The sequence below is a fragment of the Equus asinus genome, chromosome 28 (assembly GCF_041296235.1).
Source record: "Equus asinus isolate D_3611 breed Donkey chromosome 28, EquAss-T2T_v2, whole genome shotgun sequence".
NCBI classification, from domain to species: domain Eukaryota; kingdom Metazoa; phylum Chordata; class Mammalia; order Perissodactyla; family Equidae; genus Equus; species Equus asinus.
In genome coordinates this window covers 28416585-28560763 of record NC_091817.1, presented here as the reverse complement: position 1 = coordinate 28560763, position 144179 = coordinate 28416585, and the positions used below count along the sequence as shown (strand labels likewise).

The 144179-nt window shown below is 36.5% G+C and overlaps 1 long non-coding RNA gene across 2 annotated transcripts; it reads right to left on the bottom strand.

The window, feature by feature from the left end:
* Nucleotides 1-39827: 39827 nt before the first annotated feature.
* Nucleotides 39828-125077, bottom strand: LOC139042382 (uncharacterized). 2 transcript variants are annotated; one of them, XR_011499072.1, is made up of 5 exons: nucleotides 124912-125047; nucleotides 91727-91794; nucleotides 91532-91585; nucleotides 70145-70328; nucleotides 39828-42101 (listed from the first exon to the last, which is right to left on the bottom strand). It is a non-coding gene; the product is annotated as an uncharacterized lncRNA (long non-coding RNA). The 2 variants fall into 2 exon arrangements; XR_011499071.1 differs by lacking the exon at nucleotides 70145-70328 and having other exon boundaries at nucleotides 124912-125077.
* Between the last annotated feature and the right edge of the window lie 19102 nt (nucleotides 125078-144179).

Genomic DNA, 144179 nt, shown 5'->3' with positions numbered 1-144179 from the left:
CCTCATAGAGACATTTTGAGTGGCAGATTTTGTGGTGCTATTGTAGATATGGAAAGAAAAAACTACTGCCAGTTCCAGTAATGTTTGGTTAGCACATAATGGCCATGCAGGTGAGCAGTGAGTGGGAGATCAATAGGACACCCTGTCATTGCAAAAACTAGGATAAAGGATAAATTTATTTTCTTCGCTACATGGATTTCAAGTTCATTTCTCTGTAGGATGTGTTAAAAAAATTTCTGGTGCAATAACTTGCATTGTATGTACGTCCTGAAAGGGAGAAACTTACCAAGAAAATGAACAGTTTCCAAATTTAACAAATGACTGGTTGTGAATGGGCTGCATTTCTAAAGATGAAAATGTCAAAAATTTTAATACTCAATTACTGAAGTACCAGACCATTTTTCATAATTGAAAAAAAATGCTTCATTCCCTGGAAGCATCAAAAACTCATAGAAATATATGTGAAGATATATTTTTGTGTGCATATAAGTATTGTGTATACGTGTGTGTGGATAAACATATTTTATTTAGTCTTCTGTGGTAGATGACCTCAACTATGCTGAAGCTTGTTTATTTTCTCTTATAGATTATTAAGGGAAGGAGAAAAACATTATTGCGATGCTAATTAATGTACTTGGAAGAGGAATTATTACAACATCTAAAAACTTCTATTAAGGTTATTTATATTTTTTACTTGTTAAAAACCATCAACCTTTTGAAAGCCGTGTGAAGGACTGCAAAAGTGACCAAGATATATTTGAGAATTTTCCAGGACTTATTGTCTTGGTAGAGTACTCAGGTATGCATGCAAAGCATTTGTATGAAACAAAACACAAGTTAGAGAATTTCACAGCTTATCCAGGGTATGGTCCTTGTAGAATGAGCAAAACGAAATGGTTCCCAACACAGAGATCAAATAGAACTGCGCTTTCAAAATTTGGAAACATTTTTTTTCTGACATGATTCGATGGGAATTATATGATACCACTTATATAATGTTTACCCTGAAATAATCATGAGGACAAAATTAGGCACATCCAGACTGTGGGACATGCTACAAGAAAACTGCCCCAGAATGTTTAAAGTTCTCAATGTTGTGTAAAAACAAACAAAAAATGATGAAGATGGGGTGTTTTTGCTTAAAAGACAAACAAATAGAATGTGTGGTCTTTGATTGGATCCTGGATTGGGGAGAAAATAATTTTGGACAATCAGGGAAATTTGGATATAAATTGAATATTAAATAATGATATTAAATCAATTTTAAATTGGTGTGTTACATTCTTAGTTTTGATTCTCCCAAGATGAAAGTCTGAGACAAAAACTTGTGTGTGGATAGTTTATTTTAAAGGTGATCCCAGGAACAGAAATGGAGTGGAGAGAGTGAGAGAGGGCAGCAGACATCTCATATAAATGTGCAGCTTTAATGTAACTGTTAACTGTAGGCATCTGGGTAATCATTCCTCTAGGAATTCTCTGACAAGCTGCAGAGAGTGCACTCCAGAAATGTAACCAAAAGACAAGGGCCTGGGAGATTTATGCACTGCTTCAGGACTCCTATTGGTTGAGAGTAGCTTCCTATGGGTGTTATGTCATCTACATTTACAAGAACATTTGCTAAGGTAAGTTCTGAAGGGCAAAGTGTTAAGGTATATGACAAGGTGCATGAGATGGTAGGCTTTCAGTGTAAATAAGAGTATCTACCATAGTAGTGACTGAAATAAAAACTGGATTGACAGATGTAATAATATTATTGTAGTAATGTAAGATAAGGCCCTGTTTTTATGAAATAAATATTGAATTATTTAAGGGTGATGTCAAAATGTCTGTCACTCAATATCAAATGGATCTTGGGTGTGTGTGCATATGTGAACGAGTGTGTGTGTGTGCATGTGTACAGAGAGAGGTAAGGGCAAAGAAAGTTAAAGGCAATGCAGTAAAGTCCTTTGCACCATTCTATCAACTTCAATGTAAGTTTAGAATTTTTGAAGATCAAAAATCGGGAAAAGATAGGATTTTAATAGATGAATTTCGAGTCGGAAAGGGTATTCTTTATTCAAGAAAACCTGAGAATAAAAGAGTGAAAACATGGGAACCTGAAACTAGAAAAGCATAAAGTTGGATGGATGGAGTGTTTGGAGTTATCAGCTGACATTACAAGAGAATTTCAAAGTGATTTTGTAATTGATAGTAACTACTGGGAGTTATAAAGAAGGACGAGAGAAATGTGTGTAGGGCCCAGGCCCATGGCAGAGTGGTTAAAGTTCCACGCACTCCACTTTGGCAGCCCGGGTTCACAGGTTCGGATACCAGGCACGGACCTACTCCACTCACTAGCCACGCTGGCCATGAAATAAGCCGTGTCTTATTCCAACAGAGGAAGATTGGCACAGATGTTAGCTCAGGACTAGTGTTCCCTAAACAAACAGAGAGGGGGATTGGTAATGAAAGTTAGCTCAGGATGAATCTTCCTCAGCCAAAAAAAACAAAAAAAGAAAAGTAAAGAAAAAGAAATGTGTGTATATGATATAGGATGCCCTCTCTCTCTCTCTTTCTCTCTCTCTCTCTCTCTGTGCTGGTGAAAGTCAAAGGTTCATTTGCAGTACTGAAACAATGTAGAGGTTACTGGAATATTAAAGAAGTGAAGACTTAAAGATTTGAACTTGGATAGTATTTAAAAAGACACTGAGATGAATGTTAATAAGGAAATATTATATATAGAGAATCAATGTCTTCTATCTAATTGGATTCTGAGATGGTAAAGGAAAAGGAATCTATGGTAACTAAACTTAGCAAAATTTTAATGTTTATGTCCTCTAATCTCAATTTGGTCGTCAAAAATTGATAAATAAAGGGATAAGGTATACCTCGGATAATAAGGAAAAGTTTTACAGCTTCAACAAACGTAGTAAAGAAGAGGAAAAGAGGGATTTCTCCTGAGAGAAGAAAGTCAATGAGGTGCTGAATTTTATATTGTTTTCAAGGTGATGCCCATTCCTTCTAATTTATTTTAAGATAGGGATTTTTATAAAGCCGTTTGAAAGGGGAACTCTGTGCTAGAATATGAACATGGTATTTAAACTGTATTTCAAATTGACCAAAGGTTTTGGTAGTAACTCAGTCAGGAACTTATTGGATAGCTGGTCTAATGACATGGCAGACTTCAGAAATGTAAGATGCAGACGTTTATTAATACAGAGCAGAGGCTTCTGGGTTGAAGGGGTTTCTCTATAAGCGGAAACTGAACAAAAATGGGAAGCAAGCCAAGTACAGAAGCAAAAGTACTCATGTGGTTAGGGAGAAGGGAGGACAAGTTGGATGGGGTTACGACTTGAGTGGTAGATGTGAATCACAATTGTGTACCTAGGTTTGTGGCAGTTGCTACATGTCATACACACATTAATCACAGCATACCCTCAGGGCTTCTTATCCAGTCAACACATCTGGGGGTTGGGGAGCAGAGATTATCAGGGAGGGGTTGAGGGAAAGGCAAGTGGGAAAGATTTTGTGGGGCTAAAGGCACTTGTGTCAATGTTAATCCAAAAAAAATGGAGCTTATTTAAAACTAAAATGGAGTGTCTCTGATGTTATAGATAGATGGTTTATTCTCGTTACACACAGGAGCAAGCTTTTTATTATCTTGTGGGCAAAATATAGGAGCAAAAGGAGTAAAAATAAGGGAGATTAGTATGAACACACAAGGATCCAACAGGAAAGAGATTGTCTAGCACTGAGGAAGATGACAAATAGGACATTTTCTTCACCACATCCCTTAATCTATGTCATGGGCAGACTTCAGAAGGGTTTATGCCATCAAGCCTGTTCTCTACTGTAGAAAGTTTCACCTAGTTTGACAGCTTTGAAGGTTTGACAGCTTCCTCTATGGAGTAGTGGTTAAGCAAGTAGCTCTTGGAGTAACTACATTTGTGTTTGAATCCTCGATCATCCACTTACCAGTGTTGCGGTATTCGGTAAGTCATTTACCCTCTATAAATCTGCATTTACTAATCTGTAAAGTGGGAATAATAATAGTATCAAAGTAGAGGGCAAACAATTTTATTTATTCCAAAAAACAACCTATGAGGTAGGTATGGTTGTAAAGATAGTTTACATATGAGAAACTCAGATATGAAGAGGTAAGTTACGTTGTCAAAGTTATCAACTTGTAGTTAGCAGAGTTGGAATGGGAAACTAGGTTTGTCTTATTTCAAAATTCACTTTTTAAACTAACATATGGTATCATGTCCTTTTTTTAAAATAAACGCTATGTCAATCAGTGGGGGATTACTTAGGAAAGGGAAAAAAGATTAAAAAGGAGTCAAGCATATCAAGGCAGACAGTACCCATTCAACAACTACATTGGGAAGAAAGTGCCTTGGACAGTACAGGGAAAACATAATAGTCCCATTTCAAGGCAATTTCAATGCAGAAGCAGCTGAACTGGGTTTTCTTAGCCAGATGAGAAAAGAACACATAACCCATCCTCCCCTGCCCCTAATTTCTTGTCCACCAAACCCCTTTTTGATTATTATTTTGCTTCTTACAATAAGCTTGCCAATGGAGAACAATATTGAGTTTTCTAGGTAATTGCATGTCAGCCTAGATAAAACCATAGGTATTCAGTTCCACATATTCATCTCCTCTGAGAGTTCTTGTAAGTGAGAAACACTAAATCCATCCACTCCAAGACACTGCTAGGATAATGTTTCAAAGCCAGAAAGACTTCAGGTCAGGCTCTGGAAGGCAGCAAAACCCACAATTTCACTTCCTTTTGGGAGATTTCTAGGCAACCACACACTAGCTAGATGTACCCGTCCTCATTTACTCTTACAGAAGTTGTTATCCCATTTTGCAGCTGAATAAATTACAGCTACTATGAGTAATGGAACTGGCTCAGTGTAAGACAGTTATTCAGTTGCAAGAACTGTGCTTTGATCACACCTCTTTGGACCCCAAAGTCCACCTTATTTCTACTGTGTCATAAAAACACTTCTATGAAGATCCAGGTTCTCAAGGTAACTTCGGAGAGGGCATTTGCTGCTTTCTCTTTTTCACAACAGCAATAATAGCAGATGGAAAGGGCTTAGACATGGTCTGATTATTTTGTCATAATTAGAGAATATTCATATAAAATATAAATTCTAGCTAAGTTGTCACTTTAGGTTATCAGCTCTCTGACTTGGACATGGGAGGGGACCAATGCCATTCACTCTATGATGCTGTGTCTACATTGATGCTGACTGATCCAAATTAATACGCAGCTGTTTGTTGAGTGATGATTGTGGTAAAAGGTCAGGGCTCACAGCTTTCATGCTAAGTACACTCACCTTCTCACTTTTCTTCTTTCTTTGTCTCTTCCTTCCTCACACATTCATCTCTCTTGAGTCTGCCTTCCTCTACCACCTCCATCAACGCAGTTGTCTCTTGGAACAATGATTCCTTTAGGTTCTCCATGTTTTGGATTCTTCTAAGTATATTGACATGCTCTGGGTGCAAATATAACACAGTAATGTAGAAAAGTGAACTTATTTACCAGTGTTAGACACTTTATAACTTCTAGTTTACAATCATGAAATTATGAGATGTATGGATTTCCAGGTTTTTTAAAAAATTAATTAAGACTAGTTTTAGTGAAAGGACTGCTTCCTGTATTTCTTAAACACTAAATTGTTTAGTTTTAAAATAAAATTAAACTTGTGACAGGCCACTCCTAACCATATCAAGCAGTTGATTCCTTCTTGGGCAAGACAACAATTTAGGATATGCTAGAAATTACCTCCTTGTAATTTTTAGCCATTGAGCCTAATTTATGATTAGGAGTATCAGGGCAATAAGCCTAATTTTTCTACTAAGGAATAGCTTTGAGATACAACTTGTTTGTGTAGAAAGTTGGGAAACTTTTACCTTTCTTCATATGATTGTTCTTGAACTCAATCAAACCTCATGTCTTATTAGATCAAGTTCCTGTTAATCCACATATCCCTCAACCTATCACTAACCTTTTGGCTTTACTCCTCTCTCTCTCCTCTCACTTGTCTCCTTTTCTTCCTTCCCTCCTTCCTTTCTTCCTTCCTTCCTGTCTTCCTTCTTTCCCTCCTTCCTTTCTTCCTTCCCCTCTCCCTCCCTCCCTTCCTCCCTGCCTCCATTCTCTTTTATTCTTTCCTTCCTCCTTCCTATCGTCCTTTTATTTCCAACCCCAATACAGGAATATATAATCCCTTAAAATGAATATCAGTTTGTTGGATTGGGGCCATAATTTCTGCTTGCCATAGTGTACATAGTTTCTACTTAAAGATCCTTGTATATGCTTTTTCTTTTGTGTTATAGTCATAGCCGCCTGCTCCAGCTTAGTGGCATCTGCTTGCATTGTGTCTTATCCTAATGTCCCCATGAGGAAGGAAGTAGTGCTGGGCTGCTAACAATATAGTCAGATTCAGAACCCAGGACTGGGTAAGGCAGGAGAATTTGTATACCCTAATTGTTCTCACCAGTATCACCTGGATGGCTTGTTAAATACCAGATTGTTGTGCCCCACTTCCTAGAATTCCTGATTTAACAGGTATGGGGTGGGGCCATAGAATTTCCTTCCTACAAGTTCCCAAGAGTGTTGACTCACTGACATAGCCAGAAGGCTACCAGTTCTGTATAAATAGTTACATTCTAGGAGGTGAACCTGGGGTCTAAAATCAAGATTCAAGATCAGTTGCCATATTTTATGAAAAATTAAAAGTCAGAAACAAGAGATGAATGAAAGACGTCAGAGGTGTTGTAAACCCCAGAGAGCTCAGAGTGGGGGTGGAGTGGGGAGTGGGCCAGAGAAGTAAATCTTCAGGACTTTCATTAGAGCCTACTCTTACTTTTAGATGATTGATTAGAAATAACCTACTTTATTCCACAAAGAAATGTATTTAAGTCAGTTAACAAATATACAATATAGTCAGGCAGAAGAATCAACTAAATAAATCAACGACAGGAGCAACAGCAGAAGCCCAGAGCAGGTGAATAAACTTTCTCTCATTGATGCTGACTATGTGTGGCAGGGAGGGTCACCTGGAGTTACAAGCCCAGCATGGGCAAGGATATCTCTCCTGTTTTGCTCCTACCTATGGGTACACCAAAGACACACGTTGCATCTCCTCCCTGTGGAGTCTGGCAATTGCTGGAAAGTAGGTATTCATGAGCTTCTCTGCATCACAGTGGCAGAGGCAAGTGAGAACTCACACAGAGTGTGTTAGCCTCACTTTTATAACTCCTGCAGAAAAACCATCACAGACTGTTCTGTTCTGTGACAGAAACTATTATCTTTGTGTCTCTTTCTCAGTGCCTGCAGCAGCAAGGGTTCTCTGGGCCACCTCTCTTTCTTAGATTTCTTGGAGTTGCTGCAAAATGAGAGAAAAAGGCTCAAATGCTGCTTGCAGGATAGTTTAAAGAAGGATTGCCTTCCAATTTATTTCCGTGGGTCTGACTTCCAGAAAGATTGTCAAACCTCTTCATGGCCATTTGCAGTAGCTTATTCAGTGTGAGAAGCCCCAGAGTGTCCTAAATTCTCAGGAAATTGGTGATACTACTCAGAAAGATAGAGAATGTGGAGGGGCAGTGATCTTGAAAGCAATACAAAATTCACAATGTTCAAAGTTTACATAAAACAATTCTCAAGTAACCTCCAAACAGTTCATGTTTACTTCTGATAAAAATTGGAAATGGAAGAAAAGCCTGGAGAGGAATTCACGGTGGCAGTAGAGATGAAAAACCTACCAAAATCAACGCTGCATGTTGGCATTCCAGTTATGCCTGGGGTGGGAGCAACTATTACAGGAAAATTTGATACCTGTATGGCTCTGGTGAATTTTAATGTTCACGATCTGATATACTGGACTTGTCTCTGCTCAGGAATGACATTTTCCTCTTTATTGTCAATCTCTCTTCATATACAAATAACAGCATCTCTTGGGTACAAATGAGATAGATAAACAGATAGGTTTGATCTTGCGAGGATGCCATTTTACAGGAAGGGTGAGATGCAAAATTTCTAGCCATGAAATCTCACCCTTTGTTCTACATCTTTGCATGGCATATGCGACCTAAATCATGCTTTGTTCTCAAGTCTTCCTACAGCTGTTTCACGTATAGATGTGAATATTAGAGTAACCACTTTTTTTCCTCTAAATTTACCCTGTAAAACTGGAAGATAAAGTCACTAGTCTAGGCATATGTTGAGGAATCATTAGTAATTCTAAAACACTGTGTTATCTTAGGAAAAAAGAAATTTCAACAGGATGGTAAAATATTTTAAGATGCTTTAAATTGAGAGTCAGCTGTCATACTTAATCTTGACATAACATGATTATTAAAAACTTACTTGTTGATTTCCAACCCAAAGAATGTCATTACATAAAATTACTAACACCACCAAAACCAACAGCAAAAAAACCAAAAAACAAAAACCATACAATACAATCTTAGTAACAGCTTCAGGATTCCTATTTAATATTTTTCTTCTGAAGAAATTGCACCAAGAACCTGCTATAAAATCTTCAACAGCCTTCTATCTTCTTTGTGACAATGAGTTTGCTTTGCAGAGATTCTTCTGAACACTTTAGATAGGATTCAGTGAGTTCTGAGAAAAGGGTTTTGCTCCCATCTAGTAAGAATCTGTGAGGTAACATTTGCATACATTCCAACTAAGGCTTGCATTTCTTTGGTATGCATACTTGAAATTAATGAGCTTCTGAAGAAAGAAAGCACTCTGTCATCACAAAGATTTCAATGCCTGGTGAGTTTTTTGTCACCTAATGAAATGTTCTGTCTCTCAGCAATTGTATGGCTCAGTAAGTGTTGAGCATGAAGTTCTCTGCAGAAGAGATGTGATAAATACTCTTCAGTGGCTTTCACTCTTTGTAGGCTGGATTAGAATGTTGGCAAAGTGTGATGCCCCTCGATGCTGAGAATATGAGTTGATCACCTGGTAATATCAAACACAATATTCTGAAAACTCTGGAAAACACCAGGGCAACAGAAATTCGAGTTTTACAACTAGAAAAGAAAAAACAAAGGGAAAAGAACCATTTGATAAGAATATAATAGGCACTAGGTACTGGCTGTACTTTGCATGTGTGGTTACAATCATTAAAGTTGGCTTCATTAGAATTTCAGGGCCTGTTTTGAATTCCAAACTTAAATGAATGAGGAGTGCAGTCAGTGTGATGAGGATTTTAGGCTGGTTAATTTTAAAACTGCAAATGAGAAGCACGCTCCAAGGAGTGGAATTTGCTTGCCCTTTCTTGGGAAACATTTACATTTCTAAGGGAAACCTCTATCTGTAAGATGCCTCCTCTCTGTGCCAGGAAGAAGGAGGATGGCCTTATCTCTGGAAACTCTTAAGGGGGAATGCAAGGACTTAAGTTGTTTACTGTCTGGCAACCTCATGTAACTGACCCCCCCCCCCCCCAAATCCTCCTTTGTCTTTAGCTGAAGATAATATTTAAGCGGTGACATCAGCCATTTACTCAATCCGGTTTGATTCTTATCTAAAAGCTGTGGGACCAATGGCCGGACCCTACTGGCACTGGTACCATTTTAACGTTTTTTGTCTTATAAAGAGATAACTCACATACCTATACCTTAAATTTAGCTCTACCATCAACTCATTTTTGCAGCAGAAGCTCTGACTGCCCATGGGTCCTGTCCCCATGCTATTCCACACCATTCTCGATATAAAAGAGCACTACTGCCAGATCTTAAGAGTCCAAGAAATCTTTCTTTGGACTCCTCGGCTCACTGACCCCGCATCAAGTGAGGCTCTGAAGTTAGTGTTATAGCCACACATCCAGCATGTTTTTAACTAGTAATTATTAATGTTTTCAAATAATTCATCCTTTCCCTTATTGATGTACATTAACTATTTCTGTGAATTGGTTCATTTATTGATACTGGAACTTGATGAGTTATCCAGGATCTATGAAGTAGAGATTTTTCCCCCTCTCTTTAGTTAAGAATGGGCTGAATGCTTTAGGAAGGTGAGTTCCATCACCAATGCTATGAGGACAACTAGGTGCCCTACAATTTAATTCAGTTCTGACACTAACTACCATAATTAGCACTGACCCCAAGGTTAAGGGACTCAGCTTCACAACACTGCTCCCACTTTACTCACCAGTCTCAAGACTCAGGTGACCCCCCAAGCCACCTGCAATGTTGCCCAGCTGGGCTACAAATTTAAGGGGCTCCTACAACCCCCCTCCAGGTTTGATAATTTATTATGATGACTCACAGAACTCAGGAAACTGCTATAATTAGGATTGCCCATAAAGAATACAAATGAATCACTAGATGAAGAGATATATAGAGTGGCAAAACCTGGAAGGGTCCTGCCCTCATGAGTGAGGGTGTGCCACCATGTCTTTTGCTGTACTTCAGCGTGTTCACAGCAACCAGGAAGCTCTCTGAGCCTCATTGCTCAGAGTTTTCATTACATAGACATGCTTGATTAAATCATTGGACTCCTGGTTGAACTCAATCTCCAATACCTCACCCTGAAGTTCTAACTCTGATTATTTGCTTGTTTGTTCTGTCAACCAGCCCTCACCCTAAGCTGTCTAGAGATGCTGGCAGCAGTCACCTCATTAATATAACAAAGACACTCCTTTTCCTCAGGAAATTCCAAAGGTTTTTGAAGCTCTGTGCCTGGGAACCTGACAAAGACCAAATCTATATGGTAGATATGTTTATACCACAGAGGGTAAATAAATACTGTAGTAAGAATTCTTTTTTTTCTTATTCAGAAAGCCTATTTTTAAGAATCAAGTTTAGAGATGTCTATTCATATTTCTATGAAATCAAAAAGGAAAATTTGATCTATCGATTGATCTAGCTATCATCCCTCTCTCTCGCTCTCTCTCTCTCTTTGTCTCTCTCTCTATTCCCATAGCAAATCCAGTCTTTCCTTTTTAGGAATTTATAACTTTAAATGGCCATAACTAGGGTAAAGGCTACCAGTACCACTATTAGACATTATTTTACAGCTGAGGAGACAGGCTTACGAAGGTTAACTGTCTTTTCTAAACTTCTACAACTGGAGACTACATGGAAATTTAGGCTCTGAAACCACAAAGCACACAGTCTTTCTGATAATCATGCAGACTTTCAACAGTTAGCCAGGATTTATTCATTCATGAATGGTTTCAGTTTCTGGTAGACCAGCTGAGAGGAGAACAAAAGTTAACAGGTATTAGAATGATGGGTCCTCTTCAGAACTGCGTGTGATCCAACCTCAAAAGAAATGCAAAAGGCCACGGACATTAAATAAGGGAAATAGGACATCTCCACTTAAATTATTTTTTGATCAATAAATATCAAGTTGAAACAAACTTAACGCCTATCTCAAATTACATGTTTCATGTTTAAAAAGGTCTGTAATCATTATATATTGTTGGCGTCTACTATGCGTTTTTATTTGTTTCCGAAGTATTTGTTGAAAAGGAGTAAATATGTCATCAGGAATTCATGGGAGAAAAGTGTATTTTTGTAAACATACATTATCTGGAGAAAGTTCTTAATATATTATTTCCCTGTTATTTAAATCCATACTTTTAAAATCCATATTGGAGTTCTATTAACCTGCAAATTAACATAATAATTAACTCGTTACCTTAATGGTACTATAATTATCTGTTAGTTGTGATTATATTTTAATTTTTCCAAAGTGAAAGCATAATGGTTTCATCTATGCTCCTCACATGTAATTTTCTCTCTGTGCCCTTTTCTCCTGCAGGTTATAAGTAGGATATGGAGAATCCTTATGACAAGTTATCTAATCCTTACCACATCTGGGACAGTCATTTTCCCAGAGCTAGAGCATCTCTAAGGGAAAAAAAAGTGCAAGAGGATTTGAAAAAAGAAGGCCCAAAAGAGTTCTCTATCTGATTCTCTCTCTTTCCTGACCCGGGATGGAACTGCACACTTTCTTTGGGGAGGTCTCTGCTTCCTGGATAATGCTGCCCTGTGTTCAATGAGCAGCATCTTGAAGAAGATGTGATGGGTTAATGAGTTACTTTCAGCATTCTGGATGCATCTTTTACCTGCTTTTCTGGTGTCTTCAGCATGCTTATTTGACAGGTTAGGAAATCCAGCACTGGCTTTTGGACAAGAATGAAAAAAAATAATGTCCAAGGTTGGTTCAGCAGAGTTTAACATAAGCAGAAGCATTACATAGATATTATGAGACAAGGCCAAATAGTCAGCAAAGGGTCGGCTATGGGGACATTTGTAAGGGAGGAAGACATTTCCTCGACACACTCTGGATCCTTCTGGCTGGAGAACGAATTAAAAAAACTCACCACTCTTGCTTCCATTAGACCCTGAGGGCAGAGATCTGAGAGACTGATGTGGTAAGAACTCTTACCTCTTGCCAGCTCTCCTCAGGGCTCCAGGATTTCTCAGCTACAGCAGTCCAGGAGTGAGCTGTGTCCAGCCAGTGAAATTTTATCCAAGTTGCCAAACTGCAGGGGAGGAAGATATTTCCTCTACCCACTCTGGGTCCTTCTGGCTGGAAAATGAATTAAATTCACAAATTAAATGAGACAGAATAACAGGAGAAAATTAAACAAAGTTTCATAACATGTATACATGGGAGAGGCTCAGGCAACCTGAGCAACTCGCCAACGTGGCTGAAGCCACCACCTTAACTATCATCTTCAACTAAAGACAAAGGAGGATGTTGGGGGTGGGGTAAGTCAGTTATGGGAGGTTACCAGACAAGTACAGTAAACAAGAGTAAGATTATTATGCAGATTTAAGACCTTGCCTTCCACATTGATTAAAAGTTTCTAGAGATAAGGTTATCTCCCTTCCTTTCTGGTACAGAGAGGGAGACACCCTTACACTTGGAGGTTTCCTTTACAAATGTAAATATCTCTTAACAAAGGGTAAGTAAATTCTACTTTTCAGAGTTTCTTTCATGTCTGCAGTTTTTTAAAAGTAACCAGCCCCAAATAATCCTCGTGCCAAAGAGACATATCTTGAGGTGGCCAATTCCAGTCCCCTACACATTCATAGTACCTATTTATCAAGTTGTTTAAATGCTAGGTGCTAAGGGATCTATTTGATTATCCCTCTGATCTCACAATAACTCTCTAAGGTATGACTATTATCTCAATATTACAAATGAGGCTTGGAAATGTGATATAATTTTCCCAAAATCATAGAGCTAGGTGGTGATAGACATCTAGGCAAGAATTCAGGTTTTTAGTCTTCTGTCTATATATCAGTGTCTACGTCCCATCAACTTCACAATGAGAACTCAGGTCCATCTAACTTCAAAGTCCACATTTAAAAAAAAATTCCAAAATCACCTTCCTTGCCTGTCTCTTCCTCCAATGCACACATACCACAAGGTATTACTTAAAAGATCAATAATCACAGAGGAACCATTTTTCTCTTTAGTCAAGAGGAGGACAGTGCCATTAGAAAAATAGTTTTATTATTTGACAACTGAGTCATAAATACGTAGCTGGTCTGAGGGGCATGAGGCCTGTAAGGAACAACTAACCTAATTCCTTTATTTTATATTTCACAGACCTAGAGGCAAATTTCTACAGTGTTTGATCCTCAGCAGTAAATTCATGGATTTTTCAGCTTTGCCTTGATTGAAGTGTTGGTTGTAAAAGTAAGAGGATATTAACTAGTCCAGTTGGTTGAATACCAGTGAGTGTACTTACTTTCTGTCTGGCCAGTGAAACAGGCTACATTGTTGAGAATCTAAGGCGGTTCACCTGAAGTCGAGATGATTGTTGGAGCAAACTAGTAGAGACGTGTTTACAGGATAAATCAAGAATGCCTTGATTTGTCTGAGCTCCCTCTTCTCCCAGATCCAACTTGGCTCCAGTTTAATGTTTTGGTGAGAAACACTGCATGCAAATACAGCTACTTTGTCTGTTGCTCATATCTTCTTCGTTTAAGCTCTCACTCTCACTTTCTTACAAGAGGAAACTCAAATTCAAGAAGCAAATAGAAAGCATATTTTTAACCACTTTGAGCTGCAAAAGCAAACAAGGTCTCTGTTGGACATAGCTAGTGACTTCTTCCAGGAATTAAATGGTGACATTCCTACTAACACCAGTGCCTGTGACCCCTGTCATCAGCAGTTGTGACAACATTGATGGGTCTCAGCTGCAGTAGTGCCTTCAAACTGCATTGGAGGCAGAGCTTCTGTGTTTGGCATTGACAGTGACAAAAAAATGTCATTGCAAGTAATCACAACACAAATTAGAAACTAGTTAGGTAAAAGGAACATTCTGTGCACAGAGATAGAAAATGTAGAACTGAGACTTACACTTAGTGTATTTGATTTTAAACGTCATGCCATGTTAACTGGGAACTCTAGAAAAGTTACCAAATTACTCCCTCAGTTTTCTCAGCTCTGCATTGTCAAATGCATGGGATTTGAAATGTCAGCCTGTGTGCTGTGTGTTTTATATGCTAGTGCTCTAAACATAGTAACTGGCATTTTTAATATTAGAATAATATGTCTTATAGTCTCAGGATACACTAGAAAAAGGTTAAAATTCCCCCCAGCATGGAGGGAACCACAAAATACCAATCTGTGAATATAGCTGAGTGGACATTATTTAATCCAACTTAAATAAATTCAGACTCAGCTTTATAAAAATTGGTCTCTTTCTGCTGGAATAGGGGTTTAATCCTCTGGGCGTCCCCTAGATAGCACATCTTAAATGCATTTCCTTTCTGTTTAATCAGGTCTGTGTCCTGGGTCCTCTTATGTGAGTGAATATTTCCGGTGACTCAAACAAGATATCTCAGCGTCAGTTAGGAACAATTATGGTTAATAGCAGTTAAGTGCAGATTTTTTAATGAAGTGAAATTGTTTCTCCTGTGCATTAACTGCCAAGTGCAATGGCTGTTGGCTAACCTCAAGTTAATGAAGCAGTTCCACATTATCACCTATGTGCTAACAAAACAAGCATGTCAGGGAAAAACAGAAAGGTTGTGAAATAGTATAGAATGCCATTGATGACTTAGGTTGAATGGATGCCTTCCTTGAAATTTAGTTCCACATAAAGTAGGTCCTAATGCTCACATGGCCCAATAGTTTGTAAAGATAAGTTTGAGATGGGAATTTGTATTAGAAAGTGCTTTTGGAAGCTTATCTTCCCCAAAACACAAGTTGACAGGACTTTTAGATCATTTGTTACAGCATCATTTGGAAGAAAAAATAAGACATTGAGAAGCAGTTAAGTCAGCACAAGAGAAAATTTCTACAGTTGCCCTTGAATAAAAACATAGAGTGTTGTGCCAACTCTTCAAAGAATGGCTATATTCAGTATTTATCAGTGACCTCTGGGTATGTCCATGAGCTAATAGAGATTTCCTTCAGAACCCACTTCACACTGCAAAGTCTAAATGATGTCAGAGAAGCAATACAGATATATCATAAAAGGCTATCATCCTATCAGGTGAAATTACCTCTTCAGGAGAGAAAAAGTACTTGAATGCAACAATTCATCTCTGAGCTCTCTCCCGTTCTATATTAAGCAATATGAGATCAAACATATAAAATGTCTACTTTTTAGTGGATTGACTGTGCATGCATGTGTATGTGTGTGCGTAAACAGAAGTTTCAGAATTTATCAAGTCTAAATTTAAGACCAAAATCAAATATCCCCTCTTCTGGGTAGCCTTTTATAACCCTACTCCCCTAAGCAGAGCACTAAAACACCTTCCTTTCTATGATGCACAAGCCAGATCTCCTGTCTGGAATTTAGAATTATTTTCCCAGCTTCTAGGAGTGCTAAGTGAAGATATCTGTCAGCTGTCAGCACTCACTGGGGGATTGACTTAATTTAAAAAGATTTCCTTGCCCAAATTCATGCCTCCTTTCAAAGGCAGGCCGCATAGAATGATTGATGAATATGGGGGTATAAAAACTGCCCCCTTTACCCCAACTCTGAAAGAACATTACACCTCTAGGGTTCCTTATGGGTTTGGTCTGCATTGCAGCTCAGTGAAGTCTGTGTCTGCTCCTTATCTTCCACAGATGCAAATCCTCAAAACACTCCCTTAGTAAATACTATGAGTACTAACCTCTATTTCGTAGGCTGCCTCTGGGGGAGCTCAATCTGCAACACCTTTTTTGTGCTCCCACAGAATTTTTATGTGTACTTGTGTTTCTATTACACGATCCACCACACTTTTATAATGGTTTATATTTTCTTATATGTTAGCTCATTTAATTTTCCTGATGGCCCTATGAGGTATGCATTATTCTCTTCATATGCCAAATGAAGCTTAGAAGAGGTTAACAGCTTATGCACTGGCAGAATTAAAACATAAGTAATATTATTCTCTGCCCAATTAAATCACTCATTCCCGCAATATTTGACCTTATGCATGTCCATTTCTCCCATTAGGAAAAAGACCAGACCTTCTCCACACTTGTATATCCACTGCTGAGCCCAATGCCTGGGCCCAAAACTCCTTGTGACTTTTGAGAACTTGGGAAAATTAACAACTTTCTTTTTATTTTTTAAAGATTTTATTTTTTCCTTTTTCTCCCCAAAGCCCCCAGGTAGATAGTTGTGTATTCTTCGTTGTGGGTTCTTCTAGTTGTGGCATGTGGGACGCTGCCTCAGCGTGGTCTGATGAGCAGTGCCATGTCCGCGCCCAGGATTCGAACTAACGAAACACTGGGACGCCTGCAGCGGAGCACACAAACTTAACCACTCGGCCACGGGGCCAGCCCCAATTAACAACTTTTTTAATCTGTAGTTTCTTCATCCTTAAAATGGATAAATAGGATAGGCATTAGGCTAAACCAAGATAAATTATCTAAAAGGTACAGCATTCACTTGGATTTTGGTCCCTAAGTTCTCAATTAGGCTAGCTAATATTATGGGAAGAACAAGGTAAGTGTAATGTTAGGATTGACAATGTGAGTATTGGAGTCGGGCAAGTCGGGTTTCTAGTATAAAACTCTGAGACTTACTTCATCCCTGACTTTGGGTAGCTTTTATGATGTCTTTGAAACAAAAATTGATTAGTCATAAAGATTTTTGATTCTTGTAACAATCCTGTGAGATCATCCGTGTAAAAATATTAGAAGGATGTCTGAAACATTACTAGCGCTCAATCAACAGAAGCTACCCTATGTAGACACACGCACACACACAGACACACGTGTTTGTATCAAATAAATGTGCTAGGACAAAAGAGGGGTCGGAGTGTGAAAGGATGGAAAGGGCAGCTCATTGGTTGGGGTGTGGAAGAGATACAAAGGGCAGCTAAAATGCGATAGTTGGTTTTGACAACTTATTAAATTCAGTTGAAAATCCTAACATTAGAAATAAGGAAACTAAGTTCCAAGAAGATTAAATAACTCCCTCAAGGTCACACATTGGTAATTGATGGACAGGTGTTCAGACCTCCTGGTCTGCTGACTACAGAGATTGAGGAGAGGAAGAAGGATAGAAAACATAGAGAAGTAAAAGGAGATAAATGAGGGAAGAAATAATATGATTACCTGTAAAATATATATGCCTGAAAATATATCAAATGAATCCCTAAACTTTTGTACAAAAGAGAATCTTAAATCTTTAGCTGATCACAAGCTTCAGAGTCTTCTTCACATTAATTCTTTACCTCTCTTCACTGAAAATGTCTATCAGTCTGGAGAATATGCTTCTTCCTGGATCTCAAGATACAAGTGTTGTGGTCTCCACTGATTGATTGAAGACACCAGAATCCAATTTGCAGGAGAGTTCTTACTTTCTTATTAAGCACGCATCACCATTAAATGCTCACTGTCAAGAATTCTCATCAGGCTTTTAGAGCTTTTCTGCACTGCCTGTGAGGTACTCACAATATTGGATGTTACCAATAAAGGCACTTTCCTGTCTACAGGCGCAGTTATGGCCAACAGTAGGAATGCACTTTCTGGCATAAATAAGATAATCATCTATGAGATCAATTCTAGGTAATGTGAAGGTCATTCCCACTGCAGGTTATTCTCAATGAGATGGAAACCTCTATCACCTCCATCCTTTAAGAAAAAAGAAAAAAAAAACTGATGAAAAATTCTGTATCAAATCTAAAGTATCTTTTACTGATGCAGACTTGCCAGAGATGATACAAGTTAGTCATTCAATAAAGAAATTTAGTTTGTAAATACTGCTAATCTCTCTGTAGTATTTCCCATCCTTATATTCTTATTCTGCACATAGCCTATAAGGCATGCTTACCTGTTCAAGATAATGACTAGGATGACAACTGGAATTTGGATTGTACTTACATTAATCTGAAAGTGGATTTGTTCCAATACTTTTACCACCAAAATTTCTTAGTGATCAAGACAAAGTATTGGTGCAAATATAGTTTACGTTCTAGTGAAGGTGAGTATAAATAGATTAAAAATAAATATATAAAATAAGGAAACCTTGCCCAAAGTGAATGATAGCAAATATTTTATTTTAATAGTAATATAATCGTAACTAATATGAACTAATTATAAGAAATATCATATCTGTGGCAATTACAATGAATTATTATTAGAAATGTCGTGACACAGGAAACCAGGTCTCCTTGGGAGTATAGAAAAGGAAGCAAAGTGATTGTGACATTTAACCTAAGCTTTTAATCATGAGTTTTCCAAAGAAACAAACGTTTATTGCAGAGAGAGGAACAACAAGTTTAAAGCCACCAAGTCCAGAAAAGATGGAGCGTGGTAGAATCACAACTAGTTCAATAAGAGCTGTCCTTGTAGTCACATCTTCACAAGGACTCCTGACTCCTTAGCCCCTCTCTCCTTCCACCATGCTCATCTGGTAAATATCCCCACCTAGGATAAACATAACTGCACTAAGCAGGTGAGCTTTGCTGCAAGAAAAGCACAAAATTGTGCTAAATAATCTTATTTTAAATTTTTGATCACAAATACCTAATGAACACAATATTGTCAAGTAACCCAGCGATACATTCCTATATTTTTGTCTTCCTACCCTTCACAACCACTTCTTCATACCTCCTTATCTCTTCTCAAAGCTCCCATACCAGTCTTATCATATCACTCTCAGTTAGTAACTTAAATAAAAATCTACTGAGAAAATAAAAGCAAACAGAAATTTCCTCCTATTGGCATCCTATAAATAACTAAAATGCCTTCACCCAGACCTGCGCTCGTGCCCTCTCCTTCTGTTTCTTTGGATGGAAGATCTCTATCAAAAGTTTTATCAAAAGCTAACACCTCCAATATGCTCTGAATAGCTAGGGTCCACTAGAATGGACCCTAACTTATAGTCAAATTTGTATTAATATTGCATTCTTGTTTTTAAAGCAGATCCTATAAAGGTCTTAAACCTCAAGATCCGCAAAGCCAGGCTCCACATGCTATGTGACCCATATGCTTCTGACTTTGATTGAAACAAGATTGCACTCTGGCCCAGACTGGCTCAGTCAGATATTCTCTCAAGGAGACCTGGGATAGAGACACTGATGGAATTAGCAAATGTTGGACACTGTAGTTTCTTAACCAAAATTTAATTTTTAGAACATTTTACATTTACAGAAAAAAATGAAAAGTAGTAGAAAGAGTTCTTGTAGCCCCTCCACCCTGTTTTCCCTATTATTAACATTTTATATTAATGTGGTATATTTGCTACAACTAATGAACCAATATTGCTACATTAGTATTAACTGAAATCCATACTTTTCAAATTTCCTTTGTTTTGACTTAATGTTTCTTTTCTGTCCCAGGATGCCATCCAGCATAGCATATTCTATTTAGTTACCATGTGTCTTTAGGCTTCTCTTGACAGTGACAGTTTCTCAAATTTTCATTGTTTATGATAATCTTGACACTTTTGAAGAGTACTGGTCAAGTATTTTGTAGAATGTTCCTCTGTTGGGATTTATCTGACCTCTTTATCATGATTAAACTGGAGTTATGTTTTTTTTAGGTGGGGAAGACCACAGAAATACATTCCTATTTTCATTGCATCATGTGAGTGGTACACACCCTCGATGTGACTTTTCACTACTGACGTTGAACTTGACCATGTAGCTGAGATAGTGTTTATCAGATTTCTCCACTGAAAACACTCTCTCTTGCTCCCTTCCATACTGCACTCTTTGGACAAAGGTCACTACCTGCAGCTTACACCTATGGAGTGAGAGGTATGCTCCACCTCCTTAAGAATAATTGCATACATTATTTGCAATTTTTCTGCATGGGAGATTTGTCTGTTCTCTCCCATTTATTTATCGTTTTAATCATTTGTTTGTATCAGTATGGACTCATGTATTTAGTTTATACTTTGGGTTATAATCTACTACTTTATTTTCCCGTTCAAAAGGTTCCTGCTTTGACCACTTGGAGCTCTTTCACTTGACCCTTGTGTCCTTTGACATGGCTCTATCATTGTAGTTTTTTGTTTTTGTTTTTGCTTCTGAGCACTTCCTTACTTTCTGGTACCACGAGATGCTTCATCTCATATATTTCATGCCCCAGTCCTAGACTCAGTCATTTCTTCAAGGATCTCCAACTCCTCTTCTTGAAGTATGGTGTTAGAAACCAAGATCTTGGCCCTAGGTGTGCCCATTGCTACTGGGGTGTTGTTGCTTCTAGGCCATGTCAGCTGAGAGAGATAGCAGATATTAACTAGTATATACAAATATCTATAAATATTTCTTATGTTTCCATCTGTTTCTATACTAAACTAAAAATGAGTTCATACTGATATCCCCATCTCTAATCCATACCGCACAGATCATTGCAGTCTCCTTCCTTTGACAATGAGAAATGAGGCTCCTACTATCTGCCACACATTTATTTAATTATTTCATTCCATAGACATGTATAGCAGTATCAGAATTATTAACCCTATCCTTATGGGAAAATATTTCACTAACTAGGTACAATGCTTAAGTACAGTTTCTTTTACTTTATTTTTACAGATTTCACACATTTCCAAAATTACTTAGGTCAGCACCTTTTTCTTCTACTCCATTCATTGAGGTTGTTTTATACATTTGAAATACAGTTAGATTGTTTTGTCACATTCTGCACTCCATCTTGGATTTCCTCCAATCCTCTAATTTTTAAAAATTTGCATGCATTAAGATTTACTCTTTGTATTGTAAATTTCAATAAGTTTTGATAGATGCCTAATATCATATATCTACAAATTCAGTATGATAAGAATAATTTAACTACCCTAAAAAGTACACAGTGCTTCTCTTTTTCATCGCTTCTCTCTGTCCTACTAAATCCCTAGCAACCACTAATGTTTTACTCTTTTTTTTTGGTTTTGCCTTTTCCAGAATGTCACACAGTAGAAATTATATAGTATGTAGACTTTTCACGCTGTCTTTTTTCACTTAGCCATAAGCATTTTAGAATCATCCATGTCTTTTATGGCTTGCTAGCTTACCTATTTAAAACTGAGTAATATTTCACTGTATGAATGTACCACAGGTGTTTTTTTTATCCATTTCACCTATTAAAAAATATCTTGATTGCTTCCAACTTTTAGCAATAATGAACAAAGCTGCTATAAATATTTGTGTGCAGGTTTTTGTGGGAACATAAGCTTTTAATTCAGTTGGATAAATACCTTGGAGAGTGGTTGTTGGATTGTATGGTAAAACTATGTTTGGCTTTGTAAGAAATTGTCGACTGTATCCCAGCAGCAATGAATGAGAGCTTCTACTCCTCTGTGTCCTCACCAGCAGTTGGTGCAGTCATTTTTTATAAATTTTAAACATTTAATTGGTGTGTAATATTATCTAGTTGTTGTTTTTATTTGCAATTCCATAATGAGAAACCACATTGAACATCTTTTCACATGTATAAGCCATTTGTATATCATCTTTGGTGAGATGTCTGTTCAGATCATTTTTTTTTAAAGATTTAATTTTTTCCTTTTTCTCCCCAAAGCCCCCCGGTACATAGTTGTATATTCTTCGTTGTGGGTCCTTCTAGTTGTGGCATGTGGGACGCCGCCTCAGCGTGGTCTGATGAGCAGTGCCATGTCCGCGCCCAGGATTCGAACCAACGAAACACTGGGCCGCCTGCAGCGGAGTGCACGAACTTAACCACTCGGCCACGGGGCCAGCCCCTTTCAGATCATTTTTTGAATGGGTTATGTGTTTTCTCATTGTTGAGGTTTAAGAGTTCTTTGAATATTTTGGATACAAGTTCCTTATCAGATATACACTTCCCATATATGTTTATGTAGTGTGTGGCTTGTTTTTTCATTGTCTTAAAAATGCCTTTTATGAAGCAAGATTTTTAATAAAGTCCAACGTATATTTTTTCCTTCATGGATTATGCTTTTGGTGTTGCATTCAAAAACTCATCACCAAACTTGAAGTCATCTAGATTTTCTACTATGTTATCTTCTAGAAGTTTCATGCTTTTGTGTTTTACATTTAAGTCTATGATCCATTTTAAGTTAATTTTTGTGGAAAGTATAGTGTCTGTGTCTAGGTTAATATTTTTTGCATTTGGACATCCAAATATTTCAATGCAAGTTGTTGAAAACATTATCTTTTTTACACTGAATTGTCTTTGCTTTTCTCTCAAAAACCAATTGCCTATACTTATGTGGGTTTATTTCTAATTTCTCTATTCTGTTCCATTGATCTATATGTCTACTATTTTGCCAAAATCTTGAAAGTGAGCTGTGTGAGTCCACCAGCTTTGCTCTTCTTCAGTATTGTGTGACTATTTTAGGTTTTTTTTGCCTTTCTACATAAACTTTAGAATCACTTTATCAATATCTACAAGTTAGCTTCCTAGGATTTTTATTAAGATTGCACTGAATCTACAGAAGATGGGAAGAATTGACACCTTAACATTACCTGGTCTTCTAATTCTAGAATACAGAATATCTCTTCCCTTTTTTCCGTCTTATTTTATTTATTTCTTCAGAATTTTTAGTTTTCTAAATATTGTTCTTGTTTATATTTTCTTAGATTTATACCTAAATATTTCCATTTGAGGTGCTTTTTAAAATGGTAAAATAATTTTTATTTTAAATTTCCCATTCTAATCATTCATTTCTGGTATTCAGAAAAGCACTTGACTCATATTTATTTTATGTTTTGTGATCTTACCACTGTAACTTACTAGTTCAAGCATCTTTTTTTCATTCTTTTTGTAGATATGTTGGGATTTCTATGTAGATAATAATGCCATTTACAAAAGGGAGAGTTTTATTTCTTCTTTCTCGGTTTATATATCTTTTATTTCCTTTTCTCTTCTTAAGGCCCTAGCTAGGACTTGCTTGCCTCCTTTCCAATATTAGGCAAAATATATCCAGTTTATTATCATTGAATATTATGTTAGTTGTAGGCTTTCTTTTTTTCAGATGTTAAGTTGAGCAATTTCCCCCTCTTCTTAGTTTACTGAGAGATTTTTTTCTTTTTTTATCATTAATGGGTGCTGGATTTTATCAAATGTATTCTCCATCTCAAGTGATATGATCATATGATTTTATCCCATACTTGTTAATGTGGCAGATTACATTAATTGATCTTTGAATGCCAAACCAGCCTTATATAGCTTGAACAAGTCCTATTTAATTGTGTTGTACTATTCATTTTATAAATAGTTGGACTTGATTTCATCATATTGAGGAGTTTTGCATCTATATTCATGAGTGACATTAGTCTATTTTCCTTTCTTGTAATGTCTTTATCTAGTTTTGATGTCAGGATAATTCTGACCTCATAGAATGAATTAAGTCTTCCCTCTGCTTCTATTTTCTGGAGATCATGGAGATTTGGCATCATTTCTTCCTTAAATATTTGGTAGGATACACTAATACAATCATCTTGGCCTGATGCTTTCTTTTTTGGAAGATTATTAATTATTGATGGGCAGTGGAATTTTAAATCTCTGAGAGTTAGACCAGAGCCAGCAACATATTACCAAGAAGCATTCTATAAGTTGTTATAGAGTAGAGAAAAGGACAAATCCCACATTGGAAGATGTTCTTCAAATAAGAGACTAGATCAGATATACAGAAAGAAGCAATAGCAATATATCATAAAAAGATAGAAAGGAGGAAGGAAAGATAAAGACCAATGGAGAAAGTATAGCTACCTTATAACTTCACAATTCCTGTAAAATGGGATGATAAATTAAAGAAGTGGATGAACAATTGAGATGTAAACTCTTCTCTGCCACTATTAACCTGAATCTGTCTCCATTCCTTTCTCTGTAAAAATCAGGGTAAAAATAACCATTTCTTAGACTTTTTTATGAAAAATGAACACAATGTGTGATATATATACATATGTATATAGATATACACACATGAACACATATGTATACATATGTATTATTCATGTATATTCTATATTTTATATACATATATATACAGCTGGACATAGCACTGAATATACTACAAATAAAAATATTCCATGTTTTAGAACTAAGTAAATGATGTCTTTTCTTGAGAAGACTTTTATTATATCCATTCTGAAGGCAGTGCATATAGCTTCCTAGACTATATTTCACATATTCTTAGCACATTTTGACCATATAATCCTGTCTTTGAAAAAATTTAGGTATAATAAGACCAATATTTCTAGGCAATTGTGTAAGTCCTCTTAAAGCTCCCCTGCATGGTTTTGTAAAAAGCTAATTTTGCATTCTTCCACAAACGACAATCTGGATTACATATAGTGCTTTCTAAACATACAGTTTGTCAGGGAATTTCTAATACATAATGGTATAGTTCATCAAAATCTATAGCTTAAAAACTCCTACTTGTTTTGTTTTTATATACTACATTTGGAATAATTTATTACTTTCTCTATTTTTAGATTTACTTTAAATGAGATAATGAAGGGATGGTCTGTTAATCATGTCTCCCTCTCCATATTAATCTCTAGTTATATTCTCTTTATATATTAACTCTGATTTGTGAATACCTTAAAAAAGAATTTGCAAAGAACTATCAATAGTGAATTTAATCGATTTTAAGAATTTTATGAAATGTTTAGTTTAGTTTGTTTAGAACTACTTTCCCACATTAGGCAGTGGTTTCTTACTTATATATTTTCATGTATGATTAGATTTCCTAGGTGATTAAGCAGTTTTATATCAATGGGATGTATCTATTTATTCAGAAATAACTGTGGTCCTATTACTATTCATTGGGAGAAGTTTGGGGTAGAGCTTAGTAGTTTCTCCGTAGGTTGAAAACAGGATTCTTGGAGAAGGTTCACTTATTTATGTATCTCACTATTCAACAGACATATTTATGCAAACTAAAGCTTATTATAATAGATGCTCAAAATGCAGACATAGGCGATGCCCTCATTGAGCTTGTAGACTACCTGGGGGAAACACGCATAAATAAACAGTGATGCAACAATATCAAATAAAATGGAAAAAAAATGTTAACAGTGAAGTTCAGTCAGAACCAGGGTAAATTAACCTAGCCAGATTAGGGGGAATTAATTATGGAAGTCTTCCTAGAAGACTTAACATTTGAATTCAATCGTGAAGGATGAGAGGTAGAATATGAAGAAGGAAAGACATGAATGGGAAAGAATTGATTATGACAGAAGCAAAAACTGCAGTTTGCTTAGTTGCAGAGTGAGATGTGTGAAGCATGAGATGTTCAAGACATGGATCTGTGGGGCAGCCAAAAGGAGAACAGTTAAGACTTGATGCATCATTTAGGAAAGGAGCACCAGTCAAGAGTTTTCAGGATTTGGTTGGTTTGGTCAGATTTTGTCTATGAACTTTCAGGGTTGGGGAAAACCATGAGAGAAGGATCTTTTAGGAGAACATTAGAGAATGGAATAAACTTCCCCAACTTGATGACCAGACAGAGGCTGCTCAAACCTTTAAGGCTAGTTCTTTTCATTCTAAGATCTTCGCAACTGGGCAAATCCAGGTAATCTGGACCTGAAGTTCCTGGATGAAAAGAGTTGCATTAGAAAATATTATGTTAAGCCTTCAGTGCTTTCTCAGATTATTTTAGGACCTAGGACACGTTAAGTGATTCTCATTTCATCTATACATGGCACCGCAGTTTGGAATACATTCATATGCCTCCAAAGACTGCAGCCCAATGAGAGGAATTGAAAGTGTAAGAGATTCAACCTGCTCTTTTGTTTGGAATTGACTTGTCAGATGACTTGACTATTTTTCCTTCGACATAATTGGCTTGATTGTTTTAATCTTGTAGGAAACTTTACAAAAGAAAATATCCTGGAATTAGATCAATACAAAAAAGTGGCAGCAGTGATTTATTCAGAGAACAAAGCAAAGCACACTTAAATGTATATTTACTTCTTTCATTATAAGGTTTTCTTTAATTTTCAGCTACACACACACGGTTAAGGTAAGTTTATCACCTTGTTGAAGCCTTTCCTGAACCTTCATAGTGAGACTTCCACTGAAAATATTTGATTTTCCTGATTTTCTTCAGCAACATTTAGAATCTCTCTCTCCTTGTCCTTCTCTCTCTATTATTTCTGTGTTTATTGTCTGAACTCCCACTAGACTATAACTAGAATATAAGCTGAACTACCCTAGAATATAAGGGCAGAAATTTGTGTTCAGTAATCTAGCCCCATTGTCTAGAATTATATCTGCCACATTGCAGTGCTCAATAAGTATTTATTGAATGAATTAAAAAAATGAATGGATTGTTTTTATTCATGGATGTTTTATTTATATAGCCTATATGTATTTATTAATTGCCTACCCTGGAATAGGCATAAAGGTAGATATAAAATACTAGGTTAAAGAAATAATAATTAAAGTTATTGAGCACCTACTAAGTGCCAGGTGTTGTGCAAGCTGTGTTACTCATTCTTTTGTCATAACATCCCTATGGGGTTTGTTTATCATGACCCCAATTTTCATATGAAGATTCTGAGGAAGATGAGGGTTAAGAAACTTGCTTAGAATCATACAATTATCATAATGAGCAGAGGGAGTTTTCAAACTCAGGTTCTGTTCTGGGAACATATCCTTTACACTCTCCTAAAGGGATTTAGAAAAAAGGTGAGATAAACACGTATCCAATCACATTGAAATATGATAAATAAATAAAAGAAATGTATTTCAAAGATCTATGGAATCATAGACAATGAATTGTGGGTTATCTGTACTTTTTACAAGTTGGTGCCTTTATGGTTTTTCTACAGATCTAGACTCAGCTTATTTGAAGGGAACTTTCTGGAGATTTATAAATCCACATATTTGAAGACAAGTTGTTATCTGCTGGCCACTGGAAATGCTGCTAAGAGAGAGCCAAACTTGCCATGTTACAGGGGGAGAGTTTAGATAATGTGGTGTATAGATGATAGATCCAAAAGCAACAGTAAAGTCATGGATTCCAAATTCAATACTGTCCCATTTCATTGTAGGGGATCAGCATTTGCTACCTCAAAAAGTATCTCTTTGGCTTGATTAATTTTAAGAACAAAAGACTCAGGGAAAAACTTTGACCTTTCCCCAAACTACCTAAAAGAATTTAAGATAGAAGGCCTGTTCCAGGAAGGAGCTTTCACCATAGAAAAATATAATAGGTAGACAGGGAAGAACCTAGCAAGGCCCATTTTTTAAAAAAGTCTTCCCTGTGTCTCATTGTCTTTGCAAGGCATGGCAAACAGATATTTACCAAACACTTGCTTTTCCAACTCTGTGTAAATTGCTTTTCTCCCCTTTGAAGTCCCAAACCACTACCCTCAACATCCTCTTTTGTCTTTAGCTGAAGATGGGATTTAAGGTGGTGGCTTCAGCCATTTTAACAAGTTACTCAATTTTCCTGGATTTCTACCATGTATACATGTTACTAAATTTGTTTGATTTTCTCCTGTTATTGTGTCTCATATCAATTTAATTTCTAAACCAGCCAGAAGAACCTAGAGGGTAGAGGCATATGCCTTCCTCCCCTACATCATCCATCCTGAATAATTGTTCACATTTGTTTCTGAATAACACCAATCACCAGGTATCTAAGTTCCACTGGTATTAGGCTTCTTTCCAATCCTACCCCTTACATTGATGACCATGGAAGTAGACTCTGGAATATCAGTTTAGACTTGCCTATATCCCTCCCCAACACCCCGTTGCCTATTTTCTGCACAGACAATACCGTGAAGAGTAGAAGGGTATTATCAAAATTTATTAACAAGGAAATATTTTATCATGCTGTTCTTTATATTCTAAAAATTGAGGAAAGTGGTATTAAAGAATGGCTAATCTCTCCTTATGCATCTAAGGATAGTTAATAATGTCAAATCACCAATTATAAGGGAATGCATTTGAGAGCCCACATTTAATTGCATTCTTGTAAGTCACTTGAAATAAATACAAATAACAAATGGGTTTAGTCGCCACTTTTATACCAAACAAATTCCATTACTTATACCTACTAAAAGATTAATTATCAACTGAGAGCTACATGAATGGTATTTATTTTAGTAATACGTCTGTATTACAAGCTTATCAAATTCTCCTTTACTCACTAATTTATTTGCATAAACTTCAGATTCTTGTCAAAGAAAAAATATTCAGACTTCAAGCATCTAAAAGAATATATGAATAAAAGGCTCTTTTTTTCGGTTTTTTCTCCTCAGTTGAGGTGAAGTAAAATGCAAATTTATTGAGCAAAATTAGCTCCTGGCACAGTTAGCATTGTCTAATTAGTAGTGTGAATGTGATTAATTTATAAATTGAAAATGTTATTATATACTACTTCTCCAAAATTCTCTTTTTCAATGGCCATTCATCTTTATTTGACTATGGGACCACGTTATATTTATAATTTAAATATATGTATTGCATGTAAATTGAGAGTGCAATTGTTCCAAGAGGACCAAGCTCTGCCTAAGGAAAATAGTGGTATTTGTTGCTGTTCAAAGATCAGGAAAGGTTGTTTGCAGCTGTCAATCTGAAGTGTTTTTATATGAACCATAGTTGCAGGATTTTTTTTTTCACTTCTTGTTCCACCAATTTCGCCTTTTGATATTCTTCTAAGCTACCCTAGCCGTATCTTGGATTTACAGCACAGACTGAATTTCTTTTGTCATCCAGAAAACCATGTGTGAATAAATTAAGAATTTGGTTCAACAAAATATTCCAGGAAATATATAACGTGGGAACACAGCCTGACTTAGAGCATGTCACTTTGAAAAGAATATAGCAGAAAAATGTTCAACTGTTTCCACTAAGCAGTTGAGTGATCTTTCTTTTTTCCTTCCTTTTCTGAGTATATATTTATGTCTGGACAGTTCTACTTGTTGAGTACTCTACTGAAGAGAAAATGCATTTGATCAAGACTATGCTGTATAGCTACACAGATACCTGATGATATAGCTGGTCAATAGACACAGCCCATAGGAACACTTTTCTTAGGAGCATACATGTTTCAGCTAAAGCAAGTGGATCCTGACCATCATTCAAAATTGGTTCTATGTGCACATGTGTAGAGATTGACCTCCCATTAGTCAGAAATTTTACCTTGTCTTTGATTTAATGATTTAAACAGACATACACACACACATACTCATACTCACACACATACAAACACACCACACACTCACGCATGCACACACACATCTTGCCTAATAAGACGCAGTGGACACAGTGAATGTTAACAGATTTATACTTAGATGTGAGAATTATCCCATTTCATACACAAAGTTTCCCATTTACTCACCACCATACTGTTTTTTCTATTAAGATTGGCTAATTAATATACACGTTATCAAGGATTTAATTCTTAGTCACATTTGTTATTTATTGTTGCCTTTTGAGGCATTTCTCTTGGATAATACATTTATCTAATTGGCCCCTGGTTATATAACATTTTCTTCATACAGTTAAATATAAAATGGTATAATGACATATAAACCCACCATCCAAGATTATCAAGTCTCAATATTATGCCTAGCCTAGTTTTTAAAGTATCTTTTTCAGGAGTCATTTTTATAGTCCTCTGGGCCGTCTATCAACATCGATTAAATATGAGTTGATGATGAGATCTTGTCACTACTCTTTCATGAAAGATATGTCTACACCAATATGCAGAAGCATGAGTGAAACTCATTTGGTTTAGCACCATCCTATAATTACCAAATGCAGAGGGACAGACCATTGTTTTTCAAAGGTTATACATTCAAGGAAAGACTGATTTTTCATGAAACCAAACAAAATTTTGTTTCAAAAATGTTGCTAGTTTTCTAATTTTCCCATGCATGTTGCCAGCATACAAGTTTTATGGATCGATTTAAATGCTAAAAGCCTTTCTAATAAAAAGGACTCAGAGATACTTGAATATATATTAATTTAAAAATCTGAATTCAATCAATAGTTATTCTAGGCATCATCTTCTTAGGATTGCATTAATCCTTTATTTTAATCCACATCCAAATATCTACTATGCTAGTTACTGTGTAAAATAATTGGATTATAGTGTACTTTCTTAGCCCTGTAAAATAATATAATTGTCATAATGCCTCTAGTTTCTCTGTGAAATCAAAGGTTTAATTTGCTTCTGTTGTATCTTAATTTCTGCTTGACTTTTTAAGGTGCTGATAGTCAATGGAGAAAAGGCAGGCAACATGTTAAAATGTTGTCAAAGCAGCATTCTATTTTAAAACAAAGATATATATTCTAATTCCAATGACAACGATAAAGCACTCCAGGGTGTGCTTTAATGGGCCATTAGTTTTCTTCTTGCGTGGTTGAAATTCTTTGGCCTATAGCCTTCTGCTCCCATGAGTCTCTAGGCCTCTATTAGACCCATTAAAAACTCCCTAGAATGCGGTTTTTGTCTAACGTGATTATTATAAAAATGTCCAAGTTACACATTTATTCCTCCATTTGCAATGGCACTGGCATTTCACTTGCCTAAATGTTGACATGAGGGTCTTCAGAAAATATAGTGCAGATGATCAATTAGAAGGCAAAAAAGAGATTTTTCAGGGCTGTGTCAATGGAGGCAAAGGGAAGGAAGAGAAATGTCTGAATAATCTAAGTGACAGTAATTTTCACACATGCCAAATGCATGGTGGTTTAAACCATGCTGGCAAATCTCCACAAATCACAGCTTCATACATCATCCCCAGCTTAGTTTTTCAAATTATCTTCAACCACTTTTTCTTTGTGGTGGACAGACTCTTTTTTTTGTGCTTCTTTACTCCTTCAATACAGAAATTTTATTTCATAACCCTAGTAAGAAAACAGATCCCTGTAATGAGAGAAAATTGACTAGTCTCAACATGTACAATCCATAGCCAATCTATAAATCAAAATTGGGGTGAGTTTAATGTGAGTCAACCCTGAGGACCATTTAGCCACGGAGAATCCTTTTACAAAGGAAGGGAGCACACCAAGAAAATGGGGTGTTCAATTGATTATATACCATCAAAGAGCATGCATCACATATGATAGCAATGTCCTTTTTACAATGGTCATGAGATTGCTTTGCTGGCACATCAATTCGGTGAACACAGCAGGTTGATGGTCACAAGGTGGGTGGTCACAAGGTGGGTGCAGCAGGTCAACAATTAATCCTTAGTTTAGGGGCAGATGCTTGTCCTTAAAGAAACACTGATGTCAAGGAAGTTACATCCCTATCTTTAAGAGCATCATTCTTGTCTTTGAGACACAGTAAATACTTAAAGCAGATATACAATGCATGCTCAAGAGGCCACGTCAGACCATTTTGCAAAAACAAGGTCAGTCTGAATTAGTTTTAACCCAAATGGCTTCCTCATATACTCCAGTATATTCTATTGCTTGTTATTTATTTATCACTGATCCCAGCATCAAAGACAGAAGAGCCCAGGAGTGGTATGTTGTATTTATTTTCCAGCAAACTTGCTTTAGAAGAAGCATCCTTCCATATTAAAAATAGTTGTGGTGGGGATATCATTATGGTCCCTTTTCCCCTTTCAACAACAGAGTTCAACCCATCATACTCTATGAGCTAATCAAGGTAACTGATCTACTTGCACACAACGATCAGCGTTAAGGTGATCCAAAATAGGACAGACACCCTTCCCTGCATTTGATACCTGGGACCTTGGGGAAATAAGTGATGTCTCTTCTTTTGCATTATAAACTGTGAAATATAGCCTTAGGGTTTTAAGGGGCCACTGTTCCTGCCTTTGTTCTATGGGTTGTCTTCAGTGGGGACATTGTTCTCAACATCCTTCTGTGTTAGATTAGATAGATAGATATAGCTAGATAGATAGGTAGATAGGTGATAGATAGATAGATTGATAGATATCAGTCTGAGAGGGAGAAGGAGAGAGAGAGGGAAGGAGAGGAAGACAAGCGGGGAGGGAGAGACACCTGATAAGTTTTTCAACCACTGAGCTCAGCTACACCTGAAGGCAGACCTGCCTTAGGACACCTCAGTTGAAGGAACTGGTAAATTCCTTTTTTTGCTTAAATGAAGTAATTTTGTTTCTCCTGCTTTAATTGAACAAATATTGACTATTGTATTAGATCGAGATCCACATCCACCCTAGAATCCTCTACTTTTTACTCTGGATACTCCAGAGAAACAGAAAAAATACACACACAGACACACACACACACACATTTAGTCTTGTGCCACATAATGATGTTTTCATCAACGACAGACCACATATACAATGGTGGTCCCACAAGATTAGTACCATATAGCCTAGGCGTATAGTAGGCTATACCATCTAAGTTTGTGTAAGTACACTCCATGATTGCACAATGACAAAATTGCCTAACAACACACTTCCCAGAATGGATCCTCATCATTAAGTGAAGCTTGACTGCATATATAAACATATATTTACCATAAAGAATTGGCTCAAGCGATAATTATGGAAGTTGAAAAGTCCAAGGTCTGTAACCAACAAGCTGGAGACTCAGTTGAGGCCAAGTTGTAGCTCTAACCTGAATCTGAAGGCCTGCAAACCAGGGGAGCCAGTGGTGTAAGGTCTAGTACAAGTCTTAGTTCGAGTCCAAAGGCAGGAGAAGACAAATATCCTAGCTCAGAGAGTCAGGCAAAGAGAAAGAACTCTTTCTTACTCAGTCTTTCATTCTATTCAGTCCTTGAACGGATGTAGTCCATCCACAGTGGAAAGGGCAATCTGCATCACTGAGTATACCAATTCAAACCTTAATCTCATCTAGAAACTCCCTCACAGATACACCCAGAAGTAATGTTTAACTAATATTTAGCCAAATATCTTGGCACCCATGGCCCAGTCAAGTTGATATGTAAATTTGAACATCACAATTAACATGTGACCTTTTATCTTGGCTCACGGCTCTCCCATGAGATATAACACCCATATTTGTGACCATTATTCTGAACTCTCTATGAGGTTAATCACTTATCACTGTTTCTTTAAGATCAGTTTCTAGAGATTTATCTTGGTCTTTTGTTTGAAACATATTCCCTTTTACATTTTCTTTGACTCTGTGTTGGTTTCTGCACATTAGATAAAATAGCCACCTCTCCTAGTCTTGACAGAATGATCTCCTGTAGGAGATGAACCTCATCAATCAGCCCAGCCCAAGCTCCTGGTCGTCTCTGAAACCTTTGTTATTGTCCAAGCCACCTTCTTTATTCTTAGTGGCTCACAGCGGTTGAAGGTGTGCCAAGACCCATCAGTGTACCAGCCAGGAAGATCATAATTCAGCACCTACTTTGGAAGACGGATCATCAGGCAGCAGCTGCGAAAGTGTGAGTTAAGCCTTCTTCAGGGAGAAAATGAAAGATGGACGTTTTGCCTGCTCCCTCTGTGCTGGGCCTGGGTGTGCAGCCATGATGAGGTGCTCCTGCAGCCGTTAGGAACTGCTTGGTTTGATACAGTCCTGAGGGACTCATGAATGTAAGCTCCCTTGGCTGTCAGACCCAGGTCCTATCTCTCAGGCAGCAGCCGCAATGATTGGGGCACCAGATGTGTGCATAAGCTCCTTCCAGGGAGAGAGTGGCAACTTGGATCAGGCCAGAGGGTGAAGGCAGGGCAGGAGTCTGTGGCTTTCCAGGTCTCCTTAGAGGATCGTAACCAGCCCCCAGACGTGTGATAAATTAGAAGGCTCACCCTCAGGCAGCAGCTTTTAAAGTATGCAGTGTACCCCCTTCAGGAAAAGCATAGGTGATGGCAATTTTGCCTGCTCACTCTTTGGTGATCCCAGGGGGAAGAGCAGTGATGAATGCTCACGTGCCTGTTAACAACTGCTTCTTTGTTTTCTTGTGGGTCTTGTGGATGCAAGCCTTGTTGGCTTTCAGGGCTAGGTGTTTTGGGTTCTCATCCCTCGCCAGGAGTCTTAAAGCTGTGGCATGGGACCATCCACGGGCATAGTGGTTAAGTTCTTGCTCAGCTTTAAAAGCCTGGGGTTTGTGGGTTTGGATCCTGGGTGCGAACATAAGCACTGCTCATTAAGCCATGCTGTGGCAGAGTCCCACATACAAAATAGAGCAGAGGAAAACTGGCACAGATGTTAGCCCAAGGCCAATCTTCCTCAACCAAAAAAGAAAAATTGTGGCATCAAATATGAGATCCAAACCCTTCACTCCTTGGGGAGCAGCTGGGAGTTCAGAGTTCACCCCTGACTGTATGGCTCTGTTGTGGGTATATTCTCAGTCACCTATTGTGTAGGAGTTGTTCAGCCAGTTTCTGGGTTTCTTTCAGAGATAATTATTCCATGTTTAGCTGTACATTCAAAGTGTCCGTGCAAGGAGAGGAGTTCAGGAGCCTCCTATTCACCATCTTGACTGACCTCCACTCTTGTAAGCTCATTAAAAGTGTATTTCCCAAGACTGACCACCAAATTCTCATTTACTTACTTATCATTTTAATTATGGTAAAAACACATGGAATAAAATTTACCATCTTAACCATTTTGAAGTATACAGTTCAACTGTGTTAACTATATTCATGTTGTTGTGCAACAGATCTCAAGAAATTTTTTATCTTGTAAAACTGAAACTCTGTACTCATTGAACAACAATTCCCCATTTCCCCCTCCCCCCAGGCCCTGGCAACCACAATTCTACTTTTTTTTTTTTTACTACAAGTTTGACTATTTTAAATACCTCATCTAAGTTGACCAACTTATTTTATTTAGCATAATGTCCTCAGTGCTCATCCATTGACAGGATTTTCTCCTTTCATTTTAAGGATTAAAAATAGTCTTTATCAATTCATCCATGGATAGATATTTGGGTTGTTTCACCTCTTGGCTACTGGGATGATGTTGTAATGAACATGGATGTGTAAAAATCTCTTTGAAATCATACTTTCCATTCTTTTGGATATATATCCAGAATTGAGATTGCTTTATCATGCAGTAATAGTATTTTTATTTTTTTCAGAAAACACCATGCTGTTTTTCATAATGGTGGAACTATTCTAAATTCCCACCAACAGGAGACAGTGTTCTAATTTCTCTGCATCCTTGCCAAGATTTGCTATTTTTTGTTCTGTTCATAGTGGTCATTCTACTGAGTGTGAGGTGATATTTTATTGTAGTTTTGACTTGCATTTCTCTTATGATTAGTTATGTTGAGCATCTTTTCATATGCTTGATGGTAATTTGTGTATCTTCTTGGGTGGATTCTATATTCAAGTCCTTTGCCCATTTTTTAATTGGGTTACTTGTTTTTTGTTGTTGAGTTGCAGAAGTTCTTTGTATATTCTAGATATTGACCCCTTCTTTGGCATTTGATTCACAAAATTTTCTCCCATTCTGTTGGTTGCCTTTTTATTCTGTTGATTGTTTCCTTTCACATGCAGAAGTTTTAAAGTTTGATATAGTCCTATTTGACTATTTTTGCTTTTTGTTGCCTGTGCTTTGGGTGTCATATCTAAGAAATCATTACCAAATCCAATCTTCCAAAGCTATTCTTCTGTTTTCTTTTAGGAGTTTTAAAGTTTTAGATCTTACGTTTAGGTCTTTAATCCATTTTGAGTTGATTTGTATGTATGGTGTAAGGTAGGGGGTCCAATTTCATTGTTTTTAATGTGGATATTCAGTTTTTCCAGCCCCATTTATGGGAGACTGTCTATTCCTCAATGTGTAGTTTTGGCACCCTTGTTGAAAATCATTTGGCCATATCCACAAGAGTTTCCTTCTGCATTCTCTATTCTCTTCCAGGAGAACAGAGTTTGTCAATTTTAATGATCTTTTCAAAACTCAACTCAAGGTTTGTTGGTTTTTCTTTGTTATTGATGTCATAAGTTACATCTCTTTATATTATGAATCCATTAACATAGATTTATAGTTTTTATGCTTTTTTCTTTTCAGTTCTATACCATAATAAAAAGCAATTTATGTACCACCATTATAATATTACAGGATTCTATATTTGTCTATGTATTTTTCTTTACCAGAGAGCTTTTTATTTTTGTGTTGTTTTGTGTTACTGTTTAGCATACTTTTGTTTCAACTTAAAGAGCTCTCTTTATCATTTCTTGTAGGACTGGTCTATTGGTGAAGGACTCCCTTTGCTTTTGTTTATCTAGAAAAATCTTAACCTCTTATCATTTTTGAAGGACAGCTTTGTCAGATATAATATTTTTGCTTGGCAAGTTTTATTTTTAGTTTTTAGCTCTTTGAATACATCCTGCTACTTCTTTATAGTATACAAGGGTTCCGCTGAGAAATCCATTGATTTCTTGCTCTTAATCCCTTGCATGTGATAAATGACTTTTTTCTACCTCTTTCAAGATTCTCTTTGTGACTTCTGACTGTTTTATTATAATGTGTCTCAGTGTCAGTTTCTTTGGGTTTTTCCTAGTTGGAGTTTGCTGAGGTTCTTAAAAGTGTTTACCTACTTCCTTCTCAGCTTTGTGACATTTTTGGCCACTTTTCTTCAAATAGGCTCTCTACACTTTTCTCTCTTTTCTCCTCCTGAGACTCCTGCAATGCATATATTGGTCTGCTTGTTGGTATTTAATAAATCCTTTTGACTCTCTTCAGTTCTCTTCATTCTTAATTCTTTTCGCTCATCTACCTCAATAATTTCAAATGACCTCTCTTTAAGTTTGCTAATTCTTTCTTCTGCTTGATCAAGTCTGATTTGAACACTGCTAGTGAATTTTTCAATTCAGGTATTGCATTCTTCAGCTCCAAAATTTCTGTTTGGTTTTTAAATACAGCTTCTATACTCCTGTTGATATTCACATTTGTTCGTACATAGTTTTTCTAATTTCATTTTGTTATCTGTGTTTTCTTTTAGCTCAGTCATCTTTAAAACAGTAATTTTGAATTCATTGTCAGGTAATTCATGGATTTCTGCATCTTTTTCTGTTGGTTTCTGAAGGTTTATTTGATCCTTTAATTGGGCCATATTTCCCTGTTTCTTTGTATGCCTTGTTATTATTTATTGAAACTTGGGTAGTTGAAAAATAGCCGCCTCTTCCAGTCTCTACTGGCTTCGTACTAGTGAAGACCTTCACCAATCAGTTTATCTAGAGACTCTGGGGGCCTTTTGAAAGCTTTTCTAGAATATGTCTTCTCTGAGCTTATGTGTGTAATGTTCTGGATAATTTTTTCTGCCATGTCTTTTTCAGGAGTTCATAATCTTTTGCTCCTCCTGGTATCTTTCTGCAGTTATGAGTTCTCACTGGTTCTTCAATAATCCACCATGCTTACTTGTGTTCTTATCAGCTCCCAGGCATTCAAACTATGCCATTTACCATCAGTGTTCTAAATCACGTAATATAGAAAACAGTCCTTCAAAATGCCAGAATTGTATGCACTTTCTACTCTTCTCTTTCGCTCCTAAGGAAGTGAGTTGGGAGTTTTCTTGTGATCGTGCTACACTGTATTGGCTAGAGGGAAGAGTGATAGCGAGTTGATGCAATGAACTTTTTACCTGCTTTGAAGCAGTTATTCTTGGCTTTGCATTTGCTTTGGGTGCTGCGACTCCTTAACTGGTTTCTAGAGTTCTCACAAAGGTAATTTGGTCCATTTTTTTTTTTTAAGTTGGTATCTCCATGGAGGAAAAAGGGTTTAGGGCTTCCTATTTCATTATCTTAGTGACATCACTTCTGACCACCAGATTTTGATTCAGTATATTGGGTTGGCACCAGCACCCTAGATGATGTTTATGCAGGAGATATTTAGAGCGCATATTTGGAAATACTATTCTATACCAACATTTCTCAGAATGGATGGCATGTTAGAATCCTTGATGATGCACTGATGCATAGAACCCACTCCCAAACATCCTGATTTAAATAGTCTGGGATGGAATTCAATGTCAGGAGTTTAAAATACTCCCCAGGTGATTATAATGTGCAGCCAGTGTTGAGAACCATTGTTCTCATGCTACTTATAGATTAATTGATTAACTATGGGAGTCCATTAGGGCAACTTATCTCTCCAACAAGTTAACTATTAACTTAGATATAATTTAAACATCAATGAAAACTACGTTTAGTATCACAGTCTTCTTCAGCTCAGATCTCAATCCCTATGTTATTAACTAAGGTTAAAACATTTAAAGATAACATGTGTATTTGAAAAGGGCTATAAATCTAATTATACTAATAAAAGAAGCTGTGACTCCAACCCATTAAAAGGTGAACCAATTCAGTCTAAATTGTTGAATAGAAACAACCGATATTTCTTTCCGGATGAGTCTAGGGAAATGACAGGCAATTTCAACTTTTGGCACACACACTTAGGTTTATTAGATAACGTAATTAAGACAGAGAGTGTAGAGAGAAATGCTCTTTCTTTGGTGACTTTTCAGAGAATTTCCAAGTGATGTTTGAATGTAACTCTAGCTCTCACACTCTTAGCAAATCCAGAGTTTCTGTGAAGTTTTTATAAATCCTTCCAACTGAGACTTCTACCAAACTAATAGAGAAGGTGATATAGGTATTAATTTGGAAATATTCTCTAACTTAGAAAAATTCAACAGTATTGAAAGGAAAGGGAAAGTAGGAAATTATTCATACCAGAATGTACTCTAAACAAACAAACAGTCTCTAGCTTTTCCTCTCTTACTATTCTGATGAATAAATTATCCTGAATTGTCTGTCTCCCTAATTGATAATGGGAGAGTGGAAGAGAGAACAGGAGATCTTCCAAGATTTCCAAGCATAAGCTCTTTGAGGTGTTTTATGTTACTAGAAGTATCTAGAGTGCTGGGATAATCTGGCATGTAGAAGATATTCAATAAACATTTCCCAAAGTAATGAACTATATATGGATATAGATATATTTGTAGAGCTGTTTACAAAAATCAACCAGGACACTTCCCTTTAATTCCAAACTCCTCTTAATCCACGTGTGGTCTTTAAAATTCCAGTTCTCCTCCTATACCTCACCCTCCCAACCACAACCAAACTTCATAACTTCAGATTACATCCTCTGGATCCATTTTTTCCAGGAAGTTTTTTGGGAAAAACATAGCATAAACTATATGTGGTGCTGCTTTGAATTTAATAAGAATAAGTAGTCTTCTTTTTCTATTTAATTTTAAGATTAAATGAAAGGTTATATAAAGTTTTGTTGGTGCTAATATCTTAAAAACATTATTATTCAAGCATGTATTTCTGTACCTTTAATATAATGTTTCTTTTCATGGAATTCATCCAAGATCATATAACAGCCTTAACCAATTCCTTAGTAAATCATAAAAGACCTAATCTTGTTCTGTGCTTCGTTGTGTAACACCATTACCCTCACAATTTTTCTAGAATTTCTTCCAGGTTATTCAACTGAAAACGTTGTTTTATGACTGGTTTGGAAATTGTTTCTGCTCCCTGTCTCCTTCAAGGATTTTTTGAAAAACCAGATGAGGGATGAGATAGAGACTTTGAGCACAAAATTATTTTGAACACTTTTTATTTCTTCATTCTTCCAAATGTTGTCTTGCTTTTTCACTTCTACTTCCTTCTAACTAGGCTACAGTTTCCTTTTCACAAAAGCCCAGGACCCAGGCTGAGAGGTCTGGAATTATTCCAATATAAGTACACCCTGACTTCTGCAAAACAAAAAAGGAAACAAACCCAAACTCAACCCAAACCCAAGACAAACTCAAAACCTAAAACCGAGCAACCTTGCACTTCCTCTATCTCTCTGATGCTCTATCAATATTCCTTCTTTGATGATCAGGTTATCGTAATATAGGTATACCTCAGAGAAATTGCAGGTTCGGTTCCAGACCACTGCAATAAAGTGGCTATCACAATAAAGTGAGTCACACAAGTTTTTTGGTTTTCTAGTATATATAAAAGTTATATTTACTGCTGTAATCTATTAAGTGTGTAATAGCATTATTTCTTAAAAAAAAAGGGGAGGGGACAATGTATATACCTTAACTGAAACACACTAATCATCATCTGAGCCTTCAGCGAGTTGTAATCTTTTTGCTGGTGGAGGGTGGTGCCTCTATGTTGATGGCTGCTCATTTATCAGTCTGGTGGTTGCTGAAGGTTGGGGTGGCTGTGGCAATTCCATAAAATAATGATGACGTTTACTTCATCAATTGACTCTTCCTTTCACAAACGATTTTTCTGTAGCGTGTGATGTTCTTTGATAGCTTTTTACCCATAATAGAACTTCTTTCAAAAATGGAGTCAATCCTCTGAAATCCTGCCACTGCTTTAACAACTAAGTTCAAGCAATATTCTAAACGCTCTGTTGTCATTTCCACACTCTTCACAGCATCTTCACCAAGAGTAGATTCCCTCTCAAGAAACCACTTTCTTTGTTCATCCATAAGAAACAACTCCTTATCCATGAAAGTTTTATCTTGAGATTGCAGCAATTCAGTTGCATCTTCAGGCTCCCCTTCTGATTCTAGTTCTCTTGCTATTTCCACCACATCTGCAGTTCCTTCTTCTACTGAGGTCTTGAACTCCTCTAAGTCATCCATGAGGGCCGGAATCAACTTCTTCTAAACTCCTTTTAACATCAATAATTTGACCTCTTCCCATGAATTACAAATGTTCCTGATGGCATCTAGAATAGTGAATCCTTTCCAGAAGGTTTTCAGTTTACTTTGCCCAGATCCATCAGAGGAATCAGTATCTCTGGCATCTACAGCCTCATGAAATATATTTCTTAAAGAATGACTTCGAAGTCAAAATTACTTATTGATACTTGGGCTGCAGAATGGATGCTGTGTTAGCAGACATGAAAACAACATTAATCTCATTGCACATCTCCATCGGAGCTCTTGGGTGACCGGGTACATTGTCAATGAGCAATTATATTTTGAAAGGAAGCTTTTTTTTTTCTGAGCAGCAGGTCTCTACAGTGGGCTTAAATTATTTAAGTAAGCCACGTAAAAAGATGCTGTCATCCAGGCTTTGTTGTTTCATTTATAGAGCACAGAGTAGATTTAGCATCATTCTTAATGGCCCCAGGATTTTCAAAATGGTAAATGAGCATTGGCTTCAGCTTATAGTAACCAGCTGTATTAGTGTCCTAACAAGAGAGTCAGCCTGTCCTTTGAAGCTTTGAAGCCAGACATTGACTTCTCCTCTCTAGCTATGAAAGTCCTAGATGGCATCTTCTTCAAATATAAATCTATTGTTTAATGTAGCCCCCTACATTAATTATCACAGCTAAACCTTCTAGATAACTTGCTGCAGCTTCTATATCAGCACTTGCTGCTTCACCTTTATGTTATGGAGACAGCTTCTTTCCTTAAACCTCAATAACCAACCTCTACTAGCTTCAAAATTTTCTTCTCCAGCTTCCTCACCTCTCTCATCCTTCATAGAATTGAGGAGTTGGGCCTTTCTCTGGATTAGGCTTTGGCTTAAGGGAATGTTGCGGCTGCTTAGATCTTCTATCCAGACCACTTTCTTCATATCAGTGATAAGGCTGTTTTCCTATCATTCATGTGTTCACTGGAGTAGCACTTTTAACTTCCTTCAAGAACTTTTCCTTTGCATTCACAACTTGGCTAACTGTTTGGCACAAGGGGCCTAGATTTTGGCCTATCTTGGCTTTGGACAGGCCTCCCTTACTAAGCTTTTGATTTCAAGTGAGAGATGTGAGACTCTTCCTTTGACTTGAGCACTTAGAGGCCATTGTAGGCTTATTAATTGGCATAATTTCAATATTGTTGTGTCTCAGGGAATAAGGAAGCCTGAAGAGAGGGAGAGAGACAGGGGAACAGCTGGTCAGCGGAGCACTCAGAATACACAACATTTATCGATTAAGTTTACTGTCTTTTATGGGCATGGTTTGTGGTGCCCCAAAGCAATTAGAATAGTAACATCAAAGACCACTGATCACAGATCACTATAACCAATATAATAATAATGAAAATTTTGAAATATTGCGAGAATTATCAATATGCCACACAGAGACACAAAGTGTGCAAACATTGTTGGAAAATTGGTGCTGATGGACTTGCTTGAGACTGTTTCCACAAAACTTCAATCTGGAAAAATCACAATATCTGTGAAGCACAATAAAGTGAAGCTCAATAAAATGGGATACGCCTGTATAATTTTTAAGTTTATGGACAGTTATTTTTCAGGATTAAAAACAGTATAAATTGCAACAGATTATACAGCTCCCTGCCTATTATTGAAACTTCAATTCATATCAAACTGACAATTGAAAGAAAGCAGTCTTTTATGTAAGCCTACAGAAACTCATATCAAATGACCTTTCTGAATAATTGATGAGGACTTTTTGTCTTTGTTGCAACTTTTAAGGTGTGCACACCACTCTGTAGCTGGATAACTCCAATGAACTCTTGAAAGCCTAATTTGCGACTATTCTTGTCAGCTTTTCTGTAAGTGGTGACATTTTTTAAGCAACTCCACTAGAGCCAGAATAGATGAGGTAGTATTAGGACGTATGCTGTCTGTTTCACTTACTTTCAAATTAAGCCCATTGGTTGAACAATGTCGCTGCATAACTAATGACGAAAGTCAATATATGTTGTTCAATTTTCCTTTTCCCACAGTTTAGAAGAACACTAACCAAAGGCAAATGATAATTAAAGGTCACAATTTCCTTAATCCTTCATATTTGGAGATTGTGTGCATTTACAAGCCTTTAGTGACAAAATTCTAAAGAATGAATATAGTTGTTAGTACACTCTATGACCTGTGTTTATCATACTATATACAACAAAGCAGGAAATAGCAAAAGCTGTTATTTATGGTCACCTAAACTAATCTGAAAACTGTGCCCGCCAACTCTAGCTAGTCATATGCTATTAACTTATTGTGTTCATGATATTTATGATAAAAATATAAAAATGAAGCAGAAAATAATAGGAATCACCCATAGTTATATCAGCCTGCCTTAATTGTAGCCCAGGGAGATCCTTCAGTAATTAATAGATATAAATGTAGCAGTAGATAATGGTAATCTGTGGCTATGCCATTCCTTCCATAAACATGTACATTATTAAATATGTTTTCAGAAAATAAGGGTCATAATGTAGCCATAGTTTTACATTCTTAAACTTATTTTGTGAAATATTTCAAACATACAAATATTCCATTTCTAACTGCATTGAATCTTAACATAATGCTATATTTCCTGTAGTTCCATTGATTTAGAAAAAATGAGATATTTGGGACACAGTTGAAGCCCCCTGGGAAAAATCCCTCTGATTCTATTACCCTCTACCAAGGTAATCACAAACATGAATTTAATGTTTATCATTCCCATGCATGTTTTAATATTTAATACATATTTACATATCTCTAAACATAATATAGTCTTGTGTTGGAGGATTTCAAGTTTAAATAAATTAAACCATATTTCATATGGCACTCTGCAACTTCCTACTCCTCCCAACATTAAGTGTGGAAATTTACCTTTGCTGATAGATATAGCTCTAATTCAGTGGTTCTCAGAATTCAGTGGCTATTAGAATCACTGGAGAACTTGGAAAAAATACAAAGACCTAACTCTTATCCTACCTCAATAAGCCTGGATCTCTGTGCTCTTTATTATAGGTCCTCTATAGGTGAATTTGATATACACCAAAGTATGAGAACCATTATTCTAGTTTATTTTATTGCATTATGTTACAGTATATTGCATTTCATTGTATAAATATACCATGATTTATTCATTCTTTTTTTGCTGAACATTTGTTGTTACTACTATTTTTGTGGCATGCTAAGCACTGCACTGTTGCCCTTCAGAGTTGTTATACCAACTCACAGTCCCTCTACTCAATAGCCCCACTACTGAGACCAACTAGTTCTGATTTGTCTGGAACTTCCCCAGTTTTAACACAGAAAATCCTGTTTCCCATCCAGGCAGAGTGGTATAGTTGATCACCCTCATGACAGTGGATATCTTTATAAACCCAAAAACTTTAATATTGCCACACTTTTTTAAAAGAATATTTTTTGGCCATACAGAAGGGTGTATAAGGAATGATAACTAGTATTTGTTTTCATTTATATTTTATTGGTTACAAGTGTGACATTACTTTTTTATATCAGCCTCTCAGATTTCCTCCTGTATAAATTATCTTTGTCTATTTTTCTAATAGATGTCTACTCTCCCATATAGATTTTTATGGGTTTTTATAGATTTTCAGCATTAAATAGTCATCAGTCACGTGTTACAAGTGTGTTATGCCAGATTACAGATGACTTTTACCTGTCATTTATTTTCCACAAATTTCATTTTTGACATAATCAAAATTTTCAGTCATTTATTCTTTTTAGTGGCTAATCTAAGAATCCATTCTGTACACTAAGTAATGACTTATTTTACAGATATTTTTCTAACAGCTTAAAATTTTACTTTTGCCATTAGATCTTTAGTCTACCTAGAATTATGTGTGAGGTTAAGAGCTAATTTTACTTATCTCCATACATATAAATAATAAATTATTCCAATACTATATATTAAATGGTCTGTCCTTTAATCATTTATTTATAGTATTGTTTATGTCCTCAGTCTAGTTTTTATATAGCCTTTGCTTAGTTTATTGTTTCTGTGTTTAGTTCATTTAGTCTATGTTTTGACCTCTATTTCCTCCACTCAAACTAATTTCTCTTGATTATTGTGGTTTTAAATTAGGCATAATATGTGGTAGAAGAAATAATTTCACATTATTCTTTTTCATTAGTCTTCCTGCTGTTCGTGACCTTTTGTTCTTTCATTTAAATTTCATGGCACATTCATTCAGTTGCATTAAAATGTGATTTTGATTGAGATCACATGGACTTTATAGGATAATTTAGAAAGAATTGCTGTCTTAACGGTTGTGTGTTCGCATCCATGAGCACGGTATGTCTCTCCACTCATTCAATTCTTCTTTTACTCCTTCATTATTTTTTATTTCTCCTAGAAGCTTTACAAACATTTTTATATGCTGTTGCCTTATGAGTGAAAGTTTTTTCCTCTTGTATTTTCTAATTTCGTAATACTGATGTCTACAAACACTATTTTTTCATGCATGTTATATTTTTATCATAAAGCAAAATTTCTGAACGTATGTAGACAATCATGCATTCTAAAAATTGAAAGAGTTTTTAATCTCTTCTTTCCAATTCACATAGCTATGATTTCTTTTACTTATCCTATTATATTGCCCAGTACATTCAATAAATGTTAAATAAAAATACTAATGGAAACCAAACTTGCTGTATTTTTGAATTATTGAGACTGCTTCTAAAGTTTCTCCATTAAGTAGCAGATGGGCTAATGCATGCCTTTGATGGTTTAAGAAAGCTCCTTTCTACTTCATGTTTTCAGATTGTAAAAATGTTTGTTCTTTGTAAATTGTGAGTATAGCATTTTGAAGACTTTAGAACACTTGCATTGAAGCGATCAGATCTACCTTTTACCTGCTGTGGGCAGCTTCTAAAACAGCCCCCAATGATTCTCACCTCCTGGTATCCTTGCACTTGTATAAGCTCTCCCTTTTGTGTCTGGGCTAGACCTAGTGATTGACTTCTACCAAATAGCATATGGCAAAAGTTATGACCTGGCTAGTACTTCCAGCACAATGATCAATAAAATGTATGAGAGTTGACATTCTTCCAATGTTCTCAATCTTAATAATATTCCAGGGATAAAAGGATGGTTCAACAACTGCAAATCAGCCAAAGGGGTACACCACATTAACAAAATGAAGGACAAAAATCATATGATCATGTCAATAGATGCAGAAAAAGCATTTGACAATATTCAACATCCATTTATGACAAAAATTCTCAACAGTCAATATTGTTAAAATGTCCATACTACCCAAAGCAATCTACAGATTCAATGCAACACCCGTCAAAATTCCAATGGTATTTTCTATGGAAATAGAACAAATAATTGTAAAATTTGCATGGAACCACTAAAGATCATGAAGGGCCAAAGCAATCTTGAGAAAGAAGAACAAAGCTGGAGGCATCACACTCCCTGATTTCAAACTTCATTACAAAGCTATAGTAATTAAAACAGTATGCTATTGGCATAACAACGGACACATAGATCAACAGAACAGAACAGAAAGCCCGGAAATAAACCCACACATATTTGGGCAATTAATTTATGACAAAGGAGCTAAGAATAAACAATGGGGAAAGGACAGTCTCTTCAATAAATGCTGTTGGGAAAACTGGACAGCCACATGCAAAAGAATGAAATTGGACAACTGTCTTATATCATACAAAAATTAACTCAAAATGGATTAGAGACTTGAATATGAAAGACCTGAAAGCACAAAACTTGTAAGAGAAAACATAGGTGGTAAGCTCCTTGACACAGGTCTTGGCTATGATTTTTTTAATATGACACCAATAGTAAAAGCAACAGAAGCAAAAATAAAGAAATGGTATTATGTCAAACTAAAAAGCTTCTGCACAGCAAAGGAAACCATCAACCAATCAATAAATGAAAAGGCAACTTATCAAATGGGAGAAAATATTTGCAAATCATATATCTGTAAGGGGTTAATATCCAAAATATACAAAGAACTCATACAACTCATCAAAAAAACAACCCAATTTAAAAATATAAGAAGGCCTGAATAGATATTTTTCCAAAGAGGACATACAGATGGCCAAAGGGGACATTAAAAGATGCTTAGCATCATTAATCATCAGAGAATGCAAATCAGAACTACACTGAGATGTCATCTCACACCTGTTAGATTGGCTGTTATCAAAAAGACAAGAAATAACAAGTATTGGTGAGGATATGGAGAAAAGGGAACCCTGTGCACTCTTGCTGGGAATGTAAATAGATGCGGTCACTATGGAAAACAGTATGGAAGTTTCTCAAAAAGTTAAAAATAGAACTACCATTTGATCCAGCAATTCCACTTCTGGATACTTATCCAAAGAAAATGAAAACACTAATTTGAAAAGATATATGCACCCCTATGTTCATTGAAGCATTATTTACAATAGTCACGCTATGGAAACAACCTAAGTGTCCATCCGTGGATGAATGGATAAAGAAATTGTAGTGTATATACAATGAAATATTATTTAGCCATAAAAAAGATTGAAATATTGCCATTTGTGACAACATGATGGAACTTGTGGGCATTATGCTAAGCGAAATAAGTCAGAGAAAGACAAATGCTATATGATCTCTCTTATACATGGAACTAAACAAACAAAAAAAACAAACAGAAAACCGAAAAAAAAAATCCCAAAAAAGCACAGATAGATAAGAGAATAGATTGGTGGTTGCCAGAGGCAGGAGGTGAGGGTGGAAATGGAAGAAATGAATGAAGGGCGTCAAAAGGTAAAAGAAAAAGAAAAAAAAGAAAACATTTAGTCTTTCACCATTGAGTATGGTAACAGATGTGTTTATTGTAGACACCCTTTATAAATATTAAGGGAATTTCATTCTAGTCCTTTTGCTGAGAGTTTTTTCTTTTAAATAATGAATCGTCACTGAGTTTAACCAAATGCATTTCCTTCATATGTTGAGATGATATGGTTTGTCTCCTATATTCTGTTAACATCATGTATTACCTTTGTTGATTTTTTTTAAATGTTAAACTGACCTGCATTCCTGCAACAAATCCTACTTGATCATGATATGTTAAGCTTTTTTTAATTGATTTTACAAATTTTATTACAGATATTGGGACATATGCTCATGAGGGAGATTGGTTTGTATTTGCTTTCCTGATAAGCACCTGTCCTGTTTATGTGAGTATAATGTGGGTATCATAAAATGACCTGGGAAGTATTTCTATTTCTATGTTCTGAAGGAGTTTTGTGGCATGGTATCATTTATTATTAAATGTATGGTATAATTCTCTATTAAAGACATCTGGGCTTTTTGCTTTGTTTTTATCACAGTTATATATTGACTATAAGTAAGAGTTGATTAAATTTCTTTGCTCATCATTTCCGGCTTTCTCATTTCTTCAATTTGAGTTTACTTTTATTCATATTAAAATATATCCTTCATGGTTTTTTTTTTCCTTTTGAATTTCTGTGGGTAGAAAACCTTCTTTGTGTGTATACGCCTGAAAATATCTTTATTTTGCACTCTCTCACGAAGCCAGCTCCTGATCCTGAAGCTGTGTTGATAAATTCCATGAACATATTGGTTCCTTTATTTTGGCTTTATCTCTGGAGTCAGGAAACTCCCATCTCAGAGCATGACTTGAAGCAAATTGAGCAATTTTCTTTCTCCTTTACCCTGTAGGACCTAACCTAGCCAGTACTGCGTGGCTGTTGACACAGGGAACGGAAACAATACGGTTTTTTGTTTCCTGGTTTATTTTCATTGTCTGGTAAAAACAAGATATATTTTACTTGAATTTGAGTGCAGTTGTATCATTATCATTTTGGTTTCCTAGTTTCAAATGTCATGCAGGATTGCTAAGTGTTTGGATGAGAGAGGGTCATACAAACAGAGGTATGCACTGTGTTTACCATTTTGACCCAAAAGAGGGTTATACAATCTAACACTGCATTGCAAAAATTCTTTATCCATATGTCACTTCTACTAGTTGTATCTAGGTGTCACTAGTAACTAGGTTGTGCCTTTTATTATAAGCCTATCCACAATTACTACTGGCATTTTTATATGCCAGGTACAAGATACTTCTTGAGTGCTTACTATACACTAACCACTCTTCTGAGTATTTTACATGGATTAACTCATTTAATTCTAACAAGGACCATATGAAATAACTACTATTATTACTCCTGTGTAAAAGCTGAAAAACTGAAGTACACAGAGATCAGGTAATTTTTCCAAGGGCAAGAAGGAGATAGGTTGCCTAGCTAGTGTTCAAACCTAAGTTGTCTGACTATGTCGTTTAGATGTTTGATGAATGAGGAACCGACAGATGAATGCTCCTGCTGACATCTGTCCATCCTGGGCCATCTCTCCATCATGCCTCACTCTGTCCTGCTCCACTACCGTTCTGGGTTCTAGTGTTATTTATTTCATTTTTATTTTATTTTATTTTATTTTTTATTTTTTTCCTTTTTCTCCCCAAAGCCCCCCGGTACATAGTTGTGTATTCTTCGTTGTGGGTCCTTCTAGTTGTGGCATGTGGGATGCTGCCTCAGCGTGGTTTGATGAGCGGTGCCATGTCCGCACCCAGGATTCAAACCAAGGAAACACTGGGCCGCCTGCAGCGGAGCGCGCGAACTTAACCACTCTGCCACAGGGCCAGCCCCCATTTATCCTTAACACCTAGCACTGAACTTAGAACTCTCTAGGCTCACTGTAAATGGTTGCCATGGTTCAATCAGACGTGAGTGGGAGTCTTTTCTGAGAACTCACTCTACGGATTGGTTAAATAGAGACAATGCCTTTCACTATTTTCTCAAGAGGCCTATTCATACTTACAAAACGTTCTGTTAAAAATATATTTTAAAAAGACTGGCCTCTGGGGATTCTGTAAGGAGACGGTTGTTTTCTCTCAGCATTTTATGAAGTATTAGGGAAAGATGCTTTTGGAGGACAAATGATTGAAAAACTTTCCTTTATATCAGAGAGTCTTTTTTTTTTTTCAACAAATGTGCAAGAAAATGAAGCATGTTGCTCTTTCTTCCCAGAGAGTTTGGCCAGTTCTCAGCATGAATGACACAGAATTTTATACCTAAGACCCTCAGATAGAAAAAAAAAAAAAAATCCAACATGGGCAGATTTGATAAAACCTTTGTCTTAAAATACAGTACCATTCTGGTTATTTAAAATAAATAAATAACATTTCATGCTCTCCACTGTCATCTAGAATGTGAAGACAAGTTCAAAATGAGCATCCCCCAGTTGGAAATAAAGTCTCTGGGAAATAACTGAGGGACAGCAAGGAAAATCTGTGGCAAGGGGATTTAGGATACACATCTGTGGGAAGCTCTGTCAACATCTATTAAAAACATTTTTTTTTATGGAAGGAAAAGATGCTTATTAGAACAGAGCAATTAGTGGCCACTTTTCCAGTTTCCCCGCTGAGAAGGCAGCCTTGTCAATTGCCTTATTACTGAAGAAATACTCACTCCCGATGGTCAGCACTTGTCTCCTTGGTCGCTTTGTCTGCAAATTGATATGTTGTTCCCCTTAAATGATCCAGCCTTGGGAACGCCTTAGGTTCTGAACTCTGATGCTGGCTGATCAGCCTGGGAACATACTATGAAAGAATCGCTGCTCCGAGAGGACAGTCCCCTTTATGAGTGAAGCTGCACGGGGGAGGCAAATTGTGTAAAAAAAGCTGGATATTTGGATGGTGAGCATAAAGTCACCATGCTGTCAGGGAGGCTGTGGGTGTGAATTAAAATTATGCTTCTCATTTTGACTGGTTCCAGCCTAGCCCAGGAAATTGAATAGTTCCATTCACTCAAGTATATTCTGAAAGAGACTGGGACTCAAATCAGTTGGATGTTTGCCTGTCTCTAAGGAAGTAGAAGTGTTGATAAGAAGATCTATGCAGAATCAAATACATTTCTCTGCTCTGTAATTCTGGCAGACAGTGGAGCTACATGCAGAATCCTGTATACTGAACCCAATGGGAAATCTTGCCTCTTCCATCACTAGAAAGGCTTGTATTCTCCATGATCAGCTAGTCCCCAATTAGATCAAGTTGCAACCTATAAAGAGGTTTACCCCTGAAGTATTTTAATAAATGGTAATTCTAAAGTCCCTAACATAACTTACGACATAATCGATAAAAATTGATAAGCTACCAAACGGAAAAAAAAGATCATAATTTATGAACCTTTGCCAATCAGACACAGTAAATGAATAACTAACATTCACAGAGCCTTTAGAGATGTTATATATTGAAATATTTACCCATCCCAAAAATCAAAAACTGGTTAGTGCAAAGATTTCACCTATGATATTTCGATAATCTTGGTAGCATGAACTTAATCAAAATGAATATATAGAAACTTTTTCTCATAAGATAACATCCTCCTGTAGATATGCTTCTCTACCCTACCTCCTTCATTTTTCTGTCATAAAGCAGATGCTAAAGTGGAACATGGTGTTCTGATGCATATGCATTACAGTTGGTATATTAAAATGGCAAAATTACCAATCTGGAGTATGTAGAATGAACATTATGATTCTCGTAACACTTCAGATACTGACACATGTCCATAAAAACCAGATCTAAGATGGGGTAGATGCAATCAGGGTCCGCTGCATCTCTGTTTTCTTGGCTGGCACTAAGTTAGGCAGGAGAAAAAAGAAGGAAAAAAGAGAGAGGGGCAAAGAAAGAAAGCTTATCATGATTAAAGAGCTAAGAACATAGGAGGAATTGAAAGGATGCACAGCAAATAAATGTAGTGCTTTACTCATGGAAAGGTATTTCAAATAATCACTATTCAGTGGATCCTCTTAACAGCAGTGTGAGATACCTCCTGACAGGTGGCATTGCTGACATGTTACAGTATTTGTAAGGATACTGATGCTCACAGTAAGAGTAGTAGGGCCAAATCACATAGTAAGTGGTAGTTCCAGAAAGATAACCCAAGACATCTGAATCCTAGTTCAAGGATAACCATGTGATGTGTCACAAAACACGCAGTTCGTGAGGATCAAATTTATAATTTATAGGAAATTTAAAATTAAAGAAAACAAACCCAATAATATGAGATTATTGGAGCAGTTCATTAATGTCACTTTGTCTCTTACAATTGGAATGCATACCTCAAGAGGGGAGAGAGTTTTTTCTACTTTGCTTAACATAGGTGATGACTAGCATCAAGAAGTCACATGGTAAATAGTTTTTAACGAACATTTGAATGAGAAGCTTTAATGCTTTCTCTTCAGCAGATGTCTTCAAGCAGCGATGACTACTTGGTGCATAGTATGGCATAACATTAAGATTTTAGAATAAAGAATGGAGAATTTGATAACCATATGGTGCTCCTAGTTCATCTTGACCTTGGGTATAATCTTACAGTCTCTGGGCCTCAGTTTCCACTAAGTAAAATGGGAACAACAACAACAAAATATTTGACATGATTTCTGAAATGTCTTTAAGATAAAATGGAATTTTATTTGTAAAATTATCTTTACTATTTTCCCTATTTGAAAGTCCTTTAACTAAGGTTAAGCTTGTATTTGTATAAAGAATTATAAACATTTCATGTTCCAACCATGAGTGATGATGTGTTCAGAGATTTGCTCTAAACCAAAGTTCGACTTCTGAATCATATTGTATCCTCCGTTTTCCAAAGTACTGCAGAATTGGAAATGTATTCCCAAACAGACCAGGCAGTGAGTTTTTTAGAATTATTCAGTGTCTCATTCATTCTTACATCAGCAGCACCTGAGATCCTTAGACTATGGCTCACTAAACTGTATTGATAATTATAGTGGTGGTGATGATACATTATCATACACACACACACGAACATGCACACACATATGAACACTCTCATGCTTTAGAAATGTTACTCTATGTTCTCTAACGTTGAATGATTCAGATTCTATTTATATGACAGCATCAAAACATTAACATTAGAATTCCTGAACATGCGGTCTCCATATTTTAATTATTCATAACTTAATGCAAACGAACATCTTGGATAATTTTTATTTTGCTTTATTTTGTCAAATTTCTCCTATTTAGCTTGCGGCTCAGAACTAGCTTTAGGCAGTTGTTTTATTGTAAAGTGTTTTTTATTTTACCATTTGAAAGGAATATTTTACTTTCCTTTTATTTGGGAGGAAAATGTACATTTTCATGATGAGAAAAACGTGTCTGAAGCTTCTCGGATAATTTACTCATGGTCGAGAATAAGCAGGAGTGATTAGAGCTTCAAGTCAGAAAACTTCAGAGAGCCAGAAGCTATCAAAATGTGCAGATTTAATGAACGGCTTCTCACTCATTGCTGTATAGCAATCACCAATGCTACAGTCTCTAGTTTTTTCCAAAGTATATATAATTGGGTAAATCATCTAAAACTCCACAAGCAGACAATTATTCAACTACATTGATGCAGAATCACTGGGTCCAACACTTCATTAGAATATACCATAATCCCTTGTTCTTGTCTTAACCTTCTCTGTGAAAAATCTTATTCATCCAAAACTGACACAGTGTCCTGTTGCTTATGCAAATAGTGGCAGTGAAGGAGATGGAGTTTCAAGCCACGCTTCTATCTTCAGTCCCATGTGTAGAGCTCTTATCCAAATCTTTAAATAGAGCCTATGAGTTCTAATAATTATTCAACTAACATATATAAGCTCCCTTTGTGCTCCTTTTGGAAAATGTGCTTATCTTTTTCTCTTGCAGAAAAGAGAGAAAGACATTGACGGATTGAATGGCACTGTAACACCAGAGGCATAGCTGGAGAAGGGAGCAGGAGGGCACTTTGGTGCAAGGGAGATGATAAGAAAAGTATAAAGCTGCCAGGAGAAGGATGTTGCAGCCACCCCTCTCCTCCTCTCCGTTTTTGTAGCCCGACTGTCCTTTCTCTTGACCCTGTCTTTGCATTATATTGGAAAGAGTGCAACTTTGGGTCATCCTCACCTGGCCTCAGATGCCAAATCTGTCAATGACTAGAGTACATTCTTGACCATATTATTTAGTATCTCTGATCCCATGAAAGAGGAAAATAATGTGCCCTGAAAGTCTAGGACAACTAGTACAATGTCAGGCAGGTAGGTGCAACCACATAGATCATCTAATCTGATGAAGGGTATGCCCCCCTGAAAAGCAATGAATATTTTTTAAAATGCCTTCTGTTTCTAAGGGGATATGATTTGAGAGGCATGATAGAAGAAGATTTCATGGAAATTTGATTATTGCATATGGCCTGGGATAGTATCTTCCAGAAAAGAATATTTCTTTGATGCTGAATCATGATTTCAATTTGCTTTCTCCCAACATGCCAGCATGTGATTCAAAGTCAATTAAAGCTTTATAACAGTAATTAAAAATTGCTGCTTTACACATTTGCTCAGTGTCCATGTGACCTCAGAAGCAAATTAGAGGACTGAGTGATAAACTAGTTCTCCACTTGCTGAATAATAGCAATAAGACTAACGATGATTAGACATTTTAATGAGTGCATATTATATGGCCTATATTAACTGATGTATATTAAGTATTTCATTTAATCCTTACAACATACCTGTGACCTCATTGCTATTTTTATCCTCACTTTACAAAAAGGGGAACTGAAGCTTACAGACATTAAATAACTTGGCCAAGAGTACACAGTTATTAAATGACTGAGCAGAGAGTCAAACTCCAGCGCTCTAAATCTATCTTAACCAACCTCTGTCCCAGGTGGTCCACCAGCTACTTACCTCTCTCAGAAGGCCAGCTCTCTGTCTGATCATGCTCTTTGTTCCACTGAGCAAAACTGTTGCCATAAAGCAAATCAGTGTCTTTCAGAAAGCAGTAAAAAAGCTTTCAACTTGCTTCTAGCTATACCTAACATTCTCACTAGCTGTTGTAGAACAACGATTCTCAGCCTTGGCCGCAGAGTGGAATTATGCAGGAAGATTTAATACTGGTGATTGGGCCCCACTCCCAGGGCTTGACTTAATTGGTCTTGCCTGGGCTTGAGAAGTTTTAAAATCTACTCAGGTAATTCTAATGTTAAACAGTGTCTGGGATCTACTAGTCTACAGGTCTGAGTCTCACGCATTCTCCTTTCCGACTCTGCAGCCAACTGGAATGCTACCAGCCAGGTCTTGGATTGGAGGTACATGGCATTTGAGTTGAACAAGAAATCTGGGTTTGGAAAGGATGAGGTGATGATGATGATAATGATGGCCAGTTACCATTTATTGAAAGTTGCTTAATGCTAATCATTTACATATATTAGTAATTAGGTTGCATCGCCCTTTTTCTCTATTCAGAATCAAAGGCACAGGAATTGAAATTATTTGACCTAAATCCAAGCCAGATGTGCCACTTATTGTGGGTGAGTTGAAACTTCTGCTTTTAATTGCATGATTAAGGCACGAAGAAGGAAAGGGTGGGTAGGTTTGGAGGCTGATGATAATTGTGGCATGACTGAGGGACAATTTTATGCAGAGGCTTACTATACCTGTAGCCCGATGTGTTGGTGGCTGGCAGAGTGAAGTGGAATGGGAGGAATGGATTTTAGTTTCAGTTAACTCTCCTTTGAAGCAAAGCCGGTAACCAGCAAAGGAATCTGCTCCTGGGTGCTATAAGCCAAAAGTGTCGGAGCTGGCAGGAGTATTCCCAGGAGAAGAGCCAAGATATTAGCCACAGGACGGAGAGCAGAATGGGGAAGGACAGGTGATGGAGGAACGCTACACAAGCTGAGAGTGAATTTTGACAAAATTGAACTTGTAGATAGCTGAAGGCCAAAGAGAAGAATTTATTTTAAAAATAAAAATGTGGCAGGACAGTCAATGAGCAGCCAAGCAATGAATAAGTTCAGGCAGTGTTTTTGAACATCCTCTGGTGTTTATAAATGTTTCTCTGTACTTGGATTTGCTCCTATATTAAAACCAAACAACAAGAGCAAAACACTAAAAGATAAGGAGAGAGAGAAAGTAGAGGCTTTGAAACTTAAGGAAGTGAAGGAGTCATTCATGAATTCCAGGATATGACAATGATATTTGAGGGAAAACACAAATCTAGTGTGAAGGCTTTGGTCTCCAGAATATTAAGAGCAGTCATTCCTGGAGAAGTAACAGTGGAACTGCAGCGAAGACAAAGTACGTTAGTGGGCTTCCAGAGACGACTATTTCATCCCAGGTCACCAAATGATCACCTCTAGATGAGACTTTTAAAGAAAGATATTAAAGGTAGAAAATTTGAAAAATAATAGTCGTTATGAAAAAGGTTACTTTGTAAGTCCATATATTGCTCTTTTCAAAGTATTTTTATATCTATTATTTAATTACAAACTTTCAACATACTCTGAAGTAGATTGCACAGATGTCCATTTTATAGATGAAAAAAAGCAAGTCAATAAACACAAGTGCCAACATACACTAGTGATTGACATGAGCATTGCTGGCCTTTTATAATGACTGTCTTTGGCAGTGTTTTGCCTTCCAACACAGAATTGTCTACATGATCCCTAGGAACATGAGACGGCATCCACAGCAGATGAATTCATTGCAGGCCCGGTACTACTGGTGCTTATCCAAAGGGCTTTTCCAGGTCCCTGCACATTTCTCAGTGTATTTTAGTGTGAAGTCTCTCAGAGTTAGAATGTAAAATATGAAGCCAGAAGCTAATGCATTTTTTTTGATAGATGAAAGTCAGTGTATAATGCCCACATTTAACATTTCTAAGGCCTCATATTTATAAGCAAATCTTGCAGAAAAATTGTTAGAGAAAAGACAGGATGGAGTAACAAATAAATGATCTGAGCAAAGTGCAAGTATATTAGTACTGATAGATTGACCTTAATCCAACCCTCATTACTTCTATTATCCCTTTGTGATTTTTGTTCCTGGCATGTAGGCTTCCTGGCTTGGGCTTACAGTATTACACCCTGTGTATTGGCAGAGTGCCAATTATGCCTCCACAAATTCTGTTGCTGTAAGTGAAGGAAAACCTGACATTAAGATTGTTGTGGAGAATTGCAAAGCCTACCTAGGCCATCTCTACTTCTTTCTTTCTCCACTTCTTTCACCGGACTCAGCAGAAGAAATGGTGACCACACTCTTAATGAGTTTAGTCCAAATGGGTTCATATTCTGTTCAGATTTCCCCATTGTCTTCATGAAATTCTTACTCTCTGCCATCAAGAAATGGGAGTACAGGGCCCAGCCTGGTGGCACAGCAGTTAAGTGTACACGTTCTGCTTTGGTGGCCCGGGGTTGGCCAGTTCGGATCCCGGGTGCAGATATGGCACAGCTTGGCAAGCCATGCTGTGGTAGGCGTCCCATATACAAAGTAGAGGAAGATGGGCATGGATGTGAGCTCAGGGCCAGTCTTCCTCAGAAAAAAGAGGAGGATTGGCAGATGTTAGCTCAGGGCTAATCTTCCTCAAAAAAACACGAAAAAACAAAGGAATGGGAGTACAAAATGGTAGTAAAGACCTCTTTCAGATTTTGCATGATATCTCTTCAAAAATACAGAATTGACTACTACATTTATTTCTATGCTTAATAGTGAAAATGCAGTTAGTAGATATAAAAGGTACACTAATGATTTCATGAATGAAGAGGATTTCATCTTTGAATTTGCAATAAATCATGAAAATTTACTAATAACCAAGAGAAGATATTCCACTGAAGCACTTGATCAAAGGACACCTTTAAAAGCACAATGAATGCTATTTATTACCAGTACAAGGTCATTAAATGTCATAGAAATTTATGTGCTTATAGTGCCCTGGAGGAAACAGTGACAAACTCTTCTCTGGGTTACAAACTAGGCACTAGAAAAGTTTAGTGACTTGCCCAAGGTAGCATAGCTAGTAAGTGGCATTTCGATAGCTGGAACCCATGTCTCCTGATTCACATTCTAGCGTAGAGGCACTCTCTGCGTGTTACATTATCAGATAATTACCATAACTCAGGAAGCCAGCGATTATTATTGTCTCCACTTTGCAGATAGAAATGCACGGCTCAAAAATTTAAGTAAATTGTTCAAAGTGATAGGGATGGGAAACAGGGTCCTTTTTCACTCTAAATTACATCTGCTTATGCAAGACATATTTATGGAGTGTCTCCTGTCTTCTCTGAAAGATAGGAAATGAAAAATGAAGCTGTTCTCTGAAGATGCCCCATAATACCCCAACTGGATTTAATTCAGAAACACACAAACAGTCATGTATAAAATATTACCTTAATTTTTTTATTCTTGACAGATCAATTCCTTAAAGAGACATTAATTTAAATCTATTCACCCGGCAATTCCCTCAGTTCTATGTTTTGCTGGACTAGCATTCAAATATTTATTACTAACACACTGGCAAGCTGCTTCATTCTCTGCGCCTCAGTTTCCTCACCAGTAAAAAAGGCTGTTGGGTTAGGTGAGTGGCCTTCTAACTGTGACATACAGAGATTTGGCATTCCCAGAAGGTACTTCAGGAGCCAATGAGAGGTAAAAGAGTGGCCCAATAGTTTGAGATCTTGGTCCACCTTTATAGTTTTGAGCACGTTATCTGCTTTATGTAGTGAAGTTCAATGTCATATGTTATTTATATCATTTGCTTTTACAAAAACAGCTTGAAAGCCACATAAATTTATTCTTATGATCATCTTGGTCATATGTGACTTTTCAGTATCATCCTTCAAGCCCTGCATTCTATCTGCCATACCAAATATTTGTAATCCTTTGAACTGGAAACACATTTCCTGAGCCATCCCTGTGCTCTTAGGGACCCACTACTTTTTATTTCTCTATAGGAAACTACTTCCTTTGTTAGGACAACATTAGCTTTTTTTTCAGCTTTATTGAGGTATACTTGACAAATAAAAATTGTATATATTTAAGGTATACAACTTGACATTTTGATATATGTCTACATTGTGAAAAGATCATCAAAATCAAGATAATTAACATATCCATCACCTCACATAGGTACAATTTTCTTCCTTTTTTCTTTTTCTTTTCTTTGTGGTGAGAGTACTTAAGATGTATTGTCTTAGCAAATGTCAAGTATACAATGTAGTATTGTTAACTATCCTCCCCATATTGTACATTAGATCTCCAGAGCTTATTCATCTTGCATAACTGAAACTTTGTACCCTTTGATCAACATCTCTCTATTTCGCTACTACCTTGCCTCCAGCTAACCACCATTCTCTGCTTCAACGAGTCTGCCTATTTCAGATATCATATGAAGCTCTGTTTGAGCATACCCACAATCCACCTTGGATTACAGAATATTAGTGGAAAGAAAATTTATTTGGAATCAGCTTAGACCTGACATTGAATAATGATTCTACCCTTTACTTGTTGAGAACATCTATACAAGTCACCTAAACTCTCAGAGCTGAAGTTTCCTCATTTGTAAGAACAGGAAAGTACAAATAGTTGCATATGTCATCATAGGAATTAAATAATGTATTTTAAAAACTCAGTGTAATGCCTGACTCATAGGGGATCAACAGGATCTTTTAACACTGTTTTTCTCAAAGGCAAACCATATGCTAATTATCAAAGAAAATATTCCTTGATAGGAAAGGCAAAATATGTCCAATAAAATATGAATGATTATTTGTTGGTGGACACTTCACTCATTAAATTAGAAAAGCACACAGAGGGACAAACTATTGGGAGACACTTTTCCATGGGTCTCTTGTGTTTCTTAACATCTTGAGTTGCTGTGAGAATTATCATTAGCTGCCCTTTTGTTCTAGACTATCTTTTCAAGGATTTTTTATATCAAACATCCTATGAAGATACAGACAGCATCTACCTCCAGGGCAAAGGACAGATTTCTTTACTATCTAGTATAACAAAGATAATGTTTCCTTTCAGAGCAAAGCTTGGGCAGATTTCCTTACAGCTCATTATAAAAGATTTGCGTTCCCTAAGCTTGAGGTTCTTTAGCTGGGATGCAAATCTACTCCATACACAGCTCCACTTAGGCCCCTTTTTGTTGCCTCCATGGGACTCAGATGGCAAGGAGAACTGCAAACTTGACACTCATGCTGATTGCTGTGCCATGAGTAATAAAGTCTTTTGTCTCTGATCCAGGGGTCTCATGTCTTCTGCAAGCACCCATAAATCTATGACAGGTTAAATTTTTAGCTGTGAAATAGGGTAAAATCTCAGATCATTCACTGTTCTTGGGATGCCCTGATATGATTATGTTATTAAAAGTGAGTTTGAGAAAACAACCTAAATATCCATCAACTAATGAATGGATAAACGAAAGGTGATATGTTCACACAATGGAATATTATTCAGCTCCAAAAAGAAATGAAGCAATGTAATATACTGCAACGTGGATGAACCTTGAAAGCATCATGTTAGGTGAAAGAAAACAGACACATATTTTATGATTCCATTTATATTAAATGTTCAGAATAAGCAAATTTATAGAGACAAAAGTAGATTAGTGGTTGTGAGTTCATTAGATGAGATGGGGTTATTGGGACCAATGGATAATAGGTGCTAGGTTTCTTTTAGGGCTCAGGGAAATGTCCTGGAATTAGACAGTCGTGGTGGTTGCACAACAAAGTGAATATATTCACTGAATAGTACACATTAAAATAGTGAATTTTATATTATGCAATCTTTATCTCAATAATAAAAATGTTTTAAAAAGGAGAGAAGAGGCAGAGAAAGGCTTTTGCATTGCTGAAAGAGCATAGATTGGGGTTTGCAGACATAGGTTTGAATCCCAGCTCTCTCTCTTACCTTTAGCACCAACTGTGTCACCTCTCTGCCTCATTCTCCATATTTTACGTGTTCAACATAACACCCACTCACAGGCCTATTGTGGAGATTAAATGATGTGGGAGAACGCCTTAATGGCTGACCCAGGGTTGATAGGCATTGATTGGTAACTACAAATATGACAATGATAATAATTTCTTCAGAAAAGAAGTAAATTCATGAAAAGAAAAAAATTACGCTACTCCTCTAAAATGTGCCACTGTATCCTTACAAATACTTAGCTGTGGCTACAATGAGTCTGCTATGGTTATTGTAGAAATATTTCTCCTACCAGCTTTTAAATAAATACATTAAAATATTATTATTGTTTATACTTCCACAAGTAATTGGAAGTGCCTTCCTCATACACAGTTCTGTAGTAAGAATAATACACTGTCAACAGAATTTACAGGCAAATAACTTTTTAGTGTGCTTTAGTGAGGAGATGTTGGATAATTAAATCATACTGAGAATACATTTCTAATAGCTTCTCTTGCTCTGGACCATGCTCATTTTAAGAAGTGGTATATCATTGTGTAATCAGGATGGCAATATCAGAAAGCCTTGTTTTTTAAAAACACTTTTCATTGTTTCCCTTGTAGGGGAGGAAGACATTTCCTCTACCTAATGTGGGTTCGTCTGGCCAGAGAACGAATTAAATTCACATGAGACAGAATAACAGGAGAAAATTAAACAAAGCTTTATAACATGTTTACGTGGGAGAGGTCAGGAAAGCTGAGCAACTCGCCAAAATGGCCTGAAATCACCACTTAAATATCTAAAGACAAAGGAGGATGTTGGGGGTGGTGGGGGAGTCAATCATGGGAGATTACCACACAAGTACAGTAAACAAAATGCAGATTTAAGTCCTTGCCTTTGGCATTGATTAAGAGTTTCTAGAGAGAAGGTCATCCCCTTTCGTCTTCCTGGTACAGAGAGGGAGGCACTTTTACAGATAGAGATTTCCTTTACAATGTAAATGTCACCTAACAAAGGGCAAGCAAGTTTTACTTTTCAGTTGCTTTCCTGTCTACAAAGAAACCAGCCTCAAATAATCATGCCAAAGAGGCATATCTTGGGGTGGCCAAATCCAGGTCCCCACACCATAAAATGATGAAATTTTTTCACTGATAAGACTAAGATACACTGGTGAAATTTATTTCATGAAGGTTGAGTGTTAGTGGAAGGAAACAACAATAAAAAGTAGAGCAGTAAGTCTTAGATGATGGGGCATTTATTTTTTTCTGGAATATTGGCCCTGTGTTAACATCTGTTGCCAATCTTCCTCTTTTTATTCTTTCTTCCCCCAAAGCCCCAGTACATAGTTGTATATCACAGTTGTAGGTCATTCTAGTTCTTCTATGTGGGATGCCACCACAGCATGGCTTGATGAGCAATATGTAGGTCCACACCCAGGATCCAAACCGGCAAACCTTGGGCTGCCAAAGCGGAGCATGCAAACTTAACCACTTGGCCACAGGGCTGGCCCCAATGGGCATTTTAATAAAGAATACCTAAAGACATTAAGATGTTGACAATGCATATGCTCTCCTACTTATATGAAGTTAAGCCAATCTCACCCATCTTCATTCTAAAGGAAGCACATTGTTACAGAGTTGTGGAAATCCTAAATGGGCTTCAGCCAATCAATGCTTTAAAATATTTAGACGTTATTTGAGAGTATCACAAATGGTAGTTATTTGTCATGGCATTTGGAATGGGCGCATCAGAATCCACTCTTCTTTTTCTTCATGACACCAGAGAGAAGAGCAAGGCAGGGGTGAGGGAGAAAAAGAGATAAAAACATGCCTCATTAGCAAAGGCTGCCATAAGGGCATCAGCGGACTTTAAAAGGTGAAGAGGTGAAGAAAGATCAGCATGTAAAAGAGAAGTAGTGAGACAAAATCAAAAATTGTAAACGATGGAGAATACATTTCTATTTTTCTCTCTGGCTGCTCTCATTCAAATCCCATTTTTCAAGATCTCCCTTTCTATTCATCTTCTGTCCTTTACCTATTCAGTTTTCTCTCCTCTCAATGCCTCCCACGTTACCAGCTGTTGTCCTTGTTTCTCTATGTATCATGTTTCACCATACAGTCTCTTCTTTCAGTTACGCAGTTATTGCCTCAAGCCGATTTCCCAAATTGGATCCAGGGGCCCAGTTTCTCATCCTCTCACTTGGGACTGTCCAGGCAGGGGCCCAAGCTGGAGGAAGTCAGGAGTGAGGGCGTGGGCAGAGACTCTATACCTGCTTCATCTCAATGCTTCTTGGATGCAGGCAGCCCTTGGGGCTGTGGGAAAGGTCCTTGGAGAGAGTTGTGCCGTGCCAGTTATAAATGATGTCTATGCCTTGGCATTTCAGTGCCTCATACAATGAATGCAGACCCTGACACAGGTCCAAATACACTGAGTTGAATGAACACAATGTAAAAGGAAGAAGCCGCTGCTTGGAGAAAGGCATCATGGCCTTGATGCGTGTCTCCAACTGTGTGTAAACACTTATTTCCTTAGATGATGTTCCAAAGTTCTATTACCCAGTATACACTATAAAAGTCTGAAAGGCAAAAATATTTTTTTAAGTCCTTCAAGGTACTATTGTAACACTTTAGTAGATTTATATTTATCTTTAATAATTATTTTCTATATTGCAAGTAGAAATGATTTTGTAATTACAGTAGAGTACTAGTTTGCTAGTAGAGTACTAGTTTCCATAATAAAATACCACAGACTTCGTGGCTTAAATAGCAAAATTTTACTTTCTCCCAGTTCTGGAGGCTACAAGTCCAGGATCAAGGTGTCAGCAGAGTTGGCTCCTGCTGAGGGCCACAAGGGAGGGATCTGTCCCAGGCCTTTCTCCTTAGCTTGTAGAAAACTGTGTTCTCCTTGTGTCTTCACATTGCTTCCCTCTGTACCTGTCTGTGTCCAGATTTCCTTTTCTTATAAAGACAAGAGTCATTGGATTAGGGCCACCATACTGATCACACTAGGTCACATTCTAAGGGACGATGGATTAGGACTACAACATATAAATTTGATGGGGGGCACAATTCAGTCTATAACAGGGAGTGATATGAAATTTCATTTTAAATACATTAAAATAAAATTTTACTTTGAAATTAGTAAGTAAGGATTGAGTATATGTAAAGCATACTTATTCTTGTCTGTCAGAAAAGCACTAAAGAAGAATTAGCTCCTCCCTCTAATATTTCAAAAATCCCATCAGCAATGCAGTGGAACACAAGGAATGAAAGTTTTTGAGACGTGCTAATCTAGTGAAATAATATATTTAAAGTCAATTCAGTGCCTAAAACGCTGCCTGGCACACAGTAGGCAATCAATAAATATTCATAGAATGAATAAAAAGATCTCTTGGGGTGGGGTGGGAAGGAAAAGAAGAGAAAGGTAAAAGTAGGAAAAAGTGTTCTAGAACAATCAGATAGAAAAAGTCAACTTCAGTCAAAGTCCCTCAAGTCAAGTTGTGGAGGAGACATATCATGTGTTCATAACATATGAATACCCTTCACTAGGCTAGATGTTAGCAAAAAAGAGAGAAAAACATTAAAAAATTAAAAAGATGCATTTCCTGTCCTTGAAAACTTTCCAATCTAAGGGAGGAGTAATAGGCTCTGATAGAAGTCAATGCAGGGCTACTTCGAGGGGACATGCATGGAGTTCACTCTCTAAAATTAAGATTTTTATCCCATTAAACTGCAAGACCCCCATCTCCTAGAAACAGATCCATTTTATGTTATTATGTCCATTTTAACTGTTTGATTGATGGTGAGTGACACCAGTGGGTATTTGTTCCCGGGGTCCCAGCGTTGCTTTATCTGCTTTGGTGAATACCTCCTCATCATGCCTCTGTTTCTTACTCTTCTTCCTGATATAATAGAGATGCCACCTCACAACCGCCTTTTTGCCCAACCTCTCTGAGCCTGAACTCAAAAGTACATATTTCTTATTGTTTCTGTGTAACTAATGCTTAACTAATATTCTCTTTCATATACGTGATATAATATATAATATTATCCTGCAGTATCATACAATATCATATATTATCATACAATATCATACATTATCAATCACAGGTAAGTTTAGGAAAAGTGTTTCTCATCCTTTTATGAGTATCTATATATTTGTAACAAATTTTTAATCTCTCATTTTCTATTTCCAAATAATATAAACAATCAACCATTTAATGAAGGAGAGAGTTTAATAACGCAGTGGGTGAATAAACACATTCTAAAGACAATGGTTCACAGACCTCACTTTCCTAGTCGTTTATGTGCAAACAATGGAATTTAATAGCTAAAGAGACAGGTCAGTTGAGTTTCCAGCATAAAATAGAAGTTAAAGAAAACTATGCAATTACAAGAAAAATGGTGACGCAAATTAGATGTGCTATATTTTTAGGGTTTTCTGACCCAAATTACATGGCATTCTGTTAAACTACTTGTATTTTCCATGACATTGAACAGGAGCTCTTGTATTTTTCTGGTGAAAGTGTAGATTATGATCAATCTTTGGGATGGTATCTATGTAATATATATATGAGTCATTTAAAAATTGATGTATTTTACTTCATTGATCCCAGTTCCCATATATATGTCATCTATAAAGAAAGGATATGTGCTGGGGCATATATACATAAAAATGTATGTTTCAGTTTTTGTATATCATACCAAAAATGATAATAACCTAAAAAGCCTAAAATAAATGAATAGTAAATAAATTCTGATGTTTACGTTAAATGGGAGATTATATAACATAAAAACTTAAATACTGTGCTTATGTCACCCAAGATAGAGGTCATAAAAGGTCAATAGAGTTTACTAAACAAAAACACAATTAACCATAATCAAAATTAAATAAAAATGATAGATCAAGAGCAACATTTATAGCATATGTGACTTTAAAGATTGCATCCATATTTATAAAAAATATATCTCGCTCAACATTTGAAAATCAATAAAATTTACCATGTGAATAGACTAAAGAAAAAAATTGGCAGAATTTAACATCCATTCATGATAAACAGAATAAAACTCTCAGTAATGTAGGGATAAAAAGAAACTCAACCCGATAAAGAGCACCTACAAAAAATCTATAACTAATATTATATTTAATGATAAAAGACTGAATGCTCTTCCCCTATGATTGAGAACAAGGCAAAGACATGTGATTTCATCACCCTTATCCATCATAGTACAGGATGTGCTAGCCAATACAATGATGCAAAAAATAAATAAATAAAAGACATCAAGAGTGGAAAAGAAGGAATAAAACTAACCGTCTGTACTCACAGACAAAATAATCATCTATTTAGAAAATTGCACGCAACCTACAGAAAAGCTACTAGAACTACTAAGTGAGTTTAACAAGGTTATAGGATAGAAGAAAAATATGCAAAAATCAATGTATTTTTATATATTAGCAATGGACAATTGAAATTTAAGTTATAAAGATGGCGCCCTTAACAATAGCAACAAACACATGAAAATAGTCTGACTTATGAGTAAGGAAATGCTACAATGATGTGTTATTACTAACTGATTAGAATAGATAACCAGCAACCACAATGACAACAAAGATAAACCTGAAAATGCCAAGTGCTGGTGAGGATGCCAAGCAACTTGAACTCTCATACACTGCTGGTGGGAACTCAAAATGGTACAGTCACTTTGGAAAACCATTTGGTAATTTCTTTTAAAGTTAAGATACACTTATATGACTGAGCAATTCTCTTCCTAGTTGTTTCACCAAGTGAAATGAAAACATATGTTCAAATAAAAACCTGCATGTGAATGTTTCTACAGCTTTGTTCATAATTACTAGAAACTAGAAAAAAAAACAAATATCTGTCAACTGGTGAAAATATAAAAATAAAATCTGTAGACCATCAATACTACTGCATGATCATTCAGTCAATCAATAGGCAAAGAATTACTGATGCACATGATAATGTGAAGGAGTTTCAAGTGAATTATATTAAGGGAAAGAAGGCGATGCTAAAGACAGACTCCACTGTAAGACTCCATTTGTATGACCTTCTTGTAAGGGCAAAACTATCTGAACAACAAACAAATTCGGGGTTGCGGTGTTAGGGATGGCAGGAGAGGTTGATTACAAGGGAGCATGAGGGATTTTTTTTGAAATGATGAAACTCTTCTTTATCTTGATTGCGGTAGTGTTTACAGAACTGTGTAAGTTTGTTAAAATTCACAGAACTTTAAACTAAATAGAGTGAATTTCACTGTGTGTAAATTATACCTCAAATAACCTGATGTAAAACAATTAAAGAACAAAAAGTATCTGGCAAATTAGAAAAAAAAACAGGAATAGTCCACATGTCAAAGGACGTAAACAAGCATTTCACAAAAGAACAAATTAAAAGATCAAATAAAAGTTGTTAAGCTTCATTAGTAACTAGATAAACTCAAAAATTAAAATGATACTCTAAATCAGCATGCCATGATATCTGGTTTATGTTATGGAAAATATATATTTTTATACTTCTATAATGATCATGAAATTTGTTAAAATGCTTAAATAGACAATACAGCAATATGCATCATAATTCTAAATTATTTAGATGTTTAAACATAGCAGATTCACTGAAGGAAAAAGAAGCTATAAATCTTAAAAAATGTATTGATAAACATATTCATTCAAATAGGAAAGACATTGAAACTCCAAAATTGGGGATCAGGCAAAATTAATTGAATGTGTTATAAAGTGGAATAAAATATAGATGTCAAAATGAGAGTATACATATATATTTTTGTTGATGTGGAAAGACTTTCCAGGACACATTGCAAGTAAAATTTCAGAAAACAAAATAAAACATGCAACATGATCATTTTTAAGGCATATATATAATTATACATAATCATTTATCCTTTTTTATACCACTATATCATCCCATATAATTCCAAGATATGTCATGAAAAGATGTCAAATGGTACACACTGTGTTGCTTTCTTAATTTTGACTTGCAATGTATTTCTGAACAATTTTTTGTATTATTGTTTTCTAAATACAGGATATAAAATTGGATCTCAAAATGTAATCCTAACTATCTAAATTAAGTAAATAAAATGTCCTGAAAAGGAAACTACAAGGAAGTTCCCAGTTACTTACTTCTGGGTGATAGGATAAAGAAAATATTGGTTATATATTTCATTGTTGACATGTAATATGTGAACACACACACACACTCCAACATGATCTATAGGAGAGGAAAAAATAACATGCCGATTAGATCTTTACCAACGTTTTGTTTTTGTATATATGTTGAACATGTTTACTGCAGGTTATTGGATTCCAGAACTAACTTCTTATAATTCTATTTAATAGCTTGTCATTTCAGACATACTACAGCTCATCCTCATTATTTGCAAATTCCATATTTACAAATTTGCCCACCCACTATTCACAGCACATTTATGGTCATTCACAGACATGCCCAGAGCAGTGAATAGGTGTCAGCCAACTCAAAGTTTTCACAGACACACACGGAGCAGTGAAAACTTTGAGGTGGCTGACACATATTCCCAGCTGAGGCTGAATAAGGAAATGCTCTGCCTTTTTGTTTCAGCACTCACATTGCAAACAAGGGTCTTTTCATATTCTGTTTAGTGCCACGTTTTCTTGCACTTTTGCACCTTTTGTTGATTTTGCTATTTAAAATGGCCCCTAATTGTGGTGCTGAAGCACTGTCTAGTGTTCCTAAGTGCAGGAAAGCTGTGATGTACCTTCTGGAGAAAGTATTGTAGTACATAAGCTTCATTTTGCCATGAGTTATAATGTTGCTGGCTGTGAGTCAGTGTTAATGAATCAGCAATGTATATTAAATAAGTTGTCTTTAAACACAAACACTCATAAAATAAAGTTATTTATTGATTGGTTTACAAAACATTGTTACTAGAGGCTCCCAGGAACCTAACTCCTACTTCCCCTAGGAACAATGGTTAATTTCTAATTCACTGTTCACAGAGACTCTGTAGGGAAAATAACATGAGTGTACTAACTTGTACTTCAAAGCCTCAGTTTCTCCACCTGAAGATAATAAAAATTTGCCTGTAAGAACTAGATGAGCTAATATAATGGAAGCATGGGTTTAATTGATAAATTATAATTCCGATGATGAAGAAGAAAGTGCTGCTGTTCAGTTGTGGTCGTAGTGGTCTTGTTAGTAACAGAGGATTACATTAAATCATATGAGGGAAGTGGGAGGAGGGGGAGAAGCCACAACTACTGTTTTTGGTTGCTTTGGTTTTTTTAGCAAGATTAGCCCTGAGCTAACATCTGCCACCAATCCTCCTCTTTTTGCTGAGGAAAACTGGCCCTGAGTTAACATCCATGCCCATCTTCCTCTACTTTAAATGTGGGACACCTGCCACAGCATGGCATGACAAGCGGTGCATAGATCCGCATCCAGGATCTGAACCAGTGAACGTCCGGCTGCTGAAGTAGAACATGCAAACTTAACCACTGCGCCACCGGGCCAGCCCCACAAATACCATTCTTTTGAAGGGGGAGGGAGAGAGCAAAAGGGAATCCTGTGTGATCTGATTAGCTCATTAGTTTCTAGTTCACTGGTTGAGAAAATGACGAATTTGTTTGTTTGTTTGTTTTTAGTGTTGTAGCTGTAAAAAAATATCTGGGCAGGGGCCCACTCTTTGGCTCAGCAGTTAAATTCGCACGTCCCGCTTCAGTGGCCCCAGGTTTACTGGTTAGCATCACAGGTGCGGACCTAGGACCACTTGTCAAGCCACGCTGTGGCAGGCGTCCCACATTTAAAGTAGAGGAAGATGGGCACGGATGTTAGCTCAGGGCCAGTCTTCCTCAGCAAACAGAGGAGGATTGGCGGCAGATGTTAGCTCAGGGCTAAATTTCCTCAAAAAAAAAAAAAAAACTGGGTGGTGCATTTATACAATTTTAAGTATATGCTTATGGTACGTGAGGTTTCTCAGTCTGGTCTTAAATAGATGGCATTATGCTGCTATGGCAGAGTGGGGATGGTAGTTTGACTCTTAAGAAAAAAAGTTAATACCATAAAACACAGAGGACCTTTAAAATATCATAGTCTTACAGAACCAGTTAATTTTGAGGAAAACTGTTTCTCATGAACTGTAATAGGTTCTATAATTTATTCCACCAAATCAGAATCTAGACATCTGAATATTTTTAGAAGCTCTCCAAGTTCTTTTTAAGGAACAAAGTTTGAAAATCATGGAAAAGATAAAGACAGAATGTGTAATTCAGTTATTTTAATGTGAGAATTGTGAGATGACAAGGTTTCAACATGTTTTGAATGAATGAATTGTTGTGATAGAGGTAGTTCAAAGTGGTCCTGGATTGCCTAGAAAAAAATGGCTATATGGTTCAGAATCAAAGAAATGAAAGGAATAGTGAGGAGGAAGAGAAATTACCAACCTGAGTTGACACTTGATGGATGAGTACCCGTTAGCTTGATGGAGAAATGTCAAGAGACCTTCAGGGAGACGGAACAGCTTTTGCAGAGGTATAGAAAGAAAAAGACAACTTGTCATGTTGGTAGCAATGAAGCATTGACCAACTGGAACCTGGGGTTGGAATTGGGGATTTTTAAAAGATGACCCTAGAGAGAAAGAGAGAGGCATTTTAATGGAGCTATGGGTTTGAGAATTCAACAAAAAATGAATTAAGGAATTTTCTCAATTTACTCAACACACGGGTACTGAGTGCTTAGCATGTGTTCAACACTGTGATAAATCATGGCACAAAGGCAAGATATCACCCCATCCTCATGAAAAGACACTGTTGTTTAAAGGAAATAAAATACAGATATTTATAATGCTATGAATGAAACAAAGAGAGTTAGTGATAGAAAATGTAAAGATTCACCCACCGGATCAAGAGTAAAATCCAGCCCAAAGGCCTATGAAATGACAAGGTCAAGGGTTGATACGTTCTAGGCCTAGAATGAGGACACTAAGTATAGGGCAAGGAGGAGGGGCACCCAACGATGTCCAAGAGATGGGAGGAAATAGACCATGCAAGTCTTTGTTGTTCTAGGTTATATCCTGGTTAAATCTCTTTATGCAGCACAATAGAATAAAAGCACTTTATAAAATCAGAAAAGCAAGTGTATTAGCAAAAGCACCCTAGGGAATCATTTGTTCCTTTTCTACATGGTTTCCGGGTTGTTGGGAAAGATACTCTTGAGAGATGTCAAATTGTAGTCTTCCATATGGGAGAAAGCTTCATCAAAATAAATGCCTGTTTTGTTGCAAGAGACCCATCCCCATTTCTCTCTTCATATTTCTGACGTGCAATATGTAATGTGTCTTGCAGGGATACTAAGCTAAATACACATTTTTCACTGAATACAAGAATAAACTGATGCTTCTAGCGAGTGCTATGTTATTGGGATGAGGGAGAATTGTTTCATCATTTTTTTAATGTTGATCTGACAGAGGCAGTTATTGCTGTCCCTAGACTTCTGATTTTTCCCCCCTCTTTTCACCTGTATACATTAGCTTTTTGAGCAGGTTCTTTCTCTCTGTATTTGAAATGAGAAGCTCTTAAGATGATACCTTTTAACCCAAATGAATAATGTTGTAGAATAATCAGGGATTTGATGGTTACATGAAATTTTAATGGAAAAAGATGACTAAATCTAGAGAGAAAAATTTTGTTTTCTTTTCAGTAACAGGTATTCTAGCCAAAAAATATAAGTGGAAATTTTTGCAGGAGACACTCCATCTGTGCCCCTTGAGATCCTTGAAAAAGATCCTATTCTTGACTCCAGCCCCTCCTAGCCACAGTCCACAGGCAGTCCTGCAGGCCCAAGGATCCAGCAAGAGACACTCCTGTTTACATCTCAAGATATCCTGAAATGTCCCTGTACTCAGCTCTATACCCCTCCAGTTGCAGTCAGGGAGCAGTCTAGGTGGACCAGCGTCTTAGCAAGAGACATGCCCATCCATGTCTCTACAGCCAGGTCTGCGGAACTTAGTCTTGGCTGTGTACCCTGAAACAGCTCTGGAACTCGGTTCCAGCCCCTCTTAGACATGGTCCAGAACCATTCGTGCCCACCCAGGACCCCTCCAGTGACCTGACAGCAATCCTCCAAGGGACCTGGAGGGAGCCACATTCATCTGTGCATCTGATAAATAGACCTGCTGTCTGAGGACCCAATTGTATACCCTGAAGTGGACCCTTGTCCCAGGCCGCACTTTGAATGAACTCTAAGACAAGTCATTTGAAAATAGCCAGTGAGAAGGACAAAAAGATAAAAGAATGAAAAAGAGTAAAAAAAGTCTGCATGAATATAGGACAATATCAAGTGAGCTAATATTCGCATCATGGGAGTCTCAGAAGGAAGAGAAAGAAAGGGGCAGAAAGCTAATTTAAAGAAATAAATAATAGCTAAAAACTTCCCAAATCATGGGAGAGAGATGATATCCAGCTACAGGAATCTCAAAAGACCCCAAGCAAGTTCAACCCAAACAAAATTACTCTGAGACACATTATAATCAAAATGTTAAAGTCAAAGACAAAGAGAGAATTTTGAAAGCAGCAAGAGAAAAATGCCTCATCATATGCAGAAATCTTGCAGGCCAGAAGTAAGTGAAATGATAAAAAGAGAGCAATACACTAACAGTAGGGAACTTCAGTACCCCACTTTCAACATTAGGGGGAGTATCCAGACAGAAAATCAATAAGGAAACAGTGGACCTGAACAACACTATTGACCAAAACGACCTAACAGACATAAAGAACATTCTATCCAACAGCACCAGAATACACATTCTTCTGAAGTGCATCTGGAACATTCTCCAGAATAGATCATATGTTTGACCACAAAGCAAGCCTAATAAACTTAAGGAGATGAAAATCCTATCAAGTATTTATTCCAATCACAATGCTATAAAACTAGAAATCAGTAACTGGAACAGTACTGAAAAATGCATGAATATGTGGACATTAAGTGACATAATCCTAAACAACCAACGGTCAAAGAAGAAATCAAAAGGGAAATCAGAAAGTATATTGAGACAAAGTAAAATGAAAATACAACAGACTAAAACTCATGGGATGCAGCAAAAAGGACTTGTAAGAGGGAAGTGTACAGAAGTAAATGCCAACATTAAGAAAAAAGAGAGATATAAAATAAGCAACCTAACTTTACACCTCATTGAACTAGAAAAAGAAGAACAAACTAAGCCCAAAGTTTGCAGAAGGAAGGAAATAATAAAGATTAGAACAGAAATAAGTGATATAGATACTAGAAACACAATAGAAAAACATAAAACTGAGTTTTTTGAAAAGAGAAATAAAATTGGCAAACCTTTAACTAGAAAAGAAAAACCAAAATTAAAGCTGTAGGCATCATATTCTTTGATTTTAAATTATATTACCAAGCTATAGTGTTCAAAACAATATGATAATATCATGAAAACAGACAAACTGACCAATGGAACAGAATTGAGAGCCCCAAATCATCCTATGCATGTATGGTCAGCTAACCTTTAGGTGACTTTCACATCAGCTGTTATGTACAAAAGAGCACCTACATTCACATTGCTGTGAGAGGTACTTTGGGTGATACGAGCATGAATTGTTTTCTACCCTCTCTTCCTCCCTTCTTCTCTCCCTTGCTCCCTTCCTCTCCTTTCTTCCTCCCTCTTCCTCCTCCTTCCCTTCCTTCCTCACTTCCTCCCTTCTTTCTTTATCTTTCTTTCTTTCTTTCTTTTTTCTTTCTTCCTTTCTTCTTCCTTCCTTTCCTTTTTTCTTTCTTTCCTTCCTCCTTTCCTCCTTCCTTCCTTCCTTTCTTTCTTTCAATAGGGGAAGAGACATGTGGTGGATAAAATTAAGACTGAAAGGGGCCAGCCCCATCACATAGTGGTTAACTTTAACATTCTCTGTTTCAGAGGCCTGGATTCGCCACTTTGGATCCCAGGCATAGACCTACACCATTCATCAGCCATGCTGTAGTGGTGACGCCCATATAAAATAAAGGAAATCAGCTCAGGGCTGATCTTCCTCAAGCAAAAATGGAAGATTGGCAACAAATGTTAACTCAGGGCAAATCTTCCTTAGGTGAAAAAAATTAAGAATGAATAAAGACTCAGAATAACTTTACTTTTACACACACATACATACATATATATATAAATATTTTTATATAATAAAGGAGATACAAACTATGAACAAGAGCTAGGAGCTTTCTAGAAGGGGGATCAGGCTATCTAATTTGGAAAACTTTGTCCTCAGGGAAAGTTTTGTTAATTATGCCACCTGAGATGAGCCTTTAGAGAAAATGAAGAAAAAGCTTTCCAGGTAGCAGGGAGCATATGAGTATGGTATAGTGGTCAACATCACAGGCTTTGAAGTTATAGGACTACTACAAGACCCAGTTCTGCGACTATATTAGAAATTTTATATCTCTATTTTTTCATCTGAAAATTTAAGTAAAATTTTAAAATTTATAAGTATACATTGCCATAACCATAAGTTATGAGGATTCTATTATCTGATTCATACATATTTGCCTTGAAAGCTCAGCTTAAATATCATTCACTCAAACAAATCTTTGACTTAGCAAAGCTTGGTTAGTGTATTCTGTTTTGTGTTGTCTATAAGTATCTCGATTGTGAAATTTCAAATGCTAGCAATTATATATTTATTACCTGTTTTTCTAATTAGACAGTGAAGCTCTATCAAGGAAGGTTCATGCCTGTCTTCATAAAAGACGCCAGCCCCAGTAGAGTGCCTGGCACTTGAATCACTTGTTGCTGACTGGCTATTGTCAGAGACCTATGGTAGGCATGCCATATTTTCAGAAGGGAAAAATCACTCCCTTTCAGGTGATGCTGGCCTGAAGTCCAGGATAAATCAGTCTGAAATATGAATCTATATCTGACTTTTTCAGTGAAAGAGGAATAAAGCATCATCTTATGGAAATTTCCATGTGACACCAAATGGTAGCAAAAGAAATTCAAGTGAGGGATTATTCAGGACCTGGAAAAAGATCCTCAACTACTTTCTCAAACAGCCTCAGAGGGTTAAAAATAACAAATTAATGTGCAAGACCATTGGAAGAAAAACTTGTGTCCCCATAAAGATAAAGACATTGCAAATCACACTGTCTATAAACTGGATTCCAGTCTATGAGGAACATGTCTAACAAGCCTCAAACTAGTAAGAAAAAAAAACAAAGAAGAAATGTGATGTGTATCTTTTTCAGGTACGCCTTATGAGGTATGGCAGGGAGGCAGTCATATCTGTCTAAATATATCAGAGACTGGAGCTTGGTGACATTTTTCTGTTGGAAGCAATTCATTATTAGTTCCCTGCAATAGGAAAGCAGTGCACAATTGGCATTAGAAATGTTTTAAGGACTTGAGCGATTGATTTATGGTGAGATATTACAGCAATTTAATATGTGCTATGAAAAGAATATAAGGTATATAACTGTCTAATATTTGAGGCTTTTGAATATTAAGAAATAAAAGGAATTTTTGAGAAGATAAAAAGGATGTAATGAAGAGTAATGAGGTGAAATTGAGATTATAGGTGCTTTTGCCTGGGAACATATTCCAGCAGCTGTCTTTCTGGGTGAATTAGTTACCTCTGGCTGCAGTAACAAGGTACAACAAATTGGGTGGCTTAAAATGAAAGAAATTTATTACCTCACAGTTCTGGAGTGTAGAAGTCCAAAATCAAGGTGTCAGGAGGGCCACACACTCTAGGGCGAGGTTCTAGAATCTATCCCATGCCTTTCTTTTAGCTTCTGGTGTGGTCAACAATCCTTGGCTTCCCTTGGCTTGCTGCTGCATAATTCCAATCTTTGCATCTATCTTGACATAACAGACTACTGAAAGTATGTTTTTACTGTTTTCTTTGGAAATGGCTTGAAGGTCTTTTTACAAAGTTTGCTGGGGCTCAAGAGACCCATGGTGTGTGGGTGCTCACCTTAGCCTTGGTGTGAGCCCACAGCCAGAGTGAGAAGTACAGTGTCCACTTTCATGCTGCTCTAAACAGATGAATGTTGAATCTCTTGTAGGCATTGCTATCTCAAGCTACATTATTTTATCTATTCATTCATGTATTTGCTACATACACATTGAGTGATGTCTAGTACAGTCCTAGGCATTGGTGGTAAAATCTCAGGAAAGTTACCAGCCCTTTGGAGTGTACATTCTAGCTAGAGAGTCAAACAATAAATTATAATCAAACAAATAAGCATAATTACTCAATGATGCCATGATACTAGGAAGAAAAAGTTGAGGTGATGTAATAAGAATGATAGAGCACTGCTATGAATAGAGTGGCCAAGGAAGCTCACTCTAAAGAAGTGACAATTAAGCTGACATCAGAATGACAACAAGGAGTCAGCCACCAAGGGGAAATGTTTTCCAGGAAAACGACAAACCAAATGCAAAAACTTGAAGCTCTCTATGTGCAAAAACAGTTGTAAGATGAGTCAAAGATGACACTCCCTGTGATTCTTTAGGATATTTGTTTCTCTATTTGTATTTTAGACACTTGACCCTGGTGGAAGTAAAAGCAGAGACTCAATGAAACCAATCTTAATAAAAAGGGAGATTGCCTAAGTGATATTGCAATAGCAATACAAGCCTGGACTAGGACTTGTGGAATATAAACCTGGACTAGGGTGAAGTGTTTGAGCTGGGAGAAGTGAACCATCATAGCAGGAAAACTGGACTGGGAGAAACTCAGGGTCTGAAGAGGAATCATGGTTATTGTGATTAATGTGTAGTTGGACCCGATTTACAGAAGACTGCCAATGCCAATTAACATTGCTTCCATTTTGAGACCCATTCCCTGGTTAAATTTATCAGGCAAGAATTATGGGGAATTAGCATAGGGCATGGGGAAAAGAGAAGTGAGAAATCTAAAAGACCTCTCTAGTGATGGCTTAACTGACCAAGGAAAATCGGGACATGTCATGGTGGATGGCGGAGGTCAAATTTTTTACCTTTCCTCTCACTGATGATAATTATATGTCATAATGCATATTGTAATTGTGGAAGTGCCAAGACAGATGACCTAATAGATATTTTCAATTTGTAATTTCTTTGCTGCAAAATTAAAGTATTAATCAAACTAAAAGCCTGCTAGGCTGGTTAAAGGTTGACTCTGCACTGAATGGCCAGAGGTAACAGGGCTGCCTCTCTCTTCTATTTATTGATGTCCTCGCACAGTTCCTCAAAGAGGGTGTGTGAGACCTCTGTCAGCTCAGACAACCCATTTTCTATTCCCCTTCTTGTAGTGGGAGTGGGTTTTCACAGGGACGTTACGTTTACATGTAGTACAGTGAGAATCTGTATAAGAGGACAGTTGAAGGTAAGGGTTTTTGATGGAAACCATACTGTAGAGAGAGAGAAACAAAATAGTTATTGCCTCCCCAGAATTCAAAACTACCATATCTGGCAAACGTGTGGTTCAGTTTTTAAATATTTTGAAATGTAAAGAAAACAACCCTGATTCTTGAAAGTGCCTGATGTAATAACTAGCCAAATTACTGCAAAATATCACAGTTATCTATACATCTGTTCCTCATTTGTATTTATTTTATTATTCTATACTGGAACATAGTACACCATTGCCATGTATGCAAAAATGGGATTTTTAAATACTTTTCAATATTTTTAGCAAGTGTTTTCTGAATTAATATAGAAGTTGGCTTATTACAATACTTAGAATTTATCATGTGGTTTGTCACATTCAACAAGTTGAGACTGATATATTAGATCAATTGATTTTCTAAGTCCAGGAATAATTATGCAGTCAGGAAATAAGAAGTCAAATTAAAAGGAAAAAGGAAATCCATTTATTCACAAAATCATCATTTCTTATTTATATGTGATTGGAGGTTACTAGCAAGGCTAAAAAGCTATCCAAGTAAAAATATTCCTTAAAATAATGAATTCCATCTCCAGAGCACTTTTGCATTATATTCTAGAGAATGTCTCGAGCACTTTATGTACAGGATCTCATTAAAATCTTGTTTTACTAATGAAGAAACTGAGGTTCAGAGATTAACAATTATTAGTTGTATTCTTATTAACAGCAACAAGTTTTGTTGTAATTAGTATATTATTGATATGGATATTCTCAAAAGATGGTGGCTATCAATACTTTCCTTCCCTTTGTGTATTATTGCTTCTCATTTCAAGATATAGAGTCTAATTCTCTTCTGTTTGAATATGGACTGGCTTGAATAACTTGCTTACCCAATAAAATTCAGCAAACATGATATTTTGGGAATTCCAAGGCTACATCTTTAAAATATTGTGCTTTCTGTCTGTGTCAACCTTGGGATATTCCCTCCTGGAACCTAGCTGCCATGCTGTAAGAAGCCTAAGCCACATAGGGAGGCCAGGCACGGACAGTCTGGTTGACAGCATGAGCTGACGTCCTAGCTGAGTGCTGCCATAGACTACCCAGCATGCAACGGAAGATGCCTCTGGGTGTGCAGCTGAATCAAGCCTTGAGATTTCCATCCAGAGATACCATCCAGCTGCAATTGCAAGAGAAACCCAAATAGGTGTTCCCAGCTGAAAGCAAGGATGCTCAGAACTGTTAGAAATAACAATAAATTGTTTTATTAAGCCACTAAGTATTAGGATTGTTTATTATGAGCAATAGACAACCAAAACTATAAATAGAATTTATTGTGGCATAGGGCTAAAACAGTTATATGAAATATCTCATTTAATTCTTGTAATAGGGCTACAAATTACATACTATTATTGGCTTCATTAGACAGGTGAAAAAAAAAAGAGGCTCACAAAAATTAGTGCTTATCTAAAAGCAACATGGATAGTAAGTGAATCAAATCCCCACAATCTGACTCTAGGCAATGCTCTTGGCTGCCATGAAAAATAATCTTACTTACATTATAGAGTTGAGATTCCCTCTACTTCCACCTATATTTTTCATCTGTTCAACCTAGTTCCAAAGTGAATAACTATTATCCATTGTGGAGGAAATGTTCCAATTGCTCTTTTTTACTGAGTGGTCTGTGCCTATGATGAGGTTTTCCAGCGTGATGGAAGTGGTACCCAGGCAACAATGGAGCCTGCATGGTTGAAAATTCAATGGGAAGCTGATCTCAGTGGGAGAGACAATGGCGTAAGTCTTGTTTGGCTGAAATGAGAAGTGTCAAGATAAGACAGAACGAAAAAAAGAAGAAGAAAGATTGTCAGATATAGACTTAGAAATCTTAAGGCCCAGGCATGAGAACATGAAGCTGCAAAGTGAGTCAGTCACTGAGGGGTGGATCTTGGTCAGCCTGCTGAAAATAAGACGTTTGTTTTGTCCCAGACATGATGGGAAGCTGCATTTGAATGGTCAGGAAAGATAATATCAACCCTTTCCAGATTTTAGGAGAGTATCATGCTCTCCTGCTCCAAGACACCCTCCTCCTCAATTTGAGTAAACTCAGCTGATGCTCCTTAAGGTATTTGCCATCAGCTGCCATGCTTCTCCTGTATGTGCACATGCAATATAAAATCAAATCCTTTTTTGCACAAGGATGATCACTTTCCTTTGAGCCAGAAGGAACTTTGTGTTTCTGAATTTCTTGTAATCTCCCAGGATCAGCTTAGATAAACTTTTACTTCCTCCTGGTACATTTCATTCAGAATTCCCTATGGCCCTATCAGACGGTTCCATAAACAGATTTCTAAGCACATCATCCACTAAAAGGCTCAGCAAGAACCCCCCACCTCCCCAAACTCACTATACCATGCTAAGAGGAGAAAACATAATAAAACAAACAATGAACTGGCAAAAGCTAATTTGTTAAAGAACATAAAAAAGAAGAGGGGATGAAACTGGCCGCAGATTTCTTTCTCATCTTTGCCTTGGAGAAGATACATGTATACTTTGTATTTCATTCATTGGGTTAGGAGCATAATAGTTTATTGCTCAATGCTCACAGTCATGAATACCAGTAATCAGTTCTCTTCAATCAACATTAATCTCTTTATCACTTCTGCATCTATTAATAAAGCTCTGCACAGAGTTATTCACCCCAAACCTACCTCCACCCTCGACCCCCAGAAAATGTCTATGGATGTTGCCTATAAGGTTTCATACAAGAAAAATATTTTAAGCCAAAGTCAGGGGTATTTGTCAATTCCCTGTGTGAGAAAAAATCTGCTTTTGTATAGTTTTCTCTCCAAATGCTAAGAGCACAGTAAAAAACAGATCTCCCTTAGGAGGTATAAATTCTGCCTATTCATAAGCAAACAAAAGGGGCACTGAGAAATGGCGGGTTCTCCACAGCCTCCAGAAACTTCTCATAGTTTTCCTTGCAGATAAATACAACTAATCTTTTTCATTGTGTTTTGGAATTTCTAATATAATTGTTTCCAAAACTGAATTCTCAAATTGTGGATTTATGAAATACAGTTTCTTGGATAAATGTGGTCCCTACTGTGAAGGCCTGTGAAGGGTTACTTTCTATTTCTTTTCATTAACGAGTGAAATGTTCGCAGTACTCTAGACTTTGTGCTAATGCAGATTCTTCAATAATAAAGATCCTGACAAAAAATGTGTTTTATATTTCACTCCAGTGTTCAGCCCATAGTGACTATTGACAAATACCAACGGCTGAGCAGTCAGTGTGAACCCAGTATGTTCAAATTGGGATAGACAACAACCTCCCTTTAGGAAGGTTAAAATTCTATTATTTGTTTTGCATTCTTAAAACATGTGTATTCTTTCTTTATGGATTCATAAATGCCTCTGTCTGCCAGTACATATCTATGGTTATCTCTTTCCTCAACTCCTTAGTAAAGATACACAATTAATGTTTTCTTTGCTTCACGGTTATGAAGAAGCAGATGACCATCGTGAGTAAGTGGACGTCTTTCTTTACAGAAGTAGCACTCTCTACCCAGGTATCTCTTTCATCAAAAAGTAGTAGAAACCAGAGTTCAAGAGTTACATTTATATACTATGTTATTATGCAAGTCAAATGAGGGGTTGGGGAAAGAGAGAGAGAGAGGAAGAGAGAGAGGATTAGTTCATCATTTCATGTACAATATTATATTTGAAATCACTTCCCATGCAAATCTGGATTTTCATTTTTCATAACCTAGAATCCATCTGGAAACAGAGCACTCATCTTCGTATAGAAGGAAAGAAGCCTTCTTATAGGTGGTTGTTGGATGAAATAATGTAGAAAAATGGTGAGACCCATACCAGCAACCACACAATGACATTAGTATTCCAATATATTATCATAGTGTAGGTCAAATGCTGCTTAAACCTATGCCTTTCTAGCAAGGTCGCATTCTATCCAAACATCTGCAGACCCTGTCTGATGGATCCTTGGTTCTCAGAAACGCATAATATTTCAAAATTTCTTAACATGGCGGTAGCAAAGTCAGCCCTTTCCGGTATATGCTACTGAATTGAACCTAAAATGGTCTCCCAGATTAGTGTATATTTTGTGCCCTTTTGTTGCTGTTGCTTTGCCAATAACAGTTTTAGATATACAGAACCTTTTCAACATTTTAGATTTAAATGGACAAGAAAATCATTAGTGTAACTTTGTGGCAAAGGTCAGGAAGTGAATGAGAGAAGAAAAGAAAATAAGACATTTGACTACAGGTCACCAGTCTCTGTCAAACCAAGGCTCTACTAGAAAAGTAATTTGATTGTGATCCTGCATCTAAGATCCCCAAGTTTTTTCTACCTTGTATGTTTCCAGTGTTGTTGTCCCTATTCTTACGTCTTTATATACTCTATAAAAATTTACGTCTATAATATGCTTCTGCCAGAAAGGTGACCCAGTTTTCAATAGATTTGTAAAGGGATCTTTTGCAAATAAGGCTAAGGATCCTGGCAAGAGGACACATGTCAGAATCCCTTGTAGGAAGGCTGTTTAGGTAGTGAAATGTGTGACCTACTCTGTCAGTCTTCATAGATTGATACCCGACTCGTGATGTCCATCAATCACGATCTCAGGCAAGCTACTTCACTGTTTTCCGACCTCCCACTCCTTATCCAAGGTGAGGTGACCCAGAATACCTACTTTTTAGAGTTATTTTGAAGAATAAATATGTTAAAATAGACAAAGCTGTTTGAGCCTTAGCTGGCATGTAGAAAGTGGCATGTCGATGTTAGCTCTCATTATTTTAACAAACATCATCTTTTTATCTAGGGTACCCTTCGAAGAACTCTGAATGTCTTTTTTATATCATTTCCAATCTCTTCTAAGAGAGAGGGAAAATTCAGCTTCCCCTTTCAAGAATTTGGAGGATGCACAAGTAACTAGAACAAAAATGTTCAAAAAATCTGTTTAGGAGGCTAAGTGACAGTTACAGAAATTAGGGGCATTTTGTTGCCAAAGACCTTAGCATGTCAAACAAGCTCTGATTTGAATTTTCAATTTCTTTCATAGTTATGTGCCTAAACTAGTTATTTACCTGAATGAGCTTCATTTTTCCCCATGAGAAGCAATGCTCTTATCATAGTAGCTACGTGAAGTCACTGACAGTGGGTTGTCAATAAATATCTATTATTCAAAAATAATTGTTGAGCTTTTATTATGCAGCAAATGCTGATAGGTGCCATGCATGCAACCTTGAACAAGGCCTTCATGGTCCTTCTGCTGAGGAGCTTTTCTCCTAAATCCCTGTCTGTGTTAGTTTTCTATGCCTGCTATAGCAAATTATTAAAAACTTTGTGGCTTAAAACAAAACACATTTTCAATTTTATAGTTCTGAATATCAGAATGCCAACATGCATCTCACTGAGGTAAAATCAAGGTATTAGCCAGACTACATTCCTCCTGGAGGCTCTAGGAGAGAATCTGTTTCCTTGCCTTGTCCATCTTCTAGACACCACCCCATTTCTGTCTCAGGACTCCTTTTCTCCAAAGCCAGCAACTTTGCACCTCTTTGACCATTCTTCTGTTATCACATCTCCCTCTGACCACAGCCTTTAAGGATTCTTGTGATTACCTTTGGCTCACCCGGACCATCCAAGATAATCTCTCCATCTCAAGGTCCAAAACCTTAATGGCGTCTGCAAAGTCCCTTTGGACATGTAAGGCTATATATTCACATGTTCCCGAGATCAGAGTGTGGACATCTTTGGGAGAAGTTTTGAGGAGGAAGACATTTCCTCTACCCACTCTAGGTCCTTCTGGCTGGGCTATGAATTAAATTGACATGAGACAGAATAACAGGAGAAAATCAAACAAAGTTTTATAACATGTATACATGGGAGAGACTCAGGAAAACTGAACAAATCACCAAAATGGCAGAGATTCTCTTCTTAAATACCATCTTCAGCTACAGACAAAGGAGTATGTTGGGGGTGGGGGAAGTCAGATATGGCAGATGACCAGAAAAGTACAATAAGCAAGAGTAAGGTTATCATACAGATTTAAGTCCTTGCCTTCCACTTTGATAAGAGTTTCTAGAGATAAGGTCACCCCCCCCCCACCTTCTTCCTGGTACAGAGAGGGACACACATTTTCAGATGGAGATTTCCCTTACAAATGAAATGTCTCTTACAAAAGGTCACTTTTACTTTTCAGAGTTTTTCTCATGTATGCAGTGTTTAAAAGTAACCAGCCCAAAAGAATCCTCATGCCAAAGAGACATATTTTGGGGTGGCCAATTCTAATCCCCCACAAAGGTCATTATTCTGCTCCCCACATATCATTGCTCAAATTTAAAAATTTCTGTAAGTTTGTTTTGTCCTGAATTGAGGAGGCCAGGAAGGTACTTAACTGTTTGGTCACCAATATGTAAGGCACCTTCATTAAGTCTGCTTAAATGCTTTATAGAGATGTCAGCCAGGCCAGGGCAAGGTATATTTTTTGTTCCAGTTTCTCCTAACCCCCACTGTGAAAAAATTATCTCCACTGTTGACGTGCTTAATTACCCACGTTAAAGGGCATTAGGCAATGATACTCTGTAATGCTTGCCATGAGGAGGGCCATCTTTTATCATTAGCAAACTGCTTAGTGGTGAGCTCACAATTGTACATCTTACCTAGAAGATATTAGTAGCCCACTTATCAGTTTTTCTAATGAGATGAGTCATGAGGTAGGGATGGCAATGGGGGGAGGGAGCTGTGTTAATGTTCCAAGGGGACTAATTAGAGTCAGGTGAGATGTGGAGCAAGCAACCCAGGTGATTTCAGTCAGAACCCACGTGAAAAGCTCTAATTAACAGCAGTGATAGATTTTGCGTTAAGACCGCTGGAGAATACATGATACTCAATTTCACTTTCCTGACCTGTGGCCAGATGATGTCAAGTCTCAATGCATTATTTTTTAAATGAAGGTAGAAAAATGCCCCCTTTTTTGTGGTGCATTAAACATAATGCCATGTAAAAACCAAGAACATTAAAAGGATATACTAAGCAGAGTGGGAGGTCAATGCCAAGAAGGTAGTTAATTTCAAGGTATTAATTTCATTGCAATAGATAACTCCCAGTGAGCCTAACAAAGAAGGTGTTAGGGCCAGGGGACTCTGGGAGACAGAGGAAGATAGGGACATTGCTCATCTATTCTAACATCTGTGACTCTCAATACACAACCCAATTCAGGAATAATTTAGCTGAGGTGCCATCCTAAAACCACACAAGCTTTAAATTTATCACTTCAGCAAAGTTATTGTTCCTTCAAAAAAAGGTATACAGGGTATTTTAGCTGCAGGGTGCATAACTAGAGAAAGTGTTTCCAGCAGCGATTCTCTGCCTTTCTACAAAATTAACTGCACAAGAACCGACCATGTTACTGTATGACATTTAGTTTTTCTAATCTGTTTAATGCCATGGTTTGCACATGATGTATTCTGATGTGCTTTTGTGTTTCAGATACTAAAAAAGCACATTAGAAGTGCAGTAGGGATTCTTTTACAGACAATATAACTTGTTACAAATTGCATTTTCAGAAAAATTATACCGAAAAATCCAATCTTATCTTATGATTTTTTCCGTCAAAGTTACATTTTACCTCCTCCATGTCTTCTGTCTCTTGTGTCTAAGCATCTTCTCTTTGGATCTTCCTGACTCATTCTCCTTTTCTCTGTGCCCTGTGCTAAATGAATTCAAATCTATTTTTAAGGTAAAACCGACAGCACTTGGCGATGCAGTCAGCATTTATGTGATGTTAAAGCTTGCGCGGATGCTGGGCGAGAACTTTTGAACACAATTTTGACTCAAGTATAGATTTCAATTCTGTAATCTCTTTTGGTTCCCAGTAAAAGTAGATTCTGTCCTTTAGCTCTCTGTACTCAGCATGAGTTTATAAAATGTCAAATTAGTAATAAAGTAGTTCATGTCCATTCTTCCGTATTTTCAACAGGCTTATTTATGAAATTATGACAAATTGAAATTCAACCTCCCAGAAAGCTTTATCATCCAAGCTGAATGTCCCAATGTATATGTATATATGTGTTGTGTGCTCTCCGTATACACACTTTACATTTTACAATATATACACACACACGTAGAGAAATGTGGAGTACCTATACTTGTTTTTGTCCACTGGTTCTACTCCCTTCTGGAAATCATACCTAGATGAAGAGTCTTATATTTTAAGGGAGGTATAAGTTTTTGGATTTTAATAATCCCCGTTTCCCTTTTAATTCTGAGGAATTTCTCTCATTAACTTTTATTTATTTATTCTTACTTTTTTACCCTGTCTTCTCATTCTCTTCTCCTACTTACAAGAGATAGGGGTAATGTTCAGCTACCATTGTCAATAATTTGGAGGGTATACAGATAAATAATACAGATTAAAGACCTATGTAAGTGGCTATTTCACAGTTTAAAATTCAAGGAAATTCAAGGACGTTAGCACAAGATACTAGTCTTTTTTTTTTTTTTTTTCTGTAAATGAAAGCCTGTACATCACTGAAGCAGAGATACTTTGAATAGTTAGATATCTTTGGGGCCATTTTTCTTATCAAAGCCCTGCTTTCAGCTGGAATGATCTTAGGCTGGTATTGAGCTAGACCCTCCCATCTGCAGTCTCAGGAAACTCTCAGGGCAGGCCCACATCTAGGTCTAGAGTGCAGACTCTCGTCAGCAGATTTATACAAAAATTTAGTTCATTTCTTAAAGTGATGAATTAAATAAATCACTTGAACAGCCATGCCTGATGAATTTCGTAACTTGAAAGAGTGCATCTGCCACATCAGTTCCGAGGAGGAGGATAGGAAGGGATGAATTGCATTGGGAGGACCAGGGGCTCCATCTTCTTCTTCTTCTTTTTCTTTTTGGTGAGGAGATTGGCCCTGGGGTAACATCTGTTGCCAATCTTCCTCTTCCCCAAAGCCCCAGTACACAGTTTTATATCCTAGTTGTAGGTCATTCTAGTTCCTCTGTGTGGGATGCCACTACACCACGGCTTGATGAGCTGTGTCTAGGTCCATGCTCGTGATCTGAACCAGCAAACCTTGGGCTGCTGAAGCGGAGTGCACAAACTTAACCACTTGGCCACAGGGCCAGGCCCCTCTATCTTCTTTCAAGATTAAGAGAAATTAGGGTCACTCTCCAATTTCTGCTGGTGTTTAAATGTTTTTAGCCCTGTCTATGAATTGGAGAATGTACATTTTTAAAATATAAATGACAGTACACAAATGAAATACAAAAATTACCCAAGACCAACAGAAACCTTAAGAAATTTAAATGGTATAAAAGGACCCCAATAACAGAGCCGTCCTCGTAGTATAATCATTAAGAATTCAAGATCATTTCTTAGAAAATCACGAGCATTCCACATTTTATATCTGTGAAAATATTGGAAAGGACTGGTTTATGTCTTGACAAAGCTTTTCTCCATAACCAAACTCTACTCAGGCTCCTCCAAGCTCTTTTTCAACTAGGCCTGGACTTTTGGACTTCCGTGTTCATCTCTGCATCACCCACTTTTAGCACAAGTCATGCTAAGTCAGTTTAGCCAGAATCTCCCATCTTCGATATCGGATCATCTTTCATAACTGCTTGGATTTCTTATCCTCCACAATCCCCCAGGGGAGGTCTGGTCTCCCTGGCCTGCCTTCAGCAAGAATCTTGTTAGGTTAGCTTAGCCGGAATCCCCCGTTACCCATGATGTTTCTGTTAGGAATTTTCCGTCTGCTGACCCCCACTCTTGCTCCTTGCCTATAAACTCTCACTTGTTCATGCTGTATTCACAGATGAGCCTACTCGCTCTCTACCATGGCAAGACAGCATTGCAGTGGTCCCTACTACTACCTACCACAGTGATCCTCCTTGTATCCTCCTTGTACAAATGTCATGAATAATGTTTTCCATAACAGTCTGCAGATGCCCAACCACATTTACCATGCTTGTCATAGTACCTGAGGACATGTGTGTAGACATGCCACATTCAGGTATACAGTGATGATTTTTGAACTTACAAAGTCTTCAGGTTCTCTGGATCAAGTTTCTTTCCAAGAGATTGGACTGATTGGAAATTAGCCAGAGAAAAGGATAATTAGAAACTATTATTGAAGTAAGAAGGATATATCAGTAAATAGATGTAATACAAACTTCCTCTGTAAGTGGATTTGGGGAAGAATCACCTCCTGTGCTTAGTTTTAGAGTAAAAATGGTTGACATGAGTATCCATTTATAGATTTCTGCAAGAGGAAGAAATGCTAGAACAAATTGTCTGAGGGTTCCGTGATGCCAGGGATGGTGTCTGTCTTGCTCACACTCCAACATCAAGAACTACACCAGTGCTTGTTTCATCAGACATAGTCTTTAGCAATAGCTTAGAGATACTACTGGAATTGTAAATATTCCAAAAAGCAAAGAAGAACCCTATACCTTATAATACAGACTGACTTTTTGTTTTTGTATGGATTTTGAGAGAGCTGATACATCCAAAGCTCTGCTTCTAGAAAGTGAAATTTCCCCACTCAGTGTTTAGAGGTGATGTGCATACTTATAACCATCACCATAAAAAGGGTTCTGTAGGTTACGAATTAATTTCAAATGTGATATTCAATTAGCCATATGGCAAGAATGCTTCAGATTCATCATCAATGCTCATTGCTTTACTGTCAAACATTTTCATTAAGGTTAAGATTCAATAATTGACAGGGATACAATTTTTAATTGAAGATCAGCGTATAAGTCCTGGGGATGTAAATGCCGGAGGAATTGAATCACCTTTGATGACTTCCTCTAGCCAGATACTAAAGCTTTAGAATAATAACATTCTTCCTTTGTACTTCCAGTACAAATCTTGCAATGCTAATTTTCTTTGTGGTATTTCTTTTAAAGGCAAGAAAATATTGCTTGGTGATCAAAGTTCCCTAGTTCCCAGGTGTTGGGGTCAGTGAGAAGGGTCCCCTGCTTGGATAAATTATTTCCTAAAGTTGAAAACATTTTCAAGGAAAAGGCCTCATTTGCAACTTGTCATTTGGGGACAAAGCACTAATCACATAAGAGGTTTCTTTGAAAGAGAATGTAAACGCAGTAGAAAGTTCTTTTGGGAAGGCTTTGAAATTGTTAAGGTATTTGGAAACTGATGAATTAAACTTCCTTCTAGCCTAAACATCTTACTTACCACCCCTCCCTAGGAACAGGTTTCCATAGCATTAATTTCAGAGAGGAATAATTATTTCCTAACAACAACACAAAGAATTGTGATTCAGAATAATCAGTATTAGTGGAAAAAATGACCTCATGGGTCATTTCTTTCTCTGATGTGCTAGTAGCTGTGTTACTCAGGGAAGCCAACCCCTCTGAAATTTTGCTTCATTATAGATAATATTGATCATACATATTTCATAAGATTATTATGAATATGAAATGAAAGAATGTGTGGTGTAGTACGTAATTGCATAGGCTAAAGTGTGAGGCCACCTGGGTTTGATTCTTGTGTTTCTCCAAAGAGTAGTCCTTTGACTTGAGCAAGCTTATTATTGGCTATGGCATTTAGTCCTCCCCTCTGTAAAATGGCTATGATATGGTCACTTTTTGCATAGCGATGTTACGAAGATAACATCAGAAAATATATAAATAAACAGGACCTGGTCAGAATCAATAAAAGTTAGCTCATTTTACCATCTCATGCATTCTCTGTCCTCAATAAATTTTCATTATCATCTTCTTTACTCACATTTAATACTTCTAATTCAAAATAAATAGTATGCACTCAGGGTCAGAAACACTGCTTCGCTACTTTACTTCCAGACTTGCCAAGGGTATTTTAATTTGTAATTTTACTTGGTGTATTTGTCACATATTTTCTCATTTAAGGAGAAGTGGTTTATGCCTCTGGCTTCCCAGTGGGCATTTTCCTAGCCACTGTGCTGATTTCTTTTGAAGTGACTAGGGCTGAAAACGTTGATAACAGAGAAGACAGCTAGTAGCTTTGTTTTGACAGTGAAGCTTTCTGCCTACCATGTCTACAAGGACAGACTGCTTTGCAAATGCACAATTAGTTGAATGGAAAGTGATCATTTGAGTCTAAGCAAGGTCAACAGAATATGGAAATGTCCACCAAATTGTGTTTGTTTTACTTTTTTCCTCCAACTACTTAGATCAGCTGTTGGAAACTATAAAGTACTCATATGACAAGTGGCATTTTACATTTCCATTTATCATATTGGCTGATATAGGGGAAGAAGAAATTTTCATGGAACTTTCTAGGTTCTTCTGGCTGGTCTAAGAATTAAATTGGCATGAGACTGAATAACATGGAGAAAATCAAAAAAGTTTAATGACATGTATACATGGGAGAAAACCAGGAAAACTGAGTAAGTCACCAAAATGTCTGAAGCCAGAACCTTAAATACCATCTTCAGCTAAAGATAAAAGGATGTTAAGGGTAGTGATTTGAGACTGCAAAGGGGAGGAAAGCAATTCACATGGAGATGGAAAAGCAAACGTTTGGTAAACAAATGTTTGTCATGCCTTGCAGAGACAATGGGACATGGAGAGGACCCTTGATCAAATGGGCCTTGCTGGGTTCCTCCCTGTCTACCTCGCCTAGTTCATACTATACTATAGTTCTCTATGGTGATAGCTCCTTCCTGGAACAGGCCTTCTATCCGAAATTTTTTTAGGCAGTTAGTGGAAAGTCATAGTTTCTTCCTGAGCCTTTTGTTCTTAAAAGTAATCAAGCCAAAGGGACACATTTTGGGATGGCAAATTCTGCAGCTCTACACTCACAAATCATATTTTCCTTAGATAGAGCATTTGATGCATAGGAAACAATCAATGTGATATATTTAAAAATATTGACTCAGCAAACTAGAGACTTGGTAATGTCAAAGTTTGTGTGACACCAAAGGCAACTCCTTTTTATCATTACATTATTCTGACTTTCTGATTGGAATAGGCAATTTAAGACAGTGGCCTTGCTTAACATCCTGAATTTGCCACTTTGGGGTAACATGAGCTCACTATGGTTCAATTTCCTCTTCTCTAAGATGGAAGAAATAATGGCACTTACCTTGGAGAATTTTGATAAGGACTGAGGTAATGTACAGTGACAGTAAGATGGCAGGAATTCATCTACCTCCATTAACAGAGGAAGCTGAGACATGTTGAATTTCAATATGTTATCCAGGGCACACACAAAAATGGAGCAGCATATTTGAAACCTTAAACTCAAATTGCTGATACCTATCCTTGAGTTGTTTACCATCTCATCTTCCTCCTCTCATTCCTAGAGACACTATCAAGATTATATCCTTTAAATAACAAAAGGAAAGGATGGAAGGAAGAAAGAAAGGAAGAGGGGATAAAAACCTGCAGATATTTAAGTAACTCTGATAATTTTCAGACTCCATATGGCTCAGGCTATTAACAAATTCATATTTAAAGAAATCAAATATGGGACTTCACATGTCCCATTGATTGAATTGATTGATAATCAATTGATTGGCAATCAATAGCAATATGAATTGTGATTTTTTTTTCTTTTTCCTTGAAAAGAAGTACGCAAGTTTTATATATATAGCCCTTGGAAGATCTCTAGACATTTTCTTTAGTCATTGTGCCCATTCTCCAAAACTTGCACACATACACAGCAGCTGATGAAAATTGTTGCCACTCTTTAAACATATTTGTGTCACCACTACAACACACTTCCCCTTTCACACCCCACCTCCTTGGAGAGCCATACCCTGACTATAAATGATAGGCTGGTGAGGTTCATGATGTTTGAACTTACTTGGAGGGAAGTGTGCAGAATCTCCTGTAAAGCAAACTTTTTTATTGGTTTGTTTTTCTCACAAGGATGTCATTTATCAAACGAACGTTCCACTCCACTTCATTGTTCTTACTTCCAAGAGCAGCAGGAATAAGGATATAACCAAAGCCTTTGTGCACATCAAGGCTCCAGGCCAAAGTTAGTGATGGGATGGTTTTAAAATGTCCCCATCTTCCCCACAAACCCTAATCAGTTTTACATCCAGGTCAAATTGGATTGTTCTCTCTTCCTATATGCCCTACATTCACATTTATCTCTGTGCTCCACTCTTCATTTTTCCTCCACTTAGACCGTTTCCTCTTGACAGCCCACAGAAAACCCAGTTTATCTGACAGAGCCTTTATTAATTCCACAATACAAACTCTTTCTTTGATCTCACCAGCATGGGACAATGTCTTAGATGAGGAAGGGGAGAAGGGAGAGAAGAAAGAGACAGAGAGAGCGAGAGTGAGGGAGGGAGGGAGAGAGGAAGGGAGGAGAACTTAAGGACAGAAGAAAACAAAATATTTGCAAGATATTCTGGAATTAGAAACTTTGCTTGGAAATGCAGAGCAAGTCAACAGAGTCAGCATTTAAATCTTAGTTCTGCTACTTACTTGCTATGTGACCTTGAGTAAGTTTTGTATTACCCTGGACATTAGTTTCCACATCTGTAGAAATAAAAAAAAAAAACAGAATAAGAATATGCTATAATATAAACCTTTTACCACAATGGTGTTTATAGGTTTAGTGATCAATAAACTGCAGTTATTTTTATTGTTACTATTAATAATAAATAAAGGTAAAAATACCTTTTGCAGTGCTTGGAATTCTCCCTGTATGCTATGCTCTGTCTTGTACTTTCAGCACAGAAATACTTCTTAGCTCATGTGGAAATTGAAAAAAAAAGGAAAGAAACAAGTTTAATCATGTAATAAGAGAACCACAGGAACATTAGTGCTTACACACGTGCACTTTAAAAATATTCAGTAAATATTCCAGCTTCTCTAGGTGCTTCAGTTTTACTTCTGGGAATAAATTGTTGTGCACCTAAGTCTCTAACTGAATACTGAACGTGCACATGGTGCAAAGTTCAATCAATAAACATAAAATGAATAAAACAATAATGATTCAATAATTGTTGCGTTATTATTTATGATTATCTTAGTGCCACATACATGTCAAAGCGCTGCAGAAGACAGTGATGATCATTTTTACCATGTGTCTTTTTAGAATTCCCTAGCTGCATTCAGAATTTAAGGGAGGAACTCTTTTTTTATGTGTGTGTGTGTGCATGTGCACGCCATTGCATGTACACGCGTTCTTTCAATAATACTGTTTTTATAGTGATAGATTAAAAAAAGGCAAAGTGATAATTCCCACACTAAGGAGCTCAGAGAAAAGAAGAGGTAAGAAAAGTTAAACAAATGATACTTTTTAAGATCTGTTCTTATGAAAACATAAATTATAAAGTATCACAAACAGTACTAAACACTTTCTGGACCATCATTTGTGATGAAGATGTAGGTAATTATAATAACAACCATAAGAGGGATGTATAGTATTTATTGATTAGTTACTATGTGCCAGATACTGTGGCATTTTATGTTTTTAGTGAACTATATTACATCTGGGAAAAAGTGCTGCTATCCTCATACACAAGACTTTGTAAGGACATCCATTTTCATTTCTCTTTGGTAAATATGGGTTATATTGTGAATGTATGCTCATATAAGTTTTTTAAAGAAATTTCCAAAGACTTTTAAAAAGTGATTTTACAATTTTGTATTTCTACCAATATTAACGAGAGCTCTTGTCAATATTTTTGCTAACATTTGGCACCATCAGCCCTTTTAATTTTAGTCCTTCTAATAGGTATGTAGTGGCATACTAGTGTGGTTTTAATTTGTATTTCTCTGATGCCTAATGATGTTGGACATCGTTTTTTGCCCTTACTGTGCAATAATTTATCTTCACTTGTGGAATGTCTGTATGGAAGGAAACTTACTTTTTTCCTCTACCCTTTTAAGTTCTTGGCTGGGGCCCCTGTAACACGTGACGGTTGAACAAAAGCAAAGGAAAGCATACAAATTTACTTTATATTCGTTTTACATGACACAGGAGACTTCCTAAGGAAATGAAGACCCAAAGAAGCAGTTAAACCTGAGTGTTTTAATGCTCAGTTCAATCAAAGGTGGAGAGGCATGGAAAAATGTGATGGGATGAAAAGGATATGAACTAAGTGTAGTCAACTGCGGAAAACAGCAAGGCCTACTGAGATTGCTCTAGGTGCGTTGGGAATAAGGAGATTCCTTCCCTCTAGGTATATGGAGGGTTTTATGAAGTGCTTCAGATGAAGGTCAGAAACTCTTCCCTGCACATATTGTTTCTCAAATTCCTTCAGCTTAAAATATTCACTATGACAAGATGCCGTATTTTGGCATAGCATATCCTAAACCCCATCATATTTATTTGAACCATTTGCCTATTTTTCAAAGTGGAGTTTTGGTCTACTATGGATAAAAGTCTTTTGTCAGAAATGTTTTACAAATGTGTTCTCTCATTTTGTGACTTGCCCTTTAATTTTTTCAGTAGTGTTTTTGAAGAGAAACATTTTTGATTTTGATTAATTTCAAACTGTACTTTTTAAAATGTGTCCTGTCTACAAAGCAATTGTCTGGTCTATGTTCACAAGGATTTTCTTCTAGAAGATTTATAATTTTAACTTTTATATTTAGGGCAATAATCAAGTTTTAGTTAATTGTTATGTATGATGTGAGGTAAAAGCCAAGATTTTTATTTTTTATTCCATATACATATCCAATTCTTCCATCTGGAATTTGTTGAAAAATCTTTCTTTAGAGAATTACCCTGAAAATTTTGTTGAAAACAAATTGTGTACACAGATAGACACACAGACACACAGACACACACATATTCTGTTACACAGATCCTTGTGTTTGACCTTATGCTGTCTTGTTTATTGTAACTTTATAACAAGATAGCAACTCTTAAATTCAGGAGATGTAATTCCTTCAATTTTGCTCTCTTTTTAATATTCTTTGGATAATCCATATCAGTTATTCAGTTTATCCAAAATAAAGCCTCTCAGAATTATGCTTAAGATTCTGTTGACTTTACAGACAAATTTAGAACTGATAACTCAACAATATGGACTCCTTCAATTCGTTAATGTTATATCATTTGAAATAGCTAAATCCATTTAATGTTATTATTTTTTGGTGAGGAAGATTGGCCCTCAGCTAACATCTGTTGCCAATCTTCCTCCTTTTTTTTTCTCCTCAAAGCCCCAGTACATAGTTGTATGTCCCAGTTGTAAATCATTCTAGTACTCCTAAGTGGGATGCTGCCAGAGCATGGCTTGATGAGCAGTGAGTAGGTGCACGCCCAGGATCTGAACCAGCGAACCCCGGGCTGCCAAAGTGGAGTGTGCAAACTTAACCACTTGGCCATGGGGCTGGCCTCTAAACCCACTTATTAATTCTAGTATTTCTCATGTAGAGTCCTTAGGATTTTCTGTATAAACAGTCATGTCATCTACAAATAAAACTAGTTTCCTTTCCAATCTTTGTGATGTTTATTTCTTTTTCTTAACTTATTGGAAGGGCTTGGAATTCTGGGAAATTATTCAATAGACATGATGGCAGTAAACATTTTTGTCTTTTTTCTAATATTATTGGAAAAATTTAATGTAAAACCATTAATTTTGATGTTAGTTATAAGGTTTTTCTATGTATCCCTTTATCCAATGGAATAAGTTTCTTCTGTAACTAACTTTTTGAAGGTTTGTATTGTCAATGGATATTGGGTATTGATATGTATCAAATACTTTTTCTGCATCTGCTGTCATGATTCTCTGGTTATTCTTCTGCTAATATGGTGAATTATCATAACTGATTTTTCAAATATTATTCCAACTGTGTTTTTCTGGGACAAACTATTTGATCACAATATGTTATCATCTTAATGTATTGTTGGATTTAGTTTGCTAGTATTTTCTTAAGATTTTTGCACATGTGTTCTTGAAGATTGTCAGTTTGTAATTCTCTTTTATAAAAATGTTTTTGTCAAGCTTTGGCTATTAGTGTTATGTTTGCTTTATCAAATGAATTTGGAAGTTCCTTCTCCTCTATATTCTGAATGTTTATGTGTAAGATTGGGGTTATTTGTTCCTTGAATGCTTGATGGAATTCACCATCTGTCTTAAAAAAATCTAGGGCTGGCATTTTCTTGGTAACATTTTTTTAATAGCAAATTGAATTTCTTCACTACACATAAGGCTATCCAGATTTTCTGTTTCATCTTGTATCAATTTTGTATGTTGAGTTTCTAAAGGAATTTGTCCATTTCATCTAAGTTGTCAAACTTGTTGACATAAATTTGTTCAAAATATTGTCTGATTTTCATGTTAACGTTTGAGTAATCTGGAAGGATAATTCCATCATTCTTGACAGGGCTAGGGGTATTCTAATTTGGTTGACTTTTTCGAAGTATCAGCATGTGGTTCAGGAGACAAAGGGAGGCTTAGGCAGAGTTTAGCCACAGAACTTGGAGCGCTATTCCCTATCTTCTCCTCTCCTTTCTGGAATTCCCCCCTCACTCCCAAAGATAATACTTTTTCTAGCAGGGATTCAGCTGCCCTGAAGCACAGTGGGACAGTGGCCCTCGCTTAATCCAAACCTGCAGTGACAGACTACTCTGCCTGTGTTGGACTCTTCTTTCAACTTTTGTTTCACTCAAAAATCTGCATACCTTTGTTCACTCTGCAGAGCCTAAGGGGCTTTCCTTCTTTTTTTTTCAATTCTGTCCAGAGTTACAGTTGTTATCTGTAGGAAGTTTTTTCCTCTGGGAACTCATTCTGCCATATAGGGAGTGAAGCTCCCAAGGGAGGTTTTTGAGATATGTGACCAAGTGAGGGCTTGAGTTAGTATTTATTGAGCACCTATTATGCACGGATCTAGGATTTTTACAGTTATGCTGTGCAATTAGTGCAATGTTGCTGCGTTCAGCATGCTTGTTTTATTAATTAAGAAGATGAAGATCAGTGCTATGGAATAATACCCTAAGTTTCCAGATCAATTTAAGTAAGAGTGCCTGGCACTGTCACAGGATCATCAGACTATAAATACTATACACTCTTCAGTAGATCATGTGGCTTTTTTTAGTTAGTAACCCCAAGAATGGAGGTTCTTAGCAGGAGAGCTGAACCATATGTAAATAAAAGTAATAGTCAAAGTTTCTGAACTCCATACTATCAGTATAGTTAGTATTCCATATTATTTTGCAAAAATAAAATAACACGTCTATCTACAGACATTGAAGAAGGATTTCTGGCTTTTCCCTCCACACTAACAATGCTGGATATAGTATATCTCTATTCAATATATATCATGATCTTTAATTGATTATTTGCCAAATGGCTGATTGATTCAATGAAACAATTGTAATGTAGAAAAAAATAATTTTTAAAATCCATCCAAAATTATTTATTTAGCATTTACTCTGCGTCATGTACTATTGTAATTTCTGGGATTAAAAGGCAGAGAAGAAAACAGGCACAGTCATCATTTTTGTACAGTTTACTGTTTAATTAGTAGAACAGATACTTAAAAAATTTAAAGCATAAAAATACAAACAGAATTGCGAAGTACATTGCATTTCCTGAAAGAGCTATACAGAGTATTCTCAGATTATGTAAAGGTGAGTAATCTTGCTTGGAAAGGGGAATCAAAAAAATACATATTGCCTCTTCAACAAGTCGACTCTATCAAGAAATTCAATGATGGCTTTGTACCCTCTTTCTTGTCATTTCCTATCTGGAGTTCATATTTGTCAACCTATATAATAAATACGTGACTGAACACGTACTGTTTATTGATACAAGGAATGTTCTGATTCATAGAATTCTCCTTTCTGTCATTCTCTTCAAGAAGAAGCAATGTTGACAAAGGTGGGGCATCTGGGGACAGGTGGGAGCCTGAGAGGCTTTGAAAATTTTATGTGCTCAATAAAAAGTCCATTTAGCTCATCAAAAGATGGAATAGCATTGATGTGCGCATTTATCAGAGAAGGAACGTGGAAATTACATAATATATTGGTATATATGCTTCTTTTCTTCACAGATCATCAGATTACAGATTCTGTACACTTTCACAACAGGCCATAACATGCACATTGCTATTCAGAGATCATCACCATCATCACCGACGTCAATCTGTCTGATAGTAAAAGAATTTGTTTCTAGAACCTACAATAAATATTTTGAGGTTTGGTTGATTGATAACTTGTTATTGCAGAATTCATCTAGAGAAATGACAAATTTTGTCAGCACGTTGGATCTTGAGAGAAGGTTGTTCCTTCTGTAGCAGGTTTGGATCCAAGTTCATAAACATATTTTTTGTTTGTTTGTTTCTCTGTGAGTTAAATCAACTTTATTTCACTTGTAAAAACAACTACGGTGGCAAAAACTTAATCTCAGTCTATTTGGGGCATTTGTTTTTGTTTTTGTCTGGAAGCTGGTTGTCTGAGTCTCATTTCTGAAGGACTGGACATAGCTTAAATTTAGGGTTGGGAAGGCAGGTGGCCCTTATTCTCCAGTTTGTGCACATAGATCCTCATTCAGATATACCAGAATTTATGATTCCGAATCCTTCAGTTCTGAATGCTTCTTCACTACATAAGTTTACCACTTGGAGGCGCTAGAATACTGTATTGAATCTGTGCCCTGCTGGGACACAAGCATTTCCACCTGGGTAACTATTCCAATTTGCCTAGCCCAACCGAGCAAGCTGTCCCTCTCTGATGTCTTACTGTATTTCAAGACTCTGCTCTGGGAGCAGGAAAGAGGACTTTTTTTTTGCATCTCCTTGCAGGACTTATTGATGACTCTACTCTCATCTGTTTCTCCAAACTGCCTTGATGGAAAAATAGTGTTTTCCACAATCTAGGCCAGGGGTGGGATGGGGGATGGGGAGAAGAGATTTGCTCATTATCTGTTTGTTGGTCCATTTATTTGTTTTCTTCCAATCATTTTTTCTATGCCATGATGTTCGTAGTTTTCTGAGAGCTGTGGCTTTAAAATTAAAAATCCAGAAACTTATTTTTTTCCTCTCTTTCCTGCCTTATTTTCTTACTACATTTTAACTTAAGACAGTGAGTAGAGAGAACAAAATGCTCAAAGGAGGGTAAAGAAAGAAAAGGGAAATTCTTATACCAGAAGCAAAGAGAATGGACACAGGTTACTTTTAAATTATAACTGTCTTGCCATATTTGAGAGATATTTGAATCACATATTGGACCAGGCATAGCCTAGAGGGACATTCAGCCACAATTCCTAAAAGAGTTAATTATAGTTATTGGTCTCTTTCACTACATTTTAAGAGTGTACATTTTTGGTTGCAGCCATTTGGAGAAAGTCACGGAAGTAAATTAATGTGCATGTGCTAACATGGATAAAATATAAGAAATCAAAAACATTCAATGGGACGTGGCTTAATTGTGTGAACATATGAGATGAAAAGTGAAAAATATAGCATTCAGTTCATCCACGTTCTTGACCATCTTTGCCATTAACAAAGGTGTGTGACCATGGATAACTCATTCTATCTTCCTTATCCTCATATTTTGCATGTATAAAAATGATGGCCAGCCCCATGGCTTAGTGGCTAAGCTTGGTGAGCTCCGCTTTGGCAGGCTGGGTTCATTGGTTCGGATTCTGGGTGTGGACCTACACCACTCGTCAGCCATGCTGTGACAGTGACGACATGTAAAGTAGAGGAAGACTGTCACAGATGTTTGCTCAGGGCTATTCCTCCTCAGAGAAAAAGAAAAGAAAAGAAAAGAAAGTGATGGCTTTGTAAATTTGTACTTGATAAAGCTTTATTAACTCTACACTTTACGAAAACCTCCAAGGTCCTTGCAAACACTTAATAAGTCTTTCAATTCCATGATCCAAAATGAGGACTGGAGGCAATCATCAAGACACATTAAGCATACATCATTTTTACTGTAGAAAAAGCTTATTTACAGGCTAAACTATCAGACTGACTGAAGGCTATAATTACTTGCTCAATTCTATAATTTCATCTCATATTGCTGGTGATATTTTTTCCAATATCACTCTTTCATTTTGAGTTTCCAGAAGGGAGAGACATGGTTACCTTTGTATGTAGCACACCAAAACACAATGTTGTATGTGGAAGTACTGAAAGAATGTTGTTTGATGCAAATTTTAGATAATGATAACTTTTAGTCTCCAGCATGAATTGCTCCTTTTCTCCTTCCTGCACCTGAGAGCATAAACCAGAGGAAATTCCTCACCTATAGGCTTTTGGTTATAGGATTAACAAGGGAAATGATAGGGAGAGATGACCAGATGACCAAAATGTTTCCTCCTTTGCACAAGATAGATTTGCTTCTGCCACTCCTCTAAGTCGTTTATGAACCTCCCCCTCTATCCTTATCCTGTAAGGAATACATTGATAACGAGGCTGGTCAGAAACAATTGGAATTTGGCCACAGTTAATAATGAGAAATTCTTCTTTCATCCTTTCATGAAGTTCTGCTTTTTTTTCTTCCATTTGGTAAGCAATCATCTTAAGTCCTAGATCAACAGAGCACACTGACCAAATACTCTTTTCCGGAGTTCTAAATGACTGTGTATTTGAGATCAGGCTTATTCTGGGGTGAGCCAGTCTCTCCTCCTCCAGCTGTTCCTGTTTCGTATTCTCCTCCACCTTTATCTGAGCATATTACTCTCAATTATTTAGACTTAGGGGAGAAAAAAGGTTCTAATTAGGCCTTGTCTCTAATCAGGGTTTCTACGCAGCCTTTTCATTTGGGATCTGAACCAGAATGTTAGCCACTTAGACATCTATGGCTAAAATGAAGCTTTGATTTCCCTTCTGCTCCTGTTTGTTGCATGTTGTCCTTTTATATGGGAAAGAACTGAATTTCATGACAGGATTTGGGCGTTCTAATTCTTGCGATGATAACATCATGATAGCAAAAAGAACTCATAAGCCATGACATTGTGAAGTTGCTGAAGTAATTTTAAAGCCATTCCTGTCTAGGTTCAACTCTTTCTTCTGACATTGTGTATGTGCACACACATACACACATAAACACACATATGTTGTCTTTTTATGACCCGTTAAGAGACAGTCACTGTTTTAGTCACAGGTGGTACAGAGGTAAATCAAGCAGGAAAAACCTGAATTTATGGAGGTTATATTTTACTGAGAGATAAATATGTATTTGAAAATTAATTCCTTGGTGGTAATAAATTCTGGGAAGAAAATAAAGCACTGACTGCCTACATTAATTTAAATAAGTTATTTGACTTCTTTGAGCCTCAGTTTTCTCATTTATTAAAAAATAACAATTGAAAATGACATTCGGGTTGCCTGTTTTATAAGACAATATTAGGATAAACCTAGCTGCCAAATGTAAAAGGTTATTTGATAACTATAATGTAAAGTTCTGTTGGGGGAGAGAAAAAGTACCTTATGCTTTTTTTTCCTTCACATAAATCCTGTAATTGTCCAGGAATGTCAGATTGCTTGTTTTTAACCATCTGGTCCATTTCTCCCAATATGGGCTCCCCTTTGTCTCCCCTTTGAATAGGTAGCTTGTGACAAATCTCAACAAATGTTCACACAGATTTTTAATAATTTTAGCAATGTATTTGGAAAATCTTTGTGTCGCGAGCCCAGACCTCAGGACTCCAAATTGGCAAGGCTGGAACAACGGAAAGGAAGAGCTGAAAATAGACACAGGATGGGCATATTGGTCAGAATGAAGCCCCAAGTCCAGGCTGTTGGACCAAGTTTAAACACGTGGCATGTTCTGGCAGATGCTTAGGTACTTAAAGGTCCAAGAGGCTTTGTGTTTTTTGGTCCAATATCAAGAGAGGTGTTTGGAAATCTCAAAGTTGATGATGCTTTAAGAAGTGCCTGCATTTCTTAAATGTGAAGTTCTTTTAAAAGTTCTTGCATACTAAAAATTTAGAATTACTCTCAAGCAAATTTTCCCATAGGTTTCCACAGAGGTGGCTATGGATATTAACTAGTCTTGTTTCTCTAAAAGAACGTTTGATCTAAGAATCTAAATGAAGCTCCTCAAGTTTTCTGATGAGACTGTCAATGTATTGTATACTTGGACACACCTTTTGAGAAATTTCTTTCTCAGATCACGAGAACGCAAAGCAACGTAGAATCCTCCTGAAGTTATCTGTTTTTACTGTTATTAGTAATAATAACTACAAATATTAAGAGCCTCATATGTATCAAGAATTACGCTTATCACTGTATGCATATAAGTTGTGAGCCCCAAGACACATCTGCAAGGTAAATTTTGTAACTTACCACTTAAAAATATTAAGTTAAACAAGACATGGATTTACTTTTCTCACACATCACTAAAAACACAGAGGTAGGCTTTCCAAACCTGACATTTCGGATCCTAAGTGTCACTGGGAGCTGTCCTAACTCTATTATCCCTAAGACGTGAAACTTGTTCTCATGTTGAATAAGACTGCTAGAACACCAATCATCAGATTAATGTTTACGGCAGGAAAGAGGCGGAAGAGGGAAGGGCAAAAGAGACCTACCAAGTGAGTTCCTTTTAAAGAGATTTTGTGAAATCCTACGTAATAACCTCCTCTTACCTCTCACTGGCCATGTCAAGCACTAGCAAGGCTCAACACTGAGATGATGTTATCTGGGCATATTACCACCCATAGCAACAAAAGGGTTCTTTTATTATTGAGTCAAAGAAGAAAGGACTTTAGCAGTCTCAGTTGTGGCACAATTATCCCCATTTTCCCCATAAAGAACTTTATATGTCACGTGTTAATTTAGTTATTTTTCTCACCATGAACATAGCATGTGTTTTCATATATCCAGAAATTTGATCTCGCCATTTCTTCATACATTGCAGGAGTGTCTGTGTCCTCATGCTCTATGTTGATAGTTCTTACTCATCCTTTAAGATGTCCTCAGATAGTCATTGTGTTAATTGTACACTAATTCTCCATGCCTTAATGAATTAATCATGCCTCAGTTATCACCAAATCATTTGAAACTATGTGCTAGTGCTTATCCTATGTTTTATAACACTGGGTAGATATTTTTTTCTCCTTCATCATAGTGAAGGTACTTAAATTCCAAGTGTTGTCTTATACATTGTTAGCATCATATCTCTTTCTCCATTTTAGTTTTGAATAATATTTATTTTCCTATTGCCATCTATTGTCAAACCAACATATATGGTAGGCAGATAAATCTAGTTTTCTAGACAGTAATGTATGATGCCAAGAAAATAAGAATATTGCCCAATGAGTAAATCTTCACGATTCTAATTATAAAGTGTTTTCAATGGTTTCCAATACCTAATCCATTTCTAAGAAGTAAATATTTGACTACAGTCAGTATAATTCCTAGGTAATAAGCGCAAGAGTTATGCTTACTTGTCTTTACTTTTAAAACATTATATATCACACATCTGTAATATCTAAGAGTTCTGCTAGGTTCTAAGAAAACAGAGTTTATAATTTTATTTTCTTTGTTTGGATCTCCTGTATCAGGATTGGCAATCCTGATGGCCAGTTTAGCTGCTTTTCCCAGAAAGATTTTATTGGTCGTGGAGAAAATGGTGTGCCAATTTTGTATGGTAAGAAATGTTTCATATCAACCACATTCTTTGTTATTTATTGTTGATCCTAGCAACTGCTAGGAGTTGCTAGACGCATATTCTTTGTCATTGTGTTGCTTTCAAAATCAACATTGAAATTTAAAATCTGGCCCTTGATTTTTTTTTTTTGCCCCTGCATGTTATTATCAATGACTAATTTTGGCATATGGCTTTTACTAATGTAAGATGTACTTTCTGTACTTTATATGATCTTAGATTTCAAAAGAAGCTTAAATCTAGCCATGTTTTCAGATGAGAGATCACTGCCACCTCCAAAGGTAGTACAAAGGAAGATAAACAAAGATTTTGAATGAATAAATGGATTAACTTGTTTATCACCATAATTATATGATGCAATATTTTAATATTATTTTCAAAAATTACATTCCACAGCAGCCTCATTGAGGTAAGCTTAGGATGCTTCCAAAGAGTCAACTGAAGATAATGAGGGTAATTCCCATAGATCTAGAGATTGTCCCATTTTGGGGCAATCAGCCTTCTGTTTTTTTTTTTTTTTTTGGCTGATTTTGGCCCTGTGTACAACTCAAGGATGTTTATGACATAATGCCAATAAACAAATATGTATGAATTTTTGCTAGATACATATGAGAATCAATAACTATGAAAGCAGCATGCTTCTAATAGCATCTTGATAATATGCCCAAGGCGTCTTTCCTAAAACTATTATGCTTCTTAAAAAAGTTGCTGTGCATACACTATGTTAGTACAGTCAGCAAGACTCTGGTCTCCTTATAGCATTTAAGCGCTGAAGAGCCCCAGCAGTTAATGTAAACAAGAAAACCCAAGCAAGGGAAATTGCATGTAATTCTTGATTATAATATGTCCTAGGAGAAGATATTAACCGAGACCTGTCAAACTAGGATCTATTTACCACCAGTGCTGTTTGCAATTTTTTGCTTGATCTTCAGTTTATAAACTTAATTCCAAGACTTTGTATTTTCTTGGATACTTGAATAACTAATTTTCCTTGGCCAGACTACTACATTATTTGGCTCACTCACAAAAAAGAGTAAAAAAAAATAATAATTTCCCCTTGTAATGTCTGTTCTATTTGCAAACTAGTCTATGAGTATAGTTGCGTGGTTTTATTTTTTGGCATTTTTTACTGAAAACTTATCTTTTTGCTGCCCGTAGAGACTGACCATGATTTGCTGCTATGTCTGTCATGGTAATGAGATTTTGAGATTTGCTCGAAACCACTTTACAATTGGAAAACTTCTTCTTTCCTAATTTCTCAAATGCTTCTTTTTGCCCTCTTTCATCCTTGGGTTTCTTTCATCTGTAAAATAGAGTTAATGATTCTATATTCCTTATGGGATATTGTACAGAATAGACATGATATTGCCTGTTAAGTGCTAAGAGCTATGTTGGTTACATCATGACCAGCTCTCCAGTAACATTAGTTTCTATCATTATGTATGTAGGCATATTTGTGTCTCCGGATGTGTTTGTATAAATGGACTTGTGTGTGTATGAGCAGGGATCCACAAGGGCAAGCTAAATAGTAATACAGATTTGGAGAAAACCTGGCTTCCCTTGGATAGCTCTGTATTTAGTTACATGATTTCATTCCTCATTTTAATAATTAATCACATTATCTATAAGCGAGTAAAATAGATCTTATTGGATTTTTTCTACATTAGCTAATAAATAATACAGTATGACATAAATTAGCTATAAATGGGAAAGGATAGAAGGAATGCCTTCCTTCAGCCATTAATTTCTTGGGGAAAGCTGAAGCATATTGTAAGGCAGAAATAAGCATAGTCACATATGACATTAATATGTGTTTCAAAACTCTAGATATTTCATCAAGTTCATTTTTCTCAGGTACATCTTATTTTAAAAATTTGATGATGGAAAAATATATTATTACCATTTATTCTTGTTAAAGAATCACCTTCATATTTTTCCAGGTTGATTCATATTTGATGTTTCATTTCGTGTTATTATAGTTGAGTTTTTGAAAAAGAATTACACTAAAGGAAAATCAGAAAAGAATGAATTCTAGATCCAGTTCTCTCATTAACCATGAATACCTGGGTGATGACTCGAATGGTCAAATTGCATTGCACTCTACAGTGTGGCCAATGCAGAGAGCTTGCTATGCTACATGTTAAAAAAAAAAAAAACATAGTGATATTCTGTCACTCCGTTTAGAATCCCATGGTCCTTCCCACCTGCCAGGTGACATTTACATACCTCTGCTATTTGCCTTCATTATTCCCTGTGCCTGAAATGTTACATTTTCTCGTTTTTTTCTGACATTTTCTATGCTTTCTTCAGATTTCAGCTCAAGCCTCATTTCCTTGGCAGTTGTCGCTGCTGTTGCTGACTTACTTGACCATGTAAATCTATTCCAAAGCACACACCCAGCTGATTTTTTATATTTTCTCTATATATTTTTATTAGTTTTTTTCTCTAATAAAGTATAAGCTCCATGAAGTCAAAGACTGTCTGTTTTTGCTCACCATTGGACCCCCAGAGTCACATAAGAAGAGGGCAGTAAAGAAAATTGAGTAGATGGGTGCTTTCATGGATCTTTTAGTTTCATGGTATTTTTTAGGTAACCAACCCGTTATTTGTGCTATTACTAAAACAATTAAAGAAGGGAAGCAAATATATTCATCAGAGTGCAAAGACCGGTCACCAGAAAAAGCCATCACACAGACACTGCTGTCGAAATGGGGGTGGTTTCTGAAGAGGCAGTCTAAAAGGCCAACAAGGATTCAAAACTTAAAGACTTGATAATAGCATGTAGAGTCAGCTCATACTGGTTCATAAAAGTCAATTGTTAAATTTGTAAGTTTTTGTGAAGTGATTGTTAAACCAATGTTAGCTTGCAATTGGTTATGTAGAGAGTATTTACACCACAGAAAGTGGCAAATGCTATAAAGCAAGCCATCTTTCCAATCTCCCAGAGACTTGTTGGTTAACATTCCCTAGTGCACAGCTTCCTGTCACAAGAAACAGGAAGTAGCCACCTGAGCAAAGACTGCAGAGTCATGGGATTGGGAGAGATCCAGAGAGCTATCTGGGTTTAAAAATAAAATAAAATAAAAAGATGTATTTGCCAGAAGATACTACCAGACATAGCAGGATGATGTTCGTTGATTATTATTTCCTCTTTCTTTCTAGTAGTACGTTCTACTTTCCAGGAGAAAGATTTGTAATGGCCTCTAATATCACCATCATCATCATCATCATCACCATCATCATCATCATCATCACCATCATCATTGGTAATCATCATAACAGATACAGATTTAAGGACAATTATGACCGTCATTTGAGAGATCAATAGTCTGAAACACAGGGGGATTAAATCACTTTCCCAGGGTCAGGAAGCTAGGAGATGGCACAATTTGAAATTGTACCTAAGAATTCTGCCTTCAAAAATAATCACATTATGGGGTCAGCCCTATGGCACAGTGGTTGAGTCTTGCATACTCTGCTTTGGCAGCCCTGTTTGTGGGTTCGGATCGTGGGTGCAAACCAACACCACTCGTCAAGCCATGCTGTGGCAGTGAACCACATAGAAAGTAGAGGAAGATTGGCATGGACATTAATTCACGGCTAATCTTCCTCAAGCAGAAAAAGAGGAGGATTGGCAATAGATGTTAGCTCAGAGAAAATCTTCCTCACCAAAAAAAAGAGGAAAAAATCACACTATCAAGGTAAATAGACTTCTGTTGGTCCGGTTAGCCCATGCTCAACTTTGAGGCTTTGCTTCTATAGCCAGAGTTAAAGTATTTATTTTTCCTTTATATTTGGTATATATTTTTCAAAGGCATTTGACTGTATTTTCTCTCCTCTCTCCCCCCAAGCTATCCATACCTGAACTCATCACATTTTACTTTAGGTCATTTGGACTTTACCAGCCCTCAATATGAAGAAAGCTCCTTCTTGATATGAATAAACTACATTGTATCTTCTGGAAGTTTTAATATTGTCAAAAAAGTAAAGCAGGGATACTACCCCAAGTAAGACTACTTAATACTTTAGTTATTTATTTTTATTTTTATTTTTATCTTTTCAGTGTGGAAGTTTGGCCCTGAGCTAACATCTGTTGCCTATCTTCCCCTTATTTTTTTTTTTTCTTTTTTCTCTTCTCCCTAAAGTCCCAGTATGTAGTTGTATATCCTCATTGTAGGTCATTCTAGTTCTTCTATGTGGGATGCCACCACAGCATGGCTTGATGAGTGATGTGTAGGTCTGTGCTCAGGTTCTGAACCAGCAAACTCCAGGCTGCCAAAGTGGAGTGTGTGAACTTAACCACTTGGCGACCGGGCTGGCCCCAATACCTTAGTTATTTAAAAATATTTTTCCCTTAGGTGGAAAAGTGTTTTGTTTTGTTTTGTTTTGTTTTAAAAAAAAGCATGCCTAAATAAAACCCTTAAGCAAATAAAAGAAATAATGATAGCATCCATCAAGAAGTACACTGGAAACAAGCTATCATTACTTTTCCTGTCACTCCTCATGCCAGAGGTTTCTTAAAATTTGGATTGCAGTCCTAAGGAAACACGCCAAATACTATCATCACAAATCAAATAAGTGGAAAGATCAATTCATTTACTGAAGAAAATTGTATAAACAAGTAATCTTAATAGCATTTTTCCTGCAACTCACTATCAATGTATTATGAGCTGAAATGAAAATGGATTACAGAGTCTCCAAAATTAAAAATGGATCTGTATACATATTTCCCAAGACAGGCTCCTGTCAGGGAGTATCTAATCGTTCCTCACCCATCTTTTATTGCTATTGATGCAAGAGAACGTTATTGCCAAACAGCAAATCAATATTATCATAATCTCCTAAAATTTTAATCTCTGACTATTGGCATTTGGAAACACATCTTTGGCCACCCGGTTATATAATTGCTTTTTCTTTTTCAGTCTATTCAGCCCCTGGAAGATTCATGATACATTTCAGGCAAAGATTTCATAAATATAACAGTTCCCTGAAAACCAATGCCATTTCATCTTAATATACAACATAGGCCAAAAATTGAAATATTCTAGTATCCATTTTAAGTATCTCCACGTTTACCTGAATTCAGATCATCAATGCCACCGGTAGCATTTGTTTTAACATATGCATTATATCTCTGGAGGTATATTTGCCAACACACCGTTATATGTCTATAAGTTTGTGAAGCAGATTTTTAAACCTATCCTGTTTATCTTATAAATACAAATTTGTATCTCTTGTGACAGGAGAAAGTATCATTTGAAAACACTTTAAGCATCAACAAAGGATGGTTACTGATATAAATGCAATATTTTCTGCAAAGAAGGCATAAGTCCATAAGTATATCATTTCAAAATACCTTTTCAAAGTCTATAAATTAGAATTCTTTAATCACAATCCTCCATACTGAATTGCTCTCATTAGAAGGCCAGAAATATAAATTTGTTATCCCATATATAGTACAATGGTACCTCTGTATATATAGTACAATGGTACCTCTGTATATATAGTACAATGGTACCTCTGTATATATAGTACAATGGTACCTCTGTATATATAGTACAATGGTACCTCTGTATATAAGTATTAAAGGTATGTATGAGTGCATACGTACGTATAGGTATGTATAAATGTATAAACGCACTCCTCTATACGTGTAAAGTATATATGTAACTATATACGCACACATATACATGTACACACACATAAGCTTTGTGTCTATAATATGAGAGAGACTCAAGAGAGTCAAGAAAAAAAGAATCAGAGAAAAAGTCTTAAAAGTAATAATGACAAGCATATATTGACCACCTTTCACATGCCAGGCGCAGTGCTAATCATTTTCCAGGTGCTAGCTTCTTTAATATGTTCTAGAACCTTTGAAGTGTGTGTTTTTCCAAGTTGAGGGAGAGAGTTGCATCAGCTTCCCAGATGTCCATTTCATAGATTATCACCTTGAGAATGAAATTAGGTAACATACATAAGGAACTAGTCGTAATTCCTGTAAGCTACCAGATGAACCAAATATTAGCCTCTCACTCCTCTATGGTATTTGCAATTATAAAATGAATTTCTTGCAAATTATTCGAACGGTTAAATGAGATTTTGAATTGCATCTCATGTAAATAATTTTCTGCTTTCCGTTTGTTTATGACTGAAACTAGGTTAACTTGCTAGAAAATATGTTTCATTCCCTTTCACTTTGCATAAATATATTTTTATCTATTTCCCTCACTGATGTTCATTATAAAACCAAAGCTGCTATTTTTTTTTTTTTGATGAGGAAGATTTACTGTGAGCTAGCATTTGTTGGCAGTCTTCCTCTTTTTGCTTGAGGAAGATTGTCCCTGAGTTAATATCTGTGCCAATCTTCCGCTATTTTGTACGTGGGACACTGCCACAGCATGATTTGATGAGCAGTGTGTAGGTCCGTGCCTGGGATCCGAACCCACAAACTCCAGGCTGCTGAAGCTGAGTGCACGAACTTAACCTCTACGCCACCGGGCTGGCCCCCAGAGCTGCATTTTCATGCTTGCCACAGGTATGTGTGTATATTGGGGCGGGGGAGGAGGGGTGGTGGTGGTGGTTGGACATTCCCTTTAAGTTGAAAACTTCTGTGAAAAGATACAATTAATATTATTTACTAGTGAGCAGAATTATATTTGCTCGATTTTCAGAAGTGACATTACCAAAGAGTTAAAACTTTATTTTGGCAGTGGCAGTTCTCCTAAACCAGGTAAAAAAATGTTTTTAGGCCAATTTACACGCTATTCTTCCACACAGATAATACGTCATCTGCAATGACATTACTTTCTTATTATGACGGCTTCTCTTGTTTGCTAAAATTCCAGAAACAATATGATCATCATGTACTCTATTATTTGCTTGCCATTTTGCACCACTGGCCAGCTTTCACACGAGTGAAAGAACCATTTGGGAAAAAGAAAAATTAGACTGTCTTTCCTTGATTAGTTTTGTCAGCTACCAAATTTGTGAAATTTTTTCCCTCAAAATGTATATTATTTTCCATTAATTTGGTTTTGATTGTTGTTATTTTAAACACAACAGAAAAGATTGCTTTCAACAAAATGAAAGATTGCTCAACGTGTTTGCTTTGAAATACATAATTTTTAAAATCAATATTTAACTTTTATTAGCAGTAGTCTTCATTTGGATTTATTTTATTTTATTTTGTTTAAAATTTTCCAACAGACACCATGCATCCTGCTGGTCAGTGACTCAGACAAAGTTTAATCTATGATGACAAGTAAGCTGATAGATACTTGATAGCTCTCTTTTTTTCTAGTCCCAAACAGTAGAGTGCCAAATCACACAATCATAACAAGACTCTAAGATTGGTAGCTGGATAGGAAGGATGAGTTGAAAGAAATTAAGTTTCTCCGGTTTTATGAGGAGTGGGCTCCTGAAATGGCCACCCTGGGCAGCCAGAAACTGCCCTCTGGAATCCAATTTGATCATAAATGCTTTGCTGCTAATAGAATTGAAAACAAACAAATATTTTCTCTTGGTAGTTTTTCATCTTATTTCATGAACTGGAAATGAATGGACAAACCAGGGAAAACGTTATTGATGCAATTCTACCGTCCAATTGTTTGATAGGGTTCAAGATTTGTGGTCCTCAACTCAGCAGCAAAGGTCATTATCAGAGAACTTGTTAGAAATATAAATTATCAGGCCCCACTGTAGACCTAATGAATCAAAATTTCTGGAGGTTAGGGCCCTGGAATCTTTGTTTTAACTAAATCTCCAGGTGAATTCTCGTGCACGCTTAAGTTGGAAAAGCATCGCTGTGAAGCATTAGTTCTCAAACTGTTGTTGTTTGGCTAGTAGCATCAGTCTCCCCCAAGAATTTGTTAGAAATGCCAATTGCCAAACTCCACCCCCATATGACAAATCAGAAACTCTGACCTGTGCCCTGTAATCTGTCTTTTAACAAGTCCTCCAAGTAATTCTGGTACGTGTTAAAGTTTGAGAACCACTGGGAAGGTAGACTCTTTTACATTCTTTAGAGTATAGCAGAATCACGAGGGAAGCTGGTTTAAACTGTAAATATCTGGGGCTTTACCCAGAAATTATGAAGTATTACTTTTCAGGGTGTGGCCAGGGAATCCACATTTTAATTAGCTTTTCAAGTGATTCTCATAGAGGTTGTCCTTGCACCACAATTGGAGACGTATTGATGTATATCTGTGGATAAGACTGAGACCGTGCTGTCAATCTTACAGAGCAAACTAAAATTCTCTAGGAGCAAAGGAAAAGTTTAGGTACATAGGCAGTGTTTATTTTTAAAAAGTTTTCAGGTGTCTGAATTAGATTAATTACCCACATTCTTCTCATTTTCCCAGATTCAATCCTTCCAGCCCAGAAAAGATAACCCCCTGCTAGTACATTAGTATTCTGGATGCTGGAAATAATGCTGTAGATATAGTTTTTAACCTCGTTCATGACACCAGGAATACAATCATGGCATTATTAGTATACTAGTTCCAGTGCCTCCAGGAGAAAATACAATTTCTGCCTCATCAAGTTTTATTGACAAAACACAGATGTAGTTATATTATTCATATGACTTTCTGAATTTGTTTTTTGTCTTTTCCAAGTTTTTTAAACATAATCTTTATGTTCCTATGGGATAATCATTTGAGATACATTTAAATGAGCCAAGATTCAATTTTTAAAATTTATTTTCAGCATGTGTTGGAAAAATAGAAAATAATAACAACAACGAAATATTCTGTAGTTCTCTCTGAGACTTGCTAGAAGACTCGTTTGCCTTTCTCCACAGTGGCAGAAGGCGCATCATTCACGGTATGTCATTGACCCATCCCATGGTACCCATATAGGTAAGGCTTTTAAAGTACGAACCTTAGAAGATGAGTTCAATGTCAACCTTAGGAGTTCTGTTCATATCAACAGAACAGGAGTGTCTGCCATTAATTAAATAATGCTGAGCCACTAAAAATTTAACAAAACAGTATAGACACAGGCTGATTGTTAAAATATCAGAAATGAGTTCAATGCAGATATATACTTTATTTTCTTCAATGAGCACTTCCGTATAGAAACTGAGTTTTTTTTGAAGAGGATTGACTTTGTAAACCTAAATTCAAAGAATATATTTAATATGAAAACTCATATACACCATATTAATTAACTGCATATTCATTAGCTATATGATGTTTCCAAGTTCATGGCTACATTTCTTTGCATTGGTTCTCAAACTCTGTGTTGATCACAGTTATAGACAAGGAAAACTACATATCAGAAATATTAAAGCTGAAGCTCATATACTGAGTGATTAGCTTGTGTTAATTAATTAGTAATGGGATGTCTTTTGTGGCAGGCATCTTGCTTGGTCACGGCAACACATGATCATAGAATTTCTATCCATAATTAGTTCATACGCGAGCTTCATTATTAACCTCTAAGATCCCCTTCATCTGTTGTTTTAGATCCAACGTAATTCTCTGGTAGCAATCTATATACTCTTTTCATGCCTGTATAATATTCAAGAGGCCAATTTGTTTTTTTTTTTTTTGAGGAAGATTAGCCGTGAGCTAACTGCTGCCAATCCTCCTCTTTTTGCTGAGGAAGACTGGCCCTGAGCTAACATCATGCCCGTCTTCCTCTCCTTTTTTTTTTTATATGTGGGACGCCTACCACAGCCTGGCTTGCCAAATGGCACCATGTCCACACCCAGGATCCGAACCAGCGAACCCCGGGCTGCCGAAGCTGAATGTGCACACTTAACTGCTGCACCATCGGGCCAGCCCCAGCGGCCAGATTTTTGACAGCATCTAAATTCATTTTCTATGGACACCTTTAAAGTCATATACTGCTTTAAGCTAGTAGTTTCCTTAGAGATCATCCAATCAATATCTGTTACTTAACATAAATAATCATTGTAAAGAATTCAAAAGAAATCAAGTCATTCATCTAAGTAGCTAACCATTGTCCACATTGTCCAAAATAGGACAAATCAGTCACACTTATTTCCAATCTTATCTATTTTAAATCTTCTTTTATATAAAACTCTTATGGATATCTTTTTCTCAAATCACTTCACCATGAATCATGTCATCATATTTTTCCTATTGTGAGATATTTACTAAATTTACTTTGCTCTAAATCTTCTATAGGAACTAAAAGATTCATATTTGCAAGGAATTATTATCAATATCAACTGTATTAGATATTTCAAAAGAGAAGTAGGTGTTCCAGTGAGGCCCAAATAGTTCAGCTGGGTGTTCATTGCATCCTAGACGTTATGTCAATGCTGTCCCATTGAAACTTTCTGGATGTCAACTGGAATTAATACATTTGACTTAGGTTAACCACAAGGAAATATGGATTTGGATATTTTGAACATTTATGCCACCTTAATTTATTTATATCTTGACATTCATTTACTTGCACAATCGAATGATAAATATTGATTAAGTACCTACTATGTGTCAGGTACTGATCCATCCTCTAAGAATATAGCAAGGAATACAGTCCGCTACAAAAATATCACCCTGTTGTTGAGATGGTAGTGGAGCAAAGTCAAAAGCAGAGAGTCAATTAGGTGGCGAAAACAATAACCTATTCAGATAGAACATCATTTTTCAAGAGTACTGTTTTTAATTTACATTTTCTGGATGACTAATAATAGACATTTTTTCAAATATTTCCATGTACAGAGAATATAACTCTTATTTTCCCAGGATAGTCCTGGTTTATACCTGTAATTTCGTGTGGCTTGGCATTTGCCCCAGATTTTCTAAAGAAGTAATATTATTTATAATTGAATTACACTAAACTGGGAAGGATTCAGAGACCTATATTTTGTACTTCCATTTTCTCCCGTGTTACTGTTTAGTAGTGTATGAGATACATGTCTCAGAAACAGAGTTCTCTCAATTTAGTTAAATTGAAAGTCAACCAGTGACGAGCCAGTTCTCTTTTCCTGTATCTTTCCAGTTGCAGCTTAATCAACATCTCCCTTTCAAGAACATCACATATAAAATGTGCTTGGGAAATAAAGGCTCCATATCATTGCCATAAAACTTATATATAACCATGAACATACTGACCATAGTGGTTTGGTGACTGTATTATCTGCTGCAAACCATATAAAATTGCCTTGTGTGGGAGTCAAAGTGGTTGATTACAACAGTTTTGTAAATTTTAAACCACAAATATTTGTTTACACATCAATAAATCATTTTGAAAATGTTTTAAAATGAACTTCCTTGAAATTAATGACCTGGAAAATAAAATATATTTCTAATGAAAATATTAGTTCCTGAATTTTCATTTCACAGGAAAGATGACAAACATGTAAGATTCACAAAATTTTTGTCAACATTTACTTTTCAATGTTGAGGCTATGATGATATCATTGCCTACATGAAAACTGTAAAACCAAAACCTACTCAAAAGCTGCAGCATCTACTTTAAAAGTTAGTACTTATTTTAGAAGTCTGAGTGCAAAAAAATGACAATTTAACACATGTAGTGGCAGAAGGTGTGTATGTCCCCCTGCGAATCATGAATTTTTATTTAGATCAAATGACTATTTTTTAAAATCAATTTTGCTTTTTTCCAATTTCAAATTTTGTTGTATATGTACATAATTAACACGTCCCTTTTAAACACATGATGTATAGCATATATTTTGGAAAACAGGTGAGAAGTCCTGACAAATGTCTATCTTTAATTCTGAAACAATAGCCATTAATGGCTCCATTAACTGGATTCATTGGAAACATTTTGGAAACATTTAAATGATGCTGCTTGGGCAGGACTTCCAGAATGATGGAGTGAGGTCCTCGATGCATTGGCCACCCAACAAAAGTAGTGAAATACTAGCAAAACTATCAAAATCTACCCTTTGAGAACTCTGGAAATGAACGAGAGGTGTGGAATAAACTGAATTTATTCAAGAAAAACTGGTTAATTCTAAGAATTGATAACAAATTCCTCAACAAATAGAAGAATCAACAAAGAGATATAAGTAATAATAATAATAATAATAGAACCAAATAGAAATCGTGGGTTTGAAAAGTGCAGAGATGGAAAGGAAAAAAATTCACCAGAGGGTGTCAACAACAGATTGGACCTGGCAGAAGAAGCTATCAGTGAACTTGAAAATAAGTAAATAAATAACGCTGGTCTTATTAGTGATGCCACATGCTTCATTTAGAAAATCAATTAAGTTAATTATAATAAAGGTTCAATTTATTACCCAATTGAGGAATTGAAAATAAAATATTTGGAAGTACATTCTAACAAAGTAAATATACCTGACATTATCTTGAAGGTATTATAAATTTGCTAAAATGATTTGATATTAAGGATAATTTTTGTTAGTGAAAGTAAAAATAAAATTATAACTTTTGTGTCATATCATAGTACAAACAATATTCCTACTAAATTAGGAAACTCCCAGAGAAGGAATGTACTTGGAATTGTTTTGATGCACAAATAACGCATAATTAAATTCAAACAAGCTGAACATTCTTCCTATTGAAATACCAACTGAAGTTATCAAATTTTATAAATCCACAACACTTTGCCCTTCATTATTAAATGCCCATTCAAGGCTTTTGCTCGTTTTAATGAATTGTCTGTCCTGTTTATTGATTTGCATCTAAAATTTATATATTCTGGGCATTAGTCCATTAGTGTTTTTTATGTCGCAAATATGTTTTCCACTCTGTGGCTTATTTTTTCAATATCTTACTGAGGATTTTAAATAAACATAAATTTCTGATTTTAATGCTGTATACCTTCTCAGTTTTTCTTTTCCTTTATAATTAGTACTTTCTGCATCTTGTTTGAGAAATCTTTGCCAATTCCAATCTACATTTGCCTGTGTTTTCTTTTAGAAGCTCTCTAGTTTTAACTTTCACATTTAGATCTGTAATCTACCTGGAGTTGTTTTTTTTATAAGGTGTAAACTAGCGAGTTTACAGTTCATAATTTTTCTTCTAAGCTGATCTCCCGTGGATTTAGCATCATCTATTGGAAATACTGCTCTGCCATATCGCCTCTGTCATAACTCAAGTTTCCATATGTCAGGCTCTGAGCTTGCATTTTCTATAGACTTTTTATGCATTTACATGTCTATCTTTGTATCCAAACTATACTGACAATTATAATACCATAAATACTCCAAACACCACCCAGTCCATACACTGTTCTTAATATTCAGTATTTAGTCCTCCAAATTTGCTCTATTTTTGGTCTTTACATTTCTGTATAATTGTAGAATCACCGATCAAAAAAATCTGTTTATATTTGATGGAGATTGTAATTTTGAGACTACTGGAACTTTACAAGACTGAGAACTGCAAAGACAGATGTTACTTAGTTTTTTTAAATTATGGTAAAATACACATAACACAAAATTTACCATTTTTATGTGTATGGTCTAGTGACATTAAGTGCATCCATGTTGTTGTGCAAACATCAGCGCCATCCACCCACTCATTTAGTTTTTAAAAATATTTTTCTCCACAATGTCTTATTTTCTATGGAGAAGTCTTGCTTATTTTTGTCAGATATATGCTGAAGTTGTTGATGTTTTGAATACTATAGTGATTTTCAATTTTATTTTTACTTTAATTTTTCATTTGTTTTTTATTGATTGACCTTTTTTCAATCAACCTTGTTAACTTCACTTATTAATTTTAATAATTTAAATGCAATTCTTTTGAATGTTTTTTGTATATAATCACGTTCATACCTGAAAATAATGTGTTTCATTATGTTATTTTTATTTTCTTAATTCTTTCAAATTTACTACCATTCAAAGAGATAAAAATGAAAAAAAAAGTGACAATACCACATGTCAGCATGAGTGTGGAGCATCTGGAATACCTATACAATGATAGTCAGAATGTAAATAATATACACATATTGGAAAACTATTTGATAGTTTTTAATAAAGTGAGACACGTGTACTCTATAACCATGCAATTACACTCCTAGCTGTATTCTCAACAGAAAAACATATATATGATACCTAAAAGGAATATATAAGGATTTCATATATAGGAAAAAGGCATATATAACGTCGATCTATTAAAACCCCAAACCGGCAATAACTTAACTATCAGCAGTAGGATAAATAAATCTATTAAGGTGTATTCATACAATTTTGTGAGTAAATGAACTTCAACAGTACACAATGAGGATGAATCTTAAAAATATAATGTTAAGCAAAATAAGCCATACAAACACATGCATATAGTGTGACTTCCATTTATATTATGTTAAAAAAAAAACCTAGACGGAAATAGCCTATACTTTCTAGCTGTAATAGTAGTTACTCTTTGGAGGCTGTGACTATTAGAATGAACATTTAGATGGGGGAATTCTGTGCTTCTAGCAATGTTCTGTTTCCTGATTTGGTTGGTTACATAATATATACTTTTTGTGAAAATATTTTGAGTGGTACACTTTTTATTCATGCTCCTGTCTGTATGTTTCATATATTTCAATAATATAATAGAAAAGTAAGAAGGAGAATAGGTACCAAATCAGTTGACTTTGTTTTATTTATACTATTAACAAGTAGACCCAACCGTATAGGCTAAACTTAGTAGCTACAGTAAGGACCACAAGTACAGTCTACATTGCAAGAACATAGACAGCTTAGCCTTTAGGATAGTTACACGGGCAACCGGGCATGGGAGATGCCCTTTTCCCCAGTCACAGGATCCGTGGGGTTTGCTGCCAGATGTTATGCCAATGAGTAGAGCAGATAGATGGAAAATTTCTGGAATTTCTTAAAGTAACTTGACAAGAGTCATCAAGAGAAGCGAGAAACTTGCAATGTACCAAAGCTCAGGTGAACCCTTTTATACTTACCACAAACTATCTTCCTTGAAAACTCAGCCCCTGGCTGCTGAAGCACCTTCCAAGATCCTTCCGAAATCTCCACTAAGAATGGGCAAAACTAGAATGCACTGGCCCTGCTCTCATGAGATTTACTTCCTTTGCAATTATTTTTCTCATTATAAAGGAGTCTTGTATGCTCTGTGACTGGGAGTTGCTTGAGCAGTTACGTTACCACCTATATTAAACCTAAGTACTGTTTGATGCACCTTCTTCTGTGTTCTTGGTCACCTTCCTTTTTTCTTTTTTTCTGAGGAAGATTGGCCCTGAGCTAACATCTCTTGCCAATCTTCCTCTTTTTGCTTGAGGAAGATTGTTGCTGAGCTAACATCTGTACCAATCTTCCTCTATTTTATGTGGGACACTACCAAGGCATGGCTTGACAAGCAGATCCCAGGATCTGAACCTGCGAACCCGGGCCTCCGAAGCAGGGTGAGCAAACTTCACCACCATGCAACTGGCCAGCCCCACCACCTTCCCTTTTGTGGGAAGCCTCTGCCTCCCACAAAAGCCACAGAAGCCTCTGCCTATTTTCTTCTTATTTTGTATCTCTCTCTTTCCCCTGAATCTCTGTCTCTTGTACAGAATTTCTCTTGTTTCTTTTTATCTAATTTAACTTCCTTTTCCCACTCTTTAACCATTGTGCGTTTTCTTCTCTCTACAGAAAATGGATCTTCCAAATTGCAACAGATTATTTTTAAATAAAACCTAAAATGTTTGCTAGTATAATTTTTAAAAGGAGAACAACAATATACCAATCTAAAGTTGGAGAGTTTGGGGAAGCAAACAAACATTTAAACAAATACTACAAATATTTGGTGTTAAATAAAGAGCTAAAGCAGGCCGATGATCTGAGGTTAAACCCCTAACCGAGGAGACATTAAGAAAAGGTGTCTAAAATGATGACGCCTCTTTCAACCCAGCACCGATTCGCACCCTGTTGAAACAGATCTCCTCTCTCTCTTCTCTCCACCCTCTTTGGAGTGTAATTTGTAGTAACTCTCATGATTAGGAGTTGACATATTTGTTTGGGCATAGAGGAAGGAAGGTCACTAGCAATCATCTTTTTTACGCTCATTAAAAAACTTTGTTAGGAAATGATGTCAAAATTAGTGAAGTGAATTCATCTAAGTTAGACAGCTTAAAGTAGCAATTCCAAAACCAGACCTTACTTTCCTGGAAGTCAACAATCTTCCCATAACATTATCATCCATCTTCAGAGGAGGAAAAATTTATCTAGAGCAGTGCCTGGCACTGAAACAGTATTAAGCTGTTCTAAATTATTACTATTGTTATCATTGCCATAATTTTCACTAGGAAAATCTGGTATAAGCATTTTACTTATATTGTCTCACAGACTACTGAGAGGTAGCCATTATTATGAACCCTATGTTGCAGATGAGGAAGCAGTGTTACAGATAGACCACACAACTTAACAAAATTAATAACGCCATGCAAGCAGCTGAGTTGGAATTTGAACCCAAGCTGTATGGTAATGTTAAGTAAAATAAATTCGAATTTTATGTGCAAACATTATCCCAAGAATATAAAGCTGCACAGAACAAAGGAACAGAACAAATAACTTAAAAATATTAATAATTGAATTTGCATAGTAGGACTATGAGTGTGTATTTTCAGTTATTCCTAGTTTTCTCTATTTTGACAATTGTATTTAAGAAGCCTATACTAATTTTATTATGAAAACAAAACATGTATTTCTTTTTAAGTGGCGCATATAGCAAATGAAAATCTCATCTCCAATATGACCTAGGAAATAGAGTCCCAGTTATAGTCATCCTGCAGCTGTTTACTGTAGAAAACATGTTAAAATATGGGTCTGCCACATGCACATTATTGAAAGGAAAGCTGGTCAGTTTTTAGGGGAAAAAAAATTTATGGCAAGAAGGAGAATATGTCAGAATCATTTATATATTTGTCTTGATCATAAGGGAAAAAGAGGGGAGCAAAGAAACAGGTAACAATGTTTTATAAACCCTGGAATCAGCAAATTATTCCCTCTACCAAATGGTGTCATTCACCTCCACCTCATTACAGACCTCGGATGCCTCCAGCTAGAAATATCCGTGATAATTCAGCACTGAAACTTCCAAAGGAGAACTAAATTGCAAACTTAAATTGAGTAAAATCTGCTAAGGACATCTGGTTTCTAAAAGCCGGGATTTTAATCAGAATATTCATGGGCAATGTCAGAGTCCAATGCAGGTACCTCTGCCAAGGAGGGCGTCACTGTGTACAGGAAGTGTACGGAAATCTGCACACGCAAGGCACACTTTTAGATGTTTCATTTGCATCACTGCTTTTTTCGTCTTCGGAATTAGAGCTTGCTTTATTGAATTTGAGTGCTGTACTTTTTCTGAGAGTAAATCTCCTGGGGTCAGTTGCCCTTGTTCTTTGCCTATTCTGCTTATTTCATTCCTTGATCATTTACTCAATAAATACGTATTGGGTATTTGTTGTGTATGAAGTAGAGAAAAAGAGAAACCAGTGGTTAATCACAAGAAACACTGTCAAACAGATAATTACAAGTGATTATAGTGGGGGTAGTGTTCTGATGAAATGGAGCACAGGATCTGTAAGAACATACAGCAGACCATATAACCTAGACTTTGGACAGGCCTAGGAATATTCCTGAGGAGAGTGTCAAAGTTGCTGCCTTGAGATGTCACCTGAATTGAGCTTGTTGGAGGGGTAAGAGTCAGATGGGGCGAGATTGACCAGACAAAGGAAGCAGCATGTCTATTTCTAAACAATAGAGTTCCAAAGTGAAAAGGACAGGATTTCTGATGTTTGCTAAAGTGTTATAACCCATTGGAACACACTATTTTCCATCCCAGGAAAAGAAAAGCATCAGGGCAAGATTTACAATTGGAGCTGTCAGTTTATCAGGCTGGAGCAGGTGTCAGGAGCAGCAAGAAATCAAGTCCAAAAGGAATAAAATCAGAAATAGAGAGACGAGTAAAATTGGTAAGTAATGGCCATGGCAAAAGGCCACCCAAGACTGTGCAACAAAACTCCGGCATGAGACCGAAATCTAGACCTTGTAACAGAGGAAGGGTAGTAAAATACTCAAGAGCAATTAAAGATTCCTGCAGGGTAGGCACTGCTTCAGTATGGATATAAAAATAGCAATTGATTCCCAAAAACAAACAGTAATCTCTGGCACTGTAAAGTGCAAAATCTACAGATTCCAGTAAATAATCTTTAATATGATGAAAGCAACCAAGACAACATATGATTTATCTTATACATGATCATGGCAAGGCTAACAGATCAAAGATCTTTTTAGAAATCTAGTTTGGGAAAAATAATCATGGGAGCTTTGTCAAATCATGTTCTATTTAGAGACAGTTTGAGCTCCCATCATTTGAATGATCACCATCTATAATAGAGAAGTTTGTCTATACTTTTCACCCTCTATATTCTCTAAAAGGTCTTTATGGAAAATTTATTTCAATGTGTTCAATATGAACCTAAACAGTCAGTGTTATTAAAAATGTTTATTTTTCATATTACAAAAGTAATATATGCTCATTGTAGAAAATTCAAAAAAGGCACACAAAAATTAATATCAATTATAATCCCATCAATTTAAAAATTATAATCACAGTTACCATTATAGTATACGTCCTTTTAGTATTTTTACTATACAATCAAAATCACATATACAGCATAACTGAAACTAAATAAAATATGTATCTTGCTTATTTCACTTTAATATATCATAAAGGTTTTCTGAAGTCATTAACATAATATTCACAAACATAAATTTAAATGCATGCCTAATACTTCACCTTGTGATCTCATTATAAATTACTTAACACATCTCAAAATATTGCATATGTATTTAAATGGGAGAAATAGATACAACCAAAATGCATTTACAAACGACATCTTAAAACACAAATCTGTGTATGCATCTCTGATATTTGTCTTAGGATCAATTCTTAGAATTATCGGGTTAAAGTATATAAATATGTTACAGTGGAAAATAATCAGAATTTGGTTAAATAAACCACATGACCTACAAAATTTTCTGGTTATAACAAGCCGGAGAGATAAATTTTTCAAAAAGTTTGAAAGATAAAAGGAATGGCCTAAATAACCTTAATTAAATTAATTATTTGGAAAGAGATGATAGGAATTAATAAATTCCAGTTTTCTGTTTACCCTGAAATTTTCGTGGAGATCTGAAGCAGAAGTAATTTGAAATATCTCGCCTGTTTAATCATACATATTTTGATTTGCTATGTTTCAGATTTCTAAATTTCTTAAAATGGAACTAGAATATGACAGAGTTCACCTTCATTTATCCATTCCTTTTAGATCTTGTGAACTTTTGAAGGAATTGATGGACCTATCAGTGGCCAGGCCATTTGGGGCAGAGTTTTGTAGGCTTATATGAAAACTATAGGCTTATGTGCAAGATCAAAGTGCCCACATCATTAATGCTGAGTATTTTAGAAACACACACTTGGTTGATGAGTTTATTGTATAAGTGATAAGCTTTAATCATTAAGTAATATGGTTAAACGGTTAGAGCACATTTATACATTTAATAAATTCAGCGTATTGTCTTAAAATTTAGAGCTAAGAGAAAGCAGCAATTAATTGAGTTCCAGAAACCATATTTGAATTTTACATGCATTTTTTTTTTCATTGAGTCCTCACAACAATACCATGGAAATTTTTATCTTCTTATTTGTTTGTACATGAATATACTTGGGCTTAATGTATTATTGTTAGCAGAATATTTGTGAATAGGATATTTATGTTCAGTGAAGCAGACATTCATGGAATGGCCACAACGCACCAGACATTATGTTAAATGCTGTGGGTAAATAATGAGTCCATACAAGGCTCAAAGCCTTGTTTTGGAGACAGAAATACAAAGAGTTATTTTTAAGTGCAGACACAAATGGCTCCACAGGAAGCCAAGAAATGCTTTCTGTGGAAGATGATGAAAGATTTAAGTCTTTGTACATTAGTAGACTTTAGCCAGATGAAACTGACTTGAGTGGACGAAAGTCCTTGCTTAGGTGAAGCACTGTATGACTTCTGAGCAAGTTGTCCACTTATGTCTAAAAAGAGTGTATTTAGAACCCAATCTGTGTTGAGCATTGTGCTAGATACTTCACATGCTGTGGTATATTTCTAACTCACAATAGCCCTGGTGGTAGAAATTATTTGCCCCATTTTACAAATACAGAAATGGCACCTCAAAGAGATTCAGTAATTAACTTCACTTAGCTCTGCCTTTAATTGAAACTCACATTAGTCAATTCCTGATGCCTATGTACTTAATGCTGCAGGAAGCTGCCTGAACCACATAAAATATACGGCAATTGTATAGTTACTACCCGCTGTAGACTGAATGTTTGTTGCCCCTTAAAAAATTCATATGTTGAAACCTAGTCCCCAGTGTAACGGTATTTGGAAGTGGGGTCTGTGGGATATGATTAGGTTGTGAGGGTGGGGCTCTTTGAATGGAATTAGTACCCTTATAAAAGAGACATCAAAGAGCTCCCTTGTCCCTTCCACCATGTGAGGACACAGGGAGAATATGGTCATCTAGGAATCAAGAAGCAGGTCCTCACCAGACACCATATCTGTTGGCACATTGATCTTGTACTTTCTAGTCTTTAGAACTGTAGAAATAAATATGTGTTTTTTATAAGCCACACAGTTTTTGCTATGGCAGCCTGAGTTGACTAAGACACTAACTCGCTAAGAACCATTAGCAGGCTACTGGAGTAGTCTGTACAGGGTGCAAGCTGCAGGCTATTGAGCCTCTAGTCATCACAATGCCTGACCTATTGTTTGTGCCCACCAAGTAGTCAATGCAAGAATGAAAATTGATGGAGGTCCTGAAATAAAGTGCAAGTGCTTGTGTGTGTGTGTGTGTGAGGGAGGGAGGGAGACTTTTGGATGTGAGGGCTATGCCAGGGAAAGATTTCTTATAGGACTGTTACCTCACAGCTAGGTGGAATGGGATGGGGCAGAACTATCAGTCAGAATCTGTAAGGGACAGACTCATTGTTATCTTCTTCTAACTTACTTGGACTTTATTTTTTTCAAGACAGTAATGTTCCCTGATTAAAATACCTTCTCTCCCCAGTGTAGCTGGGAATCATTTTTTTTTCCTTCTTCCCACCTTTAAAATGAACAGAAGGCCTGGAAGGATATCAATCAATCAGTAGACACTGGAAAGAAAGATATATGCTAGGGATATAGAACAAAATAGAAGGAATTTAGCCATCGTTAATATCATTGAATCACCATACAAGCCCTACACTTTTTACTCTAGGATTTATTGTGACATGCAATAAATCAATGCCTTACTTGTTTACATCATTGTAGTAGGGTTTTGTTTTCTTACTTGCTGCCCAATGGAATCCCAACTGATGTAGACTAAAATCAATGAAAGTAGAGGAGTCAGAAAAAGTAGAGTCAGAATTAATGGCAAGAGGAGTGAATGGGCTAAATTAGGCATTGAATAAATTATAAATGTGCCTCCAAAGGCTGTTTCAATAATGATCTTGGTCAAGTAGCTGTAAACCATATCAGAACAGGAGCAAGAAAGAGAACCATAATTCACGGGGACAAATATCTGTTTCAAGCTGAGAAACAGATGAAGAAACAAAACAAGGCTGAAGGAGAAGGCCAATCAAACTGGCTAGTATTGAAGTAGCTTTAGGATGCAGGCACATGTGTAGTTTCAGGGAGGGTATAGCATCTAAAGGTTTTGAAGTAGGACATTGAAAATACCTCCCACCAAGATTAGATTCGATGCTGCAATTCTCCAAAGGGAGACTGGGGTAGTACTAGGAAGAATAAGTTAGATTCTGAAGGGCTAATAAAGCAGAAAATATCCAAGCATTCCCCTGGCCCTGCCTCTGCAAATTTGACCCCTTAATCGTTCATAAGCTCTCTTGTTTTAGATTGAAAAGTCTGAATTCTTGTCTGGGTTCCTCCAATGATACTGTGAGTGTCACAGGTCTGATAGAGGGGATGAAAAAGAAAGAATTAGTATTCTAGACTTATGACCGAGGAACTTGGCTCCTAGACTTAAATTGTGTTACAAATAATCCCCATGCATCCATGCATGCTGACAGATATGGCACAACACTTTAATCGCCATTGGCTATGGGCCTAATAAAAGGGGGCAATAAAATCAAATTCTGCTGGGCTCCATTTTTACAGGCAATATCAAGCCCTGTGAACTTTAATGCCCACTGTCTATTTAGATAGTCATGGCTCAGAGCTGGTATTAAAAGTAGCTAGAAATGCTTGTTCTGAAGTGTTGAAATATATTGCAAATTACACTGGAGTATAGGCTTAGTCCAAACTAATCCCATATTGCACTGACCTTTGCAAAATCAGTTCTGTTTCCCTTGGCAGCTTCATTTCCACTCCTTCTCTTTGTCTTCTTCCCCTGAAGTTCCATCTTTATTTTATTTTGGTGTCAGGAAACGGTATGAGGTGGCTGCTAGGTTTTAGGTGTGTTTGTGTGAATGTGCACGATAGGTTTTGCTTCTGGGTGACCAAAACAAACCTATTTTTCATTCCGTTTCCTTTGCAGCCTCATTTTCATTCCAGTCCTCTGTATTCCTCAGACACCATCAAATACTTTTCCTTTGTAAAACAATGAATGCATTATTCTGGGCTGTGCTTTTTCTAGGGCTCAAAAGAGAGCTTGGCGTTTTCTTGTTTCCCGACACATTAAAGAGAAAATACTATATTCTAGACACCCAAACTTTTGTGTCAAGTAGCATAAAAAAAACAACAGCAAAATTAATCATAGGAGGGAGATAAAAGCTACATCTGGCACACGTTCACAGGGGTGTTGTTTCCAAATTCTTAAGTGGAAAGGATGATTTCTGAGTGAAATGATAATGTGAAACAAAAACATCATCTGAAAGAAGATGGAGGATTTCTGAAGAGAATTGCATTCACTTAAACAGGGAAGTAGTTTTTGACCTTTAGAATTTAGCCAAAAGCTTGAATAACCTCACTTCTGAGTCTTTGTGTGCAGAGAAGGCACTAATCTCAGCTCTACTTTAATAAAATTTTATCAAATATTTTGTGTGGAGTTATACTGGAGCATCATTCAGACTGAAGACACCCAGCTGTGGCCTGTGGCATGGTCAAATACCAACTCAGCTTCAGATTTTTATGTGCAAATTCAAAAGAGATTATATTTTCCAACCAGCAGAGAATTATATGTTCACTAAAACTCAAACTTAACCCACTATTAATGGATGACCAAGTATAGTATTTGGCCACGTTCATACTTTCCTAGAGGGTCTTGCTCTATTTAGACTTTCAAATATGATTTTCTATCTACAGTTGTGGTTCTTATACTTTTGTTTGGTTATTAATCATCCTAGAAACTTGAAAATATATATTCCCGGAAGATATTTCATACTTTCTGAAGCAGAGTATTTTTGTGACAGTGCCAGAATCTGTATTTTTTACACAGCACTCAGAATGATTTTTTTGAAAAACTACTGATTGTTTAGATTATATTTGTATCACTAATCATAAAAACTATACTATCTCATGACTTCTTGTTTGTACATATTCCAATGACTTCACAATCTATACAGGTTTGCAGACTTGTATTTTTTCAATGATTTTTAAACCATCCAGTTGCTCCATTTCTTTTTTGACCTTATGTTTTTATCTTTTTAAAACTTTAACCGTTAAATGAAATCGTTGTTCTTGTGTGCCGAGGATTTTGATGGAGGAGAGTCCCTTTACTTGTGGCTGTCACCATGAGGATAACCTGGACACTCAAGGGTTAGTCCTGCTGATTGACACGCTAGGTAGCCAGGACTTTGTGTTTCATGCAATGTAAGGGCCTCTGGAATAATTGGTTGTCCTATCTCATCAGCATCAATGGAGAAAGGAGGGAAACATAACACCTATGCTGTGAGGTTTTTTTTCCTCCTGTCTGTTCTCCTCTTAATGATAAGGACACAGAGATAGTTACAGGAGGGAGACAATCGGGGGGGTTAAAAGAATATGACTAGAAAGGATGTCTCTCTGTAGGTGTTGTCATTCTATATGGCAAAATCAGATAGATTTGATCTCAAATCCCAATCTCAGTAGCCTTGAGCAAGTAGCTTTATCTCTTTGACACTAAATATTACTATTATTAAAACTGACACAGAGTATGTATTGATGCAGTATTTTACAGGGGATAAACGTATGGGAAAGGTCCAAATATGTTTGTGTTCACCAGAATGACTTTAGGATATTTTCACATTGACTAATTAATGTTAACATTGGACAGCACATTGGTTAGCAATTTTTTTCCTAAGTGTTAATGACTTTAACTTTGCTAGTTACATTTGATTTTCAAATGATAAGGTAACCTCATGTGTTGAACACTGATAGCAATATATACTTCCAATTACAGGAGAAAGGTAGTTTGATAATTAAACTCTTCTTCGGTTTTCAGCTTAATTGGGTGGCCCAAAATAGTGTGAAGAAACATTTAGGGTGAACTCTCTTGCTACAGGCTGGCTGAGTTTCTCTGCCTCTTCTGTTATATCAATGAGATTAATTAAAAGATCTATATTTAATGATATTCTAGGTGCATAAGATAAATGAGAATTATTTACTTTCTCTACAACACTGCTCTTCACATAAATTCATCTTTGGCCATACACATAAATTTAGTTAAAGTCAACATTCTAAAGGATAACCTTTATCCTCTTTCACTTTGTGCCATGTTGTCAGTTCCTAAGAAATATATAACCCTTAGTAAGAAAGAAAAAGCCAGAAGTTCATAGCTGAGAATCTGCATTGTGGAGCCTCAAACCCTGTCTACTTTAGACTCAGCTTGATTATTATTATCTTTGGAAGGCTTCTCTGATGTTCTTTCCTTTCCGCCATCCCTGCCAAGCCACCAAGTAGAGTCAATACCTTCTATTTTTGAGTGCTCATGGAAATCTTCCCAAATACCTGTCAGATCATTTAGCCTTGTAGTTGAACACCAAGTACTATAAAAGATGCTCTGGATCCAAAGGTGATTAAGAAAAAGACCACGCCCTCCATGAGCTCATCTAGTAGAGGAACTGATGATTAATTATACCACATGTAAGAGAGAGTCAGAGGGAATGAATGAATGAATAAATGAAGTAACTTGATGAAAGTTCTAAAATCAAATAATTCCCACTGCATTTGTCAATAATGGAAAGCTAGTATGAATTTTCTGCTTCCTACTTAACAAATAGAGTATTTAGCACTTTATAGGACATTATCTCACTTAGTCATTTCAACAACTGCAAAATGAGAAAAATAATAGTTCATTCTTCAATCTTTGGGGAAAAATCGAGACTCAAAGAGGTAATCAGCTCCCAAGACATGAACTCAAATGCAATTTACCGTAGGGTCTATTTGGATTTGCACAATGGCAGTTTTTGTCGGGATACATAAGAAAATGGGAAAAACTGTATATTAACATCATTTGTCGTCAGTATGGAAATGAGATATGTAGTCTTTAAGGAGTTCATTCCCTGTAGATTAATCTCATTGTTCTCCCTTTTAAAACAAACCACATGGCATAGGTTAAATAGAAAAGAGAAGAAATACATGGCAATGTACATTTTTGCTATCTACACATTGTCCGTACAAAATGGTTTATCAATAAATCAACTGAAAAGATAGAAGAAAGATAAATCCCCTCAAATTACTTCTTTGTAGATTGTAACACATTATACACATAGGATGACCAGAAAACTACGTACTGTAACGAAGACATTTTTTTAAGTAGGAGTTATCAATTTGTATATAATATATACCTCCTTTAATAACCTATTTTCTTACAATTTTCTAGATCTGAACAAATCAGCATCTATCCCTTGCTGTGTACGCTTCTTTGCACTGGAAATCATATAAGATTTAGAAAGCAGTTTATCTTTTGTTCTTAATGAGATCTCCTGTGTCAGTCAACATCATCTTGGGCCTGGCCACTGCATTTTTACAGTAGTCAGCATATCAAGGTGCCCTCTTATTTTAAAATTCCATGTGGTTCAGGGAAAAAACAGAAAATTCTATTTTGAGGAATTTGAGAACCATTATTTGTCTACATGGCAGAAATGAAAGAAGGAAGGATGAAATTGAATAAGGCAGTAAGAAAGAAAAACTGTAGAGAAGAAAAAATTAATGTTCGTTTCTTTTACAGATGACCAAAAGCCAAAATTCAGGTTTGGAATTGTATTTAGAATAGTGTAAGTTATCTATTGCTGTGTAATAAATCACCCCCAAACTCAGTAGCCTAAGGCAACAAATATTTGTTACCTCATTTAGTTTCTGAAGTTCTAGAATCTTCTGGGAATGGTTTAGCTGGGTGGTCCTAGCTAAGGGTCTCTCATGAGGTTATCGTCAAAATGTCAGCTAGGGCTGTAATAGCAGCTTAAATTGACAGTCTCTGTTCTCACTTTACCTGGGTTCAAATAACAGATCAATATTTCACTAATTGTGTGAGCCTGAAATATTTATTTTCTTAGGATCTTAGAAAATAATAGATGTTGTCTCTTAGATTGGGAAATTAACTCAAAGAAATATTGCGAGTACTAAGTGAGATAATGCAATCAAAAGCAGATTATAAAAACAGATAGCTCAACACCTGGAAAATAGCAAGCACTTAGCAAATATTAGCTTTTACTATTGATATAATGGCATATTCAAGGGCAGATAGCAAAACAGTTATAGAAGTAAGGAATTTTCTATTCATTTCAACAAACGTATACAGGATATCTATCTCACAGTATGACAGCAGTGGTACTGGGCACTGTGGATAGAGTCATAAATGAGATATGTGTCCTCTTTTACTTTAATGTTCATCTTACCTGAAATATAAACTCCAGAAAAAGAGCAGCAGTGAGGGTTATTATAAATAACAGAAGGACATCATGCTCTACAGATAAACACAAGAGAATCTAATCTAGTCTGGAGGCCTTTTTTTAAAAAAAAAAAAAAAAGAAAAACCTCCCAGAAGAAGAAATGTTTAAATTGAATGTTAAATGATGCTAAGACAGATTGCTATGGGTAAAACCTGAAAGGCAGTGACATCATGGGGTTAAAAGGTCCAGAAGAATATAATATGTCATGATAGAGCTGCTGAAAAAGTCTAGAAATTGTGGGGTTAGGGAAATACCCGGTGGTCAAGGTGAATGAACAGGAACTCCAAGTGAAAACAGGTGGCTGTGTGGATATGTGTGTGCTCATGCATGGCTGTGGGAGTGTGTGTGTGTGTGTGTATTAAAGGAGATTTCTGAATGCAGTCATACATTCACGATGACTAAGAATAAAGAATAGAGCATAAATATGGAGAGAATGTCGTAGGAGACTTCACTGAAGAGACGGTCAGAGGCCGAATCACAGAGGGACAACATTGCCACGAGACAAAAATCTTTCCCTAGAAAACATCAAAATTTTTTCAAAATATCTAAAAAGACAGCTTCGTCAGTGACAGTTACTATGCTTTGGCCAGGCAGGACCACAGGGATACACTATGTTCCTACCCTGTACTGGGTGTCATCATTGTCAACAGGAAGCAAGATCACCAACTGGAAGACAATGGGAAGCCCTTTCTTCACTTTAGCATCTGGAAAAAACACTGGGCAGCCTGAGAAATAGATCAAGTCTTTCTTTTAAGACTTACCCCACATTTCCTATCTCCTATTTGGCCTTGCTTCCTATTAAAACACCCTGTTCCTTCTCATGCAGACGAACTCCTAAAATTACAGAAGCATAGCAGTGGCAGTTGGGAATATTATCTACAAAAAGCAGCTCACTTTATACACTGACAGTCCTAACCACTATTTTTAGTACCTCCTATCAAGTGAGAATATTAGCTGAATTAAATGCTCCCTCTTGGGAGAAATAAGCCAAAAAATATATATATACACACATATACATATATATGTGTGTATATGTATATATATATATAAATACACATATATATAAAAATACACACACATATATATATATGCACATATATATATACAAAAAGATGTATATAAATTTTGGATCCAGAAAACAATAATATATATATATACATATATCCCCAAACTTACAATTGAAGAAATAGGACAACAAAGTTTAAGAATATCATCCGGAGTCATATAATTACAAAGTGGTGCAACATAGTTCCATCGAGGTCATTATGGCTCTAAAGCTTGTTATCTTTTGCTATCCTCTGCTACTTCTTCTAGGCCAAACTCCTTGTCCTGAAAAATCAACATTACACTACCTATCTATTCTGCCACTGTCCTCCTAGGATTATATTTCCAGCTGTAAAGGACTGAGTAGAATAAAGGCTTTAAAAGAAGACTAATATATTAATATGCAATCCCTCTGGGAAATGGTTATATCTTTCTTTTGGGGTGGAATTTGTCTGACCTAACTCCATGAAGATGCATCTTTCTGGTATGTGTGACTGGAACACTGGATCCTTGTCATTGTGGACTTACTCACACTTTCTTCTGGGATTTTTGGACTGGTCAAACCAAATCATCAAATCAAGTTTTCAGTAGTCATCAACTCTCCCAAGATTCTATCTAGTATAAATATCATACAGCAAATATTGCAGTTTAGATTTTTTCTTTTTTTTTTTTTTGGTGTGTGTGTGAGGAAGATTGGCCCTGAGCTAACATCTGTGCCAATCTTCCTCTATTTTATGTGAGATACTACCACAGCGTGTCTTGGCGAGCAGTGCTAAGTCTGCGCCTAAGATCCAAACCCATGAAGCCTGGGCTGCCAAAGGGGAGCATGCAAACCTAACCACTACATCACTGGGCCAGCCTCATAAATACTGTGGTTTAGATGGTTGGATCTGAGCTTAATTTTTTAAAAAGCAAAACTTGAAGAGAAACAACTTTGAAGCACAATGAGGATAAAATGATCCAAACAGGGTGAATGCCTAGAATATGTTTAATTTGTGCTATCTTATTGTATATCCTTCATATTCCAGATAATATGACCCATTGTTTTCTCCATTTAAAGATGTGGAAACTGAGAAATAGATAATAGTTTAGTAGACGACACATCCAGAATTCATATCCACAGCATGACGTCTCCAAATTCCATGCGATTTCCCCAATCCAAAACATATAGACCATTCATTTAATAATGGTATCAAAATAAATAAAATTGCATTTTAAGGTCTTACATATATGAGATATTGTATTGTTTTACTTCATCATCACAGCAATGTTACTAGATACATAGAATTTTCATGTCAATTTCATAGATGAAGAAACATAGAATAGTTTCGCTGACTTGTTCAAATGCCCAAAGCCAGAAAATGGCACCAGGACATAAATTCTCTTATGCCTGCCTGCAAAGCCTTAGACTACAACTTTTCTGCTTCTCCAAATTGTGAACTGAACATCTGACACTCTTTCAAGATTAAGATACATATTCATAACTGCCTTATGATCTTGAAGTCTGAAGTGTCTTCTTTGCTAGTAATTCAGGTCTAGCCTCAGAACTGCATGTGCATCCACCTATGTTTTACATGGAAGTGTGTATTTAGTCAACCTAGTAAGGGATTTAACTTTCTTTTATAGCGATAAGCTGAGCTTCCATTCTAATATAATTATTCTCAAGTTACATCCATCTGGACTCTGATACATAAGACCAACACTCCAGCAAAACCACCGCCACTGTTCAGGCTCACATGGCTTTGGTTGGCTGCTTAGACAAGAAGTGTAACCTACTCACTTGCTCTGACGTGCATGGGCTCTGTCTCAAGGCTATCTTCAGGCCTCTACCTTTCTTTTCTTTCAGCTGAGAACCAGGCAGAAAAGCAAAATTTTTCAATGGCCAGAGCCCATTGCCTGCCAAGGACTATCCATTTTAGCAAAGTATTCTTTCTGGTAAGCCACTGGAGGTTTTCCAAATAATTAAGGATTGTCCTTGGATTGTGCTACATTTGCTAAACATGTTGCCAGACCACCAGAAGGTAGAGGGCAAGTTTAAGCTGAGAATAGTTATGGCTGGTTTTCAAGGCCAAATTGAGACTTTTTGCTGGGAAAGATAGAACCACGCAGCAGTGTTTGACAGAAGTATGTGGTCCACACCGTGTGATTATCAGGCAGATGGTGGACAGGGGAATGTTTCCAATACAAGGATGATAGCATATTTGTATTTAAATGCCCATATCTATGACGATGTCCGACTCACAGTAGGTCCTCAGTAGAAGATGACTGACCAAGCACTATACTTGGTAATCTAAAGGGAATACTGCATAGTCAGTTCCTAGGAGTAGGGCTCTAGTTATCTTCAATCCCTTGTTACCTATACCTTTTGAACATGGTGAATCACACCAAATGCTTATCCATACTAGAGGTAAATGGATGCTTCAAAAAGAAGAATGATCTTCTTTGATAACTGCCCTTGGGAGGCCTCTTGAATACTGTGACATTGTGCTGCATTGTGATTTGTCAAATAACCACAACGACTCGGGTTTTGTGCTCCAGGAAATATCCATCTATATTAGCTGATTAAATGTATATAATAATAAATATATATATTTAAGTAAATAAATAATATATATATATATTTAAGTAAATATATATATTTAATGTCCAAAAGTACACATGTTCATGGATATATTAAAAGGAACCAAACATTCAGAGTTCCACTTCTTGGCAGGCATGATTCACACCAATAAACCAATCTCCCTCATGATTATTTGAGGCCATAGAATCCTCCTGAGAGTCCCTTTGTCATGAAAAGGCTTTGTTCACTTTCAAAATGTTTAAAGTCCTTGAAGCCAAGCGCTGATTTGAGGCAGCTGCCTATAGCCCAGGCTTTCCCATAATAGACAGCATGAAAGCTATGACTTTAGGTATGTTTCTTTCAATTTGGTTTCATCCATATATTCACTCATTTACTCATTATTTTAACACATACTATTGGGTATCTACCATATGCTGGATTCTCATCATTCTTCATTGATGAAAAGGCAAGGTCTAACAAGAAAGGAGCAGCCAAGATTGAAGAAAATTCTTTAATATCTTGAAAGCTATAGGCAGCATAGAATGTGTTGTTTGCCTCCATGGTCTTCACTGGAAGAAGAGGCAATGTGGTTTTATTGATGCATGTACTTGTGTGCATGGACCCCAAAATCATGTTATCTAGCCTTCTTACATTATAACTAAGTTTAGGACTCAGAACAAATATCCTCTACGTCTCAGATCACATTTAGTTCTTTTTTCACCTCCCTACATGTAAAACACCAGCTCTTCACCAGAGTAGACCTGCCTCTTAGTCTGTTAGTCCTATAAAGAATCACTTGCCTAGGTTGGCTCACAGAATAGGCATCATTTTAAGCAAAAGCCCCTGGTGAAATACGTATGTTTTACAACACTCATGACAGAATAGACAGTCATTTCCATCAACATCTGCCTAATCATGCATGCACCTGGATTGTTTTAAAAGAAAGTATTTTTGACCTTCCATGGTAGCATACCCTGGCTGTGTGATATGCTGCACTGTGAGTGGATAATCAATGGTGTCAAACTGCAAAGGAGCCAAGAACATACAATGGAGAAAGGAAAATCTCTTCAATAAATGATATTGGGGAAACTGGACTGCCACATGCAAAAGAATGAAAGTAGACCATTATCTTGTACCATGCACAAAAATTAACTCAAAATGGATCAGAGATTTGAATGTAAGACCTGAAACCATAAAAGTCCTAGAAGAAAATATAGACAGTACACTCTTTGACATTGATCTCAGCAACATCTTTTCATGTTGTCTACTCAGGCAAGGAAAATAAAAGAAAAAGTTAACAAATGGGGCTACATCAAACTAAAAAACTTCTGCAAAGCAAAGGAAATCATGAACAAACCAGAAAGACAACCCACCAACTGGGAGAAAATATTTGTGAATCATTTATCAGACAAAGGGTTGATCTCAAAAATATATAAAGAACTCATACAACTCAACAACAGCCAAAAACCAAACAACCTAATCAAAAAATGGGCAGAGGCAATGAACATTTTTCCAAGGAGGATATACAGATGGCCAACAGATGCATGAAACGATGTCAACATCACTAATTATTAGGGAAATGCAAATCAAAACTACAATGAAATATCACCTTATACTGGTCAGAATGGCTATAATTACCAAGACAAAAAACAACAAATGTTGGAGAAGATGTGGAGAAAACGGATAGCTCATACACTGCTGGTGGGAATGCAAACTGGAACCGCTGCCATGGAAAAATATATGGAGATTTCTCAAAAATTGAAAATAGAAATACCATTTTATCCAGCTATCCCACTACTTGGTATTTATCTAAAGAACTTGAAATCAATGATCAGAAGAGATTTATGCACCCCTATGTTCATTGCAGCATTATTCACAATAGCCAAGATGTGGAAGGAACCCAAGTGTCCTTCTGTAGATGAATGGATAAAGATGTGTTATATATATATATATACACAATGGAATACTACTCAGCCAAAAAAAGACAAAATTGTCCCATTTGCAACAACATGGATGGACCTTGAAGATATGATATTAAGTGAAGCAGGCCAGAGAGAGAAAGACAAATACTGCATGATTTCACTCATATGTGGAAGATAATATATACAAGGATAAAGAGAACAGATTAGTGGTTACTAAGAGGAAGGAGTTTGGATGGTGGGAGAAAGGGATAAAGGGACATATTTGTATGGCAGTGGATAAAAATTAGACTACTGGGGTTAAGCATGATGAAGTGTATTCAGGAATTGATAAACAGTAGCGTACAACTGCAATTACACAATGTTATAAAGCATTATAATCCAGGGCTGGCCCCATGGCCGAGTGGTTAAGTTCGCGCGCTCCGCTGCAGGCGGCCCAGTGTTTCGTTAGTTCGAATCCTGGGTGCGGACATGGCACTGCTCATCAAACCACGCTGAGGCAGCGTCCCACATACCACAACTAGAAGGACCCACAACGAAGAATATACAACTATGCACTGGGGGCTTTGGGGAGAAAAAGGAAAAAAATAAAATCTTTAAAAAAAAAAAAAAAAGCATTATAATCCCAAAAAAGAAAAGAAAAAATGGTGTCACACTGGTCTGTTCCACACTTAAAAGCAGGGTAGTACAGATTATCCTTGAGGCAGACATGCCCTTTAAGAAATCAGTGTTTATTATGAAAATTTAATTGATTTCAGGGGAAAAGTAACCTGCTTTAGTGACACTCCAGTTCAACTGGAGAGACAAATTTGTGAAAGGAATGATATAAGAAGAAGAAGAAATGAAATAAACAATGCTTATTAAAAGAACAGGATCACAATTCTGCCCTTCAGGTTCTCAGATATTGTTTTCACAAATATTGATAGGTGATTTCCCACAAGCCTCTCTCAGATTTACAAATATTTCTCAATCTATATTAAAAAATGCATTACAATTGCTCCTTGATGTATTTTTTATAATTTAGGGAAATGTTTCTGAATGATAAATTCTTGGTGTAACTATGATGACTAAAGTGTATGTGTGATATTTAATATTTATGGTTTATATAATGGTAAATGTATATATTTTCTCCTCTTTAGGTAAGCCCATTTTTTAATTTTATGAAAATATACATACAGAAAAGTACACATATTATAAGTGCATAACACCATAAATTTTAACTAACTAAACACACTCGTGCAATCGGCATTAAGATCAAGAATAAATATTACCTGCACCCCAGAATCTGCCCCTCTTGTGCTTGCTTCCCATCTCTAAACCCTCCAAAAGGCTACCACCATCCTAACTTCTGTATATTCTGTAAAAATAGAATCATACAATATATAATCTTGTTTTAGTACGTAATTGTTTGTTTCCAGCTTCACTAAACGTTATGTTTTTGAGATTCACCTATATTTCTCTGTCTGGTTGTATATTGTTGATTGTCACTGCCATAGTTTTTATCATGACATTTGATACAGCCCTAAGTCAATTATTTTAAAATCTTATTCAAAATAATGTGGCAAATTCATTTATTTCCTGTAAATTATAACCCATACGTTAGAAACTAAAATGATCATGGTACTCTTAAAGAGTTAATATACCTAAATTTTAGAAAGACAGTTAACCTAGCATCAGGTAAGCACCTTCTGCTAAAATACAGCTTTATGTATGTGTGTTAATTTCCCTACTTCCCTTGCAGAATTATTAGGTAAAAACAAACAAACAAACAAACAAAACTTATCATGATCATGAAACACCTTGACAATCAAAACATGTTTCACTCTTATTTTCAGATAAGTGAATGAAATGAAGGGGAGTATAAGTTGTTTGTGCAAGGGCATCATTCGGTGAAAATAGGGCAAAAATCCAAGTCTATTTTTCCTAGAAACATTCACCACTTGCTCTCATATTTCACATGGAAGCTGTGTGATAGAATAGATTAAATTCAATGAGTTTAAATTAAATTCACTGAAGGCAAACACATTTCCTTCTCTCTATCCCTCATTCATTCTAGCACAGTGGTAGGCACACCATTGACCTCACTCACTGTGAGTGACTAAACTGAATCCAGGCATTTTTGGTTGATAAGTATGGTAGGATGAATACTGTGACCTAATCCCCAAGGCTGTGAAAATGCTGTGTTACACGGCATGGGGAAACGAAGATTGCAGACGGAATTAAGGTTGCTAATCAGCTGACCTTGAAATGGGAAGATTATCCCAGTGGAGTTACAATGGCCCTGATAAATGGAAGAAAGAGGTAGAAGAGGAGGTCAGAATCAGAGAGAGATTTGAAGATGCTTTACATGCTTCTGGCTTTGAAGATGGAGAAAGGGAAGAAAATGGATATTTCCCCAGGGCCACTAGAAGGAACACATCCCTACTGACACCTTAATTTTAGCCCAGTGTGACCCATTTTAGATTTTTGACTTCCATAGCCATGAGACAATAAATTTGTGTTACTAATTTTATGGTAATTTGTTACAAGAATAGGAAGCTAATACAAAAGTTGTGAGTGATGGATTAACAAAATTTTTTCCTGCATCCAGCAGAAAATAAGTGGAGGGAGTGAACAATGGATAAATCTTGTCCTTTCTTTCTCAGAATCTGATGACTATTTTACCTTCTTCCACAAAACAAGTAGCAGATGATTCTTTAGCAAATTCTTTGCTTTAATTCCTAAGTAAGATGGCATTTTGTAAATGAATGCAAATCTACTTCTGTCTCAGCTGGGAAAATGCACGCATTGCTTCAAAGTCAAATGTGGACATGGGCAAATAAAGGTCCTTGTTTCTTTGTCTTTGTCCCAAATAAGCATTTTTTGTTATACTTACTAAAGATATAAGCTCAAACTGATGCGGAATGGGAGAGGTACCTCTCTGACTCTGGGACCTCCAGGTGCCTGCTAATATATGATTTCCCTTCAAAACCACTTCAGAATATATCCCAGAGAGTGTGTTAAATATAGTTTCTCTACTTAAGTTTAATTATAACTGTTTTCTCGTGTTCCCATAAGAAACATTTCAGAATGTGAAAGTCTGGTGCATATGGAAATAGGAAATTCATAGGGGCTTCTGGGTACCTTGCTTCACAGTAATATAAGAAGCTTGTTTCATTTTGAATGCCGAAATTGTTCCAACAAATCTGGAGTTTTGTCACTGACTGAGAAATTAGAGTGAAATACTCAGAGCAGGGAATGACATTGAAATATATAGGTGGAAGTAACCAAAGAGAAAAGGTGGCACTACTCATTATTCTTAAATTATAATAAACTGAAAAGCCTTAGACTTTTAAAACCCATCTACAAAAATGACGTGGAATTTTGGGACCGCTCCTCTCAAGGGCTGGTTGAGATTTGCAAAATGACTTAGTACCATTTTGTAATTCTGGTAGCCAAAGGAATGGAGACTTGTGGCAGAGCCTGGTTACTAAAACCAGGAAGAGAAGCAAGCAAAGGGCTCATTAGTGTTCCTGTGCACACGGGTCATCACATTCTCCTTAACTTATCATCGTCACTCATTAACAGCATCACGCGCTGTTGTGTTCCTCTTCCATCCACTTCAACCTTTGCAAGTGACGTTCTAAGTAGTTGTCATGCCAGACGCCAAATGAATGTCACACGAAGGGAAGTGTTATGGGGAGGGATATAAAATACCTCGTAGAAATAACAAATTCTCAATTTTGAAAATGACATGAGAGTCAGTTTCCTTTTTCCTACCTGCAAGGGAAAAACTGTCTCTCTAAAAATTTAAGAAAGTTAATCAAGCAAAATGAGTATTAGTAGGTGAGTCCCTACTATGTGTCAGTTTTGATGCTTGGTGAATTTACACTTAATCTTTTTATACAACTCTCTGAGTTAGGATTATTACTCATTTTCCCGATGAGGATACAGGTACAGAAGAGTTTACCTGCTTGCTCAGCGACTGCACTAGTGAATTTTAGAGTTTGACAGGGAACCAAAGAATACTCAATGCCAAAGCATGAACTGCTCCTCAGGTTGTCATACTGAATTGAATCTGTCCTATGACCTTATTACACAACCTATAACTTCCATCCACTTTTGCTTTTTCCAGTTTTTGGTGATTTCCTGAATAATCTTTTCCATGTATTTATATATCATGTATCTATTTAAGTACATGTTGAATCTCATATAGCAGCAAGAACAACGCCCACCATAAAGTATTTGGTAGCATTAACTGGCCAGAACAAAAAGAATCTCATTTATAAATATGACCTCTTTGATGCCTTAAGCTATAGCTACACGACTATACTTACAGGATTTACTGGCTCTATTCAGTCTATGCCCAAACATGAAGAGCACTGGGCCTGGAATTGCACAGGTTGGGTTAGATTCGTTTTTCTGTCACTTACCAGTAGGGTGATCGAGAGCAAGATTCATAACCCCTCTATGCCTCAGTTCCTTCCTACGCAAAATAGAGTTAATAATAGTACTTGTCTAATAAGATTGTTGTGAAGAATAAATTAGTAAACACGCGCAATGTGCGTAGTAGGATGCCTGGCACATGAGAAATACCCGGTTAAGCTAGAAGAAACATAAACACCATGAAATGAACACACCTTTTCTTTTTCTTTTGACATAATTTAAAACTTACAGAATGATTGCCAGAATATACATTTTTTTTTTCCTGAACAACCTAATTGCAAGCAGAAATCCACTACCCTCAATCCTGCAATTTCTGTCTCTCACAAACAAGGATTCCCTAACACACGTAATCACATCACGAATGCCAAGTCAGCACATTAATATTCATATAGTACTACCATCCAATCCACTTCTCATTCAAGTCGCACCAATTATCTCACCAAGTTCCTTGTGACAAAAGGATCCAATGTAGCATCACATGTTACACCTAGTTTTCATGTCTTCCCAGTCTCCTTCAATCTGGAATAGTTCCAAAAGAAGACATTATAAGTTTAGCGCCACACACATAGTGAATCTAACTTAATATTCTATTCTCTACTTCCTGCTTTTTTTTTTCCTTTGAAAAATAGCAAATCCCAGAGGGGCTTCATGTTCCTCAGTGGGGTAGAGCAGATCATGCTGCAGGGAAGTGTAGGCATGGGCCTGAGTGTAGCCTCAAGGAGACCCCACATTTCCTAGAAGCAGGATGAATAGGCAAGTATTTTTCTGGTGAGACCAAGAATGACTCAAATGCTACCCTGATCATTGGAGACTTAAGACTGATGACTTTAATCAAGTTATCTGCGTATAATTCTCAAAAGCCCTTGAAAAATATACATTTCTTTGATTAATGCTGCATAGTACCCTTTAATCCCTACACAGGTTTGCCTGAGATTCCAAAACTCTTTTTGTAGCTATCTTTCCTATTTCATGTCTTTCTTTGTTTATTGCTTTCCTTATCTATCAAAGAGTTAGTGTTGGAAACTTCATTACTTATGTATTTCTGCCTAATGTTATTACTTCAAATGTAAGAGCTTAATGCAATACTCTTTTTTGCGGACCAGGAGTCAGGGCACAGCTTAGCTACTTCCTCTACTTAGTGTTTCACAAGGTCACCATTAAGGTTTTGTCCAGGGCTGTAGTCTAATCTGAGGCTGGACTGGAGAAAGATCCACATCCGAGCTCACATGGTTGTTGGTAGCACCAGTTCCTTGTGGGCTGCTGGATTGAGAGCCTCAGTTTCTTGAATGTACCATCATTGACTGGAATGTACCTTCATTCCTTGCCACACAGGCCTTCCCAACATGGCTTCTTGCTTCTTCAAAGACAGTAAGAAACAATCTGTTAGCAATGTCGGGTAAATCTTATGTAATGTTATCAGACAAGTGGCACCCCATCACCTTTGTTGTAATTTATTTGTTAGAGGAAAATCTCAGGCCTTACCCACACTCCAGAGGATGGGATTACTCAAGCCATGAATACCAGCAGGTGGAGGTCATAGGAGCCACTTTACAGTCTGTTTGCCGTAGATGGCAAGAAGAAATGCATTTTTTTAACATTGGAAAATTAGAAATTGTTATGATATTTGTGTACATGCTGCAGGAAGATCCCATTTGAATCAGACTCTGGCATGTTATGTATTGTCTTGTGGCTATCTTATTTAACTAACAATAGGCTCTATTGCAAATCCAAGACTCATCAAATCATCTAGCATGTGCCCCTTTAACGCATGCCTGCAAAAAGGAAGAAAATAAGGGAGACAACTTTCTTCTTCCTGGACGAAGGAAACATATGTGGGATTTAATCTCTTTTCTAGCATTTATTCTTTTTATTGCCTTATTATATGTACACATATTACACAGATGTGAAAGTAAAGACTCAAATAAGGTTAAAATAAGATGAAACCATATACTAGGCATTATTGTTAGGAAATTTAACTCAGAGATTCCTCCAGTACTAAATACTCAGTACTGATTCTTTGATGACATCACTGGAAATGAGGATGGAAAGTAATACTGTGGCTTTGGACTGAATGAATTGACTCACGTTTTCCAGTACTTTTGCCAATGGCTTCTTGGGTTCTGAAAGACAACTGCTTCAGCTCTCTAAGGAGTCTTCTGACTGCAGCTGCTAAGACGTTTGTGGTGGTTTGGGACTATTTTTTGGAAGGATTTTTGAAGACTACAACCACAATATAAAAATATTCATTTTATTTTCTTCAATTATGCGACAAGAAAGGGGATATGGAGTTTATTTCACTTCATTTAGAATGTAAAATTCAAGTGGGAGACTGAAGTCAAAATGGGAGCAATTCTGGGCATAGGAAATACCATGTGTCATACAACAGGCAGCTATATCCACTGCACTTGACTGTCTTGTCATATCAGAATCTAAGATTGATGAATTAGATGTGATTAACCATGCTTCTAAGACTTAGCACTAAACCATAGATCTAGAAATTCTACACAGAGGCAAGGCTTCTCTTCTCACAACACCAGGTAGAAAGCAATCAGACGAAGCAGAATTAAAAAACAAAAATAAGATTGCTCAGCCATACTGTGGCTTCAGTATATAATCATTATAAAGTCCCTTCTCCTTCTCCAAAACATATATCTTCTGGAGGACATGCTTCAATTTCATGGTTCTCCATGGCAGTGTGAATGAATCATGGGTAGAAGAGAGTATTGCATTGAGATTTAGGCAAACTAGATCCACGTTCCAGCTTTGTACCTGCCAAACTGAGTCACCTGGAGTGGTTTATTTGAACTTTCTAGATGTCAATTATAACATTTGGCAAAAAGGGTCAAGTGAAGTAGTTCATCAAGAGGAGCAAAAAAGGACAAATATTCTATGTCTTTTCCAGAAGTTGATAGTGCCTGTCTAGAAAGCCATGTTGTGAGAGAGTTTGAGTCCACACAGAGGTTCAGTGAGAAAGATTGCAGAGGTCAATTAGTGAAGTCCACCATGGGCACGGGTGGAGCTGCAGAAACTTGCCTGATAGATGTTTGCCATCCCAGGAACTCCCTATCTCTCAGATTTAACATTGTAAGTGACTATGACTCACTTTTCCTTGCTCTTAAAACAATTTATTTTACCTTTAGAGAGAGAGTTGGGCCAAAAAAGGGGCAATGTTTGTGCATCATCTTTTTATACGCTATACTATGAATTCCATGGCAGCAAGGAGTATGTCTCCCTTGGTTCTACATTGTAGCCACGGAGACTGGTTAATTATTGGCACATAGTAGGTGTTTAATAAACATATTGTGGAAGCATGGAATTACTCAGCACTGTTTCAGAAGGAACTATGTGCTATATTTCATCTCACACTGGCTTCCCCTGAAAGTGTATTTAAGTGTATTTAAGACAAAGTAACCAACAAAATGAAATGTAAAACATGCTTTATAAAGTTGATGCATCTGGAGGAAAAGTCATATAAACCAATAAGGATGAAGGAAACAGAGTCCAGGGATGTGTTTGTATTGTAATGTCATGGCTGTTTGTAACATCTATGATGGAGTTTTCTAAAGAACTGTCTGACAAGTTCATTCATTCATTCATTGAGCAGTGTAACTTCATAAGAGAGAGAGTCTTCCATCGCGAGCTCCAAGCCCCTTATAGTCCTCTCTCTGTAGCTCAAGGTCATGAACTTGGTGCATCTGGCAGATCAACTTATAAAGGTAGAGAAAAAGACATCATGTAATCATGTCAGCTTATCAAATGTCTGGCTCAAAAGAACAAAAGACAGATTGGCCAGCTTTAATTGATCCAGAAATAGTTTTGGTTTTTTCCCCTTCTCGAATCACCCTCAGGAAAAAAAAATTCTGTTTGTTGGCTGCTATTATTAAAACATGAAAAATTGAACATTCCTCACTTATTGAGGACGTATAACGTGCAGAGGAGGCATTGCATTTTTACTCTAACCTTCATAACAGTGCTTTCTGGAATATTTTCAGACTCGGTCTGTAGGGTCCTAAGTGTCTGAGTCTATTTTTAGTGGGGTCCTCCAGTTCTTTATATGATGTTTGGACTTCTGTTATAGGGCATTATTTTTACATTAAGGACTATTAGGATCCTGTGGATGACCACATTATAACCAGCTTCTGCCATTCACATCAGTACCTGCAGGAGTCTGATGTGATCATAGGCAGAGAGCGTCTGGCTTCAATATCGAATAAAGTATCTTTCACATAGAGTGGCTTTGGCATCTGGGGTGTTTACAGATATGTTCTTGATGGTCCCCATGTTTTCCTATTTGAAAAGTGTAGTTGCAAAGATCATTGTCTTTGGAGTCAAATAGGTCACAATTTTTATGTGTGTGATCATGAAAATGTTATTTAAACTCTTTTTACCTGTTTCCTCACCTAGAAAATGGGGGCATTGGTAATTGTCTTAAAAGATTGTCGTGAGATGTTAAATATAATAGTTTCCGTCAATGGTATGCAAGAGTTTCACTTTCTCCACATCCTTACCAACACTTGTATTTTGTTTTGTTCATAACAGCCATCCTGACAGGTGTGAGGTGATATCTGATTGTGATTGTGATCCTCATTTCCCTGGTGACTAGTGACTTTGAGTATTTTTTCATATACCTGCTGGGCATTTGTATGTCTTGTTTGGAGAAATATCTATTCAAGTCCTTAGCTCATTTGTTTTATTGGGTTATTAAGTTTTTCTGCTATTGAGTTTTAGGAGTTCCTTAGATATTTTGGATATTGATCCCTTATCAGATATGTGG